Genomic DNA, 144179 nt, shown 5'->3' on the forward strand with positions numbered 1-144179 from the left:
ATGCCACGTCCTCACAGCTTTACTTCTGCCAGTACCTCGTCGCCTATCTTCCAAACTTTACAGAAGCTCTCCTTTCTATATAAGTCGTAAATAGCCTTTCACTCCCTGTATTTTACACCTGACACCTTCGCAGTGGTACATCATGCGAAAATTAGCTTCGTCTTTCTGTTTTGCACACCGGTGTGATAGAATGTGTGTAGAATATCAAATTTCGACGGCGTTCAGCCAGTCATGCAATACATTTTAAATGAGTAAATCGCCATTTGTGTATTACTACATTTATCTTTCAGCTTTTATGTCTTTATCATATATAATATCAGAAGTTGTTACACCGTTATTATAGAATATTTGTTAAGGGGGCTAGGACGTCAAACGGGCCAACTTGGAGCATGAGAGGCACCACAGGACATTTTAATTTCCACTGTCTATACGTTTACAAGTAAATTCATAAAACTTTGTCAGCATGACCAGGAAGGATTCAGGATTCACACTCGTAGCAGCGCAAGTTCAAAAACATAACAAAATAATTTTTTTTTACATGTGAAATTTCATCATTTTTTCACTTACTGTTGGCTGCATTTTTTGTTATAGGTACATTTTTCTTCATAAGTAAGAGATACTGTTAGTTGAATTTTGCGCAGCATACAAACCATACTTACAGGTGTCTGAAACTAAAGAATCTATTTAATTTATGAAAAAATGAATGAGCTGTTACGTTTTAAACTTTATGTTTGGAAAAAATCAAATTTTGTAGTTAATTATCTCAATTTTTACCACAGTTTTTAATAGATTTGGATAATTCTAGAGTTTCATACACCTGTAAGTATGGTTTGTATGCTGTGCAAAATTCATCAAAGTATATCTCTTACTTGTGAAGAAAAACGTACCTATAGCAACAAATGTAGCCAATAGTAAGTGAAAAAATGATGAAATTTCAGATCTAAAAAAAATTTATTTTGTTATGATTTTGCACTTCCACTGCTATGAGTGTGAATCCCGAATCCTTCCTCGTCATGCTGACAAAGTTTTATGAATTTATTTGTAGAAGTGTAGACAGTAGAAAATAAAATGTCTTGTGGTGCATCTCCTGCTCCAAGTCGGCCCGTTTGACGCCCTACCTCCCTTAAGGCAATTTATAGCAAGATGCCAATGGCTGTCCTGGTGGTTGGTGGGGTCTATGCGTCCGACGTGCCGAAGTGAGCTGGTAGCTGCTGACGGCCACACGGCCTAGAATGCTGCCCTGATTGGGGGCGGGGGGAGGGCGGTAGTGCAGCTCCGTGGCTGGTGCTCGCACCACACGCAGGCAACATCGGCATGTGTGATGGTGGGGGATGGTGTGGGGTGGAAGGGAGGAGCGGTGGGGAGTGCGAGGTGCGAGGTGCGTGCCACGGCACGGCGGCAGCTGGGCGCCCGGCGCGGCTCTGCCCGGCGGATCAATGCTGCCGGCGCTGCTGGTGAGCGCACAGTGGAGGCCCAGGGCGAGCCAGCCGGGCGGACAGCGCGCGGCGCCGGCTCCGGACCAGCGCTGAGCCGAGGCTGTCGGCAGCCCACTGCCACTGCCTGAGTCACTGCCTGCTTCCAGGGCGAGCCTCACAGGCAAAGTGTCCCAAACACAAACACTAGCTAGAATAGTAGCAGTAGTAGGTTGGTTTTGATCAGGATTTCAATGCACCCTGTTCTTCGCCATTCTTTTAGTTACAAAGCCCTATTTTTCAAGATAATCTCCATCCGGTGCGACGGCTTAACCCCACCTTACTGGCAGGTTCTGCATGCCAGCATGGTACTTACTCTACTGGTCGACATCAGAGCCACGTCTTATTGCATCATTAAACTCCTCATCATTCACGTATTGGTTCCTGCAGATTGCATCCTTCCCGGGCCAAACAGATGGAAATCATGAGATTCGAGCTGTAGGGTGGATGAGGAAGAGCAGTCCGATGAAGTTCTGTGAGTTCCTGTCCAGTGCACGGACTTGTGTGAGACCTTGCGTTGTCATGGAGAGGGAGAAAGTCCATTCTTCAATTTCCTGCGGGTGGCGCAATACACTTCAGAGCGATCGTTGCACCATGAAGGAGAACATCAAACAGCTTAACTCCTTCAGAATCCCAGAAGACCCATCGCCATGACTTTATGGGCTGAGTATGCGACTTTGAACTACACTACTGGCCATTAAAATTGCTACACCACGAATATGACGTGCTACAGAAGCGAAATTTAGCCGACAGGAAGAAGATGCTGTCATATGCAAATGATTAGGTCTTCAGAACATTCACACCAGGTTGGCGCCGGTGGCGACACCTACAACGTGCTGACATGACGAAAGTTTCCAACCGATTTCTCATACACAAACAGCAGTTGACCGGCGTTGCCTGGTGAAATGTTGTTGTGATGCCTCGTGTAAGGAGGAGAAATGCGTACCATCACGTTTCCGACTTGGATAAAGGTCGGATTGTAGCCTATCGCGATTGCGGTTTATCGAATCGCGACATTGCTGCTCGCGTTGGTCGAGATCCAAAGACTGTTAGCAGAATATGGAATCGGTGGGTTCAGGAGGGTAATACGGAACGCCGTGCTGGATCCCAACGGCCTCATATCACTAGCAGTCCAGATGACAGGCATCTTATCCGCATGGCTGTAACGGATCGTGCAGCCACGTCTCGATCCCTGAGTCAACAGATGGGGACGTTTCCAAGACAACAATCATCTGCACGAACAGTTCGACAACGTTTGCAGCAGCATGGACTATCAGCTCTGAGACCGTGGCTGCGGTTACCCTTGACGCTGCATCACAGATAGGAGCGCCTGCGATGGTGTACTCAACGACGAACCTGGGTGCACGAATGGCAAAACGTCATTTTTTCGGATGAATCCAGGTTCTGTTTACAGCATCATGATGGTCACATCCGTGTTTGGCGACATCGCGGTGAACGCACGTTGGAAGTGTGTTTTCGTCATTGCCATACTGGCGTATCACCCGGCGTGATGGTATGGGGTACCATTGGTCACACGTCTCGGTCACCTCTTGTTCGCATTGACGGCGCTTTGAACAGTAGACGTTACATTTAAGATGTGTTACGACCCGTGGCTCTACCCTTCATTCGATCCCTGCTAAACCTTACATTTCAGCAGGATAATGCACGACCGCATGTTGCAGGTCCTGTACGGGCCTTTCTGGATACAGAAAATGTTCGACTGCTGCCCTGGCCAGCACATTCTCCAGATCTCTCACCAACTGAAAAAGTCTGGTCAATGGTGGCCGAGCAACTGGCTCGTAACAATACGACAGTCACTACTCTTGATGAACTGTGGTATCGTGTTGAAGCTGCATGGGCAGCTGTACCTGTACACGCCATCCACGCTCTGCTTGACTCAATGCCCAGGCGTATCAAGGTCGTTATTACGGCCAGCGGTGGTTGTTATGGGTACGGATTTCTCAGGGTCTATGCACCCAAATTGCATGAAAATGTAATCAGATGTCACTTCTAGTATAATATATTTGTCCAATGAATACCCGTTAATCATCTGCATTTCTTCTTGGTGTAGAAATTTTAATGGCCAGTAGTGTACTGCTTCAGTGCAGAGGTGATATGGGGCCACTCCATTAATTGAAGTTTTTTTTTCTCAGATGGTAGTAATGAACTCATGTTTCATCACCTGTTATTCGACAATTGGTCAATGTCGTAAGGTGCAAGCAATTTCACAGAGATAGTCCTTTGTTCCTTTTTATGGTCTTCTGTTGGTGCAGTGAGGAATCAATCGGGCACACACCTATGAATGTCTCATCAGTATCAACAGAGAGTCCAGGTGTGTAGCGAGGGTGTTTGATTGCGGTTCATCGATCAAACTGAGAGTGTCCGCACGTTCCAACATTGCAGCAGTAATAGCTAAGGGCGGCCAGCCGGCCCGCAGCAGATGGGACAGGTTTGCGCGACCGTGTTGCGATTATGACAGATGTCTCGCCCATTGACTTACCGTGATTTTTTTCACTGCCAGGTCCCCTTAGAGTTCTGTAAGTGACTATGAATACCTGTGATGCTCTGATCTTCCTCCGAAAGAAACTCCATGACAACTCTGCTTGAAAGACAGCGCCATTACAGACGCCATTTTGAAGCCTACCAACACAAATGTCACCTATCGAAATGTCATGAAACTACAGGGCCTGAAGCGTGAACGCCCCACAGCAAATTCCGCATTCCTTCAACCGGAATTTGCCGAGAAAAAATATATTACATTTCTTATTGAGCGACATTCGTAGTTGGCTTTACAAGAGGGGCAATTCAGCACTTGTAAGTCACCTCTGTCTTTTTGAAGTTGCATTTTTCTCTGACGAAAGCTCTCTCTCTCTTCAAGACTGGGAGACACTGGCCAGCATAACACTAAGTCCTGCTCACTCACGGCCCTCTCAAGCCAGTACTTACAGAATGCAGCAACTGCGATCATGGCCTCGTTATTGCCTCCATGAAGTCGTGTATTGGGCAAGGTTGTTCCAGTCCTGGGCATTACAGCAGTTGGACCGGATCTTTTGTTATTCTGCATTCGCAAGACACGTCTCCATCAGTTGAAAGGATGGCCCATTTTTGCATGTTCCTCTTGCAAACAGAGGACGCCACCTCCCTCCTCTAAGTAACACAACGTGATGATCAAACGGATTGGGCAGGAGGGGGGGAGATCGTTTTCCTAGGGTGACTGACAAGAGAATGCCACAAGATTGTACTTGGTTCAAATGGCTCTGAGCACTATGCGACTTAACTTCTGAGGTCATCAGCCGCCTAGAACTTACAACTAATTAAACCTAACTAACCTAAGGACATCACACACATCCATGCCCGAGGCAGGATTCGAACCTGCGATCGTAGAGGTCTCTCGGTTCCAGACTGCAGCGCCTAGAACCGCACGGCCACTCCGGTCGGCAAAACATTGTACTTGACAATGAACATTACATTACTATGAAATAGAACCAATGTGGCGGTTGACTTATCAAAGAGGTAAACGATGCTCAATAGGTGACGCTAACATTGACCATAGAGAGAGAGGCAAAGAGTAACTTTACATTGCTATCAAACAGAACCAGTGCTAGTATGAGTGTGGCCATTGACTTGTGAAAGAGGTAAACAATGGGAGGTAGGAGACTCTAGCATTCACTATGGAAACCAAGTCAAAGATACTCTTTGACTATATTTCTATGCCCAATTTAGCGCCACCCACTAGCCATCGTTTACCTCTTTGACAAGTCAATCGCCACACTCAGTTTGGTAGTGATTCTAATCGATAGATATGTAATGTTCATCTGACCATCGTTTACACCTTTGATAGTACAGTCGCCACACTCAGTTTGGCCCTGGTTCTATTCGACAGACGACGGCACTGTCAAGTATGAAAATATGCCTACATGAGAGAAGATTCATATTATATTCAGTTTATGTGAACACTTTCGTGAGATTTGTACTAAAATTTGATTTTTATATAAGTGCGATACTATTTGGAATTTCTGTGTATTGAAATACTTAGATGCATTTCTTATACACTTCATTCCACAGCTTCTGTCTGACGATGAAATTTCGGAACGCGTAACGCTTAATAAAGAATGGTGGGATCAAGACTTCTATATTGCAAAGTTGTAATGAAGAGGTGTTAGGAATCGTCATGAGCGACACGTAATTAACATGAATGAACTTTCTTCTTGTATCAAACAACATTCTGTTTGAATTTGTGCTACATGGCCTTTAATCAACATTATTTCTAAATCGGAATAACGTAAACTTTAATTACATGGAATTACTAGTAAATGAACTTCTCTTAATCGGTCTCTTACCCATAAATTACACTTAGTCACACTATCAGGCAGGCAAGAGGGAGAACGCTTTCCGAACAACACACCGTTTTCATGCAATGACACTTACAGGTACGGACATCGCAAGCAGACGCGCGTTACTCACAAAACTAATTGCGTTAGCGTACGTCATACGAAATCTCTGCATCACTGTAGTTCCTTCTCTAGATTGTCGCACAGATGACAAAACGGTAGATATCGAAATAGACGACAGAGGGATAGAGAAACAATTAAAATCGCTCAAAAGAGGAAAGGCCTCAGGAACTGATGGGATACCAGTTCAATTTTACACAGAGTACGCGAAGGAACTTGCCCCCTTCTTGCAGCGGTGTACCGTAGGTCTCTAGAAGAGTGAAGCGTTCCAAAGGATTGGAAAAGGGCACAGGTCATCCCCGTTTTCAAGAAGGGACGTCGAACAGATGTGCAGAACTATAGATCTATATCTCTAACGTCGATCAGTTGTAGAATTTTGGAACACGTATTGTGTTCGAGTATAATGACTTTTCTGGAGACTAGAAATCTACTCTGTAGGAATCAGCATGGGTTTCGAAAAAGACGGTCATGTGAAACCCAGCTCGCGCTATTCGTCCACGAGACTCAGAGGGCCATAGACACGGGTTCACAGGTAGATGCCGTGTTTCTTGACTTCCGCAGGGCGTTCGATGCGGTTCCCCACAGTCGTTTAATGAACAAAGTAAGAGCATATGGACTATCAGACCAATTGTGTGATTGGATTGAGGAGTTCCTAGATAACAGGACGCAGCATGTTACTCTCAATGGAGAGAAGTCTTCCGAAGTAAGAGTGATTTCAGGTGTGCCGCAGGGGAGTGTCATAGGACCGTTGCTATTCACAATATACATAAATGACCTGGTGGATGACATCGGAAGTTCACTGAGGCTTTTTGCAGATGATGCTGTGGTGTATCGAGAAGTTGTAACAATGGAAAATTGTACTGAAATGCAGGAGGATCTGAAGCGAATTGACGCATGGTGCAGGGAATGGCAATTGAATCTTAATGTAGATAAGTGTAATGTGCTGCGAATACACAGAAAGATAGATCCTTTATCAATTAGCTAGAAAACAGCAGGTCAGCAACTGGAAGCAGTTAATACCATAAATTATCTGGGAGTACGCATTAGCAGTGATTTCAAATGGAATGATCATGTAAAGTTGATCGTCGGTAAAGTAGATGCCAGACTGAGATTCATTGGAAGAATCCTAAGGAAATGCAATCCGAAAACAAAGGAAGTAGGTTACAGTACGCTTGTTCGCCCACTGCTTGAATACTGCTCAGCAGTGTGGGATCCGTACCAGATAGGGTTGATAGAAGAGATAGAGAAGATCCAACGCAGAGCAGCGCGCTTCGTTACAGGATCATTTAGTAATCGCGAAAGCGTTACGGAGATGATAGATAAACTCCAGTGGAAGACTCTGCAGGAGAGACGCTCAGTAGCTCGGTGCGGGCTTTTGTCAAAGCTTCGAGAACATACCTTCACCGAAGAGTCAAGCAGTATATTGCTCCCTCCTACGTATATCTCGCGAAGAGACCATGAGGATAAAATCAGAGAGATTAGAGCCCACACAGAAGCATACTGACAATCCTTCTTTCTACGAACAATACGAGACTGGAAGAGAAGGGAGAACCGATAGAGGTACTGAAGGTACCCTCCGCCACACACCGTCAGGTGGCTTGCGGAGTATGGATGTAGATGTAGATGTAGATGTAGATCAAAGACGCCTCAGGGTGGATTATTTCCGTAAGCGAGTGGAAAAGATCGAATTAATAAGCAAATACATGTTCCGAGAGGAGGCTTTGATTACGATTAATATGGTTGGCTCTGAGCACTATGGGACTGAACATCTGAGGTCATCAGTCCCCTAGAACATAGAACTACTTAAACCTAAGTAACCTAAGGACATCACACACATCCATGCCCGAGGCAGGATTCGAACCTGTGAGCGTAGCAGTCGCGCGGTTCCGGACTGAGCGCCTAGAACCGCATGGCCACCGCGGCCGGCTACGATTAATAATATACAATACGTTTTATCACTTGAACTAATAGTGAAGGCATATACGAGGCATTATGCGAATTTGGCGGGATCACTCAGAGCTGCTACCACTCTCTTAAAATGCGCATGGATGTTGTTACCACATACCACAGACCACATACTCAAGTATGAAAGCCATTATAATTACGATACTGAAATTGAAAGGGGGGGGGGAACACTAAATGAAAAACTATAGGCACAGGTTGTTGTTGTTGTTGTGGTCTTCAGTCCTGAGACTGGTTTGATGCAGCTCTCGATGCTACTCTATCCTGTGCAAGCTTTTTCATCTCCCAGTACCTACTGCAACCTACATCCTTCTGAATCTGCTTAGTGTATTCATCTCTTGGTCTCCCTCTACGATTTTTACGCTCCACGCTGCCCTCCAATACTAAATTGGTGATCCTTTGATGCCTCAGAACATGTCCTACCAACCGATCCCTTCTGGTCAAGTTCTGCCACAAACTTCTCTTCTCCCCAATCCTATTCAATATTTCCTCATTAGTTATGTGATCTACCCATCTAATCTTCAGCATTCTTCTGTAGCACCACATTTCGAAAGCTTCTATTCTCTTCTTGTCCAAACTATTTATCGTCCATGTTTCACTTCCATACATGGCTACACTCCATACAAATACTTTCAGAAATGACTTCCTGACACTTAAATCTATACTCGATGTTAACAAATTTCTCTTCTTCAGAAACGCTTTCCTTGCCATTGCCAGTCTACATTTTATATCCTCTCTACTTCGACCATCATCAGTTATTTTGCTTCCCAAATAGCAAAACTCCTTTACTACTTTAAGTGTCTCATTTCCTAATCTAATTCCCTCAGCATCACCCGACTTAATTAGATTACATTCCATTATCCTTGTTTTGATTTTGTTGATGTTCATCTTATATCCTCCTTTCAAGACACTGTCCATTCCATTCAACTGCTCTTCCAAGTCCTTTGCTGTCTCTGAAAGAATTACAATGTCATCGGCGAACCTCAAAGTTTTTATTTCTTGTCCATGAATTTTAATACCTACTCCAAATTTTTCTTTTGTTTCCTTTACTGCTTGCTCAATATACAGATTGAACAACATCGGGGAGAGGCTACAACCCTGTCTTACTCCCTTCCCAACCACTGCTTATAACTGCCATCTGGTTTCTGTACAAATTGTAAATAGCCTTTCGGTCCCTGTATTTTACCCCTGCCACCTTTAGAATTTGAAAGACAGTATTCCAGTCAACATCGTCAAAAGCTTTCTCTAAGTCTACAAATGCTAGAAACTTAGGTTTGCCTTTCCTTAATCTTTCTTCTAAGATTAGTCGTAAGGTATTGCCTCACGTGTTCCAGTGTTTCTACGGAATCCAAACTGATCTTCCCCGAGGTCGGCTTCTACTAGTTTTTCCATTCGTCTGTAAAGAATTCGTGTTAGTATTTTGCAGCTGTGACTTATTAAACTGATATTTCGGTAATTTTCACAACTGTCAACATCTGATTTCTTTGGGATTGGAATTATTATATTCTTCTTGAAGTCTGAGGGTATTTCGCCTGTTTCATACATCTTGCTCACCAGATGGTAGAGTTTTGTCAGGACTGGCTCTCCCACGGCCGTCAGTAGTTCCAATGGAATATTGTCTACTCCGGGGGCCTTGTTTCGACTCAGGTCTTTCAGTGCTCTGTCAAACTATTCACGCAGTATCATATCTCCCATTTCATCTTCATCTACATCCTCTTCCATTTCCATAATATTGTCCTCAAGTACATCGCCCTTGTATAGACCCTCTATATACTCCTTCCACCTTTCTGCTTTCCCTTCTTTGCTTAGAACTGGGTTGCCATCTGAGCTCTTGATATTCATACAAGTCGTTCTCTTATCTCCAAAGGTCTCTCTAATTTTCCTGTAGGCAATATCTATCTTACCCCTAGTGAGATAGGCCTCTACATCCTTACATTTGTCCTCAAGCCATCCCTGCTTAGCCATTTTGCACTTCCTGTCGATCTCATTTTTGAGACGTTTGTATTCCTTTTTGTCTGCTTCATTTACTGCATTTTTATATTTTCTCCTTTCATCAATTAAATTCAATATTTCTTCTGTTACCCAAGGATTTCTACTAGCCCTCGTCCTTTTACCTACTTGATCCTCTGCTGCCTTCACTACTTCATCCCTCAAAGCTACCCATTCTTCTTCTACTGTATTTCTTTCCCCCATTCCTGTCAGGTGTTCCCTTATGCTCTCCCTGAAACTCTGTACAACCTCTGGATAACTGGTAAGCACACGGCTGTCTCTCCCTCAAAAAGAAACAATTAAAAAATTACACAAAATTCACATAAAACCAATATCAAAGTTTTTCCAAATTACTTAAACCCTTTCGGTCATGGCGTCCTCATATAAGGACATACCAAATAAATGCATAGTATATTAAAATTCGTCAAATTTTATCATTTGTGGTTGTTGTCCTCATATTGTCACAAGCTGAGAGTTTATTTGAGAACAGCGTCGACATCTCCTATCAATCTGTGGTACCACAGAAGAAAACTGAATTTCGTTGTTCTGAGTTTAGGTAAAAAAAATTAATTTGTGCATAGTAAGGTGCATACTTGAAGATGAAAATTTTGGAAATTTGTGGTAAGGTCGTATGGGACCAAACTGCTAAGGTCATCGGCCCCTGAGCTTACGCACTACTTAATCTAACTTAAACTAACTTACGCTAAGGACAACACACACACACACACACACACATACACACACACACACACACACACACACACACACACACACGCCAGAGTAAGGTCTCGAACCTCCGACGGGGGTAGCCGCTTGAAGGTGAAAACGAAAGGTGTCTTTCAGAACGAAACGTAAGTGACATATTTATAACTTTATAAATGCCTCCAAATGGCAATGTGATAGAAAGGTTGAAATAGCATAGAAATTTAGTACATTATTTCGCTGTCTTTTTGGTCATCTTACGGTGATTTCACAATTCCCCGAGTCCAAGATAGACGAGGGCCACTTACAGAAGTAGAAGTTATAGAGTTCCTCAATTCATCTGAAATTGACGATCCATCCGAGTATCCTGGAGATAATTTTGAACAAGAGGACAATGATGGAAGTAATGTTAGACGTTTTATACCATACGGTATACTGTAAGTTGAGTAACCTAGACGCAAAGCCCGCTAACTGCATGGTTAGTGACACTGAGATAATCACGAAACACTCTTCCCATCCAAACGACAACGCACTGGCAGCGAGAATGTTATTGTTGCGTACGAATTTGTTACGGCGCAGCCAGCCTAAAGCTGAATAAGAAAAATACCCATTCTAACCGTAACAGACTGAGGGGTAGCTTTGAATGTCCAGATTGGAAACTCTGATGTCTGTTCACGTGCTTTGTGTCCGGACACGGCAGGGCGACAGGCACACGTATTGGGCTTTGCACCCAAGGACAACTGCAGTTCGCTGCTTTTGAAACCGAACACGATTTTCGACAGCCATGTTTGTTCATGCAATTGATATTGAATGTGTAAATGCATGGACTGAGAACAAGAAAAACGCATCAGAATTAAGTATTCCTAAAGATAAGACATTTGATTTGCTTCACTTTAGGGCAAGTGTGGTCAAAGTGCTGATAAAAATAGATAAGCTGCTAGGAAAAGGGGGCAGCCCACTAGTGAGAGTCCAAGTACTTCAAAACGAGCCAATGAGGAAGTTCGTCCAGAGGCTGATGTTCGTTTGGACAACGTTGGGCATCTTCCAGTGGTCAGTGACAAAAAGTCATTTGACAGGTGCAAGAAACCGGGTTGGAAAGACAAAACCAAATTTTATTGTGTAAAATGTAACATTCACTTATGTCTGGATAGAAAAAGACTGTTTCTTTGGTTATCATTCTTCACAAGTGTAAAACCATAGTTTATTTATGTAATCATTAAGTAAGCGTTGAGTAATTTATGTATTTTGATGAAATAAAATCAAATAAAATACTTCGAGTTTTCGACTTACACTGCACCCACTTGAACACAATGTCCCCATTTGGGGACGCGTTGTATCCCCCCTTGGGGGGCACCTCGGAATATTTTGTACAGCTGAAAAACCATAATTTAATTCGAAGAACTGGATAGCAAAACCACAATTTTTTTAGGAAAAAAATAATTCGTGACCGAAACGGTTAAATATGTTTTAGGACACTGCTTACCGCTTGCATGCACGCGGGCAGCATCTTCCACGAACCAGAAAGAGAGTCAACCCAACATTCAAATTAATCGAGTAAAATATCTACCCTTCAATTTACACTACCTCTAACAATCTATGACTAAAGTTAAACGCTCACCATTCATGATATTCTGACCGTTACTGCTTTCTTTCGGAAGTCGCTACAAAGAAAGTGCCGCGAATTCGTCCAAAAATTAACTAAAAACATTCTAGTCCGGTTTCTATTACCTTTCCTGAATGTTCGCTACGATTGAGAGTTTTCAGATATATCAATTTTCCTCAGTTATTGTACCATGCGAGGAATGGCGCGGACCAGTGCCTAAGACTTCATTGCACAGAATACTACTTCAAAATTTACCTCCATTCGAGAAAATGATGTTAGCATAGAAATATTTTCATCCGCTTTCGTAAATACGACCATTTAGCACTCTCAAGCTCGTCCCGTAAGGTGCAAGACGGATGGTGAGCATTAGTACAAAGAGGGTTGCAACTGCCGCTCTCTTATCATCTTATTAAGCCAAAATAATAACAATTACGTCGACATTTGGCACTTCACTAACCAGATCAATCCTAATTAGCACATTGAGAGTTGTATCCACAATGTTGTAACTTCTTACCACGTACGAACTGGAGCTCAGACACAGCACGTCTCTTCAGCTCGTCCCCGTTAGCAGTAATGCACTAACATGGCTGCTGTCCCGAGACAGCGGTCTCTCATTCAAACAGCTAGTCCCCCATTGGCTTAAGGCCAACCTGCGCCCTCTATTCTCGTCCGAATCGATCTTTCTGTAGCCCTCGGGGACAAGCTCTGTGCTTAACGTTCTCATTCTATGCTTTAATAGGTCTACTGCTTTCTGATCACCTTTGGGTTAATCCTTCATCTACCTGCATCTCATCATATTCTCAAATCTTGCCCTCAAACATACTACAGGACGAGGAAGTGTGACACATAGGAGTACTTGTGGAAATAAAACACAGTCCTGCACATTTACCTGTCCACTGGCAGAGGTTTGTGATTACAAGAGAAGAAATACTCTTTTCATGTCATTGATTATTGTAAACATTACCTAATTTGCATTCTGATATCATTTGCATATCGGCAAAAGTAGTGAAGTGTACTAGCAGTGCCGTTTCAAAGAGAACGAGCACACGGGCATGTAAGTGTGTGATGTCCTTAGGTTAGTTAGGTTTAAGTAGTTCTACGTTCTAGGCGACTGATGACCTCAGAAGTTAAGTCGCATAGTGCTCAGAACCATTTGAACCATTTGAAGAACGAGCACCTTGCACATTTAAGAACGAACATAAAATAAGTGGTAGGGGAGCACCAAAAATAATGCAACCAGGTTATAGATTTTAAGCATATAGAGGTGTAAGTCCGTGAAGCAATCGAAGAATGGGTACAATTTCAATAGAGCTAACGGCTACAGGCTTCCATCTTCATGTCTACCCGCTATCGCGCAAATAAACATCCAGCCATGGTGAGCAGGGAACCTACCAGATGTAACGGGACAGAGTGAAGCAGAGCTTGGAGCCAAGACCTGAGTGTGTAACAAGTATACGTCACACAGTTTAGAAATTGTTCCATTTCATCACGTAGAAATTGTTTCGTTATTGTCTGTCATAACTTAAAATATGCGATCATTAACAGGAGAGTTGTAACAATCTGTATAAAGCAAGCAGTGAGATGCCCTCTAACAGGACCAGGGTAAAGTAAGGCAGCTCGCCGCTATAAGGTGCTGCCACCGCCCTGTGAAGTACGCCAGCAATAATCTGTAACTGTAAAAAATGTTTTTTGTATTAATCTCTATATATTGTTAAGTAGATCTTAGTTTTAAAAGTATTACGAACATCTGCAATTAAAGCTGTGACACGTCATAACTTTAGGCCTAAGTTAATATCTAAAGGGAATTCCCCGCGAAAGGGTAAAACGGGAGAAACGTTGAAACAGAAAGTTCCAGAACAATTCTCTTTGCCCCTATCTCGTGGTCGTGCGGTAGCGTTCTCGCTTCCCACGCCCGGGTTCCCGGGTTCGATTCCTGGCGGGGTCAGGGATTTTCTCTGCCTCGTGATGGCTGGGTGTTGTGTGATGTCCTTAGGTTAGTTAGGTTTAAGTAGTTCTAAGTTCTAGGGGACTGATGACCATAGATGTTAAGTCCCATAGTGCTCAGAGCCAACAATTCTCTTTGTGTGTCGGAAGGGTTGCGTGGTAGCTTGTGGTGCGATGCCCACGTGCTGTATTGTGTGGTGGTTAAAAGAAGCACAATCAGTGTTAAACGGCCACGGATGGAAAGGAAATTATAGCTACACATAATTCTACAGTATTAAGCAGCTATTTGTCAACCAGACAGAAGTGGTAGTGTTATTACGCGGGCCAGTGGTATGTCGGTGTTAGCTGTGAAGGAGGCAGACATTACCTTGCAGCATTACCCGCTGTACTGGCCAAATATTACGATGGGAATTACGGCTGGGAAGGCACTGTGTAAAAGCTGCTAAACCATCCATCGGTAGCAAAAATCTCGTCAGAGGCTGCAATAAGTTGCTCAGCACCACAAAAGACTGAAGTATTTGTTTCTATAGTGAAATTCAGCGTGTTGTATTTTTTATAGTGACGGGCATCTCGTAAAAGCGATAATTCGTCGTCCTCTTGTACATGTTAAGTAATACAAGTTAAGTGTAAAAGGAAAAAGCTTCATCACAGTGTCGTTATTCCAGTAGATGCGTAGTGTGTCCTTTTCACGTACTGTGATATTTAATCAGCAACACTTCCAGATCATAAGCTGGTTATCAGTTGGCCTATATAAAGTGCTTACAATTATTATTGCCATATTAAGCAAAGCATCAGATTGTGTACAAAGTGCCAGATATTTTATTACGTTGACAAGCATAATAAAAGCAGTTGCAGAAGAAGACAACAAAAGGTACTGTGCACATTTTCATTACTACAAAAAAGATTACTACTGTGGTGTTCAGAACATACGATTTTACTGATCCATGCTGTGTGACAAACTAAATTTACGTTTCATCAAAAGTGCACGAAAGTGTTTGTATTACGCTGCATTGAAGTACTATTAGTTCAAAAATTCTTCACGTTGAAAATTATCAGGAAAGATCTGTGTAAAAACTAATTTTCAATCAGTGGTCAATTCTGTGCAAAGATAATGTTAAAGAAAAATGTTTATAAGTTCGAAAAAATTACAAATAATACCACCACAGTAGCTATCCGCCTTCAGTAGTTAGCAGGATCTTTTCATTCAAGATTTCACTGTTATTTTACATAAAAGTGCTCAACTTTAAAATAAATTTATTCTCTACTGATGAAAGTGTCTCTTGCTGCAGTAATGAAAGTAATACATGTGTATGATCAATGTTGTCCATATGCAGTGTATGCCGCTATTTCAAAGTGCTTACGACTCATATTGTGTGCTCTCCTCCCCCTTGTTGCTTGTCACGTTACTATATCGATTCCAGCTATACAAAATTAAAGATTGCGTGGTAAGAGCTTAGCTCTGCAGTGCTTAGAGCGACAAGCGAAATCAACACCCAGGTCCGCCCATTATAATTACGAGTCCGATCAAATGGTTCAAATGGCTCTGAGCACTTTGGGACTTAACATCTGAGGTCATGAGGCCCCTAGAACTTAGAACTACTTAAACCTAACTAACCCAAGGCCATCATACACATCCATGCCCAAGACAAGATTCGAATCTGGGACCGTAGCAGTCGCGCTATTCCGGACTGTAGCGCCTAGACCCGCTCGTCCACAGTGAGTACGATCACCAACCGCGGTCATTTATTGGCGAAAACATATCCATATAAGGAGAGAACTGGGTGGGATATCGCTAGTGCCAGAATACGGACGCTGGCCGCTCCCAACCATCGCACCTGTTTGATGAGCATTTCTCGGCACCAGAAAGACGCTCCTATGACACTGTTATAGGTGCCAATGTCCTGGGGCCAGCCCTCAAAAAGCCGCTCCAGCTTGACGAACTTCCAAATTGTCATTGCATGCTGCCGTTTAATACAGCCACCCCAGAGAGTACCTCTGTTGTGGATCGTACAGTATGACATGGAAAAAGCCGCTACTGCAAAGTCAGTTCAGCAGGGTGCAGCAGCGGTGATACCGCTCCCATACCAGGCATCGTCTTCAAGCAGCTGAGCAGCAATGTGATGTGCAGCCTGCGTTCTCCAGCACTGCGTCGATGACGCGGCCAGGCACTCAGGCACAAGGCCAAGATCTCGGGATTACGACCCAGGGGTACAGCCATCGCTCCCCTTGATATCACCGAGAATCTTCCATGTCCTGCACCACTGGGCGTGCTGCAGTGTGCCGTATTAACCGTGGAGCAGCTATGCCAAGGCGGGGTGATGTGGGCCAGTGGATGCTGCAGCTGTCATTGGAGATGCACGCTCAGGACTCTTATGTACACTGGAATAGAAGGGAGAACCGATAGAGGTACTCAAAGTACCCTCCGCCACACACCGTCAGGTGGCTTGCGGAGTATGGATGTAGGTGTAGATGCAGATGTACTGGAGGTCAGTGCACTGTGAGACGCTGAACGCTCGCCACTGAAGCTTGTAGGCGGAAAGTCCAACGTTTGCAAACATGCAATAACAAAGAAGTTGCTGTACCTATGGACTCATCGTCGGCAGGGCATTGCCGCGCACAACCAGCCATCCCCTCGTCCCGTTATAGAGGGAACAACCGAGGTGGTGCAACAACAATCAATATATTTGATCCCCTCTCTATTAGCGTCTACCTTCAGTTTTACGAATGACGACAGCCCAGCAACGGTAGCCTCATGAGCTTTACCCAGTAACTCCTCCGAAAAAGCACGGGAAAATAGCTTTTTACGAGTGTGCGCACTCTCTTTCGAGAGCGTTCAGCCGTCCACTAGTGGAACCCTGAAGAATATCCTAGCAGAGGGTTTGAAACGTCAAGCTGTGAAGTGTGAAGTGGAATTTGACGTCGGCTGACGACTCACATTTCATCGTCAGTAGCTGTAGTGGTTTTATTCATCCTTGGATCACTTTACAAAGACATTGGACGTCTCATCATTTTAAAATTTAAGAACAGGAAAAAGACATAATTCATATTTACGGACATTTCCATACAGCCTACACCTACATCCATTCCATGTAAATCACTGTCAAGACAACGAGTACTTAAACTCCTGTAATTCCTCTAATCTTGCCTTCGTGACAGCTATGGGATCGAAATGTAGGGGGCTGTTGTGTATTCCTAGATTTGTGTCTTAATGTTGGTTCTGGAAACATCATAAATAGGCTTTGTCAGGATAGTCTGCATCTGTTGTCAATAGTTTGCAAGTTCAGTGAGCAATCTAGCTCTCCTATTTTGTATAAGTTCAATATCCCCTGTTAGTCATAATTGCTACTGGTTTCACACACTTAATATTCTAGCGCCAGTCGGACCAGTGATTTGTAAGCCAGCCCCTATGAAAACTGATTACATTTCCCTAGTATTCTACCAACAGACGCAGTCTGCTGCTTTCCCTAGGACCTGCTTTACCTGCGTCTGTTCCTAAGTTGTCGTTCCATTACATATCACTACGAATTATTACACACAGGTATTTGCAGGAGATGGCCTCTTGAAACTGTGATCGACTGATAATGTAGTCGTATGATGATCACTACCTTTTCCGTTTTTTGAAATGCTAAATTTATCATTTTTGTATATTTAAACGTTGCCAGTGTTTTTGAACTTTGAAATCTTATCGAGGTCTGACTGAGTATTTCTGAAGCTTTTGTAGATAACTGCACCATGGGCGGAAAATCTGACGTTAGTATTGATGTTGTCCGCAAGGTCATTAATTTACAACGTGAACAGCAAGGGGCCCAACACACTTCCCTGTGGCACACTTAAAGTTTCTTCTACATATGTTGATTAGTCTACCTCCAACAAAACATCCTCTATCCTTCCAGGCAAGAAGTTCTCAATGCAGTGACAAATGCCGCTTGATACCCTATATGATCGTATTGTTGACAGCTAGCTAATGTCTGCAACTCAGTCAAATGCCTTTCCCAAGTCAATGGCTTTCTGGAGGTCAAACGAGAAGAGCACAAGCTGAGATTCACATGATCATCCTTTTGGAATCCACGCTGGTTGCCATGGACGGGGTCGTACTGTTCGATATACCTCCTCATATTAGAGCTCGGAATTTGTTGCAAGCTTGTGCGACATATGGTCGTCAATGACGTGCCCTCCAAACTTCACAGGAGCTCTTCTGTATACTTTGCGGCACCCTTACTCCTGGAGTAAGGGATGTTCTGGGTTAGAGTCCTAGTGGAGACATAATTTTAAACTGCTAGTTAGCTCGAAAACGGTTCGCATTCGGTTATAGTGTGAAAGATCTATTTTGGAAGGAATTCTATATTCACAACTTATAGAGGACAGATTGGCGCGCCTCTAAGGTTAGTGGTGGAACCAAGTTGACATATGTGAGGAGGCCACAGTTCGCCACACTTGGCGGGGCAACAGTGGAGTGGCGAATGGATGCGTGACGTATCGATATGGAATCACCATTGCTTAAATATTCATTTATTGCACAAAAAACTACAACAGTCGTGACGGGGCTCTTTTTCGATATCTTCACATTTTTCCTGCAGCCATTTCGCCTCAAATCCCTGCACTTCCTATTTATGTCATTCATAAGTGACTTTTGTTTCTGTATTCCTGAAATTCCCTTAACAGTGTCCGCCTACTCAGCTGAGTAGTAACGTGTTTGCCTAGCACTCAGCGGGCCCGGGTTCGATTCCTGGCCGGGTTGGAGTCCTTCTCCACTCGTGGACAGCGTGTTGCGTTGTTCTCATCATCCTTTCGTTCATCCTCCCAAACACACACGTCGTCGAATGTGGCAGCTGAATTTCCCCGGATGGGGCTTCCCGGCCATCAACACCACACGATAATTTCATTTCATATCCTGTACCATTCTTGTACTTCCTTCTATTACATCCAATGATAGTATTCCCGGCGGACACTAAAAATTCGTCGAATTTATACCCTAGCGACTCACGGAAGCGGAACCAACCGTGTAAACGATCAGCAGACTGCCAATTAGGGGAAATACTAAGCGAGTTGCGCCAAACAGAATAGCTATGGCAGATCTGCAAGCGATGCATAATGACATCGTGGAAGCTGAGAGATGCCGTCATACTAGAGACAAAGCAGAGTTTCGTGAGGAAGACTACGTACAGTGCATAATAAGTATTCAGGTTTCAAAATTCAGCAGAGAAGAGCCTCTGAAAGGCGAAGCTATGGAAGTATCAAGTCACTAGGAGAGATGACAGCGAGGAAAAACCAGGACACACGATGTCATGGCCATCCCCACCGCCGCAGAGAGCACTGGCAGCGCCAACATAAATACCGAACCGTTCTTACCAAATGTCTCTTTGCTGAGTGCTATCTGCCCACTGCCCAGTGTTTATTCTGGGCCTTAGTGTCAGTTTGTGCCACTTGCAACTGCCCTTGATGCCTTCTACGGTCTATGGAACCACGAGTCTGGCTAGAAGGACGCTGCTGCTGCCACCTGTTCACCAACTGGCGAGGTCGCCATCACCCTGCAGGCCTGCTGGACGATTGACCTGCGTTGACCTGGACACACAGCATCAACCATCTTCGAAAGAGCGGGCACTGCTGCTACTCATCTCGATACGCAGAGCTGGAGTACGCTGAAGTCCGCGGTCACCGGCTGCCCCTCGGCATAGCAGCCGCCACTCAACGCTTCACTGTGCTAGTCGTACTACGAGCGCAAGTCCAGCCCGCCCGAGCTCTCCCACTGCTGACAGGGCGCTGCTAGCCAGCCCGACTGAGGTGCTTCGCTCTGGAAGACAATCTGTAGTAGTGCTCAGTAAATGTGTTTTTATCAATGATGTTTTCGTGGCACCCACGAGCGCAACTAGGTCCTCAACACCGCATCGTGCCCGGCTCTCTCTTGTCTACTGTAGGAGTCAGACAACACACCTACAACTATCGTTTTTCGACGCTGCCATACTTGCTCCTGTGTTTTTCTTTCCAGTATATGTTATTCCCCTTTTTAGAGATAGCCATTCCACTTCAACTGAACTACCTACTGAACTGTTCAATATTGCAGTGTCTACAGCCTCACAGAACTTCATGCGTATCTGTACATTCCTTAGTTCTTCCGTATCCCATTTCTTTGGGCATGACTACTGACGGACTAGTCTCTTGATCTTCAAAGCACTCTTCATCATAGCTAAATTGTGATCTGAGTCTACATCTGCCTTACAATCCAGTATCTGATTTCGAAATCTCTGTATAACCACGATGTAATGCAACTGGAATCTTCCCATTTCACCTCGCCTTTTCCAAGCATACCTCCTCCTCTTCTGATGCATGAACAGATTATTCGCTATTATTAACCAAAATTTACTGCAGAATTCAATTAGTCTCTCTCCTCTCTCATCCATACTGACAAGCCCATTTTCTGCCGTAACTCTTCCTCCTGCTACGCCTTCCCCTGCAACTGCATTACAATCTCCCCTGACTATTAGATTTTAAGCTCCGTTTACGTACTGAATCACCTGTTCAATAACCGCATATACTTTATCTCTTCATTTTCTGCTTGCGACATCGGAATACATTTACCTGAACTATCGTTGTCGGTGTTGGTTCCTTGTCGATTCTGATGAGAACAATCCTATCAGTGAACTGTTCATAGTAATTAACTTTCTACCCTATCTCCCTATTCATAACGAATTCTTACTCCTGTTATACCACTTTCTGCTGCAACTGTTATTATCCTGTACTGACCAGGAATCCTTGTCTTCGTTTCATTTCACTTCACTGACACCCACTACATCTAGATTGAACCTTACTAATGCCCTTTCCATATTTTCTGGCTTCCCTACCACGTGCAAACATCTGGCATTCCACGACCCGACTCATAGAACGCTACACTTTCGTTGGTTATTCCGTCTTTTTCTTCTGGTCACCTCCCACGTGGCAGTCCCCTCCCACATTACCGAATGGGGAACTAGTCCGGAATCTTTCGCCAATGAAGACATCATCATCATACTTTTTCAGTTACAGGCTACGTTCCTGTAGATACACAGTACGTGTCTTTAATGCAGTAGTTTCCCTTCCCTTCTGCATTCTCATGGCGTTGATCATTGCTGATTCTTCCGCCTTTTAGGCGCAGTTCCCCATTCGAACGGCAAGAGAGTGCCCTGATCCTCTGTCCGATCTTCCGCTCCCTTCGACAAGGCCGTTGTTGACTTCTTATGCCAGAAGTCTTTGTTCGCTCTTGCTGATAATTTTTCTTCAAATGGTTCAAATGGCTCTGAGCACTATGGGACTTAACATCTTAGGTCATCTGTCCCCTAGAACTTAGAACTACTTGAACCTAACTAACCTAAGGACATCACACACATCCATGCCCGAGGCAGGATTCGAACCTGCGACCGTAGCAGTCCCGCGGTTCCGGACTGCAGCGCCTAGAACCGCACGGCCACCGCGGCCGTCAATTTTTCTTCAAAATTTAAACGGTGCCCGGGATACAACCCGGGACTCACGACTTTTTGATTACTAGTCAAAGACGTTTTGACCTTGGGTACAGATAAGCGGAGGAACAAAACAAGAAAACAAAAATGTATCCCGTATCGATGAACACGATTGCACTAAAATTGAACACTTGCGTGCAGAAGATCATTAGAAATGAAAAAGAAAACAACAGAACCGTGCATAATAATAGTAATTTCATAGGGCAGAGTGTTGTAACTAGAGGACAATGTACTTAGGAACACACGATGTTTTTTTGGTCTGTACTTTAGTCTAGTGACCGATTTTAAAATCACATTAAGGATTGCTAGCTACAGAACGCCATAAGCAGTTTCCGTCATTTATTTCCTACAGTTGTTAGACAAGAGGTTGTGTTTTCGCAGTTTTTGTTAATATTTCACGTTCTACATATTCAAGTGTTGTATAATTTATTAAAGCTAATTGGAATGTATTGTCAATTCTTCAGGTACAGATTTTTATGGTGAGTAAAATACTATACATCCTTTGAAACTACTCATAAAACCTGTAGACGCCTAACCTATACTTGACATTACAATTAAATCAATACCATTAGCTGCTAACGAGCGTTGATATACATCAACGGGGACGGATGAACATGTGTGCCCCTACCGGGACTCGAACCCGGGATCTCCTGCTTACATGGCAGACGCTCTGTCCATCTTTTTTTTTAGTCTCATTTTGTTCTGTATTGTTCATTGAATTTGTTCGTGGGATGTACCGAGGGCACAGAGGATAGTGTGACTGCAGGGATTTATCGCCGGCACACTCCCCGTGAGACCCACATTCTCAACCTATAGTCCACACACTACATTCGTAGTGCGCTGCCATTTATACCCATTACCCGCGGCAGACAGTCCACCGAGTCCCGTAAGAGTTCAGGCAAATTGTGTGCATCCGCACTGAAGAAGGTCATCAGCAGGTTTGCCCAAAACGATTTGAAGACATGTCCGAAAGAACAGATGCCATCTTCATAGCATATTCTTCATCGGACGTGCACCATACTGAACCTTCAAACAGCAGAAGGTCTTTTACCATGGAACACGTGCTACTTGCAAATGAACTGCCTTTCTTTAATCTCTTAACATTTTTACCAGTCTTGAAAATGGAAATTTGTGTCAATTTCCAGTAGCGTTTATTTCAAAATATATTCAACCCGTAACTCATTTTTGCCAATAATTCTGCCTAATTTGATTTCACTTGTTGATTATTGATATGTAGTACAGTATACTATTAAACACAGAACTGACAAGATTTTCGTGATTGCAACGATTTTAAATTTCAATCGAATATTTGTTCCTAGATACATCGCCATATCGTACCTTGGAAAATGTTTTCACATTTGGGAAAAACCTTAATTTTCCGCAGTAACTTTTGTAATTTCAGGCAAACAATACTGCACATAAGAAGTTAATGCCCTCACTTAAAAAAAGAATAGGAGAATGTATTAAACTTTTTTTACCGGGCTGGTTAGCGGTAAAACTCTGATAAGTGTCCCATCATACATTACTCCCCTGCTGTTAAACAGTAGTAATTTACGTTATGAGAAGCGTTTACGAACTTAGGAAAGAGGTATGTAAGAAAAACTACATTGTTACAATGGCTACTGAAGATGCTTTAAAATACAGGATTACAGACGGAGAAGACGGCATGTAAGTTATATTATTGTAACAATTGAGGTTGTACCGATAACGATTAAAGTGTGAAATGAAATCAGTACCCTGAGAATCCGTTTAGGAGGCAATAACACTCCGCTAGCGCTTCTGTGTCCGCTTGTACTTAGACCTTTCCTCGCGCGGCGGGGTCGGCGAAAAGTTTCTCAACTTGGCGGAGGGATCCATTGTTTGCTCAGGATTTCGGCGCGCCCGCCGTGTGCCGTAGATATCGGACTGAGAGAAAAATGTATTTGCATTCGGTCCAACTCCGCAAAGCGCCTGGTATTTTAAAAGCTTGTGCCTCGATTCAGCAGCGAATGTACTTACGCAAAGTATACACTTCCCTCTGCAGGGTCTCTATTGCCTCTTTCCACACCTGTATTAGCGAGCGTGGAATAGAGCTGAAGAATGTGGCCATTTATTCTCGGTGTTTATTGTACTGACGAATTGAGTCGATTCCTCTCCGGGCACCATAATTTTTCTTACGTGTAGATAATAATTCACTCATCACGGAACATATTATCTACTATGTTATAAAAAGAGCTACCAAGCACTAATTTAAAGACCTTTTTTTTCTTTCTGTCTTCTGCTGTCTGGAAACTAAGACGTTTATTATGTTACTCTTAAGTTAGTTGGTAATAATTACAATAATTTTGACATATTGTGAGATTATATGTATTTTGTATATCTGTCCTGTACTCATGATTATTTCCATAATCGCATGTTATGTTCCAGCTACTGCCTCTGTGAAGTTTAAGTTCGTTGATGTGATGTGTACGCGCCATCTGCGTACTATTACATCATTAAAGAATTCATTTATTTTAGAACCTGAAGTCTTTGTGCTAAATACGAAGTCCGATTTTTCTTGCCGTACACTGTAACATATTTCATAGCATTGTTCTGAATTTCTCACGCTCGCACATCATCCAACTTATTGCTATCCAGTTTCAAAGTCTGCGTCTGCATTCATCTCATCGCAACATAGAAAGGGATAGTAACATGCGCAGAATCAGCTACAATATGGTGTTTCACACAAAGGTATCTCATTTTATGATTAAAATGTAGGGTCATTTCCTATCCAACTGCAGATCTTGCTGTGTATCCCATCGTGATCAACTAACACTCTATCTTGACACCATAATTTATCCCACTGCGGAAAATACATGGTGTATCAAAAAGAATCATCCGATTTGGCGCATTTATATTTCTGAAACTAATAAACATAAACAATGAATTTTGGTTTTCGATAAACGGGAAACTCAAAAAGTCTTTTTTCATACCTTTTCAAGGTGTTCAATACACCCCCTCCCCCCCTTGAGGATCACGGCATATGTCAACGCGGTATTCAAATTGATCTCATACTACAGCGAGCATGTCTTGGAGATACAGCTTCCACAGCTGCTGTTATGCGATGTCTCAGTTCATTCATTGTTGTTGGTATCGGAGGCACATAAACAGATTCTTTCATGAATCTGCACAAGAAATAATGGCATACACTCAGATCCGGTGACCCTGGATGCCAGTAATGCAAGGCTGAATCGTTTGGTCCAGTACGACCGACCCATCGTTCAGTAGTTCTTAGGTCTAAAAAATCCCGCGCTTCCAGATGCCAGTGCAGCGGTGCCCCATCCTGTTGATAAATGACGCCAATCGAATCAGCCTCCAGCTGTGGGAAAAGAAAATTCCGAAGCATATCGAGATATGTGCTCCCTATAACGATGTTCAAATGGTTCAAATGGATCTGAGCACTATGGGACTTAACTTCTGAGGTCATCAGTCCCCTAGAACTTAGAACTACTTAAACCTAACTAACCTAAGGACATCACACACATCCATGCCGGAGGCAGGATTCGAACTTGCGACCGTAGCGGTCGCACGGTTCCAGACTGAAGCGCCTAGAACTGCTCGGCCACACTGGCCGGCGAGACCGCTACGGTCGCAGGTTCGAATCCTGCCTCGAGCATGGATGTGTGTGGTGTCCTTAGGTTAGTTAGGTTTAAGTAGTTCTAAGTTCTAGGGGACTGATGACCTCAGAAGTTAAGTCCCATAGTGCTCAGAGCCATTTTTTCGTAGCGGTCTCGCGGTTCTAGACTGAAGCGCCTAGAACCGCACGGCCGCACCGGCCGGCTATAACGATGTTCTCGGCAAAGAAAAATAGATCATTCACCTTTTCCCGTGGAATTTCAGAAAAAAACTTTAAATTTTGGAAAGTCTCTCTCATGTTGTACAACTTTATGTGGATGTTCCGTACCCCATATTCTCACATTACGATGGTTCATCTTTTCATTTAAATGGAATGTTGCCTCGTCACTAAACACTAAGCGTGGAAGAAAACTGTCATCCTCCATCTTACCAAGAACGAAATTACAGAATTCCACATGTTGTTGTTTGTCAGCTTCATGAAGAGCTTGCAGTACCTGAATTTTATATGGTTTCGTGTGTAATGGTTGTCACAACACGCGGCAGACGGACATTGGGGGCATTTCGAGCTGTCGAGCTACACGGCGAACTGATTTCTGCGGACTCCTTGTGAAACTGTGGCCGATGCGTTCGACGTCTGTGTCAAGCACTCGGGGACGGCCCGGCGACTTGCCTTTACACCAACAACCTGTTTCTCGGAATTGTTCATGCCATCGTCTAACGCTCTGTGCTGTAGGAGGATCCACATCATACTTGGTGCGAAAGTCTCGCTGAAAAGTTATTACTGACCCGCATTGCGCAAAACGTAGAACACAAAACGCTTTCTGTTACCCCGACATAGTTTTTACTAGAACTAAAGTGGGCGCTCACTACTGCTACCTGGCGGAAAGCTTGTAAAACTCGAGAGTTTTCTCTTTCCAACAGTACGTTGTTCACGCACATGTCTCAAATATCATTATAGTTATGATTTTCTTAAATAGGATAATTTTTTTATATACCCCGTATTACACCTCTTGGATCAAATACAGTATACAGATATAAATATTAATTCCGACGTATCTGACGTAGATGTTTTATTCATTACGGATTCGTTCATTCATCTTGTACATAGATACTTACACACGATAAAGTTTTTATACTATTAAGTATCAATTACAAATATTAATAACCCGATGGACCAAGTCTATCTACCACAACTCCGCCTGCCATCTGAGAACAGGTAATGGACTCCCCGAAATATCCTGTGTCTTCCAGCACCATTGGTAGGAAACTATCAGAAGCCAGACCGTCCCGTGCGCAGGCTGCAGGTAAAGCCACACCACGAACTGCTGCGCTGGGCTTGGTGCCCTGACCGGGAAGCATGCACTGCTTTTGAATGGCGACCACACTGTGTTCAGCGGTGAATGGAGGTTCCGCACTGCCTTGGGTAACCATCATCAGTGAGTATGACGGCGACTTGGGAAGAGACCCAGTACATCCAAAGTTTTAGAGAGGCATAGCAGTGTTACCTTTAGAATTTGAAAGAGAGTACTCCAGTTAACGTTGTCAAAAGCTTTCTCTAAGTCTACAAATGCTAGAAACGTAAAAAATGGTCCAAATGGCGCTGAGCACTATGGGACTTAACATCTATAGTCATCAGTCCCCTAGAACTTAGAACTACTTAAACCTAACTAACCTAAGGACATCACACAACACCCAGCCATCACGAGGCAGAGAAAATCCCTGACCCCGCCGGGAATCGAACTAGAAACGTAGGTTTGCCTTTTCTTAATCTTTCTTCTAAGATAAGTCGTAAGGTTAGTATTGCCTCACGTGTTCCAACATTTCTACGGAATCCAAACTGATCTTCCCCGAGATTCGCTTCTACCAGTTTTTCCATTCGTCTGTAAAGAATTCGCGTTAGTATTTTGCAGCTGTGACTTATTAAACTGATAGTTCGGTAATTTTCACATCTCTCAACAGATAGGGGTAAAATACAGGGAGCGAAAGGCTATTTACAATTTGTACAGAAACCAGATGGCAGTTATAAGAGTCGAGGGGCATGAAATGGAAGCAGTGGTTGGGAAAGGAGTGAGACAGGGTTGTAACCTCTCCCCGATGTTATTCAATCTGTATATTGAGCAAGCAGTAAAGGAAACAAAAGAAAAATTCGGAGTAGGTATTAAAATTCATGGAGAAGAAGTAAAAACTTTGAGGTTCGCCGATGACATTGTAATTCTGTCGGAGAGAGCAAAGGACTTGGAAGAGCAGTTGAATGGAATGGACAGTGTCTTGAAAGGAGGATATAAGATGAACATCAACAAAAGAAAACGAGGATAATGGAATGTATTCAAATTAAATCGGGTGATGCTGAGGGGATTAGATTAGGAAATGAGACGCTTAAAGTAGTAAAGGAGTTTTGCTATTTAGGGAGTAAAATAACTGATGATGGTCGAAGTAGAGAGGATATAAAATGTATACTGGCAATGGCAAGGAAATCGTTTCTGAAGAAGAGAAATTTGTTAACATCGAGTATAGATTTAAGTGTCAGGAAGTCGTTTCTGAAAATATTTGTATGGAGTGCAGCCATGTATGGAAGTGAAACATGGACGATAACCAGTTTGGACAAGAAGAGAATAGAAGCTTTCGAAATGTGGTGCTACAGAAGAATGCTGAAGATAAGGTGGGTAGATCACGTAACTAAAGAGGAGGTATTGAATAGGATTGGCGAGAAGAGAAGTTTGTGGCACAACTTGACTAGAAGAAGGGATCGGTTGGTAGGACATGTTTTGAGGCATCAAGGGATCACAAATTTAGCATTGGAGGGCAGCTTGGAGGGTAAAAATCGTAGAGCACTAAGCAGATTCAGAAGGATGTAGGTTGCAGTAGGTACTGGGAGATGAAGAAGCTTGCACAGGATAGAGCAGCATGGAGAGCTGCATCAAACCAGTCTCAGGACTGAAGACCACAACAACAACAACAGCAGTGTTACCTCCGGTGTCGTGCTGTGAGGAGCTGTAAGGTATTAATTCAGGTCGCAGCTGGTACCAATTAAGGGAACGTTTTGCATCCTCATGAGCTACTTCTCATGTGACACTATTCTGTTGCATTTTCTAAGAGGACAATGCTCGGCCACACTTGGCATCCGTCTATATGAACAGTGTGTCTACCGCTGAGGTACTCCCGTGCCCATCAAGATACCCAGATCTGACCTTGACAGAACATGTGCGGGATCAGCTCGGGGGTTAACTGCGTCCCAATGCCAGTAGGCAGCATACCGAGGACTGGTTCAGTAGCTGTGGGCCAGCTCGATTAGCACAATTCGTAGTGGAATAAGTGCATCCAGGGTAGAACGCGTGCAACGTCATACTCCTGACTTGGCTCATTCCGCCAAGTTCTTCGTAAATCAGACTGATTTCATAATCACTTAAATAACTTGACACACTCTCTCAACCAGTGACGCTTCATTTCATTTCCTCCTTCCCTTCTGGACGATTGACATATCTGTGAGGCACTTTGAAATAACAACGTGTAGAGCCATGCAGGGTAGAGATCACACAGTCTCAGTTGTAGACAAAGCAAACTGCGATTCACTGGTACAGTACTGCGCAACGTCAGCTCACTTTCAACAATAATGCACCCCATATTTGTGTACTGTTCAAATGGGGGAAACAAACACTAGGTTAGGGTGACGATGGCATCGATCGTATACAAAGAATAGTACTCACAGGCAGACTTCACTTGCGAGGCAGGGAGGAAATACAAAACTTTAATCGCTCTACACTCGAGGAAGAATACCATCTTAGAAAAACTTGAAAGAATCACTATTCAAGGGCTAAACCATTAACACTTTTCAGCTTACTACGTTTTTATTCAGTAAGGATCATGCAAATGAAAGTTGGTTAAAAACAACTCGATCGTAGCGTCTGTCTTTCCACGCCCCGCACGCGAATGAACAGGAAAGAAAGGAAACTTCCTGGCATATTAAAACTGTGAGCCGGACCGAGACTCGAACTCAGGACCTTTGCCTTTCGCGGGCAAGTGCTCTACCATCTGAGCTACCCAAGCACAACTCACGACCTGTCCTCACAGCTTCAATTCTGCCAGTACCTTGTCTCCTACTTTCCAAACTTTACAGAAGTTCTCCTGCGAACCAGGAAAGCTTCTGTTAAGTTTGGAAGGTAGGAGACGAGGTACTGGCGGAAGTAAAGCTGTGAGGACAGGGCGTGAGCCGTGCTTGGGTAGCTCAGATGGTAGAGCACTTGCCCGCGAAAGGCGAAGGTCCCGAGTTCGAGTCTCGGTCCGGCCCTCAGTTTTACTCTCCCAGGAAGTTTCATATCAGCGCACACTCCGCTGCAGAGGTACTCTCTGATGCCCTGACAGCAGCTAAATCCTGGGAATTCGGCTCCGCCTACTGTGGAAACCACTAATCTTATTTACACCTGTTTCTGTACACTTGTCCCATCATTAGTGGGTCATTTTTTTATACTTTTACTCCACTTCATGCTTTACGCATTTGTACCCGTTCTGGCTTCACACTTGTCTCCATCGCCTCCCCCTCGGCATGAAATCCTACGCTGCCTAGGGTTGTCCAGTACTTTTTGCAAAGCATTGGTCCAGTTGCGTCTGTTCTTTAACATTTTATTGTGTACTAATTAAATATGAGCTGCCATTCCCCAAGAAACTTTCCAGCACCTGATTGAACGTATGCCTGCGAGAGTGGAAGATGTCATCAAGGCTAAGCGTGGGAATGATGAATTCCAGCATTACCGATGGAGGGCGCCACGACCTTCTAAGCCATTTTCAGCCAGGCGTCCGGATACTTTTGATCACGTAGTATATATATATATATATATATATATATATATATATATATATATATATATATATATATATATATATATATGAATTAAGTTAGCAAACAGTGTCTATTCAAATACTCTTTTATTTGCAGATGATCAAATTGAAAGAACCGTGGCAAGGCGCCTATATAACGAGTAGCCGTTCATTTCACTTAATCCTGTATTTAAAATTAAATTAGTTTTTCTATAGAATTCTTATGGTTCAAGCTACGTGTGCTCGTTAGCCACCATTTTCTAGTATTTGCCATTATTTTACTTGATTTTCCCTGTCAATTTTTTTCTCGTCTTTGTTCTCTTATTTGTCTAATGGTGAAAAAGTTACCCGAAATTAACTTTGCTCTTCTCGTAACAGACAATCTGCAATAGCTGCCGGCCGGGATGGCCGAGCGGTCCTAGGCGCTACAGTCTGGAACCGCGCGACCGCTACGGTCGCAGGTTCGAATCCTGCCTCGGGCATGGATGTGTGTGATGTCCTTAGGTTAGTTATGTTTAAGTAGTTCAAGTTCTCGGGGACTGATGACATTAGAAGTTAAGTCACATAGTGCTGAGAGCCAGTTGAACCATTTCTTCTTTTTTTTTTGCAGTAGCTTTTAATTTATTATTTGCTAGATTTATTATTTATTTGATTTTATATCCTGTACTCAGGAGACTAAGTTTACTAAAATTGTCACAATTTTTACGATTTCCTCTTTTGAACAGATTTTTAACTAGAGCTGTTGAGCAAGAAAGAGGTGTATGACAGTATTGCCAATATTTACTGAGCAGACGTAAAATTGTTAATTTGCATAACACATTACTATGTTTAATAAGTTCTATATTCACTCCATCTACCCAGGTGCCTTCTTATTTTTTTACAGGGTCTTGTTCTAGGTCTTAATTTCCATGGGAGGTCCCTATTTCTGTTCCAATCACTTCCTCATTATGTCATAATTGCTTATAATGTTTTATCCTTTGTTGTTGTCTTATTATATTTAATCATGAGTACTTCATTTATCTGTTTAATTAGTTTTTATACAGTTAGCTGCCTCCTATGTACATCATTGTCTACGCCACTTATAAAATTATTTCACACTTCCTCGTAAGCCTTTCTGGTTATTCTCTTGACAGTTATTCCTTTCTCTATACACTTCATAGGATACATCTGTTTTCCTTTAAATTTATCTTGTATGCCTTCAATATTTTATGTTGGTTGTCTTTCTTCTTCGTTCCATGTTCAAAATCCTTTCTCATTTCTTATTTTTCTCTTTTTACCTAAAACTTCGTTTGCAATTTTATACGTTAACTGTATTATACTTTCTCATTATTTATTTATATTGTCATCAGTCAACTTTTGCGAAAGATATCCTGAAAGTCTATTTTCATGAAGAGTTCTTAACTTTCCTTCTAGCAGGATATACTCTTTATGATTCTTCATTCTTCTTTCAGTTTACTTTTCTTTCATTTTACGACTATTCTAATTTTTAAAATTAGAAGATGCTCCGAATAGGGTACATCGCTGCGTGTGTGTGCTGTAACATGCAGTACCATGGAAGTTAGCTTGTCATTGACCACTACATAATTGATTAATGATCTGTAACCGGTGCTTCCCACAACCTCGGCTACGGCATATAAATTTACGAATCCTGAGAAAGTAGGTATTTGCTAATTTCAACTGGTTGAAAGTTGCAAATTGCCTATGTTCCTCGCCATTTTCATTCAGTGCTACTGCTCCGAAAGTGCCTGCAACATTTGGCATAGGCACCATGTCTACTCGAGCATTTTAATCCCCACTGATAAGCTGTTCGTCACTCTTGGTGTAGCTACATACTACATATTGCAGGATTTTGTAAAACTGTTTTGTTTCGTTTTTTTTCTCTTCGTCAGGCATTCTAGTTGAAATCGTGCTGTTACCACTCCTTCGCTTGTATAGGAATAACTCTTTGATTTGCCTGCCGAAGTGCCCGAGCGGTTCTAGGCGCTACAGTCTGGAACCGCGTGACCGCGACGGTCGAAGGTTCGAATCCTGCCTCGAGCATGGATGTGTGTGATGTCTTTAGGTTAGTTAGGTTTAAGTAGTTCTAAGTTCTAGGGGACTGATGACCTCAGATGTTAAGTCCCATAGTGCTCAGAGCCATTTGAACCAACTCTTTGATTTCTTGTTCTAAAATGGCTCTGAGCATTATGGGACCTAACTTCTGAGGTCATTAGTCCCCTAGAACTTAGAACTACTTAAACCTAACTAACCTAAGGACATCACACACATCCATGCCCGAGGCAGGATTCGAACCTGCGACCGTAGCGGTCGCGCGATTCCAGACTGAAGGGCCTAGAACCGCTCGGCCACACCGGCCGGCTTTCATGTTCTACTTTCGATTTTTAATATGGCTACTGCACACGCCGAGTAGTTTCCACTTTTTGTATCACTGTGTATTGGTTCAAATTTCTCATACCTTCTAATTTATTTTTTGTTTAAATTACAATAGCTATTTCTATCATTCCTCTTTAGTTTTCCTTCTGATTCTTGCTGTTTCCTATTTACTCCCCTCACATTCCTTTTATCGAGTTTTAAAGTATCTTTTATTCAAGATCTATGCGCAGTCCTCTTAATATTTCCGTTCGCCATTCGCCTGGCTGCATACCGTGAAACGACGGCGTGTAATTTGTTTTAGGTTGGAGAGACACCAGCACTCCGAACAACCACCTACTGGAAACACAGCGTTTGATTTCAGAGCCGCTTCTTCTAGAACACTAACTTCTCCACGGTTGACGAGCGTGTTCTACCCGGTCTTTTTATCGACAGCTGCATCTTCCATAAGACTATAGAATGACAATGGAAGACATTCTCGGGTCTCGCAATCTAATACCGTCGGAGTAGAAAAAACAAGGAGTTGCCCAAGACAGACCAATAGAAGAGAAAACAGAAGTAGTCTGACACAAGTAAGTGGAAGCAACGTCAGACCTAGCTGAAGCGTCATATGGCTGCCGCCCACATGCAAGAAGGGAGAAGAAGGGAGCCCCTACGGGGAGGGGAGGGGGGGGGGACCGTTTACTCTTTGTCTGGTCTCTGACCTATTGACAAATACGGGGTCGGTGACACTACCAGGAACATAGCTCCCATTAAGGTAACTTTATAGCTCATTGCAACAAACTTGCTAACCATCATAATGTGGCAGGCCAGGAGGAGGCATGTCTTATTTGCATCTTAAAAACTAAAACGTTTTACGCAAGAATGTTTGAAAAGAAATTTGGGTCTAAAATCGTTTTACGTCTATTAAGATCATTCTATTATTTCGAAATTAATTCGCTGACAGTGAATTTCTTGACATCAGCTGTATTAAGTGTAGATCTACTAACCAACAGTGACACACAAAAATTTGTGCCTGACCTGGACTGGAACACGGATTCCCACTTGTCGCGCGGGGCCTTCTAAGCAACTTCGGCTATCCGTGCACGCTCCCCGGACCGACCCAACCATCCACACTGCCTACACCCTTCTCTTGTAGTCCAGTAACTTCATAATCTAACGTTCGCCATATTACTTGGATTCCTGAAATAGGGAGAATAAGAAAATGAAGAATCGAGCCTAATGTTGTTGTCATGTGCCCGTACAGTGTTGTAATGCCTACATACATGTCTGAAAGAACAGACACTATTGATGAGCCAGTCAGTGAATTAATTTCGAAGTATTGCGTACAGCCGTGGATAGTCAACAGTATCTGTTCTTTTAGATATGCATGTATGAATAACATTTTACTGTTGCCAAGGGAGTTAGGTTTTGTATAACCTTCCTTAAAGTATAATTTGCTGCAGATTGCAACACATGAAGAGTAAAGTTTGAATATTCGTCTCGAAAAAATGAAGCTAAGTACTTAATTCTTATTTCTTTGCAAGTACGACTACAGTCTCGCTAGAAGAGACAAAACGAAATGATGCAGACCACTGATAAAGTGAACTATTGTACGGTGATTCATTTATTGCGTTTGAAACGGGATAATGTGGCAACAGTTATTGCTGAAACTTCCTGGCAGATTAAAACTGTGTGCCCTATCGAGACTCGAACTCGGGACCTTTGCCTTTCGCGGGCAAGTGCTCTACCATCTGAGCTACCGAAGCACGATTCACGCCCGGTACTCACAGCTTTACTTCTGCCAGTACCTCGTCTCCTACCTTCCAACTTTACAGAAGAAGGTTCGCAGGAGAGCTTCTGTAAAGTTTGCAAGGTAGGAGACGAGGTACTGGCAGAAGTAAAGCTGTGAGTACCGGGCGAGATTCGTGCTTCGGTAGCTCAGATGGTAGAGCACTTGCCCGCGAAAGGCAAAGGTCCCGAGTTCGAGTCTCGGTCGGGCACACAGTTTTAATCTGCCAGGAGGTTTCATATCAGCGCACACTCCGCTGCAGAGTGAAAATTTCATTCTGGAGTTATTGCTGAGTTCGCGCATGGGTAGAGCAAGAGTGCGGCACGTTTGTGGTGCAGACCCTTCCACTGCGGCCAGATACGTGTGAACGACGGAGAACTAAATAGCAAGCCTTGTTTCTGAGGCCAACTGCAAATAGCAAGAAAAGTGGTGCGCGCAGACCGGCGTGTCACTGCAGAGGCGACAGTGGAGCAAATGACAGGCAGTCGTGTATCAGCTTTCATTTCGAACATGATGGAGGTCGCCACCTGCTGGGTTCCGTGACTGCTCACACCCATTGAAAAGTCCACTGAAGGTTGGTGGCAGCACAGTTGTTGCAGCTGTGTCAGACCAGCGTAGATTTCTGCAGCTGACGAGAGAGCCAAGCAAGAAGTGGAAACTTATGGATTTTTCATCGCCGCAAAAGGCGAAGGCCCGCCAGTCATAGAGCAGAGTGTTGCTGAGTGTGGTTGTAATCTCACAATGTTCTTTAATAAATAACCACCACAAGTTAATAAAAAATTTCAGACAAACATTCCAAGTCGAAGTATAGATACTTAACTGGTAGAAACGTTTTCCATCTGTGGAGCTACCCACGACCTCTGCAGCCAATATCTCCTCCCTGGCCGGCCGTAGTGGCCGAGCGCTTCGAGGCCCTTCAGTCTGGAACCACGCGTTCGCTACGGTCGCAGGTTTGAACCCTGCCTCGGGCATGGATTTGTGTGATGTCCTTAGGTTTAAGTAGTTCTAAGTTCTAGGGGACTGATGGCCTCAGATGTTGAGTCCCATAGTGCTCAGAGCCGTTTGAACCATTTCTCTGCCCAGTGATCCACCGTTGGGAAAAGTGTGTCGCATTTATATGTGCTTGAACGAAAGTGTTACATACTCTTACAGGAGGAATTGTTGCTCAGAAGTACGAGAAAATTGCTATAATGGTATGTCCAGAAATCAGTACCTGTGGTGATACGAGTTTTAAAAAAAATGGCTCTGAGCACTATGGGACTTAACATCTGTGGCCATCAGTCCCCTATAACTTAGAAGTACGGAAATCTAACGAACCTAAGGACATCACACACATCCATGCCCGAGGCAGGATTCGAACCTGCGACCGCAGCGGTCCCGAGGTTCCAGACTGAAGCGCCTAGAACAGCACGGCCACACTGGCCGGCAGTGATACGAGTGAACCTGTCTTTTACGTGGATGTAGCCGCTGTAGATATTGCTGGATGTGGTTACCAAGCACTCTGATTAACCGTTCAGACCTTCTTCGCGATGAATCAGATACTTTTTAAACACACCTGGCTCCATTCGGTTTAACAGGCGAACTAATCGGCTTCCATTCGGGTGGACGACGGTTCAAATACCCTCACGGCCGTCCATTATAAGGTTTCCTCTGATTTTCGTAAATTGATGAAGGAAATGCCTGGATGGTTCCTTTGCTGAGGATGCGGATATAAGCCTTTACCATCCTTATCGATGGTGCCGGCCGAAGTGGCCGTTCGGTTAAAGGCGCTGCAGTCTGGAACCGCAAGACCGCTACGGTCGCAGGTTCGAATCCTGCCTCGGGCATGGATGTTTGTGATGTCCTTAGGTTAGTTAGGTTTAACTAGTTCTAAGTTCTAGGGGACTAATGACCTCAGCAGTTGAGTCCCATAGTGCTCAGAGCCATTTTTTGAACCTTATCGATGGATCGTTAGGCTCTAAATTTTCCTTCCCCCTTCCATTCGGGTAACATCACATGCAGTGGTAACGTCTACAAATTTCCGATAGGCTGGGTACAGATCAGTGCCTTTAAATGTTCACAATAGCTATGAGTACGAAGGATTCAGGTCCTGAGAACGGGGTGGCCGTTCTGGCAGATCTTCGCGACTAATCTCTTGCCGATGAAACTTTGCGGTGAGGTATTGTCGCATGATCTGTAGAAAATGTGGTAGTGCCATGTTACGCATAAACCACAGTCATTGTCTTTACAAACAGGTAACGTTCTCCAATAGCGCTGGTAATCCAGCGCGCGGAAATCGGTGATACGCAACACCTGCTAATCTGTTTGGTAAAGTGTATGGCCCTATGAGTTTTTCACACGCAGTTCCTCACCATATGTTGATACTGAACCGAGTCTGATGCCTGACATCCGTGCTTTTCGCGCCCTCATTGACGTACAATCGAGCCTGATGCCACACATCCATGATTTCCCAAGGATCTACATCTCTCGCCACACGGGAATTGTGTAACTTTATTACGCTACCTCTTGTGAAACAGAGTACTGCAAATTACTAGTGGCAGGTAAAACACCCAACACTTAAACTGAGACTGGCTTTCACGATATGACTGTCCAAATTATCACCGAACCGCGCCAGTTTCCCTCTTGGGACGTAAACTCAGACGGAAATTGGAAACAATGCAAAACGAGACTCAGCCGACCGACACTTTCTTCCATTGTTCCACAGTCCATATTACATGACATCGGTGCCACGTTTCCGTGTTACGGGCATTTGCATCAATGACGGGTGGTTTTGGAATTCCAGTTCGCCTGGACTCCCTTCTTGTTGTTTTGGTGATGACAAGGATCACGAGAACGACCTTCAGCTACTTTTCGTCACAGTCCTCTTCAGTGAGCGTCTGTCATTATCACTCTGCACGCGATTTCCTCTGCGTGGAGACTTAGCGGATGACGTTGTCTCGCTTTTCCTGTAAGTGGTATAAATCTTCACTGTAGATGTAGATACGGTGCCTCTAGAAACAGCGAACACTTCAGCGTCCTTGGTTACGGAAGCACCCAGGATACGTGCACTAACAATTTGCACATAGAATGAGATTTTCACTCTGCAGCGGGGTGTGCGCTGATATGAAACTTCCTGGCAGATTAAAACTGTGTGCCGGACCGAGACTCGAACTCGGGACCTTTGCCTAACGCGGGCAAGTGCTCTACCGACTGAGCTACCAAAGCACGACTGACGCCTCGCCCTCACAGCTTTACTTCTGCCAGTATCCTTTCTTTCAGGAGTGCTAGTTCTGCAAGGTTCGCAGGAGAGCTTCTCTGAAGTTTGTAAGGTAGGAGACGAGGTACTGGCAGAAGTAAAGCTGTGAGAACGGGGCATGAGTCGTGCTTAGGTAGCTCAGTCGATAGAGCACTTGCCCGCGTTAGGCAAAGGTCCCGAGTTCGAGTCCCAGTCTGGCACACAGATTTAATCTGCCAGGAAGTTTCTATTTGCACATATTCTAATTCATTTAACTTGGACATAATGCACCGACAACTGTACAAACGCTGTTCTGAACATGACGGACACTTGAAACGTGTTGCGGACATTGGATTGCTGCCGTTCGTGGTGGAACACTAGCACTCTAGCGACTAAAAAAAGACATCCCGATATTTGTAGGTCCAACAATAAATAAATGTGGATTCTTCAACGACCAATTTCATTAACTAAGATTATATAACAAGACAACTTTACCTGCTGAAACATGATATAATTCATCAAATTTACCTAATTTCGTTGGTTTCAAATGATTATGATGAATCGATTGAAAATATGTGATGTTAACAATTTTGCTAGCACCTCTTAAAATACTTCTCAATTATAAGTATCTCTACCAGTTACTCGCAATATACCAGACAGTATTATCAACACAGATGTACGTTCTGTTCGCCTACATCTGGAGCGGTGGAGACATCAATTAAAGAATACACGAAGGCTACATAACTCCAAAGACAACATACAGCAACGTTATATTTGTGGTGGTAAGGTCTTATGGGACCAAACTGCTAAGATATCGATCCCTAAGCTTACACACTACTTAATCTAACTTACACTAACTTAACGCTAAGGGCAACACATACACCCATGCTCGAAGGAGGACTCGAACCTCCGACGGGGAGCAAAGCTATAACTAATCATATCCATACCACTCTCAGCTTTTGGCGACACTACTGTGTAGTAATAAGAGAGAACCCTTGGACAACATAATACACTGTAGTATAAATTATATGAGTGTTTCATCTCATCCTCGTACATATAACAATCCCCTTAGTGTAAGCAACAGTCCAAAATGTGCAGTCCTACAACATCGACTGCGCACCAGTCAGCACTGTGCCGCGAAAGGGCATGAAGAAGGCGTTGACCCGTACGCCAATGGAAAGAGCGGGCAGCGCCACACCTCCAGGAAGACAGATCCCCTGTCAACGCTGATCTAACCAACCGCCTATCGCTGGTCGGTCCCAGTTCGGTCAGAGACTTTGAGAGCATCAGTTCTGAGAAATAGGAAGACGATACATAGCCTGTGTACTGCGAGCAGTCCGCAGCTCTTGGTCTAGTGGCTGGCATTGCTGCCTCTGCATCACGGGGTCCCGAGTTCGACTACCGGCCGGGTTGGGGATTTTCTCTGCCCGGGAACTGGGTGTTTGTGTTGTCCTCATCACTTTGTCAACATCATCATCATCATTTGTGACAGTGGCTAGATAGGACTGTGTAAAAATTGGGACTTTGTACGGGCGCTGATGGCCGCGCAGTTCAGAGCCCCACAAACCAAACATCATCGTTCTGCGAGTAGTAATAGTGTGTGAAAGTAATTGCATGTAGGAGTCACAGAAAGCCACCACATACCAAGAAGTTGTGTTTCTTTCCTTTTTACTCTGCCTCGTGATGGCTGGGTGTTGTGTGATGTCCTTAGGTTAGTTAGGTTTAAGTAGTTCTAAGTTCTAGGGGACTGATGACCTAAGATGTTAAGTCCCATAGTGCTCAGAGCCATTTGAACCATTTCCTTTTTATAAATGTTCTATTAATCTGCAAGTGTTACGTACAGATCACTTTGGACTCCTGCCACCGTCCATGGCAACTTCTTCCTTGTTTGTGTCTGTGCTGACTCCCACAGTAGCCGACACAACACAAAACGCCAATACGTACGAGGACTCCGGCTATGAGTCGCTTAGTTGTATATTACGTGACGCAATACCCTTATCCATATGTGATGTAATACATATCAGTTTTTCAGATGAAATACTGCTATAATCTATGCCACAGAATATTACGTGGTTCATGGGGCCTCCCTTGATACCACAAAGTGATCTTGCCAAAAGCCGAGGGGTATATTGATATGGTTAGGTATAGCTTTGCTGTGTATTATCTTTGGGAGTATGAGACCTTGGTGTAATATTTAATTGATGTCTGCGGCGCTTAGTTGGTTGGTTGGTTGGTTTGGGGAAGGAGACCAGACAGCGTGGTCATCGGTCTCATCGGATTAGGGAAGGAAGTCGGCCGTGCCCTTTCAGAGGAACCATCCCGGCATTTGATGGCTGGACGCGGGATTGAACCGTCGTCCTCCCGAATGCGAGTCCAGTGTCTAACCACTGCGCCACCTCGCTCGGTCTGCGGCGCTTGTTGTCGCATTTTGCTCAAGCATGCATCTCTCTGAGTGTTTACACATTCCTCCCCAACAATTATATATAGGAACTTTTCTTCCAGATTTTACGAGTAATACCTCCTGTACGGACATGTGACATATTTTTTCAACTCTCAGGCAAACAAAAGAAAAGTTAGTCCGTCCACCGTTCGCTGCTTTTCTCTAAAAGTGATGATTGGTTGAATACCAAAAAAAAGAAAATCTAATTTTATGAAACTCTACTCAAAAATAATGTTGTAATCGGGGATCATACCACTATTTGCGAATTACAAGTTTTCAGTGCTAAAGGGTGAAAACTGAGATTGGAGAACTCTATTTTTCGTGCTAATCTGTCCATTTTCAGGGCCACAAGCAGACAGAGGCACATTCTGTAGACTCAGGCAGCAAATCAGCTACTTTCTATTTTTATTGTGTACTGTGAATGAATTGTTGTTAAGTTTTTAACTTATTATTGTTATCATAATTTCCTTCCTCTTTTATTAGTTCATAGTAATGGCAGATAGAGCTTTAATCTTTTAAAGTAAATGAACCACTGTACTTGACTGCTGTCTCACTTCATAAAAAATATTTCCAGACTAGGGCTGGTGCCATTGTGCAATACAATGGATATCTGGCGTCTACAGCGAGAAGCTACCGTACAGACAATGATGGTCGCAAGTCCTTCCCACTGCACATGCTGACGTACCTTACGTCACAATACACGACAATAAGCGTATTGATGTCTCAGCAGTGCTGTACCAAATCTTATGGCAAATATATTTCAAACCAATGCAAATTTTACGAATAAAAATTATTCAGTTTTAGAAAACATTTACTTAAAAACGAAAAATTTTAGCACTTCTGCTATGGGTAATTGGTATTTAGGTGTTTCTACTCGGTTATTAGTAACAAATTGTAAACATCAGTAATAACAGAGTCCAAACAAATAGCGCAAAATACTGGTTATTTGGAACTGAAATGCCAGTATTGGTTTTAACTGGTCAGTTTTTCCCATCCCTATCCAGAATGTAGAGGACACGCACAACGTCGTTAATTTCATAGTCGCAGCACGAGTTTTTTCAGCAATCATGACTACGCCTCGCAGAGAACGTCTGTAATGAAGCCATATGGTGACTCGGATGGTGAGCGGTAGAGTTTGCGTGCGTCACACAGTGCACCATAAAGCAGTCGCAGCACCAAAGACTGCTGCCCCAGTTTTAAGTCGGTCGACGTAATGCGCCACCTGGGGGGCAGTTCAACCGCCCCCCACCCCCTTTGCGGTGACCACGCGGCGTCACTTATTCACGCGGCCCGCTCTCAATGTTTCACGTTCACGTGTGGTAGGAGGGGGGGGGGGGTGCGCTCTACTTGGGCACCTGTCCAGACGGCGTCTGTCCAACCGTGGGCCGCCTCCAACACTTGCTGCGACCTGCTCTAACCTCATATCTGCACCCCGTTTCCCAAGTGCGTCATACTGACTCATGTCTCTTTCGAGAAAACCACCGCACGTGAACTAACTAAAACTGAATAAAAATGATTTTGAAATACCGAAATGTGTCTGTTCGCTGTAACGGGACATCCCTCTCCAGCATTAATTTTCCTCAACAGTAGTTGTCGATACCAGTATTATTTTTCGACCTTTGAACAGATCAGTATAATACCAGTGCCTTTTCTCAAAATTTTCATATAGTATTATACGCGGTATGTTATACTTCAATCTAAAATTTATGAAAGGCAATTACTTTATAAAATATTTTAGTCTCCTCGACGCTACTAGTTCTGAATGTGCAGTTAAAATTTTTTTTTTTTAGAAACGTTTGAAATAACGAATTATTTGCATACTTAAAATTTCTATCCTTAATTACGCAATCCTGTACTGTTTACTACGTATTATTTCTGGATTCATTTATGAAATAATAATCGAAATTAACAATATAACAGACAGCTGGGGAGAATAGAAAGAAGAAGACTGCGAAAAATCATTGGTTCAACCCATATTGAAACTGGCTGGAAACTTCGGAGCAATAATGAAATCTACAAAAAGGCGGAGAAAATCTCGGAGACACCAGTACAGAATGGACAAAACCAGACTAACCAAATGGATATTCGACTACCTGTGGAAAAAGAAGACAACAACGAAATGGATTAAGGAAGCACGTAAAGATCTGGAAAGATTAAACATTGACGAGTTCAAATGCTTAACAGCGATCCATTTGGGACCATGATTCAAAATTTGGAAGGATTGCAAGTCAAAAGAACACAGAAGACAGAAAGAGCCTGGACAGATGAACAGAAGCAACAGCACATCGTCCATATGAAAGAGTACTGGAGAAAGAGGAAACTTCAGGCGATGAACTAATGAAATTCTAGCCTGATCCGAAGTAGTCAGTTCGCAAATAAACAAAAAATGTAACAGAATCTAGTAGAAGTTCATTTGTTAAGAAAAATTGTAAACCCTTTAGAATATTGTTATTTTCGCAAACTGTGAGAGTCATAAGTATGCCTCTGATGTGATCGGACGTATCTTCGTGCAAACAATGTAATTTCGGCTTTGTTAATGTGAAAAATGAAAATACTGTATCATGTGCCAAAAGGCGAGAAAATATATTTACGTAAAAAAATGCTTCAACAACGATCTTCAGATTTATTTAGTTCAAATCAATCGTGAGGACCTGATGCGACATTTTCAGTTTCAAGAATCAGACCCCTAGACAAGAAGAAATGGAACCATCTCAACATGACAAACTAAGTAAACTAGTAAGTTTACTGTAACCTTCGCTCCTCTCAAATCATCGTAAAAGACTTTGTTTCGGCTGCACACTGTTTAATGTGGGCCGCAGATGGAAATAGAAAAGAAGGAGGAGGAGATTACATCGTCCACCCATCAAAGCAATTTATCTTTAGCAACTCTGCTTTTGCGTGCAATCGATGCTTGAATATTAAGTACTGATGGCAAATATGATGTAAAGTAGACTCCCAAAAAACCGTACGACGTATAAAAATCCTGGAAGAGATGTCCAATTGGACGGCTCCATCCCAAATTAGCTAGCTACACAAGATAATTATGTGTCACTCTTGGTACTCTCCCCATGTAGCTGAATCTACATATATACCTACATCTGCATGATTACTCTGCACCTCACAGTTAACTGCCTGGCTATGAGTTCATTCAAGCTATTTCTTCGACCTTCCACTCGCCAACAGTGCGCAGAAAAAACGAACAGTTAAATATTTCCGTGCGAGCTCTGATTTCTATTTTATTATGATGATCATTTCTCCCTATGTAGGTCAGAGACAACGAAACATTGTCACGCTCTGAGGAGGAAGTTGCTGATTGAAATTTCATTAGAAGATCGTGTTGCAGCGAAAAACGCCTTTGCTTTAATGATTGCTGTCCCAATTCACGTACCATATCCATGGCACTCCCTCCCCTATTTCGTCATAATACAAAATGAGATGCCCCTCTTTAGACTTTTTCTATTTCCTCCATCAGTCCTATCTGATGCGGATCTCACACTGCACATAGTACTCCACAGGAAGGTTGACAAGTGTAGTGTAAGCAGTTTCTTTAGCAGGCCAATTACATTTTCTAAGTTTTCTACCAATAAATCGCTATCTTTGGTTTGCTTTCCCCACAGTATTACCTATGTGTCTTTCCAGTTTAAGTTATTCGTAATTAAAGTCCCTAAGTATTTGAGTTTAAAGCCTTTAGATTTGTATGACTTATCGTGTAACCGAAACTTAGCCAATTCCTTTTAGTATTCATGTGGATCACTTTACACTTATCACTACTTATAGTCAATTCCCAACTTTCGCACCACACATATATTTTGTTTAAGTCATTTTGGAATTGGTTTTGATCATCTTATGACTTTACAAGACGGTAAATGACAACATTATCCCCAAACAATCTGAGCGGGCTGCTCAGATTCCCTCTTAAGTAGTTTATGTAGATCAAGAACAGCAGAGGGCTTGTAACACCATCTTCTGGAGTGTTGAATGGACCAAAAGGCAGCCGGCCGCGCTGGCCGAGCGGTTCTAGGCGCTTCAGTCTGGAACCGCGCGACAGTTACGGTCGCAGGTTCGAATCCTGCCTCGGGCATGGAAGAGTGTGATGTCCTTACGTTAGTTAGGTTTAAGTAGTTCTAAGTTCTAGGGGACTGATGACCTCAGCTGTTAAGTCCCATAGTGCTCAGAGCCATTTGAACCATTTTGAAACAAAAGGAAAGCTTCTTTTAATTTCGATCTGCAGTACTTCCACGAGGTCAATAGCACCATGTTATTATCTGAAAGCGTACGTGAAAACCGATATCGAATAGTTAATTAACAGACTTGCGCCTATCGCCGATACACCTGAATCCGAAGTTGAGTATGTTTTGGAATCAGTGCGAGTGTCTCCAGAAACTTCAACAACGGGAACAACTGAACAAGTATGTGGACAATGTCACTATAGTGTATGGTAAATTTCGCTTTCTGGTTCACTGTGCACGTATAATCTCCAAGCACTTCAGTGACGCAATGAAAGGCACGTCAGAACTAGAGTGAGATTTTGTTGGTGGTTGCAGTAACTGGCTGCAGTCAACTACTGATTTACATCCAAGATCTTACGTGATGTAATTCTGAGTTTCGTAATACACGTGCTGTTTACAGTTAGCATATAAGCAACGTTTCACATTGAATGTGTGTGGGGGTACTTATTGATGGTGTCGCTGAGCTACATGCACTTGCAAGGTAGCTCGATGGATAAGGGCAGGATCTTCCAGGAATACATGAGGATGATCGCCTTGCGCAACGTAGGGAAAGTGGTACTTACATGATGGTTCATCGACACATTTCGATGCTGATATAATAGGTTAATGCGATGATATGACTCTGATTTCGTATGCCTAATGAATCGGCAAAGGTATCGTCTCCGAAAAATATTTTCCCGTTTAGTGGAGAGAAATGTACAAAAAGTTGTTCTTATGAACAATGTATTCTTACTCCTACTCTTTCTACTTATCTGGATTTTGTTTAGTACTTAAAACAGTGTCATAGCTCACATTAAATACGAAACGAAAACAGGTAACACATGACTCAAAGAGCCAACAGCAAAACTAATTGAAATAATACGGAAATTAATTAATACGCTCAGTAGCCCAGTTGGGCACTGCCTCTGCACTGTCTGGTCAATAGTGCGGACAGCAATGAATATGTAACGGTTTGGCTCTACGTGTGGCAAAAGAAGGTTGACACACGTTTCTGGCAACGCAGTGCGTTACGAAATGATAATGAATAATGAAAGCTATGGTTAATACTCACGTACGTTAAATTGTAAAAGATATTTTGAACTCGTTGAAAAGTCAATGATTTACTGCAGGTAGTTCATTTGTTACGACAATAATCTACTAACCTCAGATTAACGTTTACTTACATACTCTAGTTTCCTGGCTATGCCAAGCCACGTGCCTTGAGTAGAATATAATTACAACGAATATTTACTGTATCAAATAAGCAACCGTTGGCTTTTAACAGATTGACGACATCAAAAAACGAACTATCCCACCATAAAGCAGCACTATTACAACAGGCAAAGATATGAAACATGTGAATGTAATTTATTCTTTCCTTTGATTTGAGTTTACCGAATGGTTCAAATGGCTCTAACCACTATGGGACTTAACATATGAGGTCATCAGTCCCCTAGAACTTATAACTACTTAAACATAACTAACCTAAGGACATCAAACACATCCATGCCCAAGGCAGAATTCGAACCTGCAACCGTAGCAGCCGTGTAGCTCCGGGCTGAAGCGCCTAGAACCGCTCGACCACCGCGGCCGGCTTAGATTGCCAGAATTAGTTTAATTTTATTGACTTTACTTTACTTTATCTTCAGTCAATTAGCAAGAATGATTTTACGGAGCAATATTGAACAACACTGTTAGCTTTGTTTTAACAAGCAAAATTAGCAATGGTAGTCTTACATCACATTTCTTTTAACTATTTAAATAACGACACTCGGGTATTCAATAACTGGAAAGGAATGGGTCCCTAAGTAGGTGACGATGACAGGATAGTGACAAGATCAGTTACCTGCACTCTTTAAGTACAATACTTACTACTGAAATAAAACTTACTGGGAATGTCACTAGGTAATGCCTCACAAAGTTTCTGACCTTAACAGAGATGAAACAATCTACGATCTTACAGTTCGTTGCAGATATGAAGCCGTCGTCTCCTATGTCATCGACAATGGTGCTACTTCTCCATGTAATATTGTGGGAACACCTTGATTAACAGTGGCCAATCACGCGGCAGCATCTTGGTGTGTTAATGGAGCCACTTAAATCTGTCCACACTCGCCGTGCTATGGGGGCCTCGCTAGTGACTATACTGCGCCTTACACAGGTCCGACAGCCCACGCAACCTGCGTGTTTTCGCTTTTACCTCTCATTACCAATCCGTGCGCTCTGCTCTTGCGTCACACTCGCGTCCACAGACAGCCCTCCTACTACACAAGTCTTTACCCTCTGCCAACGATACTGCTTTTCCTAGCTTTCCTTAACGGCATTGACCCAGAATAAATACAACATCATACAAAATAATTTACACAAATAACAACATACATCACATTTATAATTAACACATTGTACGCTGTGTGATCAAAAGTATCCGGACACCCGAAAAACACACGTTTTTCATATTGGGTGCATTGTGCTGCCACGTACTCCATATCAGCGACCTCAGTAGTCATTCGACATCGTGAGATAGAAGAATGGGGCGCACCGAGTAACTCACGGACTTCGAACGTGGTCAGGTGAATGGGTCTCATCTGTGTCATATGTCTGTACACGAGATTTCCACACTCCTAAACAGCCTTAGGTCCACTGTTTCCGATGTGATAGTGAAGTGGAAACGTGTTGGGATACGTATAGCACAAAAGCGTACAGGCCGGCCTCGTCTGTTGACTGACAGAGACAGCCGACAGTTGAAGAGGGTCGTAATGTTAACAGTCAGACGTCTATTCTGACCATCACAAAGGAACTCCAAACTGCATCAGGATCCACTGCAAGTACAATGACAGTTAGGCAGGAGGTGAGAAAACTTGGGTTTCATGATCGAGTGGCTGATCATAAGCCACACATCACCACGGTAAATGCCAAACGACGCCTCGGTTGGTGCAAGGAGCTAAACATTGGACGACTGAACAGTGGAAAAACGTTGTGTGGAGTGACGAATCACAGTACACAATGTGGCGATCAGATGGCAGGGTGTGGGTATGGCGAATGCCCGGTGAACGTCATCTGCCAGCGTGTGTAGTGCCAACGTAAAATTCGGAGGCGGTGGTGTCAGGGTGTGGTCGCGTTATTCATTAAGGGGGCGTGCATCCCTTGTTGTTTTGCGTCGCACTATCACAGCACAGGCCGACATTGACGTTTTAAGCACCTCCTTGCTTCCCACTGTTGAAGAGCAATTCGGGTATGGTGATTGCATCTTTCAAGCACGATCTAGCACCTATTCATAATGCACGGCCTGTGGCGGAGTGGTTATACGACAATAACATCCCTGTAATGGACTGGCCTGCATAGAGTCCTGACCTGAATCACCTTCGGAATGTTTTAGAACACCGACTTCGTGCCAGGCCTCATCGACCGACATCGATACCTCTCCTTAGTGCTGCACACCGTGAAGAATTGAAGAATAGGCTGCCATTCTCCAAGAAACCTTCCAGCACCTGACTGAACGTACCCCTGCAACTTTGGACTAATGGTAAACGAGAGGGTTTAAACTTAGGAGAGCCAATTATGTGGCGAGAGCAAAAAAACCACGACAATGATTGTTATTTTTGTATTGTCAGTGTAAAAGTTTTCAATCGCTATAAGAAACGTAAATGGAAATATACCCATTTAGAAAAGAAAAATATACATTACTCGTTTTTCCCTGTAGTTTACTTCTATTTTGCTCGGAATTTCGAAGAATGAAAATATTAACATTATTAACAGCCATGCATACCAATCACACATACCATTAAAACATGGCGCTTTAACTATTGATTTTTATTATATTGGTTACTCATGTAACCTACCTATAGTGTCCTCTACTGGCCTCAGTTACTTGTATAAATACTGTACGCATCAAGCCGATCACCGGAACTTACTATGTGCCTATATAGATAATTATGATGTTGATAGCTACATTAGAATATTTTATGGTATGTAGGGCTGGTATGAATGGCTGTTAAACATATTAATATATTTTATTTTTCTTATTTATCGCTAGGTATATTATAGATTTTGCTTCAGTTGAATTGAATTTTCTCATGCTGAGAAATAAGAAGGAGAGTACTGTTTTACTTGGCAAAAAAATAAAGAACTTTCTAAAACCAAATCGCATAAATATTCCTTATTTGCAACAACCGACTTCGACAAAATTCGCTGTCATCTTTAGGTCTTAACAAATATTTTGAAGACCTGAAGATGACTGTAAAGTCTGTCGAAATCGGTTGATGAAGATAGAGACCTCTTTACGTGAACTTGGCCTTAGAAAACGTTTTTGCTTGAGTTAATTAAACTTAGTTGTTTACACCACTGTTTTCTACTTGTAACAGATCTGAAAATGGTAATAGCCAAAACTAGTGAGTGTGAATTGTACTATCTGTTTGATCACGTTCGGTCTTTACGAATAAAATGCCACCTTTACGTATAAAATGCCACAACACGATCCCAGACTCATTTACAGGCTTTTTTTCTTTAGCTGACACCTGTATCTGAGCACCTTGCTCTTCTACTGCTCTTCGACAATTTTCTTACATTTCCTTCATTGCGAAAATTCTTTATTTAACTTTTCTGCTTATATTGCTGAGTGAAATTGACTATACTGTGTCATTACTATTCTTTATCATCTCAACACTGCCACACAATATCCTAGCGCAACGCAATTTCACTGCTCAAAAATGATAACCTGACTTCGAATAATTAATACAAGAGAATGGCCCTGAATTAGAAGAAATCCTAACAATAACCCATACATTTCATAGGTCACTTACCTCACAGAAAATCTTCGTTACACGAACTACTGCAATACAGCCAGCTAAATAAAAGATTCTAACTACAGTATGCTCTAACTACTAATAGGCATGTGGTTAGCAAAGGAAAGATTTCGTTGCAGAGCAAACAATGTATTTACCTTACGAATGTGACAACCAGTTCACAAATTATATAACCATCAGTAAAAAATCTCAATGACGGATATACATTCAGAACGTCTGCTCGCGCTAATACTGCAAACCTCCAACACTGCTAATTTTTAACCTTTAACCCCCATCACTGCTGACTACTCACTCCCAACTTCCATCACCGCTGGCTGTTCACTTTCAACTGCCAGTCCGACCAGCCACATAGTCTATTACAGAGTGCGCACAGCGCTGTCAGAGTCATTAATGCAGAGCGCTACATAGCGCTGCCAACATACAAACACGTAAACAGCCTACTTACAATTGGTTCTTCGACATTGGAAAACGTTCCCGCTAATAACTGTTCCTCATTGTACACGCTACATGTTGAACTGAGAAGTGACATTAGTGAGGTCTCTATTTCCACGGAAACTACGAAACTACTCTACGGCGATATGCCTGTTTTAGATGCGCGACCGGCTCTAGGCTGGAGGAAGTCATCACCAAAAGCGAACGGCGAGGCGGAATGGAAAAGACGCCTGGCGTCGCATTAACCAGACTGCAATATCACGGCAGCAGCAGAGAACCTCTTCCGCTGATGAGTACTCGCGATATATACAGCAGCAGAAGTCTCTAGCGGCGTCCTACGTACAAGGAGTGGTCATAAAGTTTTAACTAACATCTCGAAAAAGTTGCGTATCTAGTCAACTTGTTCGTTTTTAGCTGTCTGTATGCAGTCCTGACTTACACTGAAACCCCGCGTCAAAGCATCGCAGCACGCCGCTATAGGTCTCCAGAACAAAATAGCTCATTGGATGACGTGGAATATCATACTGTAATTCGATTTCACTGAGTACACTCTTCGACAGTGATTCCGGAGTTAACTATTTATCGCGAATCTCTAGTCCAGCGCAAAGTCCCAAATAAGCGCACGTGACTCCTATATAATCATGTGGTTCATAATTTCGTAGTGTTTTTCCTCAAGTTTAATAAACACAACAGATACACGTAACAGAGACTTTAGTCATCAGCAATATATTCTCCTTCACTATTTACAACAATCAGCCAACGCTGGGGTAACTTTTCGATTCCAAGTGGTTTTGAGGCGAAGAATTCGTCGAGCCACGTTCAGAGCGCATTTTCACTACGAAAGGAAGTTCCTTGAAGGTCGTTCGATAGAGAGCAAAAAAGGGAAGAAACTGTGGGGGCATAACAACAGTTGAATAAAGTGAGGTTCAAATGGTTCAAATGGCTCTGAGCACTATGGGACTTAACATCTATGGTCATCAGTCCCCTAGAACTTAGAACTACTTAAACCTAACTAACCTAAGGACATCACACAACACCCAGCCATCACGAGGCAGAAAAAATCCCTGACCCCGCCGGGAATCGAACCCGGGAACCTGGGCGTGGGAAGCGAGAACGCTACCGCACGACCACGAGATGCGGGCAATAAAGTGAGGAATGACTTTCCAACCCTCCTCTTAGTTTTTTGTCAGTCTAGCAGAATGCAGGCGGGCGTTATTGTGTAGCAGCATCGCTTCACGTTGTCTTCCTGGTCGTTGTTCTTTGATTTCGTGTGTAAGGCGTCACAGATGTTGACAATAAATATCATCAGTGATGGTTGCACCTTTTCGAAGCAATTCTTAGAATACCACACAGTCGCTGCTCCACCATATGTATAATTTTCTGTGAACGCGCTCATGTCTTCGTACGGGGAGTTGCTACCCTGCTTGGGCTCAATCATTATTTTCTTTTCCTTACGTTAGCTTAAACACGCCGTTTCTCCTCGGCAGCGACGATACAGGACAGGAATGGTCGGCGTTGTTCACGAGCCAGTTGATGACGAGTAAACAGAGATGCACATATGGTTACACACTCGTTTTTGTGATTTTGGCTTAGAGCATGCGCTATCCATACATCCGATATTTTAAACCTTTCCCAACGCAAGTAAATGTCGCACTAAGGTGGGATGATCACAGTTCATTACATCTGCTAGTTCACGAATGCGCTGACGAGGCTCATTGTGAATTCATGCGTTTAAACAATCTTCATCAAATCCCGACGGTCTTTCTGAACGTGAAGAGTCGCTAATGTCAAAACGATCCTTCTTAAAACTAGAAAACCACTTTCTTCTCCTGCTCTGTCCAGTGGCATTATCCCCGTACACGGCGCAAATGTTTCTGGCTGCATCCGCTGTTACAACCCGTCAACTGAACTCTAACAGAAGAATATGTCGGAAATATTCAGATTTCTCCACTTGGCACTCCGTTTTCTAGCGGCTGCAACTCCATTCATTATCTCCAAACGTCAAAATGACATTATGTAAACTCCAATAGCAACAGTGAGCTACAAATAGAAAATGACAATCGATAAATAAACACAAAGCAACCGGGACACCAGTATGCAAAACAAAAACGCTACGAACTTATGCACCAACCTGATATAAGAAGGGTGAAAGCACGGATCCCCAAATTACAGATTAGTACCCTTAAGATCGATTTGCTGCAGATTTCTTGAGTACATTCTGGGTTCGAATATAATAAATTGCCTTGAGAGGGAAAGCTTCTGTCCACAAGCGCTGATGTAGAAAGCATAGCTAGTGCGAATCTCAGCTTGCTCTTTTCTCACGCGATATCCTGCGACCATGGATAAAGGGCAACAGGCAGATTCCACATTCTTATGTTTATGGGAAATGTTTGTCACAGTGCTGCACTGCAGACTGTTATCAAAATTCCGACCTTACGAAATGGGTTCTCAGATTAGTGAGTGGCTAGAAGACTTTTTCAGTAATATAATCCAGTACTTGGTCGTGCAAAGTGCTGTGAAATGGAACGAACACTTTAGGTTCTAGAAGAGAGAGCGAAGAGGCGGTTTATTGGGAAACTGCAGGGAAGCGCAGATCTCCTATAAAGGAGACATTATACAACACTAGTGCTACCCATTCTTCAGTACTGCTCGAGTATTTGTGATACCCACCGCACGGGATTCAGGAAGACATATAAACTATTCGCAGGCGGCTTGTTAGCGGCAGGTTCTATCAATACGCAAATATTACCTTGATGTTCCGTGAACTCAAATGTGAATCCCCGGACGGAAGTCGACTTTCTTTTCGCGAAACTCTATTCAGAAAAGTTGGAGAACTGCTGACTTGATGAAGATTCAACTGCCGACAACGTAGATATGGCGTAAGAACCGCGAAAACAAGAGAATTTAGGTCTCATACGGAGGCATGTAGTCAGTCATTTTCCTCTCACTTCATTTACGAGTGGAACAGAAAAGTGAATGATTGATGAAAAATTCATTTTCTGCATCTGCCGTTTCGAGTACATTTTGCTTACCTTCAGGCGTGTGTACATACAGACATATTCACTATCTAATCAAAAGTATGCCGTTGACAACGCTGACGTCAGCATAACTAATTTTCACACGGAAAGAGAACTCAGTCGCTCAATATTTTTGTGGCCGAAATTGTACAGCCACTAGGAATAGAGTTATTCAGACAGGAGTGGAACAGTTTTGTCTATCAAAACGTTTTCAGTGGATAAAATGAATAAAAATGTAGTTGTTAAATGTGTAACTTTCTCAACTGCAAATACCGAAGAAAGTTGGTTTTCTCTAAAAATGCAAGCGAGTAGCTCAACTAATTACATACTGCTGAACTCCGATATTTGCCTAGAACAAAGAGACAGAATAGAGAAACTACATCGTGTAACAAGGTGAGCTACCTTTACTCTCACATTTTTTTCTGTCAGAAAAAGGAACACGATCGAGGGTTATTATCTACATAGCGTATATGAAGAAGAGTGTCCGCTTGTTTGCAGTTCACACAAATCTACGCTTTTATTCCGATCTTGATGAAATATTGCACACTTTACCTTCAAAACATGAGAAAGAACACAATTTACATAAAATTTCGCAATATGATGTGAAACACCAATATATGCGTTAGTTTACTCATACTGAGTATGAAGGGGCGATCTGTATTTACTTTCTTAGGAGAAGAAAATCTTCTTAGCCAAGATCGCAATAAAGCACTGTACTGTGGATAACCGGTTTCGGTAAAATAATGTTACCATCATCAGATCTTCATACAGGTTGTTATAAACATCTTGTCCCAGATGTAAACAAAATCTTTCCATTAAATCTCCAGATGCACAAGATATGACATGAATGATGTGTTGGCACGTCAAAAGCAAAAGCTAAAATTACTGTGTACACAAACCGCCTCAACATTGCATCCATATGACCACACGTCATGCCTGCTAGGGCGCCACAAGACTGACATGCCTAATAGGCATGATGCCTTTCAGGGTCTTTCAGAGTATCAGTAAACAATCAGTAAGAACCGGGCTCAGGATCAGTCTTTCTACATTTTTGTTTCCTCTGTTCTGTCAAAATGTATTTAAAATAACCAAATTATGTTGGATATGTGTAATCCACAACTTATCGAAAAATACACAAAATTCAGAAATAAAGGTTTTAGAAACTATTTAGTAATGTTTGAATCACATTTATTACATATAAAAGACAAATTCAGGACTGGGGTTAAAATTCTGGGTCAAAGAACATTGACGATAAGATTCACCGAAGAGATTGCTACTCTCAGTAGAATCTGAAACAATACATCAACTGATTTGTAAAGCTCTATATATTTTGTATTATAGATGCTATTAGGAATCTGTAATTTAATGATCTGTTATACTCAACACCAGAGAAGGCAAACTTAATACATATCAGTAACTGCTATAAAAACCAACAGAATGTAATGTCTAAATTTTTGCAAGTTCTTCATCACTCGTTTTTAGACACTTGTTTCTTTATTTTTTTTAAGCTAGCCTACTGCTCCTTCCTTGGCTAGTGCTTATGTAAGCATTGGTAGTTTTTGGTTAATCATAATTTCACAAATTGGAAATGTTGTGCCTCTGTTTATTTTAAGAGTAATAATCACCATTTACACAGGCGACGAACAAGAGCTTCCGGTTTCTGTAATTATTTATAACATAGTATCTTTACAATTACTACTTCATATCTAAAATGTCATCTGTTGACCAGAAGGAGTTGTCATTCAGAAATGATTTTAATTTATTTTTAAATGCTAGTTGGCTATCTGTCAAAATTTTAATGCTATTGGATAAATGACCAAGGATTTTTGTGGCAGCATAATTCACCCCTTTCTTCTAGTATTGTGGCTATATACTTTCCTATCAGTTTTGAAATGGGACGGGTTATAAGCAACAAATTTCATAAGGCAATATATGTATTGCGAAAGTACTGTTAATATCCCGAGTTTCTTAAATAAATGTCTGCAAGGTCGTCTTGTGTGGGCTCCAGCTATTATTTCCGTTACACGCTTTTGTTCAACGAATACTTTTTCTCTTAATGATGAAATATCCCAAAATATGATGCCATACTAAAACACTGAATAGACCTAAATATTGCAAATGAATTTACGCACCAAATGGGATTTTCAAGGTTCAGTGACATAGTATAAATTCGACTTTGCGCTTCGGGTTTATAGTACACTGGATTTCTCTTAGATTCGCGGAGTTGTTGTTTCTACGTGGAAACGTAGATATAATTTCGTACATATACACACCAACGACGAGTATATACATACATCACAAAAAGTTTTGTATCACCCGGTCGCGTGAGTTCCGGAACCTGTACAGAAATTAGCAATAGAAATCAACATAAACATCATTTCCGCGGGTGGGAAGGAAAGATTAGCTGAGCACCTTCTAGAAATTCCTGTGATCACTGGACTCATAGAGGCACATTTTTTAGGTTAGAATCAGGTTACAGACAGCCAGTATTCAAAGAACTTAGAGTAGACTAGGATCATAATCTGTGTAATTGTATTCAGAAAAATAAAATTAATTTATTTTATCAGAGCATTGGAGGATTGAAAAAAATAGTTGAGTTTCTTGGATGCCTAGAAGATGTGAAAAATTCTGGAGCGGTAGATGTTCTGTTCCTTTCGGAACATCACGTAACCACAGCGATGGAGAAGTTAAATATCAGGAGAGAGAGGGAGGAGACTGGTTGTCGGAGCGCTGGAACAACCAAGACAATGCGAGAGTCAACTGCTAACATCATAACGACTTATGTCACGGTCAGTGGATCAAGTACTTTAATGATTTACTTCAGGAAAATTGGCCTGAATTTTCACATACATGTGACGTGGGGATGCAACAGGAGCTATGGCCTTTTGAAACAGAAGCTCTCAAGCGGAGGTGATAAGCCATAAGGTGATGAATGAACCAGGATCTGAATAAATATATGCAGGTCTGGTGAAGTTTGTGTGGGGCGGCGGGTGGAATAATTGTTTATATATGTTTTGTATTTATTTATTTAATGCTGTTGTTTGCCGTTCTCAACGCTGGCTCTCTAACTACAATATTGGCAACCAGAAAGTGATTAGCAAAACGTGAAGCCTGTAATTAGAATTCCTAGTGCCCACTTCATCTGAGAAATACATTTATAGCTACAGTTTATAGCTCTGAGGAATTAGGAGATTGTCTGGGATTCATAATCAAAAACGATTTTCTCTAAAATGTTCACTATATTCTGAAAGTCACAGACCAAAACGAATCCACACAATCCAACTACCAGAGCAGTTCAGAGTCTAATGCGCTGATGCAACTATAACTGTTCAAATTAAATGTTTAAGTGAATGCTCGCCATAATTTGATGATAATGTTCATCAAGCGCCAAGCTAAATAATGGTAGACTGTCTGTCCCGCGGCGGCACGTGAAAATACGACATACGCAAACCAAGATAGATCATTAAAGTCATCCCAGAATTAACACTTCACTCGAAAACGATTTCATGGTTACGCATATCCCGAGTAACTTATTACGGCATCCGAGGCTGTTTATAGTAATGATACCGACGCGACGCGACGCGACTCCCGGCACAGGTGGTGCGCTAATCAGTGTCTGGAGAGAACTGGGGCCTTCCTTCTCGAGCAGCGTTCTTGTATATAAAGCCGCGGTGCGGACGGCTAAGAGAACGCCTGATCAAATCCGCTCTCCCGACTAGCCGCTGGGCTAGTAATGCACCACTTTAAGTTGTCGAATAAATCATTGCGTCCTTTGCTGATGGCCGATGAAGCTCTCAATTTAAATGTGCAATCAGCACACAGGTAAGTAATCATAATAAAAGTCTGACGTGGCCAAATCAAATATTTTGGGCGAGAGAATTAATTTAATGACGCTACACGCAGTAGACGAGCTCTGAACTTGCTCTTTGGAGATACGCTATAGCTATAGTTTTATAGTTGTTCTGTTGAAACTTCTCACATCTTTATGATTATAGCGGATCTCCCTTCTACTTAAATTTAAACATCCTAGCCTTATTTATTCGCCTTCTTAATCTATCTTGCTTCCTTAATTTCTAAGACAAAAACCAGAAAATCATGAATTTCAACTAAAATTTTAATTTGTGAGATCCAGAATACTGTTTCTACTACATTATTATGAAAAAGGAATCTAAATATAAATTTTTAAGTTTCTAGCTCTTTTCTGTTGCGCCAATGATTTTTACAGAAAAACGTCCAAATTTCCAAAATGGTTAAAGTTATTGAACTGATATTCAACACATATTGATTTAGTATCACTCCTGACATGCTAGAAACGTTTCAGGTTAGTTATTTGATTTTTAAATTATTGCGCAACATTTATGACGTCAGAGCTAGTTACAGCGGACTAGGCTGGCACACAATGGAAAGACTGATATGAATTTTATACGGCGTGAGTATGCTGCTTCCCTACATTTGGACCACCGAAATTGTTAGAGAAGCCAAGGAGGCGGTGTCAAAGCGTACTAAATTGGGGCGATGATCCATGGGAATGGACAGCATCTTACATAACACCGGTTTATAAGAAAGGGTCACGTAATGACCCAAATAATTATAAGGGATTGACTGTGATCCCTTTCATAGGGAGACTGTTCTCGAATGCAGCTTCTTAAAGATCTGGCGGAGAAAGAAAACACAAGCATTAAGAAGAGCAAGCAGGATTCCAAGTAAGGAAGTCGGTGATGGACAACATCTTCATAATAAAACTATTATGTGGGAAACGCGCCAAGTTTGGATTGGAGACTCGTCAGATCTGCTGACCTAGAAAAGGCATATATGTTAATGTACACATCAGTGTACCGTGGGGAAATTTGGAAGAGATTTAGTTGGAACAAAGATTGCTAATGGGTGCTGTGCAATTACACAGAAACATCAAAGCGAGAGAAAGGATTGGGAATTGTTGGACAGAAGATTTCGAGATGAATAAGTGTCTGCGACAGGGCTGTGGGGTGTCACCGACCCTCTTTAAGCTCTACCTAGGAGCGATCTTGCAGACTTGTCATGGAAAATGCCAGGTTATAGAAGCGACACTAGAGCACAGCAAACAAGATTTTTAGCCTATACTTTGCATTCGACATGGTGATATTATCACGAAACTGTTCTCAGCTGTTTGGTAAGAGAGCATAAAGAGCAATACAATTAGGCTCGCCAGAAGACGGAAACGAAAAAAAAGTGAGTATTTGGCTGTTGGAATGCGAAAAGCAAATAATTTAGAGATAGATGGAGAAGTAATTGTAGGTGAGGAAAATACCTTGAGGTATTATTTAATAAACAGGGCACAAGTCGTTACGAGATAAATAGAAGGCTTAATAACGGACGAGCTGACCACAGAACTGGACTAAGGCGGAGCTCAGTTTGTGGTGAGTTGGATAGGACAGAAAATGACATAATCCGACAAAGGGTGAAAATGAGTAGGGGTAACCGCATCCAGTGACGCCTGTGGGCTGAGGATGACGCGGCGGCCGGTCGGTACAGTTGGGCCTTCCAAGGCCTGTTCGAATGGAGTTAAGTTATATCTGTGATGACATCCAGCAACAACAGCTGATGTAGTCTGGCCGTGTGAACAGGGTGAATGAAGACATGATGTCACATAGGATACTACGATGGATACATTACAGTGGAAGGAGAGATGTCGCCCAAGGCGCAACTAGCAAGCGACGTGCAGGAGGCAATGTAAACATGGAGTTGAGGAAAGTCAGGATAGAAAGTAATGGTGACTGGGGACGGAGAAGTGGTGCCGGCTGAAGGTAATCCGTAAGGAGAAAAAGAAGTAGGAGAAGAAATAAAGGCTTTGAGGTTTGCCAATGACGTCGTAATTCTGTCACAGACAGTAAAGGACTCGGAAGTTGAATGCAATGGATAGCGCTCAAAAGTAGTTAATGATGAACGACAATGCAAGTAAAACAAGAGTAATGACATGTAGCAGAATTAAATCTAATGATCCTGAGGGAATTAGATTATGAATTGAGACATAAAAAGCAGTAGACGAGTTGTTATTTGCATAGAAAAATACTTGGTGATGGTCGAAGTAGAGGGGATATGAAATGCAAACTCGCTGTAGTACGAAAAGTATTTCTGAAAAAGGGAAATTTGTTAATATCAATACGTAAATACTATAAAAATCGAGGTAAGTACGCATGTATCTACGTATGTGTGTATGTATGCTGGACTTCTCCTAAAACACTTGACCGATTTCAATCACAGTTGGTACACGTGTCACTTACTGTATGGAAAGAATTCCTGTGGGGCTAAGATGAACCTTCCTATCAAAAGGGTGGGGATGTCGGTGAACATGTAGCGTAGCGCACAACACGCGAATTCCGAGACTTCATTATTCAGTATTTGAGAACAAGAGCACTTAGTGAATTGCAACAAACTTTACACACAATTTCATTCCTTTATTAAACTTTTTCTCGCTGACGACCCCCACCAAATGATGAAAAGGAAAAAGTTGATTGCTTACTACAATTGTGCTGTTCATTCAGTAAAACCACCGTATTATACATGTTTTGCTTTATTAATTATTTACTACTAACTGTAATCCTGACACATTTTGCAGGCAGTATTCACATATAACACTGAATGTGCCTCCCGAATTACATCATTTTAAGACACACAGTTCACCAGATATGACGTCATATGCACTGAAAAACTGCCACATCATGCTTGCCGATCAAATTTATAAATTCTTTGCTCTAACTCGACTAGAAACACATGTCGCATAATGTACCTACAAAGTTATAACATTGTATGACACACAGTTTAGGAGATGTGACATCATAAAAATTGAATGCGTGAAAACGAAACTGGAGGGCGAAATTCGCTGGAGTTATGGGAGAACTATGTGTACAAATACGTTTGAAATATTTTTAATATGTGTGGATGCAGGCAAAGCTGCGGATAAAGAGCTGCTCCTAAACTCCTGGACTGACTTCGCCCAAACTTGGTACACATACTACTTGCTGTCTGGAAGGAAATACTGTGGAGGTAAAAAACAGCAGCCTCCAATTGGGGCTATGATTATAACGCCGAGAGAGAAGAGGAGAGGAGGAAATGCCCAGGCAGAGAGTAGGAAGGAGGCATTTGACGCGGTTAGGGGGAGGAAGGATTGGACAGATCAAAGGGGAAGGAGAAATGGACAGAAATGGTAAAGGAGGAGACAGCCAGAGAGACGGGAGAGGAGAAGACGGACGGAGAAAGGAAAGATGTGGACACACCGAGTGGGGTAGAAGAAATGGACAGCGAGAGGAGGGGGAGAAGAGAAGATAGAAAAAGAGAAAAGGAAGGAGGATAGGAGGATATGGACAGAGGGAAGATGGACATAGAGGAATGAGAAGGATATAATGGAGGGAGGAGGAGATTGATGGATGGCGGACAGGGAAGACGGATATAAGGGAGAGGGTAAGATGTACAAGGAGAGGGGGAGGAGGAGGAATGGACAGATAGAGAGGAAGGAGATTAACAGAAGATTGGAATTAATGTACTTCTGGGCAACGCCAGGTTCTCAGAAAGTCACAAAAATTTAAGCATTACAAAGCCTTTTATTGCGGTAATTGTGTGGAATGTCGCCTTGTATTGAAGGAAAACATGAACGAGCAGTTCACACAAGAAGAGAAAAAACGGTTTCCAAATGTGGTGCTGCAGAAGAATGCTCAATATAGTTTCAGTAACAAATGAGAGACTCATATAGAGATAAAAAGAAATTTATGGAACAACCGACTAAAGGAATTGTTGGTGGACAAGGCACATCCTGATGTATGAAGGATTTTTCAGTTTAGTAATAGAGCGAAGTGTGGGGCGTAATAAATGTAGAGGAAGAACAAAGAGTGAAAACAGACATGTTCAAAAGGATGTATGCTGACATAGTTATGAGGAGGCTAGGAGGGAATAGACTAGTGTGGATCGCTGCAGCAAACCAGTATCCGGATAGAAGAGGACAACAACACGATTAAAATAGTTGGGCACTGCTAGTTCTGAATGATAAAATACATCAACTGGTACGAACATGCACGAAAGCTATGGTACTGGGTTTCTTTTTTTGTTCCAGTCAGGAAATTCTCTTTCTGGTTTTTTGTTGGTTTGATGTATTAAGGACCACATGAAATAACTTATGTCTTTTTTCCTTTTCTCCTTTCTTTCCAGCAGTTTTTCATTCTTTGGTGGTTTTCTCTTGTTACTTTTGTTCATGTAACGCCTCTCTTTTTTTTCTTTGTTCTCTGCTGGAAGCCTTTGAAACTTTTTACTTTTGCTCTGAACTCTTTCTTCTACTTCTACTTCCCTTATTTCAATTTCCCTTAGTAGATTCACGTCATTGACTTTTTTGGGTTTCTGTCGAAAAAGTGAAAAATTCTTTTTGTTATTCTTTATTCATCTAGCCTTTTTAAGGATCTACAAAACACAACTCTTCTCTTCCTCACAGCGTCCAATACTCTTTATGTTCTTTTTATTACTTCTCAGCTTCCATTCCTCTCTGTCATATTTTGACATCAAGATTTTCCTGATTATTTTGTTCTTTTTTATTTCACCTAATTGTCTGATTGTATTCAACGAAAGGCATTCTGAAGTATAAAGTCATTCTCCTCTAATGGCAGTATTTTTACGGTGGAGTTATACTCACCTATGGTAATAGACGTTTTTGTTATACGGGATTTTCGATAGTTGAAAAGCCGCTGCCACTTTTCTTGCTACATCTATGTTACCTTCTTTGTCTAAAGCAGAGGTCTCCAAACTTTTAGCTTACCGGGGTTATATTGAAAGAAGACGAGCATTTTCGGCCCCACACACACATAATATAGTTACCGCTAACAATTACCGCTGAGGGACAAACAAAGAAACATGTGGCAGCGGGGGGAGGGGGGGGGGGAGGGGGAGAAGGAGAGAGAACGAGATGGACTAATGAGAGAGTAGCATCGTGTGGTGGAAGTTTCAAATTTGAAATATTCAATTTATCGTAATTTTACTTAAACGGAGGTTTTTTTTCTTTCACCGATCGTATGACCAATGATTTCTTCTAGGGCCGTACTAATACGAGCTGCGGGTTGGACACCACTGGTCTAAGCCTTTTGGTTGTGTTATTTCACCAAGATATTTACGTTTTGTAGCCGTTTTTGCTCTTAATAATCATTTTCAATGTATTTCAGTGCCTTCTTCCCGTTTGTCATATACTCAGTTTTTTATTTTTTATTTTAGTTTATTTTGTTTAATTTTTTAAAAAGATGTACATAGGCCTTATTTTGATGCTGTCTCTTGTAAGAGATTTATCTACATTTTTGCGTCTGCTATAGATTCAGCTAAGCTGGCAAGATCGTCTGAAAAAGTCAAACGCTCAGTTCTCACAGTATCTCCTTTTCTTCCGATTATAATTTTTTAGAACTCCTATTATTTTCCTTCATTCACTGATTTCCTTTCCTAATACAATTTTATTCTTATTTTTTATATTGTTATTTTGATTTTTTCCGTAGTGGATAAGATGTCGTAGCTGTAAAAATCAGTGTTGAAATATCAGCTCAACCAGTTACTTAAACACAGCAGAACTTAACGCGTTTCGAAAGTCAAGCATTTGTTTCCAGAATAACCGTTCAAGAATCTCTAAACGTGTCCAATATAAAACGTAAGCAAAAACAATAGAAATAATGACGAAATAACGTGGCTGCACCTCTTGCTGTCACGTCCTCTTAAGATGTTCGTCAACAATATTTGTCTGTTGACAGTGATGTTGAGCCAACGGCCTTGCCACAGTGGTAACACCGTCAGATCACCGAAGTTAAGCGCTGTCGGGCTGGGCTAGCACTTGGATGGGTGACCATCCGGCCTGCCGAGCGCTATTGCAGAGCGGGGTGCACTCAGCCCTTGTGAGGCAAACTGGGGAGCTACTTTATTGAGTAGTAGCAGCTCCGGTCTCGGAAACTGACATTCGGCAGGGGGAGCGGTGTGCTGAGCACATGTCCCTCCAAATCCGCATTCGATGATGATGCCTATGAGCTGAGTACGACACGGCGGCTGGTCAGTACCCCTATGTTTTATACTGAACGGTTATTCTGAGGATGAAGGCTTGAACTTCGAAACGCGTTAATTTATTTTATTTTATTTTACTCTGTAAATAGCTGGTTGAGCGGACATTTAAACATTGATATTATTATTTTATTAAATATTTTTATATTATTATCTTACTTTACTATTATATTGGGTTGTTGCATAATTTCGTAGCGTTTTCCAGTTAGTCTAATTGTGGTGTCACCGCCAGACACCACACTTGCTAGGTGGTAGCCTTTAAATCGGCCGCGGTCCGTTAGTATACGTCGGACCCGCGTGTCGCCACTGTCCTTGATTGCAGACCGAGCGCCGCCACACGGCAGGTCTAGAGAGACGTCCTAGCACTCGCCCCAGTTGTACAGCCGACTTTGCTAGCGATGGTTCACTGACAAATTACGCTCTCATTTGCCGAGACGATAGTTAGCATAGCCTTCAGCTACGTCATTTGCTACGACCTAGCAAGGCGCCATTATCATTTGCTATTTATCTTGTGATGCATGTACCGTCAGATCGATGTTCACCAATTATGGATTAAAGTTAAGTACTCCAGAAGCTACGTACCTTTTTTGCTAGTATAATTACTTTACCTGTTCCAGACCTCACGCCAGCCTGCGTGAGCTTAAACGCGTGCCTTTCGGCTACCTCCTAGTGGCTTGGGTGTCTTGCCACTGCTAAGCACGGAAACGCCGATGCGTTGTCCCGTTTGCCTGTTGCTGAGGATAGAGCATTCGATTCATCCGAACTTGCTTGCATGTTCGTTGATTGGGAAACCGATGACGTGGTCGAATCGTTTCCGATTGATTTTCGTCGTGTAGCTACAGCCACAGCCGCCGACCCTGTTCCTGCTACCGTTCTGCGTTTTGTTGCTACGCAATGGCCCTTGTCAACGTCACGGATCGAGGATCCGTTGGTTCGCCGATTTTTTGCTCACAAGGAGAGACTTTTTGTACGATGTGGTGTTTTGCTCTTGCGTTCTGATAATGATCAGTCCAGGGTTGTGGTCCCACGTTCGTTACAGTCCTCTGTCTTACGGCTTCTCCACCAAGGACACTGGGGTATAGTGCGAACGAAACAACTTGCTCGTCAGCACCGTACTTGGTTCGGAATCGATGCTGCGATTACGAATACGTGCTCTTCTTGCATGGCGTGTGCCGAACAACAATCCGCACCACCGCGGAAATTCTTTGCATGGTCGAAAGCCACTACCCCTTGGCAACGCTTACAAATCGATTTTGCTGGTCCATTCTGGAATGCTCGATGGTTGGTTGTGGCAGATTCATTCAGTAATTTTCCGTTTGTTGTTCGGGTGTCTTCCACGACGTCATCTGCCACGATCCAAGCGTTATCCGCTATCTTTTGCATTGAAGGTCTTCCACAGACTGTTGTTTCCGACAATGGCCCACAATTCATGTCCGCAGAATTTCAGTCATTCTGCAAGGTCAATGGTATTCAACATCTGACGTCTGCGCCGTTTTCGCCACAGTCAAACGGTGCCGCTGAAAGTTTGGTCAGGACTTTCAAGTCACAGATGTTGTAGCTGAAAGAGTCGCGTTCTTGGGAGGACGCGTTATTGCTCTTTTTGTCCTCGTATCGCTCTCAGCCCCGCGATGGTCGCTCGCTGGCTGAGTTGCTTCACGGTCGCCCTCATCGAACCTTGATGTCTTTGCTACATCCGCCGCATCAGGTTCCTGTGCAACGGCAGTCACCTGCTTTTGCCCCAGGCGACGTTGTATACTATCGCAACTATCGAGTTTCACGGCGTTGGCTCGCAGGGCGCATTCTTCACTGCCTCGGCTGCGCTATGTATCTGGTTTTCGGGGCCTCTGGTGAGGTGCGTCGGCATCTCAATCAGCTGCGCCTTTGTCGTCGCACGGGTTCTGCCGCTCCCCGTCTGCTTTCAGCGACGGTGCCGCCCGGTCAGCGCCCTGGGGACCCATCTGCTGGCTCGCCTCAGCCCCAGGTGTTACCGACGCTGCCTTCCATTTTGCCCCATAGCGACGCGCCGCCGCCTGTTCTCCCGCCGGCGACGCCCGCAGTGGACGCGTCGCTGCAACCGCCGGGCGCCTCCCTGGGTCACGCGCCGCCGATCGCTTCCCGTGACCAGTTGTCCTCCGCCGTGGAACTCTTGCCCGCTCCGGACCACATGGCGTCTTCGCCCGTCGGGTGCCCCAACCCGATAGAGGTCGACCCTTCGGCCCCTCCTGTCTCTTTACGGGCGCATACACCGCATGTTGGCGTGCACCCTGGACTAGGTTTTCAGGCGTTTCCTAGCTCCCCTCGGACCGAATGGCAGGGTGCGGGTGGCACAGCCTCGCCTGTTGTTAGGCTCCCCACCTCGCCTTATGCCACAACTGTCCGCCGATTTGCGGGGGAGGAATGTGGTGTCACCGCCAGACACCACACTTGCTAGGTGGTAGCCATTAAATCGGCCGCGGTCCGTTAGTATACGTCGGACCCGCGTGTCGCCACTGTCCGTGATTGCAGACCGAGCGCCGCCACACGGCAGGTCTAGAGAGACGTCCTAGCACTCGCCCCAGTTGTACAGCCGATTTTGCTAGCGAAGGTTCACTGACAAATTACGCTCTCATTTGCCGAGACAATAGTTAGCATAGCCTTCAGCTACGTCATTTGCTACGACCTAGCAAGGCGCCATTGTCATTTGCTATTTCTCTTGTGATGCATGTACCGTCAGACCGATGTTCACCAATTATGGATTAAAGTTAAGTATTCCAGAAGCTACGTACCTTTTTTGCTAGTATAATTACTTTACCTGTTCCAGACCTCACGCCAGCCTGCGTGAGCTTAAACGCGTGCCTTTCGGCTACCTCCTAGTGGCTTGGCTGTCTTGCCAAGTCACAACACTAATAAACGCAACACATACACAAACGAAGACTTAAGTCATCAATAATATATTCTCCCTTACTAGTTACAAGAGTCCCCAAACGCTGAGGCAGCTTTTCGATTCCACGACAGTAGAAGTCATGTGATTTTGAGGTGAAAAACTCGTCGAGTCGTGTTCAGAGCGCATTTTCGTACGGAAAGGAAGTTCGTTTGACGTTGTTCGACAGATAGCGGAAAAGGTGAAAATCTGAGGGCGCGAGACGAGGTAGGTAAGGTGGCCGCGGCCGGCCACGGTGGTCTCGCTGTTCTAGGCGCGCAGTCCGGAACCGCGCGACTGCTACGGTCGCAGGTTCGAATCCTGCCTCGGGCATGGATGTGTGTGACGTCCTTAAGTTAGTTAGGTTTAAGTAGTTCTAAGTTCTAGGGGACTGAAGACCACAGCTGTTGAGTCCCATAGTGCTCAGAGCCATTTTTTTTAAGGTGGCCGCGGAATTATTTCCCAATCCAACGCCTGCACAGTGTTTTTTGTCAGTCTAGCAGTATGCGGGTGGGCATTAGCGTCTAATAGCATCTCTGCACGCAGTCTTGGTCTGCGTCTGCAAGACGTCTCAGTTGTTGCCAATAACGGTCTAAGGCGCTGCAGTCATGGACTGTGCGGCTGGTCCTGGCGGAGGTTCGAGTCCTCCCTCGGGCATGGGTGTGTGTGTTTGTCCTTAGGATAATTTAGGTTAAGTAGTGTGTAAGCTTAGGGACTGATGACCTTAGCAGTTAAGTCCCATAAGATTTCACACACATTTCAACATTTTTTTTGTTGACAATAATGTCAGCAATGATGGCTACACTTCGAGGAAACAACTTGTAGTACACCGCACCGTCATTGTTCCACCACAAGTTGCTGCTATGTTTCGTCCCAAACATTCCATTATTTTCCTATTAGCATAAAGACACCACTTCTCGTCACCAGTAACGATATAGGATAGGGATTGTCGGTGTTGTTCACTAGGTAATTGATCACGAGCAAGCAGAGATACACATATCGTTACCCACCGATTTTTGTGAATTTCGCTTAGAGCATGCGGTATCCATACACCCGATTCTCGAACATTTCCCACTGCATGCAAATGTCGCACGGTGCTGGAATGATCACAGTTCATCACATTCGGCACTCCCCGTATACGCTGACATGTATCATGCACTTAAACGATCTTCGTCAATCCCCGAAGACCTTCCTGAACGTGGAGTGCCACTAATGTCAAAACGATCCTCCTAGAAATGAGAAAACCATTTTCTTGTCGTGATCAGTCCAATGGCATTATCCCCATACAAGGCGCAAACGTTCGTGGCTGTCTCCGCTGCTGTTATCCCTCTTCTGAACTCAAACAGAAGAATGCGTCGAAAACCTTCCGATTTCAGCATTTGTCACTCCATCTTGTAGCGTTCAATGCTCTACTCGCTATCTCCAAAGCACAAAATCACAATACGTGAACTCAAATAGCTTAATTAAACTACAACTACACTACTGGCCATTAAAATTGCTACACCACGAAGATGATGTGCTAGAGACGCGAAATTTAACCGACAGGAAGACGATGCTGTTATATGCAAATGATTAGCTTTTCAGAGCATTCACACAAGGTTGGCGCCGGTGGCGGCACCTACAACGTGCTGACATGAGGAAAGTTTCCAACCGATTTCTCATACACAAACAGCAGTTGACCGGCGTTGCCTGGTGAAACGTTCTTGCGATGCCTCGTGTAAGGCGGAGAAATGCGTACCATCACGTTTCCGACTTTGATAAGGGTCCGATTGTAGCCTATCGCGATTGCGGTTTATCGTATCGCGACATTGCTGCTCGCGTTGATCAAGATCTAATGACTGTTTGCAGAATATGGAATCGGTGGGTTGAGGAGAGTAATACGGAACGCCGTGCTGGATCCCAATGGCCTCGTATCACTAGCAGTCGAGATGACAGGCATCTTATCAGCATGGCTGTAACGGATCGTGCAGCCACGTCTCGATCCCTGAGTGAACGACGACGTTTGCAGCAGCATGGACTATCAGCTCGGAGACCATGGCTGCGGTTACCCTTGACGCTGGATCACAGACAGGAGCACCTGCGATGGTGTACTCAACGATGAACCTGGGTGCACGAACGGCAAAACGTCATTTTTTCGGATGAATCGAGGTTCTATTTAGAGCATCATGAAGGTCGCATCCGTGTTTGGCGACATCGCGGTGAACGCACATTGGAAGCGTGTATTCGTCATGGCCATACTGACGTATCACCCGGCGTGATGGTATGGGGTGCCACTGATTACACGTCTCGGTCACCTCTTGTTCGCATTGACGCCACTTTGAACAGTGGACGTTACATTTCAGATGTGCTACGATCCGTGGCTCTACCCTTCATTCGATCCCTGCGAAACATTACATTTCAGCAGGATAATGCAGGACCGCATGTTGCAGGTCCTGTACGGGCCTTTCTGGATACAGAAAATGTCCGTCTGCTGCTCTGGCCAGCACATTCACCAGATCTCTCACCAATTGAAAACGTCTGGTCAATGGTGGCCGAGCAACTGGCTCGTCACAATACGCCAGTCACTACTCTTGATGAACTGTGGTATGGTGTTGATGCAGCATGGGCAGCTGTACCTGTACACGCTATCCAAGCTCTGTTTGACTCAATGCCCAGGTGTATGAAGGCCGTTATTACGGCCAGAGGTGGTTGTTCTGGGTACTGATTTCTCAGGATCTATGCACCCAAACTGCGTGAAAATGTAATCACATGTCAGTTCTAGTATATTTGTACAATGAATAGCCGTCTATCATCTGCATTTCTGATTGGTGTAACAATTTTAATGGCCAGTAGTGTAAAAACGACGTCGATAATTAAACCCATAGCAACTGTAATACAAACATGCAAAACAAAACCGCTACACATTTATGCACCAGCCTAACTGGTTATTAGTAATGGTCCTTCCTTGCGCCACTTTAACACTCTTCACAGACGGTAGGTCGTCCTACACACGACAGCCCGCCTAGAGCCCACTTTACAGAAGGAAGACCGCTGCTCTAGCCACGTGTCCCTACAGCGGCGCGACAGAGATCCTCCCAGGCAGGCACGCCGACTAGGGATGGCGCGGGGACTGGGAGGACGCGACCGCTCACGAGTGCCGGAGGGCGGGCACGGCGCGAACGGCGCGGCTATCGACTGGCCCCCCGAGCCGAGCCTCTGCCTCTGCCTCTGCGCCGTGCCCGGCTCGCCTGGGCCTAATCTGTGCGCCGCCTGCAGATTCGGGACTGCCGACGGCCGCCGGGAGGGATGGGTGTGACGTCAATGGGGCTCTGACGTCACAACCAGGCTCTGGCGGGCTGCGGGCACCACGCACCGACGCCCGCGGCGCCTCCCCGAAAATGGTTGCAAACCGCTACCATTGTGGAAGCACATCGCTCCACCGACGCGGATTTCGCTTCGCTCCTGGCCGGTTCGAGAACATTTTTTCCACGCAAGCGTTGTAATATCACAATCCCCAGGCGGCCCTATCGCCCCACCACACCCCCTACATCCGACTTAAATTACCCTTTTTCGGTTTTCAGTAAGTAATTGTAACTACAGTCATTGAAAACTCAGCAACCCGCTGCATAAAAAAATATTTCTTTACCGATTTGAGGCAACTAGCGCCCTTCTTCGGAAGGCTCTACAGGAAAATATACCACAAATAAGTACATTGAAGAGCGAAAGAAACTGGTATACCTGCCTAATATCGTGTAGGGCATGGACTCGACTAATGACTAAAGTAGTGCCGGAGGAAATTTACACCATGAATCCTGCAGGGTCGTCCATAAATCCGTTAGAGTACGACGGGGTGGAGATCTCATCTGAACAGCACGTTGCAAGGCATCCCACATTTGTTCAATAATGTTCATGTTTGGTTATTTTGGTGACCAGCGGAAGTGTTTAAACTCAGAAGAGTGTTCCTGGAGTCACTCTGTAGCAATTCTAGACTTGCGAGATCTCGCATTGTCCTGCTGAAATTTTCCAAGTTTTTCGGAGTTCACAATGGACATGAATAGATGCAGGTGATCAGACAGGATGCTTACGTACGTGTCACCTGTCACAGTCGTATATACACGTATCAGGGGTCCCATATGACTCCAACTGCACACGCCCCACACCATTACAGCTTGAACAGTTCCCTGTTGACAACCAGTGTCCATGGATTCATGAAGTTGTCCCCATACCCGTACAAGTCCGTCCGCTTGAAACAATTTGAAACGAGACTCGTCCGACAAGTAAATGTGTTTCCAGGCTTCAACATTTCTATGTCGGTGTTGACGGACCCAAGCGAGGAGTAAAGCTTTGTGTCGTGCAGTCATCAAGTGTACACGAGTGGGTCTTCGGCTCTTAAAGCCCATATCGATGATGTTTCGTTGAATGGTTCGCATGCTGACATTTGCTGATGGCCCTGCATTGAAATCTGCAGCAGTTTGCGGTTTGGTCGCACTTCCGTAAAGTTGAACGATTTTCTTCAGTCAGCGTTGGTCCCTTTCTTGCAGGATCTTTCTCCGGCGGCAGCGATGTCGGAGATTTGATGTTTCACCGAATTCCTGATATTTACAGTACACACGTGAAATGGTCGTACGGGAAAATTTCTACTTCACCGTGTCTCGGAGATGCTATGCCCCATCGCTCGTGGGCCAACTATATCACCACGTTCAGACTCACTTAAACCTTGATAACCTGTCTTTGCAGCAGCAGTAGCCTATGTAACAACTCCGCCAACACTTTTTGTCTTATATAGGCGTTTCCGACCGCAGCGCCGTATTCTGCATGTTTACATATCTCTGTATTTGAATACGTATGCCTATATCAGTTTCTTTGGCGCTTCAGTGAACAAGCTAGATAACCTTATTAGAAAAATTAAGAAGGGAAAGTTTAAAAATGTAGAGGCAAAGAAATGGTACAGTCTTAGAATTATCGCATAATTAGCGAGAATGAAAAATAAGCAGTGTATGCAGCGCAGTACTGTAGTTTTACAAAAATACAAGAACAATACGTTCATCTACATCTACATCTACATTTCATCTACATCTACATTTATACTCCGCAAGCCACCCAACGGTGTGTGGCGGAGGGCACTTTACGTGCCACTGTCATTACCTCCCTTTCCTGTTCCACTCGCGTATGGTTCGCGGGAAGAACGACTGTCTGAAAGCCTCCGTGCGCGCTCTAATCTCTCTAATTTTACATTCGTGATCTCCTCGGGAGGTATAAGTAGGGGGAAGCAATATATTCGATACCTCATCCAGAAACGCACCCTCTCGAAACCTGGCGAGCAAGCTACACCGCAATGCAGAGCGCCTCTCTTGTAGAGTCTGCCACGCTATCACGGTTACCAAATAACCCTGTGACGAAACGCGCCGCTCTTCTTTGGATCTTCTCTATCTCCTCCGTCAGACCGATCTGGTACGGATCCCACACTGATGAGCAATACTCAAGTATAGGTCGAACGAGTGTTTTGTAAGCCACCTCCTTTGTTGATGGACTACATTTTCTAAGCACTCTCCCAATGAATCTCAACCCTGTACCCGCCTTACCAACAATTAATTTTATATGATCATTCCACTTCAAATCGTTCCGCACGCATACTCCCAGATATTTTACAGAAGTAACTGCTACCAGTGTTTGTTCCGCTATCATATAATCATACAATAAAGGATCCTTCTTTCTATGTATTCGCAATACATTACATTTGTCTATGTTAAGGGTCAGTTGCCACTCCCTGCACCAAGTGCCTATCCGCTGCAGATCTTCCTGCATTTCGCTACAATTTTCTAATGCTGCAACTTCTCTGTATACTACAGCATCATCCGCGAAAAGCCGCATGGAACTTTCGACACTACCTACTAGGTCATTTATATATATTGTGAAAAGCAATGGTCCCATAACACTCCCCTGTGGCACGCCATAGGTTACTTTAACGTCTGTAGACGTCTCTCCATTGATAACAACATGCTGTGTTCTGTTTGCTAAAAACTCTTCAATCCAGCCACACAGCTGGTCTGATATTCCGTAGGCTCTTACTTTGTTTATCAGGCGACAGTGCGGAACTGTACCGAACGCCTTCCGGAAGTCAAGAAAAATAGCATCTACCTGGGAGCCTGTATCTAATATTTTCTGGGTCTCATGAACAAATAAAGCGAGTTGGGTCTCACACGATCGCTGTTTCCGGAATCCATGTTGATTCCTGCATAGTAGATTCTGGGTTTCCAAAAACGACATGATACTCGAGCAAAAAGCATGTTCCAAAATTCTACAACAGATCGACGTCAGAGATATAGGTCTATAGTTTTGCGCATCGGCTCGACGACCCTTCTTGAAGACTGGGACTATCTGTGCTCTTTTCCAATCATTTGGAACCCTCCGTTCCTCTAGAGACTTGCGGTACACGGCTGTTAGAAGGGGGGCAAGTTCTTTCGCGTACTCTGTGTAGAATCGAATTGGTATCCCGTCAGGTCCAGTGGACTTTCCTCTATAGTTATTCAACTATGCAATGGACTCTATTTATTTTCCATGTCCAGAACTCCATACACTAAAGTGTAGAATAGTTCAATTAGGATAAAATTTAAAGTTTAAATATTTTTTTGCCCAGTAACCAGCTACACAGAGGGCCTTGTCATTAGCTAGCTGTAAATGTAGCGGGTTACAGCTTGAGCTGAGGTTTCGGCACTCCAGCAGGTGGTCGTCCGTCTAGCCGTTCCCACAGTCACATTGTGGATCCGCATCGAAGTAGCCCAATCGGGCAGTTTTATAACCTAGTCCTCAGCGTGCTGAGAGCCTTCCAGGCTGTTAAGGATTTGTTGCTTCCAGCTGCAAGTTCTGCCTTCAGGTCCACGACATGATTTGGTGTTGCCTCCTTCCGTAGCTGAAGTCTCCCTCCTTCGATGGTGACGATAATTGGCTCTGACGTCCAAATGAAGCTCTTTCCCGAGCGTAGCCGCTTGAGCAGTTGCTGATCCCCGTGTAGGGGGGTGACGATTACTTCTCCACAACGGCAGCTACTTGCTGCTGTATACTGAGGGGAGCTATTCCTATGAGAGGGTAGATCTTCTCTGTCGGCGTGGGTCTCAGACATCCTGATATGATGCGGGGTGACTCATTTACAGCCACATCAGTGCCTTTCCCGTGGGCCGAATTCTTCCACACACTCACGGCATATTCACCTATTGACGGACTGAGTGCAATGGTTGTTGTTCGAAACACTTTTGGGTCCGCACCCAAGTTTGTGTTGGTCAGTTTACGAGTGGAATTATTCCTTGCACTGACCTTTCGTTTACTGTCCAGGCAGTGCTGTTTAAATGACTGAGTTCTGTCCAACTTCAGACTTAAGTATCTGGGAGTGTATCTGTGCCCTAGCTCTTGCCATTTCCAACTCACATGGTGTTTTCTTTTGCTTTCTTTATTCCTTAGGTGCAAACTGCAAACTTGCGTCTTTGCAGAGTTTGCTTTGAGGTGGTTTTGGTGATAGTAATCCCGCACTATTTCAAGACTGCTAGTTAATTTCTCCTCCACTTCCGCGAAGGTGCTCCCCTGGGCAGCCACGGCCAAGTGATCAGCGTATATTAACTGTCTACCATCGGGATGCGTTGGCTGGTCGTTGGTGTCTATGTTGAAAAGCAACGGAGCTAATACACTGCCCTGAGCGGAACAATTTTTTGGTTTCCCCATTTGTTATTTTTTCCCTGCATGGCAACATAAAAGCGCCTGCTCTACAGTACACACATCACAACTCTTGAAAATCCACAATCCTTAGTTCAGTGGTGAACCTCATGTATCAGTCAACTATAGTTAACAGTATCATAGGCAGCGCGCATATCAACGAAACCCGCACCAGTCAGCTGCTTTCTTTCATATCCATCTTTAGTTTGCTGGGTTAGACTTAAAATTTGCTCAGTGCCTAAGCGTCATGATCTAAAGCCGGCTTGTTCAGGTGTGAATATTGTATTCAACTTCGTTCTCTAGAAGGCCTTGAACAGAGGGCACAGCAGAGATACTGGGCGAAAGTTCTAAACATTTGTTGGATCCTTCACTGCTTTTAACAGGGCTGCCGCGCTTGCTCTTCTCCTAACAGTGGAGATCTGCATGATGTTGATGCAGTTGTACATTAGGTTAGTTAGCCATCTTTGAATTTTTGGCCCAAAGTGATTAATTTGTTCGATCCTTAAACCACCCTCGCTGGCTGCCTTTTTTATTTTTCATTACGTGTATTACCAAATGGCTCTGAGGACTATGGGACTTACTATCTGAGGTCATCAATCCCCTAGAACTTAGAAGTACTTAACCCTCCAACAGTCGCGCATGTATCTGTGAGATACATGACCTACTTTTTCTCTAATATTACCGTAATGAACAGTGGTAACGGTTCGCTGGCCCACGACATCTTGTGTCATACCTTTCTTATTGCTTCACAGGAGTTTCAGTCTTATCCCGATACTGACAAGGTCATAAATGAGTCACGTGTGGGAACGTGTACTGCCTGTATCTCTCAGATACAGCGCGCCTACTCGGGTAACCCTTTGTCGCCGCTAATGACTGCAGCTGTTGCATTGTTTGCAGCGTACGCAAGTCGGCAGCTGAGTTGTTGTTTTCTAAATGAAGCAACGTTTCGTTGTAGCTACGTGTACTCTCTTTCAAAATGAGTAAACGATATGATCTAGAAAATCCTAAGGATTTGGAAGAAGTACATCGCCTTCTTCTCGACGACGAGGTATCCATTGAAGATGAAGATGATCTTGCAGAAACTTATTCAGAAACCGAAGATATACTCGAAACACGATCTGTAGAGTCAGACACAGATCATGAATTTGATGAAGAGGAAAATAATGAAGTGCAGGAAACTGATGAACATTACTATTTTGGTGAGTGGAAAAGACAATAAATATGCTTTCAGGTGTAATAATAACAATATCTAATAATGGTGTAATGTACTTATGTTTTTCTTTTAGGTAAGGATGGAACTAAATGGAGGAAAGTGCCTTGGAAAGAAACACAGACACGGCCTCATAATATACTAACCAAACTGCCTGGGATAGTTAGAGACGCAAAGAGAATGGTAACTGAAATTGACTGCTGGAGCCTATTCATCAGTAATGATATCCTAGATCTAATTGTGGTCAATACTAACAGGCGTATAGCTGATCTAAAAGGAAACTTTGCTCACGAGAGACGCAATCGAAATAAAAGCCTTTCTTGGCTTGTTATACCTTGCTGGTGTGTTCCGTGGTGGACGACAGAATGTTCACGACTTCTGTACAGCAGATGACCTTGGTCTGAATATTTTTAGAATGACCATGTCCGAAAAACGTTTCCTGTTCCTAATAAGATGTGTTCGTTTTGATGATGGAGCCACAAGACAAGAACAGCGTAAGATAGACAAATTAGCAGCCGTGAGGGAAATGTTCACCATGCGTTTGAATAACTGCAAGACACATTACTCCCTCAATCAGAACGTCACAGTTGATGAGCAGCTACCAGCATTTCGCGGCCGGTGTGGATTTCGCCAGTTCATACCATCCAAACCATCTAAATATGGCATCAAAATTTTCTGCCTATGTGATGCCAAGCTTTATTATAGTTACAACATGGAAATATATTGTGGATTACAACCAGAAGGACCCTTTCAGAATAACAACTCCGCCAAAGAAGTAGTTCTGAGACTTTCCGAACCAATATATGGGGCGGGTAGAAACATTACAGCAGATAAGTGATTCACTAGTTTGGAGTTAGTAAGAGAACAGCATAAAAGGAGACTGTCGTTTGTAGGCACAATTAGAAAAAACAAGAAGGAACTGCCATCGAATTTCGTAGCACCAAAATGTAGACAGCAATATGATAGCGTATTTGGCTACAGCAAGAATGAAACCCTTGTGTCGTATGTCCCGAAAAAAGGGAAAACTGTAGTCCTCCTTTCGAGTATGCATGTATCGTCAAGTGAGGTTTCGGAAGGTTTAGAGAAAAAAACCAGCAATTATTCTACACTATAATGACACAAAATCTGGAGTTGGTGTAGTTGACAAACTCTGTGCAACATACAATGTAGCTAGGTCAACAAGAAGATGGCCTATGGTGATTTTTTTCCACCTGTTGAACATTGCAGGCATCAACTCAAGAGTAATTTTCTTGGGCAACAAGAATAAATACTCAAATCGGCGCGAGTACCTCAAAACTTTGGCTCTACCTCTACTGCAAGATCATCTCAAAAGAAGGGCTCGTATTATGTCTCTACCTGATGATATAAAGTCAATGCTAGTAAAGTACAAACCTAAAGGAAAAGAGCAAGAAAACGCTGAACAATCCTTGGAATCAGAAAACAAGAAAAGAAAAAGGTGCCAGTCATGCTGCAGGGAGACAAAAAAGACTTGTCTCAGCAAGTATACATGTGAAAAATGCGGTACACATCTTTGTTTGCAAAAGCACGCAAAAATAATTTGTGAACAATGTCTTTCTGTAGAGGGCAATCAGTAAAAAGAGACATGCTTTGATTAGTTCAATAATTTATTTGTATCTATAATAAAATCAATTTTTAGAAGAATTTCATGTACTTCTCCATTACAAAATGTCTAATATTTCTGTTAATTTGAAAGTGTAATGAGCCTGATGTTCACTTCTGTATTTGTAAAATCTGTAACAATAAAGGTAACTGCAATTTAAAACAAAAACATAAGAAAGAGAACCTGTAAACAAACAAAAAAACCACAAAAATCGTCGCATGTATCCACGAGATACATCGCGACTAGTGGCGTCATGAAAATTGACGCGCCTGCTGGAGGGTTAAACCTGACTAACCTAAAGACATCACACACATCCACGCCCGAGGCAGGATTCAAATCTGCGACCGTAGCGATCTCGCGGTTCCGGACTTCAGCGCCTAGAACCTCTCGGTTACAACGGCCGGCGCGTGTACTACCATCCGCAGCTGTTCAACTGTGCAATATGACCCAAGTGAATGGTGTTCATTTTTCAGGTGTCTTATGCCAGAAATCTCTCGATAGTTTTCCCACGGAGTAGAAGCTGATAGCATATTTGGTTTGATGAAACTAGTCTCACGGAGTTTGGAGCTTGTTGGGTCACTGCTGAGATTCCTGAGTAGATTTCAGTCTTGTCTGCTGTTCTGTTTCATATACAGTCATGAGACTAAGTCATACCACTTCGCCCTCCTGTGAGTGGTTAACGCTCAGACCAGCTCCACTTCAGTCTCTAATGTGGGTCCAGAAAATGGATCGGTGTTATACAGCTATCTATACTTACTAGAGTAATTGTTATGTTGTCGTTGGGCCCAGACATGCATTCTTTCCGACTGGCTCTAGGGATGTGTTCCAGAGATATTCGTACGGTGAACTGTATAAATGCTTCCTACGAGCTACCGACTGGAGATATCTCATCAATCTCTGCGCCCAGTTCTCCTGTGAAAAATCTCCAACGTGCGTTCTTGAAGTTGAATCGCCTTTTAAATGAGACAGTATCTGGGCACATGACGACTTTTACGGTCAGTGTGATGGGTCTATGTTGAGTCCTTGGTAGCGCGTCTTCTACCGACTTAATTGACTGCAGAGCTATTCGATCCGTCACAAACATGGTGTCAGGGTTGTATACTAGTCCCCATCGTCATCTGTTGAAAGAAGCTGGTAATCTGAGATTGTGTGTACGCTATAAACCAGACCTCTGTGACCATCTTTCGACTTCTTCCCCACTGGCGTCTGTCCCTTGGTAGCTACAGTTGAGCTGTGACTATTGAAATGTCCACTTGTGAACATGACAGATTGGTTTTTATTATTAGTTGGATCTCTGAACGTGAAATCTGTTCCATATGGCTTATAGATGGAGGCCACTGCTCATGTCTTCAACTCCATTGTTAAGATTTCCGAATTTTCTTTGTGCGTCATCGCCCTTGACCGAACCATAAGGCTGCGCTTTGTGAAAATTCCACTCCCTTACATTCTTGGTGCCTTTCTGAAGCTAATATCATGTCTTTCATTTTTGGTCTGTGGCTAGTGGATCCTCTGTGGTTTTCCTGCAACATTAAATTATCGCATTCGCATTTGCTATACATGTGAGAGAGGAAAAGTTTTTTATTTGCTGATAAACCTGCAGTGTTAACTGAAGTCATTTCTAAGGCTGATTCTGGAAAGGACCTTTTGTTTACATTCATGTTTGTCCTTGGTGTACTGGTTAGAGCTGGTCCCAGAAAAAGGGGGCAAAAGTAAGGAGATGTAATAAAACAAAATCTTGCACAACTATAGTTGACGTAAAACATAGACGAACATATAATCGCGCATAATCAGCATATTAACTAATGCACATAATCCAACGTATTAATTAAAAGTAAAGTAAGTTAACGTTACGACATGTAGGGCTATGGATGGGAAGTTCAGCAACTACTTGCCGAAACAGGTGTAGTCAGGTCAGAAGCTTGCTACCAGGGAACCAGTCGGCGGAAACAAAGTGCGGAGCGTATCATGAGACCGGAAGCTACAATTGGAGTAAGTGGAGAAACGATTCTCAGTCAGTAGCTAATATGAAGAGTCTATTGCAGCGATTATTTCCTAAACTCCCCGTCCATAACGCCAATATCGTTTGTATTAACTTATCTTATTTACCATTAATACAAAGGATTTTATATATACATTAGTTAACACACTGGCTATGTGCAGTTACATTTTCGTATAGGTCTTATGTCAACTATAGTTGCGCAAGTTTTTGTTTTATTACTTCTTCTTACTTTTACCACTACTCTGAGGACAACCTGAAGATATACATGTCATCAACTGATTAACTCCAGTTCTTCTGCTCCTGTTCGGTGTCCTTACACCACATTTTGTACATGTACTATGATACACATGTAAGCACTGAAGGGCTCTTTCTATTTAACGCTTTTTATTATTGTATTACACACTGTTCTTTTATTTATATGTGAGTGAAGTACTGTGATGCATGCAGCTGCTTGTTTTCTCATTAACAATGCGATAATTCTAAACATGTACCTTCTTAAACTCTCTAATACTCTTCTCTAGCTTGCACCTATTTGTGGCATATTTTTCTGTGCACTGTTCTGCGGAAGGGCACTAGCTGCCTGAAATAAACTTCTTTTTTTGTGCAACTGGTTGCTGATATTTTTTTTTTCAACAATTTCCTCAGTAAGAACTTTAAAATTATATATCTAAATATCGCAGACGCGGGTTCCTTTTTCTATTAAAAAACGTAGGTAAATGTTTTGTACCTGGAAGACAGTGTAGCTAGGTAAAAAAAAGATGTTTCATGGTCGATGTTTCATTGAAGTGACCGATCTTAGAATCGTATGAAAGAAAGCGCACTATAGACCGCCATTAGCAGTTTTCACCACTTTCTGCTGTTTTTGTTGTTTTAAAACTTGAGGCCATGTATTGCGCACCATTTGTAAATATTACGAGTTCTATGCACGCTGCAGGAAAAAAAAAAAATAATAATAATAATAATAAAACTGGAGAGACGACGCCGATTTTGATCCGATGGAGGCATATGTCACCTGGGGGATGGATGCACTGATAATAGTTTCAGAGTCGTCCTCAAACAGACAGCGTAGTAGCTTAGCACTCAGAGCGCCATCTAGAATAGAGAATGCTCACAGACCGAAGGCTCAGTGTGGTGCAGACGTGTGAAACAAGCTGGCAGGTGGGCAACCATGCCACGGTGAGGCGCTAGTGCTTCCTACTGCCAGCTGAGGATGTTTGAAAGTGGTCAAATTGTGGCCTTCCGAGTGGCGGGATAGTTCCTTCGGAGATTTGCCACACAGGCTGGACATTCTGCATCAGTTCTGCAACGATGCTGATATCAGTGTTCGCGTAATTATTCTCACACCCATAGATGAGTTTCTGGACGTCCAAGCAGCACAGACATCCACCAGCATCGTCGTATTGTAATATCAGCGGCAGATCGCACAGCCACCACAGCACAGATAAGAGGGCTGGTGACCCTGTAATATTCCTAATGCGAGCGTGTGTGTTATTTACTGTCCTGATACGTAGAACCAGATGTAATACCTGCCTGTATTTTGTATTCTCTGAGTTGGTTTACAAAACATGCTGTCATGCAAGGCCAACTGTAATATTCTTTACACTATACTGTCAATAATAAGCAATGTAACAAACAGAAATACAGTTACCTATCCGGACAGCAAAACCACAAAACCAAGTGTAATAACCGTGTGTGTTAACCTGCGGAATAAGCATCAGACTTTAACTCGTTAATACTGTGTGTTAAACTAAGGAATAAGCATCAGAGCCCGCATCTCGTGGTCGTGCGGTAGCGATCTCGCTTCCCACGCCCGGGTTCCCGGTTTCGATTCCCGGCGGCGTCAGGGATTTTCTCTGCCTCGTGATGGCTGGGTGTTGTGTGCTGTCCTTAGGTTAGTTAGGTTTAAGTAGTTCTAAGTTCTAGGGGACTTATGACCACAGCAGTTGAGTCCCATAGTGCTCAGAGCCATTAAGCATCAGACTTTAACTCGTTCCTTCAAATAAGTCATTAGTTCAGAGGTATGGCAAATAACAGTAGTTAGACTACTATTCTGCATCGATAACAATATATGTGGTTGGTGGTACACTATTATTTGCCAGTCTAATTAGCCACACGTAATGAAGCTGAGTAGGACAGCAAAAAAGTTTGCAACTCCCTACTTACCTAACAGACTTCATTTTAGACTTAGGTAAAAGATGGTTCAGCAATACTAGAAAAGCTTAGCCGCTCGAAACAAAGCTATAGCACCCAACTGTTTAATCAAACAGACTGATTTCATGAAAACAAAATTAAATTTGGACAGGGGGGGTGTTCTACATCAACATATTTAGTACTCAACATTTCATTGATTCACTATAAACTGTTTAACGTTACTATTTATCACCATTAATCATCAACTTAGTATTTCCTTTCATTAATACGTAATGTGAAAGCAGCAAACAATTTGTCTAATGTGGTCTCTGAATCTGTCATAACCTTACATAAGCATTTTAACACAGAAAATAATAGCAATACTAATTATGAAATTCTCAGTTATTCTTTCCATCAATTATTTCACTGATTAATCACTGATTTGCCAACAATATATTAAAGATTTCAGTCTTGGCTGAATACAGGTCACTCGGAATTTTCATTTACCAGGTTAGGATCCTGCTTGGTTTATGAGCGGGATAAATTACCAGGTGGACACAATTGTTAATTTGGACGATGGTTATTGCTCTTAAAGCATATTTCATCTTCCTGGCACACACTATAATACATAGCTAACATGTCAACCCTGTAAGCTGTGATCAGCGACGGTGGCGTTGGTGGCAACAACTGCATTAATATCAGAACGGCCAAGAGCAGTTATCCATGTCGGACTTACTTCCTCTTCATAGCGATGATCCATCTTATAATCAATAGCCCGTTTTTCTCCCCATACCAGGCCGTCATAAACGGCAGTTTCCAACCGAGGCAAGATGCAACAATATGGCGCACTCCACACTATGCTGGCGCCGTACGTGCTGCCTCTAAGATCACTGGCCACCGACTGACTTTGCTCGCGTCCGACAAAGCGCGCCAAACGTTTCCACTCCTATCTTTTCCTACGCTTACACAGCTTTCCGTTCCTGACGAAACTACACTACACTACACTACACTAAACATATCTCATAGAGCCCTAAGTGAGTGCCAATAACTATTACATACTTAATTACCTTATAGCACCTTTTTACATTTATAACAAATAGATATCTTCACAATATTTAAAAGTAAATATTACACCCTTTTTCCTAATATGTATATTCATTTTAATCTTATCAAAGAGTTTCAGTATCGATTTCGCTTCAAACAAGATGTCTCTACTTCTGCTTCAACAATAAAATATTTTTAAGAAAATTTAAAAAACATCGTCAATAATGTCACAAGCCCAGACGTATCAACACGAACTGTTGCGAACCGGTTATTAGGAGTGGGACTACGGACACACACATCTCTAGGCCGTCTTAAACTCAGGCCACAGCATTGGCGTGTACTGCTAGATTGGTGCCACCAGAGGATGTTTTGGAAGATAAAATGGCGCGCCATGGTCTTCAGCGACGAAAGCAGATTCTGCCTCCACGCAGGTGATGGTCGTTTGCACGTACGGCGTAGACGTGGCGTGTGCTGTCACGTGGAGTATATTTGTCCAAACACACTGCCCCATCCGAGGCCTTGTCGTCTAGGGTGCTATAAGCTACAACTGTCGTTCGGCTCTGGTGTTTCTGGAGGGGACGCTAACCAGGGTTCGGTACGTGCAGAATGTTGTTAGACCCGTTCTTTTACCGTCCTTGCAACAGAAGGGTGATGCGTTGCTCCAACAGGATAACGCTCGCGCGCACACTACCTGTGAAAGTCAACGTTCTCTTCAAGACGTGCAGCAACTTCCCTGGCCAGCACGATCTTCCGACTTGTCTCTAAACGAGCACGTGTCGTGGGACGAGAAGTGACTCGTGCGATTCGTCAGCCAACAAGTCTTACAGAACTACGCGAACAGGTTGTATCCCATGACTGTGTTCCCCATCTGTACGATCTTTTGGATGCCTTAGTGAGCGCCTGCATTGCCGCCCGTAGAGGCTACACCGCGTACAGGTATTAATGTGGATGTTTCAGCTTGGGTCGATACCTGGTACCTCAGAACCGCTTGTGCTGTTCGTCTGAAAATGTAATCATTTGATGTACGCCAAATGCACTGTTACAACAATAAATCGTGAGTTAAAATGAAACCTATAAAAGGATGTACTAATTATTTTTCAGCAGTGTAGTTAAGTGCTGTGTAATATATTAAAGATATTTTGAATATGTTATTAATTCTTCAGTTACTATGCTTTATGGCGAGTAAAATTTTTGGAACAAATTGCTTGACGTTGGGACGGTTAAGGTAAACTTTGTCAATCGTCTGCCGTGTTGTATCTTGAAATGGAAGAGCTCTATACTATGCAGCACATCATATTTTGCAAATGGACGGATTTTCTTTAACACCTTTACTATTTTCCCTGTTTCCAAAATAGAAGACTGTATTAGTTACCAATGGCTTCTATTTCACAATGTTTTTAACTTGTAATTGATTTTCAATAATACTTCGCCTTGATTTGATTTCACTTACTGATTACTGATGTGTAGAACAGTAATAACGTAACACGTAGACTACCAAATACAGTATTGATAAGATTTTTTCGATTGCAATACCTTTAAATTTGAACAGAATATTTGCTACGGGTTTTTTCTCTGTAATAGAAATAAATTTCTGGATCTGATGCCAGGCTAAATATTAAAATTAGAGACAAATTAAATTCCATTGAAAGTAATTTCTCGGATGTTTGAAAGCTTTTAGTGAAAGTAAAAGGAACTGGGCCTACAGTATTCGTCTAGCTTCAGAAAAAATGTGCTGTCTATTTGGCTTGTGGTACAAGCGTGATGGGGCAGAGAGAAATTTTCCAACTTTCTCTGAATTTTCTTGTTTGGGTTACGGCGTATCCTAATATTTGGGGCAAATAATCAGATACATTCTGATCCACCATGCTTTTACAGTGCAAATAAATTTTCTATGGATTTCATCAACAAAGAGTGTTGAATTACACTGGCCTTGATCAGTAGGATTCACTTGTACTATCACTGTGTTCCGTGGGTGAATTAATGAGTCGAAACCTGTCTCCATAGAATTACATTTATTGCGTAATCACAATTGACAGACAGTCACAATATCAACAGCCGGCTACGTTCTTCCAGTAATGCCAACCTAACTTTATTGGAAACTCGCACAAAAGAACCACGTGTTGTCGGTCGTACGACCTACCTCCTTGGCAACTCGACCTGAAATGCCTGTTGGGGGCTCGCAAAAATCTGTTAGTACACACGCCTGTCCCCACCGGCATAAGGGATGTGAGGTAAGAAAAACTAACTATAAGTATGTATTCATAGCAGAAATAAGTCTGTAATACCGAAAATGCAGATATATACCTTCTGTACCATCCAAAATTTTCGCCGTTTAATATCCGTTGATAATTTGCACCGTACTTTTGATTCTGAAGTTGTAAGCTATGTTACAGAAACTGTATTTAACACGTAATCGATGTACTAGTGTATTTATTTTTGACTGTATATAAGTCATTGTAATTATAATGAAAATACTATAAATTTCTGGGTAATAGCCAAAGGAACTTGATTGAAATGTATCGATAGCAACGACGAAATGGCAGTAGCTGTGCCTTTGTTTATCTTTGCGTATGGAAAGTCTCTGTCGCGTTGCGAGCAGAGAGAAAGCAGAGCAGTTCGTTCATGAAAGAGTGCGGAAGTGTTTGCTGAGCGCTCCCGCCGACGCGGGGTGCAGCTATGATCGCGCCAGTGTAGACGCGCTTGATTTGTTAAACCGCGATTATTGAGAGCGCGGTAGGAGTGGACGGACGGGTGAAGCTGCAGTTCCAACTGTTGCCTGTCCCGTAATCACCCGGGGCTCTGGAGACGACTCGGGGCTCTGATCCAGCAGTAGCAACAACGGCAGCTCAGCATTGACACATTCTTCGTCGTCCGCACAGCTACGACATCGTAAGACTGTTAACTGAGAAATTATAAACTTACGTAGGCATTACCCAGCAACATTTCATTCAAAAAGTATGGCTAACCTGGGTAATTACCTGCTATAGTTAAAACTTGTGGGGCACCAGTGTTGTCATTGTCCTCCGACATTATTACCAAGCGGGATCCGTTTCCATACAATCACCGAGTGTCGTAAGAATATGAAAACTGATTAATTATTTACTGCCACTTTTGTGCGTTTGCTAATGACAAGTTTCATTTTAAATTTTTTGCCTCAGTAACTGTTCATTCTTGTAGCGCATGACGGAGGCTACTCAAATTAAAGTAAACTTTCACAACTAATAACTAAAGATGTAGCACAAATTAAGACCGCGAAATTTCTTTTATTCTGTATTTAGCTTAGCGAGAAATTTCTGATGGTTTGTTATGTATTTTATTGTTATTATTTCCAAAGTGAAATCATCTGCGCATTTGCTTAAAGTAAGTGCAGTTCAGTCTTTCAATAATCAAAAGTAAATGGTTTGCCTCTTTCTAAGTTTTGCATCACGTTACACTGAAGCTACCGAAAGCATTTTTTTCTTTTTTTTCATAATTAAATTTAAGTTAAACCACTCATTCATTTCACCAGTAACTCCATTTAATTTTACTTTCAAAATTTAGTATTTCAGAATAAGTAACTGCAAACTCAGTGCTTTCCGATTCATTTATTTTCTCGTGAACTGTTGTGCTGCGGAAAAGAGTGACAACCTTCTGTTTCCACGCCAGTCATTATTTGTTTAAACTTCTTTTTATCATTACCTTTCTTAAAATTCTGCAGACTCATTGCCCTAGTGGGCTGGCGACCGTTTAGTAATCCCCAACTTAGTTAATCAGCGTTTTCTTCCTGTTATTAGTGATTTAGTAGTAAATACCCCTACCCCCCCACCTTCCGCCGCCGCCCTGTGCGGTGATCAACTGCGCTATGTTCCACCCATTTCAAAATTATCATTTAAATTTAGTTTGAATTTAGAATAGAAGAGTCTGTTGTACACTTTCGCCCAACTAACCGGTGTTAATTTCCTCTGGTATCGATAGCCTTACTCACTGTAAAATTTTATTAGGCATATGCAATGAGTTATATCGCAATACAGTAGGCCGATTGGGAAGGGGGAGGTTACAAGCTACATGCTGGCGAGCTCTGCGTTAATTTACATAAGTTTTTATACATAAAGTTCATTCTTTGCATACTGAATTAATCGTAATGAATATGAACGTGGTAGGACCAATATTTGAGTCATCTATTACTTCCATAAACCGTTCTACTAACACAGAAAAATAAATTTAATTTAATTTTTATGAAATTTAAAACCACTTTAAAATAATGTGCAAAGTGTCTTATCTTAAAGAAATTTGTGTACTGATCACCAAACCTGTCTGTAATATTTACGAAGTTAAGGAGAATTTAGAATAATATTTTATTGACATTAATTTACCTGATGTCCTTAGATTGCAAATGTATGTATGAAACGTAATCTCTCATTTTCTAACACCGCTTGAAAGAACATTACATTTAAAAACGATCGTTTAACCGAATTTCACTACTGCAACGTAAATTCTCTCGTTTATACGTGACACAGTTTTGTAATTAGCCAAAGAAATAGGTCCCCCATGAAACCTATTACTCTATTATGATCTGTAGTTTCTATATATCTTCAATTCACGGTAGAAAAGTGTGTGATACTAAACGCCTTTCAACAATCGAAATATGGACTTCATACATGAAACCTAAAATTCAATTTTAGAAGGTTCATATGATCTCTGTGCAATCAAGAAGCAATTAGCAACCTTATACTGGTGTTATAAAGATGACTTATGTAAAGAAAAGCCGGCCGAGTGGTTCTAGGCGCTTCAGTTCAGAAACGCGCTTCTGCTACGGTCGCAGGTTCGAATTCTGTCTCGGGCATGGATATGTTTGATGTCCTTAGGTTAGTTAGGTTTAAATAGTTCTAAGTCTAGGGGACTGATGACCTCAGATGCTAAGTCCCATAGCGCTTAAAGCCATTTGAACCATTTTGTAAAGAAAAATAGAATTGGGATAATATAAATTTGGATTCCGTCGAACAGTCTGTGGATGCTGGACGTGATGGACTTTGTTTTAATATTCGATAGTCGACTATGAAATTGTATCACAGGGGCATCTAGAAGTGTACGGCACTCGCACTCACACGTTTGAAGAACTGAGTCCTTGAGTTGTACAGTATACTCAAGAGTTTCGAGATGAGCATGTAGGCGTGTGAAAGAAATCGTAACACACTGCAGAGACATACACTGAGATGATAAAAGTCATGGGATAGCGATATGCACATATACAGATGGCGGTAGTATCGCATACACAGGGTATAAAAGGGCAGTGCAATTGTGGAGCCGTCAATTGTACTCAGGTGATTCATGTGATAAAGTTTCCGACGTGATTATGACCGCACAACGGGAATTAAAAGACTTTGAACACTGAATGGTAATTGAAGCTAGACGCATGGGACATTAATTTTTCGGAAAATGTTACGGACTTCAGTATTCCGAGATCCGCAGTGTCAAGAGTGTGCCGAGGGTACCAAATTTCTCCATTTAACGAAAGAGCAGCGGCGTTTGCGTAGAGTTGTCACTTGTAACAAACATGCAACATTGCGCGAAATAATCACAGAAATCAATGTGGGAGGTACGACCAACTTATCTGGCAGGACAGTGAGGCAAAATTTAGTGTTAATGAGCTATGACAGCAGACGGCCGACGCGAGTCCCTTTGCTGATTGCAACACATCGTCTGCAGCTCCTCTCCTGAACTCGTGACCATGTCGCTTGGGCCCTCGTCAGATGAGGCCCGATTTCAGTTCGTGATAGCCGGCCGACTGTAGGGTTCGAGTGTAGCGCAGACCCCACGAAACGATGGATCCAAGTTGTCAACAAGGCACTGTGCAAGCTGGTGGTGGCTCCATAATGGTGTGCGCTGTACTCTCATGGAATGGACTGGGTCCTCTGGTCTAACTAAACCGATCATAGACTGGAAATTGGAGATCATTTGAGGCCATTAATGGACTTCGTGTTCCCAAATAATGAAGGAATTTTTATGGCTGGCAATACGCCATGTTACCAGGCCACAGTTCTTCGTTACTGGTCTGAAGGACATTCTGAACATTCTGGACTATTCTCGATGGGAAAAAACGCAGGTGACTCCTGTACGTAATAAGGGTAAACGAACGTACCCACAACATTAGAGACCAATATCCTTAACATCGGTTTGCTATAGAATTCTTGAACATATTGTCAATTCGAATATAATGAATTTCCTTAAGGGGCTCCGGAACACCCTATACTTGCAATGTTAAAATAACGCTTATAAATTATATCTTTCCTCACAAAGTATTTGAGGTAGGTAGTTCAACTTCTTACAGATTATTTATTGGAATACGGGCTACAACTCAACACAGGGATTTTACAAAATTTTAGTTCAGTTATTAAAGATGGTTTTTTTTCAATTGTAATGAAAATTCACAACATTTTTTGTAATTTTTTATTTATATATTAAAAAATATACAGTTTTTTGGAAAAAGGCTGTGTTAAATTATGCAGAAGGTACTGTGTAACATTTACTGAAAGTTTGAAACAAATATGTTTGGAAGATCCTTAGAAAACATGTAATTAGTATGCGAAAATAACAGTTTTGGGAATCGAGCGACAAAGATTGGATTAACTTCTTAGTGCATTCCAGGTCCATAGGATGGATTATCTTCATCCTCTGCAAACTCCTCCTCCAGCTTCCTCTTGTCCCTCCTCCTGTTTACTCTTGCTTGTATTTCTAGACTCTTTACAGCCCTGTCTGCAGCCCGAAGGCGTTCCTTGTCTAAAGCAAGCATCGCTCGTTGCTGTGTTCGTAGATTTTGCTACCATTTTCTTCAGTTGCAGTTACTGCAACACTGTTCCAAAAGGTGGTCATGTATGAACACTTATCACATTTCAGTTGTATTTCACTAGCAAGTCCTACGTGCTTAATTATGGAGAGTTCCAGACCAACTTCACTACAATGAATACATCTTACACAGTTTGAAAAAATTCCTTTGAGAACCGACATATCAAATATTTCATTCACATCCGATTCGCCCATAAAACATACATAGTTTTCACTCATTGAACCAAGCTTCTTCTGCGAAGTATTTTCTTTCCCACTTTGACTGCTATGGGCAGGTGTACTTGAGAGGTTAGGTTCACTCACTTGGTTATCGTCTTTATTGTTTACAGTAATAACACATACCTTTGGCTTTCCAACATTTCTCCTTTTCTTAAAAGCCTTCAGAGGATTTCTAATAACTTTACTTTTACTCATTAGTATACTTCAACAAAACAGAGACTCAAGAAACAGAATTAATTACGAATATTTTCGAGATAACGATAGAGTAAATAAACATGAAACAATCGACAATCACACCAGCGATATATATTGAACCATCACAGGTTAGCCACAACACATACTTTATCTCACATCACTAAAATCTACCTGATGAACACGGACGTTAATAATAACACCATTTGACAGCAGTTTAACAGCGCCACAGTGGGTCACGCCCATGTAGAACACATTTCAAAAAAAATTTAAAAATAGTTGTAGTCTTCGGAATTGAATAAATTATATATCTATTAAAAGGTAATAGTCTGCAGATTCAGAAAACTCAAAAAAGTAAAAATTGAACTTTTCATGATTTTGAGCCTTTCCGGAGCCCCTTAAGACGTAAATACTTCTGTCCAAACATAAGCACGGATACAGAAAGCATCCCTAGCGAGAAACCAGCTTACCGTTTTCTCGCACGATATTCTGCGAATCATGGATGAAAGACAACAAGCAGATTCCACATTCACAGATTTTCCGAAACAGTTTGACACGGTGCACGACTGCATACTGTTAAGAAAGGTAGAAGCCGACGGAATAGGTTTCTAAGTATGTGAGTCGCTGCAAGACATTTTAAGTAGTATTACAACCCAGTATGTTGTGTTCAACGGCGAGTGGTCATCAGAGACAAGGGTATCGTCAATAGCGCCCCAGGGAAGGCGGCAGGACCGTTCTTATTCGTTATATACATAAATGATCTGACGGGCAGGGTGAGCACAAAACTGTGGCTGTTTGCTGATGGTTCTGTGGTGTCGTCTTTGAATGACTGTAGGATTATACAAGATGACAAACATAATTGCTGGTTGCTGTAATGAGTAGTACATTTCTCTAAATACAGAAAAATGTAAATTAATGCAGGAGAGTAGGGAAAGCAATCCCTTAAACTATGATAGAGCATTAGTAGTGTCCTGCTTGCCATATCACGTCGATTAAATATCTGGTCGTAACATTGCTTCGCAATATGAAATGGAACGAGCACCTAAAGACGGTAGCAGGGAAGGGGAATGATTGACTTTCAATTATTGAAAGAATTTTAGGAAAGTGTAGTTCATGTATAAAGGAGACCACTTATAAACGACCAGTGCTACCCACTCTAGAGCCGGCCGCTGTGGCCGAGCGGTTCTAGGCGCTTCAGTCCAGAACCACGCAACCGCTACGGTCGCAGGTTCGAATCCCGCCTCGGGCCTGGATGTGTGTGATGTCCTTAGGCTAGTTAGGTTTAAGTAGTTCTAAGTTCTAGGGGACTGATGACCTCAGATGTTAACTGCCTTAGTGCTCGGAGCCATTTGAATCTATCCTCTCTTAAGAACAATCGAGTGTTTGCGGCCCACATCATGTCGCATTAAAAGAGGCATCGAGGCAATTCGATGGCAGGCTGCCAGAATTTTTACTAGTGGTTTCGATGGGCACAAGGGGACTAAGAAGATGCTTAGTGAGCTCAAATGAGAATCTCTGGAGGGAAAACGTTCTTTTCACGAAGCACTACTGAGATTATTCAGAGAACTGGATTTTGTACTCCCGCCCAGCGCAAGCGACTGGAAAAAGCGTAGGAGTTAGAAAGCACTACGTTTCTTCTGCTGCCGACGTATATTCCACTTAGGGACCACAAAGATAAGATAAGAGAAACGTGGGGGATGTATTTGCGAGTGAAACAAGAGAGGAAATGACTAGTAATGGTACAAGGTAACCTCCGCAATGCACCATACTGTGGACTGCGGTATTTATATAGACGTAGATGCATGTCTGTATGTAGATGTGGACTGTGTCGCGTCCTTGTGCATCCGGAATGCAAGCCTACCTACACACTCAGGTACATGCGCCCGCGGAACGGCGGACACAGTGAAGTTATCTCGATCCATGTTTGCCACGAAGTCTATGCGACGCCTGGAGTTGTTCCGGAATCGTTGAGGCTCTGGAAATACCGAGGCTATTTGCGAACACCGTGCGGATGTGGGTCGGCAGCTGAGAAGTGCTACTTTCCTATTAAAGATAATATTTGCGATTTCCAGACGAGGGCTGTACAGGGAAATTACCAAGGGAGGAGCAAGCAAGGCGAATGAGCTAGAAGGGATTCGAGCGTCCAATGCTGGGATGTCTGTAAGAGTGAAGAAGTCGAGAATGTGTGCCGGGGTGAGGCTGCTGGAATGCAATCAGTCTGTTGGGCTGGTTTTTAACGCCCAAGGGTGTATTAGTGAGTGTGAACGACGAGAGCCGTTGAGGCAGTAGTGGGCCCACTGCACGAAAGAAAAGGTTGGGACATGCAGCTAGAGAGACGCCGTCTATAAGACTCGAGTACAGTGCCGAAAGGAACACGCTGCAGTTAGTTTTCGGTTGAGAGAAAGGGGTTCTGTTTGCTATAGGACGGGAAGATCTGTAGGTTTCCGTTACAGTTTCCAGGAAAATTTACGGGTTACTGAAATGTTAAACACACTTAACAAAATTTTAGCAGCTACCTGGGTTAATATATGGAATAAGCAGTTGTAGGTCATTAAGTTAATAATTTGACCTTATTTACTGATTCTGCGGTTCCTTCTTGGTTGAAAAATTCCATATTTAAGGTTGAATAACAACTGTACTGTTTTTGTTCTACTGTTCTATGTTTATTTCAAACTAGTTGTTTCCTCAAAAAGCCGAAACTAGTTTCAAACAAACAAAAATCAGTGATCAAAAACAGTGTACTTCTTATTCAAACTTTAATAATAATATAACGTTAAATTTAACTTAAACAAAGGAGTTTCACTCTCAATTTGTATCGACGTGTCCTTATTAGCGGTTAGTCTTCCCTGTCGCCGTGCGGTTCTAGGCGCCACAGTCTGTAACCGAGCGACCGTTATGGTCGCAGATTCGTATCCTGCCTCGGGCATGGATGTGTGTGATGTCCTAAGGTTAGTTAGGTTTAATTAGTTCTAAGTTCTAGGCGACTGATGACCTCAGAAGTTAAGTCGCATAGTGCTCAGAGCCAATCTTTCCTGTCTCTAAAGTGTTTTCTGGGTATCTTGTGTTGTCGCTGCATTCCAGTGTGTTCTGAAATACGAATTTGTGTGTGGCAGATGTAAGTGAACGGAATAGTAGTTTGTTTAATTCGACTTATTGTTGTGTATTTTCCATTGTTGATATCAGGATAGTTCGCCGATACGTTGAAACGATGTTGGGTCTTCGATAAATCAGCAGTCAGAATGGCACGATGAGTCGCAGTTAGCGAATTACCCTCGTCTCACGGAATAAAGATTTTATACTGAATCCAGGTACATTTATCGGTAATAGGTTGGTTAGCATCAAAGGCACCTGGAACCTATCTGGTTTATTTAGGTAGCTAAGTACATGAGCTGTGCGCTACAACCGTATACCATTCTGAACGATTGGAGGAAACGATTTGGCCACCCAGGTGACCCAACATGGGACGTACTTGAGAGGTCATTTCGTGCACAATATCCCACACCGGCAATACTTTCGCAATTACGGTCGGCTATAGAGTAAACAGTATGGTATGAGAGTAAATCGGAGAAAGACGAAGGTAATGAGAAGTAGTAGATATGAGAACAGCGAGAAACTTAACATCAGGATTGATGGTCACGAAGTCAATGAAGTTAAGGAATTCTGTTACCTAGGCAGTGAAATAACCAATGACGGACGGAGCAAGGAGGACATCAAAAGCAGACTCGCTATGGCAAAAAAGGCATTTCTGGCCAAGAGAAGTCTACTAATATCAAATACCGGCCTTAATTTGAGGAAGAAATTTCTGAGGATGTACGTCTGGAGTACAGCATTGTATGGTAGTGAAACATGGACTGTGGGAAAACCGGAACAGAAGAGAATAAAAAATGGTTCAAATGGCTCTGAGCACTATGGGACTCAACTGCTGAGGTCATTAGTTCCCTAGAACTTAGAACTAGTTAAACCTAACTAACCTAAGGACATCACACACATCCATGCCCGAGGCAGGATTCGAACCTGCGACCGTAGCGGTCTTGCGGTTCCAGACTGCAGCGCCTTTAACCGCACGGCCACTTCGGCCGGCAGAAGAGAATCGAAGCATTTGAGATGTGGTGCTATAGACGAATGTTGAAAATTAGGTGGACTGATAAGGTAAGGAATGAGGAGGTTCTACGCAGAATCGGAGAGGAAAGGAATATGTGGAAAACACTGTTAAGGAGAAGGGACAGGATGATAGGACATCTGCTAAGACATGAGGGAATGACTTCCATCGTACTAGAGGGAGCTGTAGAGGGCAAAAACTGTAGAGGAAGACAGAGATTGGAATACGTCAAGCAAATAATTGAGGACGTAGGTTGCAAGTGCTAGTCTGAGATGAAGAGGTTAGCACAGGAAAGGAATTTGTGGCGGGCCGCATCAAACCAGTCAGTAGACTGATGACAAAAAAAAAAAAAAAAAAAAAAAATAGAGGCATTATTTCTGCAGGGAACTTACGACTTGCGGAATCCACGCCACGTCGACTAGTCTGGAACCGCAAGACCGCTCCGGTCGCAGGTTCGAATCCTGCCTCGGGCATGGATGTTTGTGATGTCCTTAGGTTAGTTAGGTTTAACTAGTTCTAAGTTCTAGGGGACTAATGACCTCAGCAGTTGAGTCCCATAGTGCTCAGAGCCATTTGAACCATTTTGAGCCACGTCGACTTGCTTCACTACGCTGGTCAAAAGGAGGCCCGACGCGATATTAAGAGATATCCCATGACTTTTGTCTGTTAAGTGTACAGTACGCACAGAATGTAAGTGGTACAACGTACAAATACTTCAAATGTATTTCAACTACAAATTCAGTAAAACGTGTTCTCTATAACTGACGTAAAAAACAGAAACGGTCCCTGTGATGAAAAGGTACAGTGTAATATCAGATCTAGGTATCAAGACGTACCTCATAGTCTAAAACCGTCAAGCATATACCTAACACCTCTCCTGTCTTTCCTTTTCTGTTAAGACTTTAAACTCTATTCTGCCTATTTGTCTGCGTTCGTCTTAATACATTACACAGAAGCAATAAGTACTGTTAACTGTAATGAAGCTGATAATCCACAGCACACGTGAGCTCCTGCACAAGCTGTCTGCCACAGTTCTGCTGTTCGCCGTGTCGGAACTGACAACAGGGCGGATCTGGACGGGCTCGGTGGCAACGCTTAATGAGGACGGGCCGTATCCTCGCTCCGGTGGCTTAATTCTGCAGGGGACTCCTCAGCGTTTATTCAAATGTAATTACCGGCGCGAGTGTCTCAAATCGGAACGGCTGCCGCTCCCGTAGCGCGAGATAACGCTCCACGCTTCGCAAGGCCTGTGGACGACCTGGAGCTAAGGAGGCGAGGGAGAGAACGTCGGCGGAATCACAAAAAGGAAAGAACAACTTGCTTCAGCTCTGTGCGTTTATCTTGGCGAGTGCAGCGCGACTTTAAGGAGTGGGAAAGACAACGTCGACGTCTGTCTCAGCTGTTGCGAGCAACAGTCTGAATGAATCGCAGGTATTTAGTCGATATTTCACCGGTGAGGAATTTCCAAGAATACCTTTGTTGTCAAACTGAGAACAAAGTTTCTCAAGGTCTGTGAGCTCAACTCTAACGTACCCTATGTGGTGCTAGGTCGAGCGGTTCTAGGCGATTCAGTCCGGAACCACGCGGCTGCTACGGCCGCAGGTTCGAATCCTGCCTCGGGCATAGACGTGTGTGATGTCCTTAGGCTAGTTAGGTTTAAGTAGATCTGAGTCTAGGGGACTGATGACCTCAGATGTTAAGTCCCTTAGTGCTGAGAGCCATTTCTACCATGTGGTGCTAACACAGCAACAGTGCACAGATAATTCCATGCTGTTCTCCTGGGTGTCACGGCATCACACATTCGCCTCCCATTTAAGTGCCTGCCAACTTAATATCGAAGGGACGAATAGTGATAAGAGCGAAATTAAAAATTCATGGTGGAAGCGAATCATAACAAAGTTTGATGACGACGTTGAGGAGAATTGTAGAACTTGGTGAAAGGAACAAACAATTTAAGGATCACAGAATATGGGTTGACAGTGAAGCAAAGAAAGAGATGTAGCAGAAATGGAACCAGCGATAAAAATTTGAGGGCCACTAAGAAGAGATGAAGTAATTCTGCTATGTTGGATGCAAAATAGCACAATACAGACGAAACGAGGAGGACATATAAAACAGACTAGCGTAATCAAAGAGGGCATTCCTGCCCAAAACAAGTCTACTACTGTATGAAATGAATGCTATTGTAATAATAATCCATCTAAGCTGCTTGTTTTACATATACAGGGTGTACATAAAGTGCGGGAACACTTTCAATTATTTATTGCACAAGAACTAAACATTGTACAGATGTCATAAATATTGCATTTTGAAGAGAAACTCTGAAAGTTAATATTTTTCTTTTTTTTCCAACATTCTATATGCGAACCATGGGTGACCCGGCAGACGTCCAGACGTCAATACGGTAATCGAATTCTTGCCATACCCGTCGACTGTGGCAGTCGCTTCCCGTATTCTCTCTCGGAGCTCTGCTACATCACGGTACATACACCAGATCTTTAGTGTATCCCCACAGAAAAAGTCGCGCGGAGTGAGACCTGGTGATCAGGGAGGCCATTTCATGAAACAGCTGTCCCCTTCTGTAGCACGGCCGGTCCATCGATGCGGTAGCTCAGTGTTCAGGTACCCACGAACTTCACGATGAAAATGGGACGGAGCCCTATCCTGCTGAAAGATGAACGGAGAGTCCGACTGCATTTGAGGCATCAGCCACTCCTGCAACATGTCCAATTAGGAATATTCAGTGCAAGTGCTCTCGGTGAAGAAGAATGGCCCGTACAGTTTTCGACGTGCCAAGGCACGAAAAAACTTACCTTTGGGGAATCACACTCAAATTCATTGGATTCATGTGGATGCTTTGCACCCCAAATTCGACAGTTATGCCTGTTCACTTTCCCATTAGTGTGAAAAGTGGCTTTGTCGGTAAAAATTAAGCGATCAACAATGCCATCCTCATACTCATTCAGTTGTCGCAACTGTGAACAAAACTCAAAACTCTTGTCTTTGTCGTCGTCATTGAGCTTCTGAACTAGCTCCAGTTCGAATGGTTTCATAGACAGCTTCTATCGCAGGACTTTCCACACTATCGTTGTAGCCATTTCGAGTTCACGGGTTGCACGACGCACCGATTTCCTTGGACTCCTTATGAATGTCTCTCGATTGCGCTCCGCATACACTTCACTCACACTGGGACGTCCGTTTCTCTTTGCCGAGCACAAGCAACATGACTTAACGAATTTCTTGTGCCAGTGGTAAATGGCTTTCCTTGTTGGTGGCTTCATACCGTACTTGGTTCTAAACATCCGTTGAACAGCTGTAGCATACTTGTTTTAGTCGAACTCCAACACACAGAAAGCTCGCTCCGCACCTGAACTCGCCATGTTTGCGACTAGCGCTGACTATCGGCAAATTACCAAACTACGCTGTAGTGGTAAACACGAAAAAAAAGCTTTCAGGGTTTCTCTTCAAAATGACATATGTCTGATATCTGTACTATGTTTGGTTCTTGTGTAACAAATAATTGAATGTGTTCCGACACACACACACCAGCTGGCCGGTGCACGCTATCCTCTGTTGACGTTAGCTAATCCCGGATACCACAGATGCTAAAAAGTTTACCTAAGCATAATAGTAAAGGGGACACCACACCAACAGAGGGGATACCCTGCTAATCGTAAGACCAGCGCTTGAAAACCAACACGTTTCAGTTATAATTGGTGCTATAGCCAGACCACTAGAAAATTTTCTTCCTGCGGTAGGGGTGACGGTTTCGATTCCTGGGCTAGAGAAAGGTGTCTGTCAAGGAGAATGATTATCCCTGACCAAAACAATACGCCTAAGTGTTTTTTTTATTTTTCCAGTCTTTGATCACAATATCAATACGCCTAAGTTCCTAATCATTTTAATGATCTGTTTCAAGGCATGTCAACATATGACATTTAATTTATTAACAACACATGATGCACCAATCCATGCTCATCAGTTGGTAGTATTACATTAATGCTATCATATCATTGATTGCAATACAGAACAACGAATATAATGAGTATCATAAACGATGTTCCTTTAAACCTATGTTATGGACTGCCAGATATTTATAATTGCATTATTCATTACAGAAATGTTCAAATTCATGTCCACCTTGTTGTATCCATTGACGTAAGCGCCTCTCGGTATTAGCACGGACTCCTCTTAATATTTTTGCAGATAGTGAAGGGCAAGCATGACGTATTCGTTCTCTTAACAAATCCGTGTTTTCCAGTTCCGTTTCGTAAACCCTGGCTTTGATATAACCCCATAAGAAAAAAAATCCGAGGGCGTTAAATCGGACGATCCTGCTGGCCATCGAATGCAGCGACCACATCCTATCCACCGCTCGGGGCACACATTGTTGAGATATTTCCTAATCCCTCTACAACAATGGGGCGATGCACCATCGTGCTGAATCCAGTGCCTCGCAGACAAATGAAGTGCGATGTCTTCTAGGAGGCGCCCAAGATTCAGCTCATTCTGTATGAATTACAAATACAGCCGAGTAGTTCGTGTGGGACTGAAATAAACTGATCCATTGATGCGGTCTCGTAGAATGCCACACCATATGTTAACACCGCAGTGCACTTGCACGTGATGTGGTCTTAACCAGCGAGGATTTTCAGGAACCCAGTAATGTAGATTGTATCTGTTGACAGTGGAGTCATTGGCGAAATATCATTCATCTCTGCCTTATGAAATGAACGGAAGTCGGGTTTGGAAATCGTTTCCATGTAGCTGTTGGTGTAGGTGCAGCTTAGAGGGATGTCATTTTCGTTAGTCCAGAATTCTTGGTATCGAAGACCTTGATGTCCCCAGGTCTAATTAAGATGAGAGATAGTTATTACTGGGCGAGATATAATGACTTCCATAACATTAATATGACACGTGTTAAGACCTCAGGGAATAACTTCCATTGTACCAGAGGGAGCTGCAGAGGATAAGAACTGTAGCGGAAGACAGAGATTGGAATGAATCCAGCAGATAATTGAAGACGTAAGTTGTAAGTGCTGCTCCGAGATGAAGAGTCTGGCACAGGAGAGGAATACCTGGCGGGCCGCTGCAAAAAGTCAGAAGACTGGTGGCGGCAAAAAGTCCTCTGTCAACGTTGATGTGCTGGATTTACAAGAAATGCCAGCCAGCAGTGACAAACACCTCTCAAGTGGAGGAAGAATATCTGGTTACATAATGGCAGTAATACAACACCGCGACAAATATGAAGCATTTTGAGAACAAAACCGTCTAGATCACTTATTAAAGGCATAGTTTTAGTGCTGACATTAGAACCTTCTTTCGTACGTTGTAACGGATTTAAGTGTCAGCAAGTCATTTCTGAAAGCATTTGTATGGAGTGTAACCTTCTATGGAAGTGAAACATGGACGATAAATAGTTTAGACAAGAAGAGAATAGACGCTTTCGAAATGTGGTGCTACAGAAGAATGCTGAAGATTAGGTGGGTAGATCACATAACTAATGAGGAGGTATTGAACAGAATTGGGGAGAAGAGGATTTTGTGGCACAACCTGACTAGAAGAAGGGATCGGTTGGTAGGACATGTTCTGAGGCATCAAGGGATCACCAATATAGTTGAAACGTCCCCTTTGAACAATTATACATGACTGTGCTTAAACTGACACCCAATATTTTAGCGCAACGAAATTTGACTTTCAATAATCCCTACAAAAGAATGGCCCTGACTAACATTAACCTATACCTTTCACAAATCACGTACCTCACAAAAATCTTCGTTACTCGAACTACTGCAATACAGCGAGCGCCACTACTGCCAGCTAAATAAAAGATTCATACTACGGAAGGCACTAACTACTGATAGGCATAGTTAGCAAATGAAAGATTTTAATAGAGAACAAACAATGTATTTACCTTAATAGTGTTGAAAAATCATAATATACATAGCAGTTCATGACATCCAGTCTTACAAATTTCAAAACTCCGCCATTTCTCTCCCCACATCCACCACTGCTGGCGGCTCACCTCCAACTGCGCCACGCTACGCGCTGTTAACATCCAGCTGCCCAACACTACAATGGCAGACAACAATGCAAACTAGCCACAGACCGCACACAGCACAGCCAGTGATTTTCATACAGAGCGCTACGTGGCGTTACCAATATAAAAACCTAAACAGCCTACTTACATAGTATTGGGCGGGGGGGGGGGGGGGGGGGGAGGGGGCAGCGTGAAGGGTAAAAATTGTAGAGGGAGACCAAGAGATGAATACACTAAGCATATTCAGAAGGATGTAGGCTGCAGTAGGTACTGGGAGATGAAGAAGCTTGCACAGGATGCAGTAGCGTGGAGAGCTGCATGAAACCAATCTCTGGGCTGAAGACCACAATAACAACAAGCGTTTTGATAACTGATGATGGTAGTAGCGGAAACCTCGTAATAGATAAAGAAATTTTAAATAACTGATATTGACGGTTTTACTATCGAAACATTCACAATGACTGTGACCTCCCACAGGAAGTTGATTTCCTATATTAAAAAATATTGGGTAGCCACATCCGTCAAGAATTACTTGGACTATACCATCAGATTTTCACCATCAGATCCACTAGACTTCTTTCCTATCTTCGTACAAATACACAGTACTTCAAATATTTATAAGCCTCGCTCCAAATGTTTGCTGGCCAGAACCCTCCCCTGTGGTAATAACTCAGAATTATTTAACACTTGAAAGAGTCACCAACTTGAGTCTATAAGGAGCAGTTGCGCACAGCTACTGTATGTTGTTATGAGGAGTACAGCAAGCAGTCTCAATTCCAATATCCGTCTTCAGTGTGTTCGAGTGAGTTATAGTCTAAGAAACCCCCAGCAATACATGTCACCACACGAGTTTATTAGTGTACAGTCCTGTAATGGACTTTCTGGATATAATTTTTGGGAAGTTATTCTCAGATACTGATGTATATTTGTAATGTTGTTGCTTTAATTTGGTATGAAAGCGGTGCTGATAGTCAAGGCCATAAAAGTGGGTTAAAAGCTGTGAGCTGTCTGGCGAAGTTAACCTTGCATTACTGAGCAACTGTTTCACCAGGTATCCAGTCTAGCTTACCAAATCCCCAACCAGACTAACGTTAATTATAATCTTTTAATAGTCATATGACAACCGGTGATATGTATATAAAAAGGATAATTTAAATAAAAAGAAATAAATCAGTTTATATTTGGAAATTTATTTTAACATTGATCATTGAAATTTCAGCATATTAAATTCGATTCATAACTAAGCTGGTGCCTTATTTAGGATTCTGAAAATGACATTGTAATCTTACGGAACACATCAAATTTGGAGCCAAGATTGGGAGACTACATACAACACTGCATTCATAAAATAACACACAAAGAACGTTGAAACATATGCAAGAGGAAATTAACCACAACCAACCGATTCAATTTCAAAGAAGTTACGTTCGTAGCGCAATCCTGTCCGTCATGTAATTACCACACACTGGTATACTAAATTCATACTAACTCCCTGTGAAATCTTCCCGAAAAGAATAGCTGAGGGCTACTCTGATGATTACACCACATGCTTCACGTGGTCAACTTGGTTTACACAAAGAGTGTAACTCCACAATAATTTTGATACTTAAAATAAATTAGATCGAAAAGCAATTTACAAAAGAAAAACCTCAAACTGGTTACTATCGTCTTACTACTAACCTGATGGGTCAAACAATTGTATAAGCACGTGGTACTGGTCTCACAAAGTACACCCCACATGGGTTGAACATAAAGAAAAGTTGCTATATTGAAAAATATTGTCAAGACGAGACATTATAATCTCACGCACATTCGCATTTAAGATTGATGATCTTAGTTAGAGTTACTGATCAACACGTGGTTCCACTTTACTCACAAAGTAGTGACAAAGCAACTACCAGAATATATTCTGAACTTCACACTCGAATTACACTGTGTAGCAATTTAAGAAAACATTAGATATTTTAGAGCTAAACCTGAAATAAAGGTGATTAAATTTTCAGTTAGGCTGAACTTAAGAAATCCATTGTCCTACGGACTTAGCAGACACGCGCTTAGCCGGAGATCTTACCACTTCAGACGCTCGCCGCGGACAGACTGACCTGGTCCCTTCCTGAGGGTGGCTCACAAATGCAAACGGAAGTGGCCAGAGGGGCAGCTTCCTATACCAACATGACAAGGGACGGACAGGACCATACTAAGGATAGAAACCTCTTTGCTTTTAGAAAGCGTAGCTACCTGTTCCGACGTTGGTCCTACTGTTCTCTAGCAGACAGGCTTGTCTGCTACCCTCAAGCATGCAACTAGAAATACATTTGCTCATTCATCCTCTCACACGGAAGGGAAGGGGGATGACAGTATCTTATCATATACAGTATATAAAAGAAGGTGGATGTAGGTTCCGTATGAGACCGTGTGACATGAATTACATATAAACTGTGTTTTAAAGTGTAGTAGTGTGACAGATCGTTCTTGTGTAAAAGTAACACGTTTCACTGCTCAGTCTCCTCCCAGATAGTCAGAAACACCACAGTAAATTTAGAAGAGGAATTTATGCCGTAAATGGCAACAGATTTAAGAAATTAACATGAAAGGAATCCAACAGAGACCTTTCATACTTACTGTGGAATATACCGAATTTCGCACTAGGATGTCTACACAGATTGTATGGTGGGCATGTTACTTTGATGTTTGTACGTTACCCATGTGCAAGTTAGAGAAAGAGAGCAAGTTACATTACTATTAAACAATCATTGGTCTGGTTGTAGCACAGTTTTTTGGCTCTGAGCAGTCTGATACATTCTTATTTGAAGTGTGGTTGGTTATGTCCGTATTCAGTAGTGCCTGACTTGTGAATGCATCTGTTTGCTGTCGCTGTTCCAATTTTCTCCATGTCACCTTTCATACTGTAAGCTTCTATGCAGACTGTTTCCTGCTCAACCTATTACAAGCACCTCACTACACATAGATCCTATGTTCTCTTTCATCTGGCTAAGCTCGGCATAAGGTGTCACACTGCTTGTGACCTGGTATTCTATACCTAGCTTTTCCTGTAGCTTTGGGCCTACAACCATCCCATGACTTCCACCTAGCAGCAAGACTCTTCTCTTTCAACTCGACTTTTCTACAGACCTAGCCTTAAAGATGTTCGTTCAGGTCTGTTGCAGTCTACTTTGCTTAAAAACTGATTGAGGCACTTCTCTTACCATAGGTAACAAGCCAAGCTGATTGTTAATGGGAATTTGAAATGTTATATCCGACGTCTTCTATTTTTTTCTTTACCTTTTCCCAGCTGCCACTGTCTCTTTTCCCCTTAAAGCCTATCTAAATCATAATACGCTACTTCTACATCGAGTGACTGGCACAAATCTTTCTTTCCTGTTACAAGATTTTCTGATCTCCCCTGGGTAGATGCAGTTACAAAGTAGATGCTCATGTGGTACCCCAGCCGAAAAGACAACCCACAGTCCTGAAATATTTCCCCCAGACTCAAAAACCTACGCCAACATTCACTTTTATCATACACAGCGCCAGTTTTACAGAAAAACGGAAAACCGCTAACATTCACTTAAATTGCAGTAGTATAAGAACTAGTGAATAGCTATCTTGCGATACACAGGATTTTGGATGTAGGCCATTCCCAGCTGAGAGGCACGCTGAACCTGGCTACGTGGGGTTTCCTACCATGGGGTTTCCTACAAGGGTGCAGCAGGTAGCGAAGCTGTCCAGAGCAACCGGTTCCCTAACGAGGTGTTTGTGAACTGAGCCTCCTCCACTGCTTGCCTACCCCAAGCGCTCACCCTCAGTGCCGTTTCTCAGACAGTGTCATCGTCGATCAGCATCAATAATTTCGTAAAGTTAACTTGCCGCATCTGGAGTTTCATCATATATGTCATACGAAACTAATTATTTGTATTTGGCGGATCTCACTCACAAAAGTACGCTTTTAACGGTATTTCTAAAGTTCTAATACACAATCTGCTATTTATTGAATTTTTATCTCAACATAACTGAAATTTTACTTGGTAAATTTCTTACATAACATGGTCACTCGTCCTGTGAAGCTTCCAGAATTTTTGGTCAGGAAGGCGGAATGAGGACTCAAACAGCTGGTTACCCACTTTTCTGTCAGTGACTTTTAAACGCGATCATATTTGCCTTTATTGTGTTCCAACAGGAGCATTTTTCAGCTGATTATTATGTAGTTCATTGTATAAAGTTTGGTGGAGTCATCTATATTAAGCAACGAATTTAATCATCTGTAGAAATCAAGAATAACACTCTAGTTATCGAGACTTTATGAACCGCATCTAACAATAGGGAAATATTCTGTAATTTCTTTCAGATGAACACGCCCATTGTCGCATAAATCTTTATCTAATTACTAACTGTAAACCCGGCGTTGCTCGGATATTTATTCATCCCAGTTTTATGTTAGTTCCCTCATCTCTCTTGTCCATTTAGCCTTATCTCGTCTCTCTATCCACCTCCTCCTTCCGCCCATCCGTCTCTCTTTCCATCTCTTCCACCTGCCCCCCCTCTCTCACAACACTTCCTCCTCCTCTCCATCCTCCTCTCCTTCTCCATCCATCTTCCCACCTCTGTCCACCTCCTTCTCCGCTTTTTCTAATAGTACATCAAATTCACAGTAACACCCCTAATTTATGTATTTATTACAGTGTTCCATTAGTCAATCACCACCTTCCCCCTTTCTCTGTTTACCTGCTGCTACCTCTCTCTTTTAATTTGCTTCTCTCACTTCTCTGGATGCACCTCCTCCCCCCTCCCCGCCCCCATCACGTTCTCCCTCTCCATATATCTCCTCCTCCGCCTCCGTCATGCCTCTCCTCTTTCCCCATCCGTGAAAAAATACGTATATCTCACAACTTTCATGCTGATTGACGAGACGATGTTGAATTTATTTAAAGGTAGGTCAACCATCCGCATTCCAGCATGCGTTGATTTGTGTAAATGCCTTCAGCACGAAAACACACATACATGAGCCAATTCCCAAGCTGATCAGTCAAATGGTGTGTAATTCTGTTGTAAGGCACGCTCCACCATACACCGTATGCAATTTCACGTAGACGGCGAGGCTCCCCTTGTTTTGATGATCAAATGAACAAAATTTCATCAAGATCGGAGCAACACTGTGGCTTTTGTTGAAATCCGTAAGTATCCTCCACCATGCACTGAACGAAGTTTTATGTAGACAGTGACCTTCCTCTTGGTTTGGGAAATAGGAATTCATTTTTATACACCCCGCTTGCTCTATGCCGACTTAGTTGCGAAACATAAATAATAGATTCGAACAACAGAAATCATGTAATGATTTCTGTCGTATAAGGGGCAAGATAGCTATTAAATAATAGTAACGAGATTACGAGAGCAGTCATTTTTTCAGTGTTACGTAAAATAACGTTATACCTTGTAAATTATCAGACACAAAATGAAGATGACAAGCAATGTGAGACTTCCTTCCGTTTGCGTTTGAAACTCTCGGAGAAATCCTGTGTGGTTAGGAGGGTGGGAGGGGACAGCAAGGGGAGCTTCGATTTGTTTTGCCGACCCGGGCCTCTGACAGGTTTAGTGTGCCACTGCTCGTAGGAAACCCCACGGTAGGAAACTTCACGACACCCCGAACCTGGCGTCTGGCTGTGAGGCGGTGGACAGTCACCGCCAACACACAGTGAAAGGGGTTCTTGCACTGATTGGCCCGACCGCATGTTATGTGTTACCAAATACAATAACTTCAAACGCCTGAAGATGAGATTTTAAATTTCCGAATCCGGTCGTGGCTTGAATAAATAATTAGTACAACTGAAGCGGATGTCTCTAAATCAATTATCTTCCAATGAGCTGTACAGTTAACGTATGTACAGTGGATGGACGTAAACATCAGAACGTAAACACCACTATCATATTCTGTGTTTTAGAACGCAGGAGACGGATGGATGAATTCTAAAGCAAGCACTTTTTCAACAACTATCTTGAACAGAAACTCTCAGGAAGCTATGAAAGTCACTGCAAAGCATCCAAAACGAAACGTAGCATTCCGCACAGCAGGTCCTAATGTCAGAGTGCTGCGTAATGCGTGCTATCTGCCAACAAGAAGCAGTAAACATCTGCTTACCTGATCATGTACATCCGCTAATTCACTCGGATCAATAATTTTATTTTGTCTTGAATACTAGCTGACAAATGCGGCAATGCTCGGCTATTCATACTACCAATTTTGTATTAGAAACGGAAACAAAAAAATTAACTCTGTTTGTAATGTAACACTGAAAAAATTTGTTTTCGTGTACACGTAAAGACACACTTGAAATTATGAAATAGTTTCGGGTTCGCTGGGCACAGCTGCTTCGCGTGTTTACAACACGTTTTTGTAAACGTCTCTATGGCAACGTCTTTTCATAGGTCAATAGACGGCTATCGTTTCCGCCTACAGCCGTTCGCGCTTCGCGGTTCGAAACTATTAAAAGCGTTGCCCTGTATCAAGGATTTCCTTAAGTTGACTCAACTGTAGGAGAGTCTTAGTACTGAAGTATATATTTATTAGAACTTCTTGCGTGATGAGGCATATTTTCACGTGTCTCAGTGTTTACGTCGTCATATCTCTTGAACTACGTGTCGTACAATGACATACTTGCGCACGTAGTTTCAGCGGCGTGTGTGGATACTGCCTGCGAAATATTTTGCGAACAGAGGTACTAGCAAAGAAGTAATAAATTTAAAGGTCCTGTGCGATGCGGTAGTTTTTAATGCACCTCAGTGTTTATGACGACATATCTCCTAAAATGTGATATATAGGTGGGTCTTACCGCCACAGTGATTATTCACTGACAGTAAATGGTATGTGTACCGAGTTAGGTTGAAATTGGTACAGTGGTTTAGGAGGAGATGTGGAACATACATACATACATTTTTATAATATGCATGGATTAGCGTGACAATATGCTTGTTCACATCCTGTCACCTTTTAACACGTTCAGTGTGTGTTGCCATATCAGAACACTACCCGGCATTCCTCGGCTATGTGTTTATTCCAGTCTTCTATCAGTCCATCTCCTCGCCTTTCCCCAGCTCTCTATCCACCTCCTCCATCGCTCTCCCCTTCTCTCCCTTTTTTTCTGTCGTTGTGCTCCTCCCCCATCTGTCCATCTGCTCCACCCCCACTCCTTCATCCATTTCCTCCTTTCCTTTCTCTCTGTGCACCACCACGTCCCTCTGTCTACGTCCTCCATCCCCCTCTCCCTGTTCATCTCCACCCCTTTCCTTTTTGTCTATCTCCTCCTCTCCCATCTGCCTCCTCCTCTTCCCTGTCTCTGCCCACTCCCTCCTCCCCATTCATCTGTTCATCCCCCACCCCCCAACCTATCTGCCTGTCTCTTCCTCCCCCTGTCTCAGTTCTTTCTCACCCACTTACTTCCCTTTCACTGTCCATCCATCTCCTCGTCCTCCCTTCTCTCTCCACGTTATAACTCTCACCCTAACAGGGAGGAGGCTGGTGGTTCTTACTGTAATAGTATTCCTTTCCAGGTTGGAGCTAATACACTACTGGCCATTAAAATTGCTACACCAAGAAGAAATGCAGATGATAAACGGGTATTCATTGGACAAATATAATATACTAGAACTGAGATATGGTTACATTTTCACGCAGTTTAGGTGCATAGATCCTGAGAAATCAGTAACCAGAACAACCACCTCTGGCCGTAATAACGGCCTTCATACGCCTGGGCATTGAGTCAAACAGAGCTTGGATGGCGTGTACAGGTACAGCTGCCCATGCAGCTTCAACACGATACCACAGTTCATCAAGAGTGGTGATTGCCGTATTGTGACGAGCCAGTTGCTCGGCCACCATTGACCAGACGTTTTCAATTGGTGAGAGATCTGGAGAATGTGCTGGCCAGGGCAGCAGTTGAACATTTTCTGCATCCAGAAAGGCCCGTACAGGACCTGCAACTTGCGGTCGTGCATTATCCTGCTGAAATGTAGGGTTTCGCAGGGATCGAATGAAGGGTAGAGCCACGGGTCGTAACACATCTGAAATGTAACGTCCACTGTTCAAAGTGTAGTCAGTGCGAACAAGAGGTGACAGAGACGTGTAACCAGTGGCACCCCATACCATCACGCCGGGTGATACGCCAGTATGGCAATGACGAATACACGCTTCCAATGTGCGTTCACCGGGATGTCGCCAAACACGGATGCGACCATCATGATGCTGTAACCAGAACCTGGATTCATCCGAAAAAATGACGTTTTGCCATTCGTGCACCCAGGTTCGTCGTCGAGTACACCATCGCAGGCGCTCCTGTCTGTGATGCAGCGTCAAGGGTAACCTCAGCCACGGTCTCCGAGCTGAAAGTCAACACTGCTGCAAACGTCGTCGAACTGTTCGTTCAGATGGTTGTTGTCTTGCAAACGTCCCCATCTGTTGACTCAGGGATCGAGACGTGGCTGCTCGATCCGTTACAGCCGGATGCCTGTCATCTCCACTGCTAGTGATACGAGGTCGTTGGGATCCATCACGGCTTTCCGTATTACTGTCCTGAAACCACCGATTCCATATTCTGCCTGTCGCGATACGATAAACCGCAATCGCTCTATCAAAGTCGGAAACGTGACGGTACGCATTTCTCCTCCTTACACGAGGCATCACAACATTTCACCAGGCAACGCCGGTCAACGCTGTTTATGTACGAGAAATCGGTTGGAAACTTTCCTCATGTCAGCACGTTGCAGGTGGCGCCAACGGCGCCATACTTTTGTGAATGCTCTGAAAAGCTAATCAGTTGCATATCATAGCATCTTCTTCCATCGGTTAAATTTCGCGTCTGTAGCACGTCATGCTCGTGGTGTAGAAATTTTAATGGTCAGTAGTGTATGTGTACCAAATTTGATTTAAATCATTCCAGGTGTTTAGGAGCAACTTTTAACCAGTGGTTTTGCACGCTTACGAAAATGTCATATGTACTGTACACACACTTAACGTATTTCACCTGTATGTCTAGCGAATTACGCCCTGTAGTTTCTTTTTCACGAAGCTTAATATTTATGAGGTGGTATCTCCTGAAGCATGTACTGCAGTATGGAATAATTTTACAGGTACATCCAGTATTATGCCGTGTGAGGTGGGGCAATGGTAAGTAGATTGGACTCTCATTCTGGAGGACGGCGGTTCAAAACTGCGTCCGACCTACCTCAATTAGATTTTCCGTAACTTCCCTGAATCACTTCAGGCTAATATCGGGATGGTTCCTTTGGTCCCCTCCCACAAATCAACAGACCAACCAGTGGCATATGCGTCTATTGTCCGAGAAATGCGTTGTGAATAGAGTTGATAGTAAAGAAATAGTAAATTAAAACGTCATGCAAAATGCGTCACTTTCTCGCGCATCTCCGTGTTTGTTACGTCATACCTCCTGAAGTATGTGCCGTACAATGATATATTCCTGTATGTACATTCGGCGGCAATTGTGGATACTTCATGCGAAAAGTGTTGCGAATATAGCACCAACGAAATAATTCGCGTTTTAAAGTTTTGTGAATTGTCCCACGTTTTTAACAAGATTTTGGGGAGATGTTTTTAATATGTCAACAGGGTGACTGCCTCACCCAAGTTTTTTGAAAGTGGTCAGCCAGCCACATTTCCCTGTGCTGCTCTTTTAGCTCTTCTGTGTTTTGTTTTCCCTCTGTTTTAATTTCTTGATTGGCCATCTTGCCTCCTCTTTGGTTTTAGTGCATGTGGGAGTGCCTGTGCGATAGAGTATTTGTGTGATCATTTCGTGTGCATGCGTGTACGACAGTTTGCGTTCTTATCCACATTCGTTTATTTTAATCATTGTTATGGCGCTGATAACCTCGCCGTTGTGCGACCATTAGATCCCCAAACCATACACACATAAACGTCCTGCATAATTCGGAAGTTTCGGTTAAAGGCGCTGCAGTCTGGAACCGCAATACCGCTACGGTCGCAGGTTCGAATCCTGCCTCGGGCATGGATGTTTGTGATGTCCTTAGGTTAGTTAGGTTTAACTAGTTCTAAGTTCTAGGGGACTAATGACCTCAGCAGTTGAGTCCCATAGTGCTCAGAGCCATTTGAACCATTTTTGAATTCGGAAGTTTTTCAAGCATTCAGTGTTGATGACGTCGTACCTGTTCAACCACGTGTCGTACAATGACGTAATTTTTGTGGTACATTCACTGATACACGTGAAAACTTTCTGCAAAATGTGTCACGAATGCAGTTAGTAGAATATAAGTAATAAAATTCATGTTTCATGTGACAGATTTACTGCACGGGCAGCGAAAATGTGGCAAGTGATAAACTTTGTTCATCATTTTGTGGGGGCAGCCAGCGAGAAAAAGTTTCTTAATGGTTTGAAATTATGTGTAAAGATTTTGCAAGTTTCTAAGCGCTCTCACTCCCAAATACTGGAGATCAAAAGTACGGGTATTCTCGCGTCTTGGGCTACACTGCATTTTCAACCCGAAACCCACCCTACTGATAGGTGGGTGGGTCTTACCTCCAGTGTGACTCTTTCTACGAAGTAAATGACGTGGGTACTAAGTTTGGCTGAAATTGGTTCAGTGGTTTGGGAGATGTAGAACAAACATACTTACGTGCATTCGTAAGTAAATTCATTCTTATAATTTGTATGGATATAGAGAATGTCCCAAAAAATACCGACAAACGTTATACACAGCTTCCTTGTTGTCTTCAGTCTAGAGGCTGGTTTGATGCAGCTCTTCAAGCTACTCTATCCTGTGCAAGCTTGATCATCTCCGAGTAACTACTGCAGCCTCCATCCCTCTGAATCTGCTTACCGTATTCATCTCTTGGTCTCCGACTTTTACCCTCCACGCTTCCCTTCAATGCTAAATTGGTGAGCCCCTACTGCCTCAGAATGTGTCCTAGCAACCGATCCCTTCTTCTAGTCGCGTGTGCCACAAATTCCTCTTCTTGCCAATTCTATTCGGTTACATATTAGTTACGTGATCTACCCATCTGATCTTCAGCATTCTTCTGTAGCACCCATTTCGAAAGCTTCTATTCTCTTCTTGTCTAAACTATTTATTGTCCATGTTTCACTTCATACATGGCTACACTCCATACAAATACTTTCAGACTTCCTGACACTTAAGTGTATACTGGATGTTAACAAATTTCTCTTCTTCAGAAAAGCTGTCTTTGCCATTGCTAGTCTACATTTTATATGCTCTCTACTTCTACCATCATCAGTTATTTTGCTCCCCAAACAGCAAAGTTCATCTACTGCTTTAAGAATTCTAATTTCTTAATCTAATTTCCTCAGCACCACCTAATTTAAATCCACTACATCCCATTATCCTTGTTTTGCTTTCTTAAGTACAGGTTCCTTACACAGAAATAAGCAAAAATGTTTAGTAAACAAGGGCTCTAAAATGCATACCTTAAGAGGTGTGAACACTTGTTCTTCTTCGATAGTGTGAAACAGATCTCTTCTGCTGCAACGTCCTTGCTCCCCATTCGTTGGGAACAGGAAATATTGACCAAAACAAAAAAATTTGGGCCTAAAATAGATACTTTAATAACTATGAGCACTTTTTCACCTTCTCTATCTCTATTGTGAAACACAGCTCTTCCACTGAACAACTGTTCATAGATTTTAAAGTATCCATTTTAGGCCCAGTGTTTACCCCATATCTTTCTTGTTTTGGTCGATACTACTTCCTCCTAAAATATGAAAAGCAAAGAGCTTCCAGTAGAAGAGACGTGTTTCATAGTATTAAAGATGAACAAGTGCTCATATCTCTTAAGGAATGCGCTTTAGAGCCCTTTTGTAACGACATAAGGAAACTGAGCTAAAGTTTGTCAGTTTTTTTTTTTCCACCGCGGCCCACCTCTCCTATGACAACCTCTTCACCGCAGAGTATCACTTGCAACCTAAGTCCTCAGTTATTTGTTGGGTATTTAGAAATCTGTCTTCACCTTCTCATTTTATCTGCTACAGCTCCTTCAGGTACCTTGAAGGTTATTCGTTGATGTCATAACACATGTCCTCTCGACCTGTCCCTTCTTGTCATTAATGTTTCCCCCATGATCCTCTCCTCGCTGATTCTCTCGAACCTACGCATTTTTATTAGTCCACCTAATTCACAACACAATTCTGTAGCACCACGTATCAACTGCTTCGGTCATGGTTACTCCAATTTGCTTCTTTTGGTTGCTGTCTAAACCAAATGAAGCAAATTGTAAATATCGTATTTCTTAGGCGTACAGCAGTTAAATTGTTACAAATGTGATGTTGTACGCCACAGAAATAAAAATATGACCCAAAGAAGATGACACATTGGTGTCGAAATACGTCTGGGTACATATTAAAATCAAATAATTGTGTTTGCACAGGGCTGATTTCCAAACCAACCCAGTTTTTAAATCTCAAACACCGAAGAACTAAAAGAGGAGCGTCCAACCGTAGTAAAATGAGTAATAATTTGTGTATTCATCACGACGCAATAATGCAAAACCCCTCATATCTCAGTTTTGCTTCGCTTTCCGACAGTGCAACGAGCACAATTATTGTGAATATCTACCACGCGCAAGCCCCTACCTTTTACGTGTTCTTGTGTGAATGTGGTGTTGCTGTATGCTGCTACGTGCAACAACATTGAAGTTAATACATGCCCGTCACCTTATAGTGTGACTAAAGTTCTGATCTGCATTTGAGAGGAAGTAACGTAAAATTCATAACTATTGTCACTAACTGAAACGTGATTATCATACCTGGAATTAATGTTTTACATATAATGTCATATTGAGTGTAGTTTTTAGCCCAGTAAATACAGATAACTATAAAGATCCAAATTTTGAGTTAATATAACCGGATCCCACTCCCTTTCCTTACTAAATGCAGATTGTATTGAAACCCACTGCAAAAAATTATTGGAAATGCGAAAAAAAAGATTTGCAGGAAGAACGAGTAAAGCTTTAATGATGCATCATCACGAAATATACGCAATATGATGATAAGACAAAAGGTTAGCGCCCTCCGTACTCAATGTATTGGATCAAGGTGCAGCTAGCGTCAACCGCTGTATTGTTAAATTGATTAGATTTTAAGCTTCATTTACAACCAGTAAATGTAATTAAAATCGGGGTGTTGAAATCGCTTTACCAAGAACCCCAGCATACAGTAACAGGTTAAGGTGAGCATAGGAATTACCAGAGACTATATATGGGTATAAGTCCAGGACACACAGTCCTGAATATAGAGTAAAACAGCACTGAATACGAGAGTATTTGCGATTCATGTAACGTAGTTTCATCCTACCCCTACCGACAGTTATCGTACAAAATGATTTTTTTTTTTTCAATTTACAACTCGCTGCTACCGCCAGAATTACCGGAGAGCTTTCGAACAAGATCTGTTTGACTAAAATACGACTCCTGATTTGTTAAAATAAACGTGTTTAATCATTCTTCAATTTTTCAGTAAAAACTCCAACATAGCCATTGCCTTCTAAATAACAAATTTTACACGCGCACAGTCTAAATGACTGCTTAGTTTTCCCATAAACTTGAATCACAGAATAATCTCCTGGGTCGAGAACAGTGCCAGGTGGTTCTTCATTTCCTTCAAATTCTTGGTCTTCGTCAGGAGAAACATTGCCGATTGCCGGCCGGTGTGACCAAGCGGTTCTATGCGCAACAGTCTGGAACCGCGCCACCACTACTGTCGCAGGTTCGAATCCTGTCTGGAGCATGGATGTGTGTGATGTCCTTAGGTTAGTTAGGTTCAAGCAGTTCTAAGTTCTAGGAGACTGATGACCTCAGAAGTTAAGTCCCATAGTGCTCAGAGCCATGTGTGTGTGTGAACCATTGCCGATTACTACACTCCTGGAAATTGAAATAAGAACACCGTGAATTCATTGTCCCAGGAAGGGGAAACTTTATTGACACATTCCTGGGGTCAGATACATCACATGATCACACTGACAGAACCATAGGCACATAGACACAGGCAACAGAGCATGCACAATGTCGGCACTAGTACAGTGTATATCCACCTTTCGCAGCAATGCAGGCTGCTATTCTCCCATGGAGACGATCGTAGAGATGCTGGATGTAGTCCTGTGGAACGGCTTGCCATGCCATTTCCACCTGGCGCCTCAGTTGGACCAGCGTTCGTGCTGGACGTGCAGACCGCGTGAGACGACGCTTCATCCAGTCCCAAACATGCTCAATGGGGGACAGATCCGGAGATCTTGCTGGCCACGGTAGTTGACTTACACCTTCTAGAGCACGTTGGGTGGCACGGGATACATGCGGACGTGCATTGTCCTGTTGGAACAGCAAGTTCCCTTGCCGGTCTAGGAATGGTAGAACGATGGGTTCGATGACGGTTTGGATGTACCGTGCACTATTCAGTGTCCCCTCGACGATCACCAGTGGTGTACGGCCAGTGTAGGAGATCGCTCCCCACACCATGATGCCGGCTGTTGGCCCTGTGTGCCCCGTCGTATGCAGTCCTGATTGTGGCGCTCACCTGCACGGCGCCAAACACGCATACGACCATCATTGGCACCAAGGCAGAAGCGACTCTCATCGCGGAAGACGACACGTCTCCATTCGTCCCTCCATTCACGCCTGTCGCGACACCACTGGAGGCGGGCTGCACGATGTTGGGGCGTGAGCGGAAGACGGCCTAACGGTGTGCGGGACCGTAGCCCAGCTTCATGGAGACGGTTGCGAATGGTCCTCGCCGATACCCCAGGAGCAACAGTGTCCCTAATTTGCTTGGAAGTGGCGGTGCGGTCCCCTACGGAACTGCGTAGGATCGTACGATCTTGGCGTGCATCCGTGCGTCGCTGCGGTCCGGTCCCAGGTCGACGGGCACGTGCACCTTCCGCCGACCACTGGCGACAACATCGATGTACTGTGGAGACCTCAAGCCCCACGTGTTGAGCAATTCGGCGGTACGTCCACCCGGCCTCCCGCATGCCCACTATACGCCCTCGCTCAAAGTCCGTCAACTGCACATACGGTTCACGTCCACGCTGTCGCGGCATGCTACCAGTGTTAAAGACTGCGATGGAGCTCCGTATGCCACGGCAAACTGGCTGACACTGACGGCGGCGGTGCACAAATGCTGCGCAGCTAGCGCCATTCGACGGCCAACACCGCGGTTCCTGGTGTGTCCGCTGTGCCGTGCGTGTGATCATTGCTTGTACAGCCCTCTCGCAGTGTCCGGAGCAAGTATGGTGGGTCTGACACACCGGTGTCAATGTGTTCTTTTTTCCATTTCCAGGAGTGTATTTCTATTCTCCTAACAAATTCCGAAAACATAATCCTACGTCTTCAACTAGCCGAAACAAAAGTCAGATTAAAGAGTACTTTAACAGTGAACTTTTTATTAATGAAACGGACTTGAAAATTTGCTCAACATATGCTCAAAGTGAAACAATACAATTTACATTGGTACTTAGAATTCGTAGTAAGCTAATTCAACACCGCATCCGATGCTTGTCACTGAGTAGACAAAACAACAGCTCATTGTGTCGACAACTTTGAAATTCATAATTTTCCTGTTAGATCCGTTCAGCACCAACTTAGACCAATAGATCTTTTTATGATAGTCCCACGTGTCGTCCGAAACAATAGCATAGAACTTCTCTGGTATTATCTATTCACCCCATTTTAAGTTAATTGTTGCGAAGAAAGCAACTTACTGTGTAGTCGTCATAGCCGGCAGTTTATAACACAGAGTACAGATGGATCTTCCCACAGGCTAGCTGCCAGTTTGCCAGCTAGGAGCCGTTGGCCGTTGTTGATCCGGTACACACGCGCTGTGCATTTAGAGAAACGAGTATGCCGATAAATCCGACAGCTGTTCCGCACAGCGGCAGGTGCAAGGGGAGGGGGGTTGGCAGGGAGCGCCATGACAGCCATCCGTCACCATCGAAATACGGCCGCAGCAGCGGCTGTGCGCAGCATCGGCGGCACATCGCGTCGCGGTCGGGATGTCCGCATCACCTGTTGTGCCCCTGCTGCCCCCCCCCCCCCCCCCCCCCAATGTTGTACAGAGTTAGCGGAGCCACCGCACTGGGGCTGCTGTATATCGTATATATCCGTTACTAATTAACGAGTGTTCTGCTAGACTCCAAATGTTATTTCGTTACTGCCCTAAGCGTTACGTAAACCACATGTTGTCTTCCCCTCACACACTTCGTGGCCAACTCGGGCAAACCCGGTATTTTTCCTATCCTTCCAGCTCGTTGCACTGAAGAGCCTCGGCTTAACGGAAACGTTTCGTTACTCGCCTGTTTCTTTTTTTTCGCGCGATAATCCCGAAACTTTAGTTTTCATATTCTTCAGATGTCTTATTCGTTACTAAAGTGCGCGTCATCTATAACGGCGGCCGAGTATAGGTTCGTTCTGCGCATCTGACGTCACAAAACACAGTCAGCCAATGAACAGAGAACGAAGTTGCCAGAGGTCGACTGCAGTGCAGACCACGGACGAGTGTCTTCAGTTTTAGAAACGTTCAGTCATAAATAAAGTAATTGAACAAAAGCAGTGTCTTGATAGCAGACTTCCTTTTATAGAAAGTTTGGAAAAAGCATTCTTTATACCAATTGCCTCATATTCTATTAATTAATTAAACCAAACAAGCAATAAGCCACCTAATTCAGGCGATAGTAAGGAAAGGAGTTTGTATCTTCTCACTACCCGCTTTTTCGCAATAAAGAACAGCGGTAATTGTTTATTTCCTATTGTGCTTAAACGAAACGTGAGTAATTCATAGTCATACCAACAGTGTTTGTCGATATTTTGCGTGATATTTTAAACCTTTGGGAGATGTATTGAATGTCGAGCTGCATTAGTGTAATGGTTAAAGTGTATGGCTGCGAAGTGAAAGGATGTGAGTACTAACGTTATTTGGTGCTTAATATTTTCTTTATTTAAAAACAATATCGAAGTGTCTCACTGCATGAATTTTATTCCTTTGAATGTAATTTTTTGAAATTTCTAATGGCAACTATGCACTATGGACTCCTACCCCTGCAAACTCTTCAAAATTTCGTGCAATGGTTTACTACATCTAATGCTGCACAATAACTGCGTTGAACTTCGAAACAAAATTAAGTCATTTATGGGGAGAAGGTATCAGTCAAGAAGATGTGTAAAAATCACATTTTTGGGCCAAATAGTACTCGTGAAATCGAATGATAAAGTGTGTCAAAGCAGTCGAAACACCATGTGTCTGCACAGGCGAGCAGTGCAATGATGACAAAATCGCGCACATCGCAGAATGCGGGGAGCACGTCTCTGTAGCAGCGAAAGGGTTAATGGGGCTGCGGTGGCTTTACTTCATAAACTGCGCGCTCCCCCCTAAACGTAAGTTTGCTAACTATACTATGGCGCTGCTTCTCTTGGCGCGTACAACTGGTAACGCAGCAATCTCCCGCGTCTGGGCGGGCATGCGCGAACCACCAAGATAAAAGAATTGAACTATAGCTCGTAATATCGAGTACATTTTGGCACACACCATATTTGCTTTCCCCGCATTCAGTTCGTGCCGGACTCGGGCGAAGTCGGTAATATTCGTAAACGTTCAACTCGCTCTTTTCACAAGCAAAAGTACCCACCGTAAGGAAAACGATCGTTGTTCCTAGGCGCTTGACGTGTTCCCGCCTCTCACCATATGAGAGTACGTCCAGCGTTGTCGAACGTGACCGATTTTGAAGTCCAGTTGCTACGGTGTGAGGAGGCATAACATTGCGTGAGCATTCCGACTTGCAGACTTCCAAATCTTTCAGCACGGCACACTAACCAAATTACGTTATCGTGACCCCTGGTGTGTCTTTTCAGGGGTACATTCTGCACCGACTTCGTTTATATAGACGGAAATGAGCTTGTAATGGGACACTCTCCTATAGTGATACCTTTTTGTTATACGAGTGTAATCCCAAAAGTAAGGTCTGCTATTTTTTTAAAAGTACATAGACCTGTATATTTCTACAATCGCTTACATCAGTTTACAACTTGAACATTTAGCTTTTTTTCGACATAATAACCATTTCTGTCGATGCATTTTTGTAGACGCTCTAGCAGTTTCGTATGCCCATGTCATACCAGCTCGTCGCCATGCTGTTTAGAAAGTTATGAACCTCCACTTTCACCTCGTCGTCGAAGCTGAATCGCTGGGACCACAATTAACGCTGACAGCTACTGTGAGACTCTGAAAAAACTCAAACGGGCAATTCAGAACCGGAGAAGAGGAATGTTGAGTAAGGGCGTACACATTCTCCATGACAACGCTCGCCCACACATCGAACAGTTTCAGTGGAACATAATCACCCACCTACCCTCTAGTCCTGACTTGGCACCCAGTGCCTATTACCTGTTCCCTAGGTTAAAAGAACATTTGGCCGGAAAGCGATTCAGCTCCGACGACGAGGTGAAAGAAGAGTTTCATAAATTTTTGAATAGCATGGCGACGAACTGGTATGACATGGACATACAAAAACTGCCACAGCGTCCACAAAAATGCATCGGCAGAAATGGTGATTATGTCGAAAAATAGCTAAATGTTCAAGCTGTAAACTGATGTAAACCATTGTAGAAATAAACAGGTCTATGTACTTATAAAAAATAGGAGAGCTTACTGTTGGGATTACCCTCGTAGAAGTAGCCGATATCGGGATTAATCCCGAATCTGTTATAAGTGAACATTCTCGGCTGTTTCTCTCAAAGAATTTCTTATCATTTTGTACACGATGTATTATATTTCAGGCTAAAATGTATGAAAAGAAATTAATTTGTTACAGTCGATATGTATTAACGGTTAAAATCATTTTTCCTTTAAAATATTTGAAATTAGAGATTCTGGCATTTTTAAAATTCATATTATTAATTGCACAATCTAACGCGAATTGTTAGATTTATTTCTGGACTCATTTGTAAAATAATTATATAACTTGAAGATTCTCCTTTTGTCATGAAAGTATGTAAACTCCTTCGCTTTGTAAACTCTTTGGAATATTATGAGCACCGCAGAATGTAAGTAGTAATGGCCATGTCTCTGATGGAAACGCACGTGTTTTTTAATTTTGTCTACAACGATGTAATTTGGAATACTATGTGGAAAATGTAAAAACGGTGTGACATTTAATAATGTGACAAAGAATAAAATTCAAGAAGTATACAGCTAAATCTTCATCAGTTATTTAGTCATGAAGAACCCACAATGTTAAATCAACACGTCAGCGGCAAGAATGTACCCCTACACGCAAGACTTGGAGCTAAGAACAAGAGATAATGAAGATAAGTAAAAGGTTTTCCGTTTGTACATCTTACGCCTCTCGAAGGTTTTGTAAATAATGAAGAGACTAACAGAATTAACCGAACGGCACAGGTGAAGGAACTCTTGGAACGACAGGATGTTCGGTGGTCTGGCCACCCTGTTCCCCAGTCTTAAATCTCATCGAGCACTTCTGGGATGCTTTGAGGAGACGTTTTTCAGCTCGTTCATGTGCACGAATGATCAGCCAATATCCGTCAACCGCGCTGGTGGAGCAGTGGAACACCCAGCAAGGGAGCACGTTGCAGATCATGGATTGTCATCTGTGATGATGAGACAGCCTATTAAGAGCTATGTCCCGCCTTTTTTAATGTCCAGGAGACTGTCATGAATTGCAGTGACTTCAGTCCAATTACTATCTCTGTTCGTCAACTCATTCGTGTCTCTCTTTTTTTCGCATCTTTTGTACTATACAGCATCAGTCATTATATATCATCCAAGATTCATCGAGATGTGTTATTTGGCAGTGACACATCATATGGAAGCTATTTTCGTCCATAAATATTAACCTTCTTCGAGGTTCTGTGGCAGATGTTGAACATCAACGCTTATCTTGGTGTAAGCTCACAAATAAAAGCAGCAAAAGCATCAAGTCGGGCAACCATACTGGACACTCGAGAATCGTCACGTGAACGGCCGTAACACGGCCTGTGGTTTGTAGCGACTGCTGTTTGCACGGCTTCACTCTTAATTGCTCATGAATAATTTTCCAACATTTTCTGCCGAGAATGTTCAATTCCGCACTGTCGTGCGTTTTCTTAACTTTACGTTGTAAACTGGTGGTTACTTGTGAAACTTGCCATGGAAAGTTCTTTATACACTTACTAATGATCGGATTAGAAACTACGCTTGGTGGCTGCTTTCGAACTAACTAGCCGTCGATATGGGCCAAGGGAGATGAAAGAACAGTAAAGAAAAAAGTTTGTTAGCTGACCTACAGAACTCATTTAAAGTCCCTTTCATTCCTGGAGAAAACTGGTGGAAAATTTCAGGTCTCCATCACAAGTTCTGCGAACTGACAGTACTTTACTGTGGATTATAACCCGTCAAGTCACTCACCAGCATGGCTTTCTTACGGATTCTAGTGTAGTTACTTAGTCAATCAAATGGGTGTGTTTAGCTAAATGTAGATAGGAACGAAACATGCCAATATTCCTAAAAATCCTGTTTACATTACTATTAAATACGTAATGAAAGCAGTTTTCCGTCGAAATAGGCAGTTGTAAGTACTATCACCTTTAGCTAAAGCTTCTTATGATCTATAATGTTTGATACACGAAAGAATAGGAACTTCCCTCAAGAATTCGGACTCTAGCAACTAGTTTGCCGTTGTTACGACACAACGCACAAAGATTTGCCGTACACAGCGATATCAGTGTGGCAGATAAAATCTGATTTGTTTGCTTATCTCTGGAACTACGATATCTGAGCGGAAATTTGCTCTACCAGGAACGCGACACTTTCAGTAAACAAAACATAGGTTAGTAGAGTAAATAAACAAAGAATATAAGCAATGCCTTATAGTCTTAGCAACAGGTGTTCCATCTGTGATGTATCCTGTACTTCCTGTACAGAACTGTATTTAAGTTTTGTAGAAGTACGCAAGCAACACGACAGAGGTATTTTGTGCGAGCGGCCGCCATCCAAAGAGACTGTATATAACGGCAATGTAGAGTTAAATACCGGTGCGGACTCGTTGGTTCTTTACGTATTATAAGACAACGCTTAACAGAGCTTCTAGTCCCACTTCTTTCACTTCGTGTTGTAATCAGTTTCACGATCACTTCACGAGGAATGTCATTGTGATTATTCAGGTCTGATATTTAAATAAATAATAAAAAGTGTTGTTCTACGTGCGTGTTCTTAAATGATATTGAAAATCAACCTGAATCCAGATTTTAACGACTGAGTTGCAGTATCGCCTTCTGAGACAGATGAAATCAAATTAATAGTCTTCAGCTTTTCAAATATAATTGAAGTAATGAGCCTTCCGCTCTGTTTGCTTTTTCATTTACAGAGTGCTTCGCTTCATACTTTTATATGGTCTGAGGTGTGGGGTTGATCTGTTATTCTGCGAAATGGATTAATCTGAGATGTACCCTTTACCCTGTGGCTCCTGCAAGATGCAGTTTCCACCCCCACACTACTACAGAAGTCAGACAGATGCTCCTAAAGTTCTAAAGAGAAACGCCTGAAAAACTTTCAGCAATAAATATCTTCTGGAGTCGTCCGCTGTAAGGAAATTACACAAAAATTCACAAAATTTCTTACGTAACTAGTGGGATACTTGGGTACTGGAGTAGTGCTAGTTAGTGTAAGAAAAACATGAAACTAACGACAGTTATTATTTATTTTGCAAAAATTCTGAGAAATCACAATGGCAATTTTAGTTATGAATTGAACAAGTTATATCCTGGTTCTTTTCGGAATGTGAAGTTACCTCTCAAGGATAGGATTCGCTAATGAAATTTCTATACAAAGTTTAAGGTGGTTGTTAACTTGGCAGAATGGCTGCGAGGCGCACCTACTCAACTTGAATAATTATCCTTTAGAATGTTGCTAGGTACGGTCGAGGCTGTCTTGTGTGACATCCAGTGAAGTGTACTGTTGTGGAGGAAATATGGGGCTCGCAATAGCTGTAGCGCACAATACCGTAAGTTGCGATGACTACTGTCTGCGCCGCTCGCTGCTGACAAATAAGATAACTCTCATTCTATCTGGATTGACCTTCGCCAATCAAACTCTCCCTATGCCTTGATGAAGTCAAGGATTCCTGTTCGCCCCTAGTCTAACTATTGGCGTGGTACACCAGTCAGATAACCAGTCCACCGTGATGCCACTCAAAATTCGCTCGCAGGCGTTTAACTATAGCTCTGTCCGTTCACATCGCACAATAAGTGTGTCGGCCAACACAGTGAACAGCGCATAATCGCAAGGACTCAGGAAAGAGTAGCACTTCGATTCGCTCTCGACAGAGGTGCTCTCCCAGTGAAGTACTCGGGAGAGACTTGTTCCTCGCTCCAGAGCGACAACGGAACGGCGCCTCTCCACGCCAGACGTGAAGGGGTATATCTTTCGGTCTCTACCATTAATCCTTCAGCTCAAGGCGTCAGAAATATCGTCTGCCCAGCAGCATTGCTCTTCTAAAACGGGAGAATGAAGTTTCGTTTAAGGCGACCAATCTGGAAACCTGTAGCATTGGCGTTTGGCGTTTGCTGTCTCCCTGTGAAAATCTCTGAAACTGCGTGCTATGTGTAAAGAATGCGTAGGCTGGCCACTCCCACACAATGTAGTGGAATTTGCTTTTAAGCCAAATGCGGTGTTATTCCCCCTTTTCACTTGGGCCCACGCTGTCCGCTACATGGGCGATAACTGCCCAACATAGGCTGGGTCGTCCTGTGAAGGGACCGGAGTCCCATTGTGCTGTTTCTCTCCCGAACTAAAAGCTTCTGTGACCGATGTGTCTGGAATGTATGTGTGTACGCCAGCCTCGAGTATTTCAACCACTGTGTGCTTACTTGTTAATTGCATATCGTTTACATGAATTCATACAACACTGACTTTATCTTATCGAGTTTGGGTTCGAATGAAGCGTCTTAATGTGCGGAATATGATTGTGAGGGCGGAATATGTAAGCAATGAAGGTCAGGAGACCACGACGTCTTACAATGGTACGCGTAATTTATAGTGAAATTCAGTTTTGTGATTGTTTTTCGTAACACAGTTTAGCACCTGCATCTTGAGCCATGCGTAGCTCATGTTCCCGCCATCATCTATTTTCATCCTGTTTTTAACGTACTTGTACCTCACTACATTAATTTAAATTACTACTGTCAGTGAGTTGATGTTTTGCCTGACCATGAGCGACGTTAGCAGCACGTATCGATATATCCCTTCTTGTAGTATCTTTGCTCGACTGCTATTACTTCCTGGTCGTTGTCTGTCGTAAGCAGTTTGGGTTGAGAGTTCAGATCGTGAGTTCAGGTCTGCCAATGAGTTGGTTCAAAAATGGTTCAATAGGCTCTGAGCACTATGGGACTTAACATCTTAGGTCATCAGTCCCCTAAAACTAGGAACTACTTAAACCTAACCAACCTAAGGACATCACACACATCCATGCCCGAGGCAGGATTCGAACCTCCGACCGTAGCGGGCGCGCAGTTCCAGAGTGAAGCGCCTAGAACCACTAGGCCACGCCGGCTGGCCCAGTCAGTTGGAACATGACTGGAGTGCAGTGCGGACCTGCCAGTCAGGGAGATGCAATGCGGCACTAGTGCAGTCAGGTTGGAGCGGTGAGGTCTGTGTCCACATGCCTCACCCGACCACTGCCGCCACGCATCACTTGAGCCAGGCCACGGTCTTGGTGGATCGTCGGTCGGTCGTCCTACCGGACGACGCGTTTTGGCTCACCGATCGTTCATGAGTCGGCTGCGTGTGTGTATCGGCTCCTGATTTGTCTTCGTACGTGCTTAGTTACTGTTAGGTATCGTTCAGGTCTTCGTGCAGTGTTTGTCAGGTTATGTGTGTAGTTGGCGTTATGTCCACTGACGACTATTTTAGATGTTGTCGGCATTCTGAGGGCAGTGCTCCCTCTCATTGGCGATGCGTAATTGGTTCTCTGAGCGCTTCTGGTCCCCTTCAATTACCATCTTGTGGAACTTGGGTCGGTCCTTCCCTGGTGCAGGGATGTCGTTTAGCCAGTGGGTGTGTTTCCTCTGCATGGTTGGGTCGGAGCCAGTATTTCCGCCGTCGTTTGTCTGGAAGTGAGTGGGAGACGCACTAGCAGTGCAGTCTCGACGGAGCAGCAGTCGCAGACGGACCAGCAGGCAGTCGGTCGGTTGCGACGGACCAGGCAAGTTATCTCCAGGCGGTGCAGTCGGCTGAGTCCACTGGCGGTCCCTCCACAGTATCGGAGCGTGTATGGAGCGGTCCGATCGCTACGACCTTCGTGGTTCATCGACCCAGGGCGTCAAAGTTGAGTAGTGGTTTCAACTACCCAAGCCAAGTCCATTCATGTTGTGTGGTTCGTTTCGGTGGTTCGCATTTGGGGAGGTTTTCCCGTGAGCAACACCAAGTGTTTCTATCGCTGAAATTTAGCCTCCATGCGGTGCAATTAACTATATTGGTTGACTACAATTCGAGTGCACCAGCGGAATTTTCTGCCTTGTGGCCGTTAGTGCCCTGGCCACTAACATGATTTCAGGCAGCGTCCTTTCCTCACCTGTTGTCGCTGTCTAACATAGTGTGTATTTTTGACAGATAATACTTTTTTCATTGTGGATAGTCATGTTCGTAACCTTTTGTGTTTGAGTTCTCATGTACTGATTGGTGGCAAGCAAGTCGTCGTGTCGGTCGGTCCGTGGCTGTCCCCTGGTTGGGTTCCAACGAATCAAGGGTAGTTGGGCTCACCATGTGCCTCACTTAAGTGAACGAGGGCAGACCGACCTCCGTGGAGACTTCTGAGTGCCGTTTTCTTTATTTTCCTTCTCACCAGTGTTTAATTCTCTGTTTATAACCTATCATAGCCAATGATTTAAAGATTCTTGTTTTTACTGGACTTTGAATTTTGGAAAATCAATTGTGGGCCTTAAGCCGCTTAAAACCTTATTCTTTAAATTACTCTTTAAGCAAAAACATTGCGGTCTTCTGCCTTAAAAGAGTATGGTAATATATTTTAAAATTTTCAAATTTAATTGTGGCCCTCAGCTGCTTGTATTGCACCTTGAATATGTTTGTTCTATCTACTTTTGCCTTGAGGTTCTCCAGCCCAACTGTGATACCATATATATTTTAATTATTTTATTTCCTTACTTTGTTGACTTTTAAGATTTCTTGTTTGGAGTTTTAGTTACTGTAATCGTAAATTCAGGCAGATTGTAGCGCAGTCATTAGGCATTTGTACAGGTTAGTTCATACATTCTTTGTGTGTTTCCCTTGCGTTATCTAGGCACGGACTCATGTTTCAACTTCAATTAGAATGAACAGGGACTGTGATTGCTGTGTTCGGATGAGGGCTGAGTTGGCATCCCTTCGCTCACAGCTGCAGGCGGCGCTGACTTCGGTCGCGCAGTTTAAGGCTGTTGCCAATGGGCATCACTGTGGGGAGCCGGACTTGGGTATCCCGGGGATGTCAACTTCGTCCCATCTGTCCCCAGATCGGTCTGCCGCTGTGGTTGCCCCAGTTGCTGCCCGCAGTGGCGCTGAGCCCTCGCCTGTGGTTGATTGGGAGGTCGTTCCAAGGCATGGCAGGCAGCGAAAGACGTGCCTGGAGGCTGATCAGAAAGCCTCCCCAGTGCATCTGACAAACAGGTTTCAGGTACTGTCTCTGGCTGAGCCAGATGCAGCTGCCTGCCCTGTTTCAGAGGATGATTCTCAGCCTTCAAGGTCCGGGCAATAGCAGAGGGTGGGCTAATTGGTAGTTGGGGGCTTAATGGGGCCCCTTAGGGATATGGCAGCTAAGGAGAGGAAGAAATCCAGTGTGCACTCTGTGTGCATTCCGGGTGGAGTCATTCCTGATGTGGAAAGGGTCCTTCCGGATGCCATGAAGAGCACAGGGTGCAGCCAGCTGCAGGTGGTGGCACATGTCGGCACTAATGACGTGTGTCGCTTTGGATCTGAGGAAATTCTCTCTGGATTCCAGCGGCTATCTGATTTGGTGAAAGCTGCCGGTCTCGCTTACGAGATGAAGGCAGAGCTCAACATCTGCAGCATCGTTGACAGAACCGACTGCGGACCTTTGGTGTAGAGCCAGGTGAGGGGTCTGAATCAGAGGCTCAGACGGTTTTGCGACCGTGTTGGTTGCAGATTCCTTGACTTGCGCCATAGGGTGGTGGGGTTTCGGGTTTGCTGAATAGGTCAGGAGTTCACTACACTCAGCTGGCGGCTACACGGGTAGAGGAGGCTGTGTGGCGTGGACTGGGCGGTTTTTTAGGTTAGAAGGCCTCGGGAAAGTACGGGTAGGGCTGCAATCTCAAAGGGTGCATGGAAAATACAGGACGTGCTTGGATCAAGGAACAGTCGGAATTGTAGTTGTAAATTGTTGTAGTTGTGCTGGGAAAGTCCCTGAGCTTCAAGCGCTAATAGAAAGCACAGAAGCTGAAGTCGTTATAGGTACAGAAAGGTGGCTAAAGCCTGAAATAAGTTCTGCAGAAATTTTTACGAAGTCTCAGACGGTGTTCAGGAAAGATAGATTAGGCAGAATTAGTGGTGGAGTGTTTGTGTCTGTCAGTAGTGATTTATCGTATAGTGAAGTCGAAGTAGATACTCCGTGCGAATTGGTATGGGTGGAGGTTATATTTAACAGCCGAACTAAGTTAATAATTGGCTCCTTCTAGCGACCCCCAGACGCCGATGATATAGTTGCTGAACAGTTCAGAGAAAATTTGAGTCTCGTAACAAATAAAGGCCCCACTCATACGGTTATAGTTGGTGGAGACTTCAACCTTCCCTCAATATGTTGGCAAAAATACTTGTTCATAACCGGTGGTAGGCAGAAAACATCTTCCGAGATTGTCCTAAATGCTTTCTCCGAAAATTATTTCGAGCAGTTAGTCCACGAACCCACGCGAATTGTAAATGGTTGCGAAAACACACTTGACCTCTTAGCCACAACAATCCAGAGCTAATAGAGAGCATCATGACTGATACAGGGATTAGTGATCACAAGGTCGTTGTAGCTAGGCCCAATACCGTTTCTTCCAAATCCACCAGAAATAAACGCAAAATAATTTTATTTAAAAAAGCGGATAAAGTGTCACTAGAAGCCTTCCCAAGAGACAATCTCCATTCCTTCCGAACTGACTATGTAAATGTAGACGAAATGTGGCTCAAATTCAAAGATATAGTAGCAACAGCAATTGAGAGATTCATACCTCATAAATTGGTAAGAGATGGAACTAATCCCCCATGGTACACAAAACAGGTCCGAACGCTGTTGCAGAGGCAACGGAAAAAGCATGCGAAGTTCAGAAGAATGCGAAATCCCGAAGATTGGCTAAAATTCACAGACGCGCGAAATTTGGCACGGACTTCAATGTGAGATGCTCTAATAGGATCCACAACGAAACATTGTCTCGAAATTTGGTAGAAAATCCGAAGAAATTCTGGTCGTATGTAAAGTACACAAGCGGCAAGACGCAGTCAATACCTTCGCTGCGCAGTGCCGATGGTACTGTTACCGACGATTGTGTCCCTAAAGCGGAGTTATTGAACGCAGTTTTCCGAAATTCCTTCACCAGGGAAGACGAATGGAATATTCCAGAATTTGAAACACGAACAGCTGCTAGCATGAGTTTCTTAGAAGTAGATACCTTAGGGGCAAGTCTTCAGGTCCAGATTGTATACCGATTAGGTTCCTTTTAGATTACGCTGATACAATAGCTCCCTACTTAGCAATCATATACAACCACTCGCTCACCGATAGATCTGTACCTACAGATTGGAAAATTGCGCAGGTCGCACCAGTGTTTAAGAAGGGTAGTAGGAGTATTCCATCGAACTACAGACCTATATCATTGACGTCGGTTTGCAGTAGGGGTTTGGAGCATATATTATACTCAAACACTATGAATCACCTCGAAGGGAACGATCTATTGATACGTAATCAGCATGGTTTCAGAAAACATCGTTCTTGAACAACGCAGCTAGCTCTTTATTCGCACGAAGTAATGGCCGCTATCGACAGGGGATCTCAAGTTGATTCCGTATTTCTAGATTTCCGGAAAGCTTTTGACACCGTTCCTCACAAGCCACTTCTAATCAAGCTGCGGGCCTATGGGGTATCGCCTCAGTTGTGCGACTGGATTCGTGATTTCCTGTCAGGAAGGTCGCTGTTCGTAGTAATAGACGGCAAATCATCGAGTAAAACTGAAGTGATATCAGGTGATCCCCAGGGAAGCGTCCTGGGACCTCTGCTGTTCCTGATCTATATAAATGACCTGGGTGACAATCTGAGCAGTTCTCTTAGGTTGTTCGCAGATGATGCTGTAATTTACCGTCTAGTAAGGTCATCGGAAGAACAGTATCAGTTGCAAAGCGATTTAGAAAAGATTGCTGTATGGTGTGGCAGGTGGCAGTTGACGCTAAATAACGAAAAGTGTGAGATGATCGACATGAGTTCCAAAAGAAATCCGTTGGAATTCGATTACTCGATAAATAGTACAATTCTCAAAGCTGTCAATTCAACTAAGTACTTGGGTGTTAAAATTACGAACAACTTCAGTTGGAAAGACCACATAAATAATACTGTGGGGAAGGCGAGCCAAAGGTTGCGTTTCATTGGCAGGACACTTAGAAGATGCAACAAGTCCACTAAAGAGACAGCTTACACTACACTCGTTCGTCCTCTGTTAGAATATTGCTGCGTGGTGTGGGATCCTTACCAGGTGGGATTGACGGAGGACATCGAAAGGGTGCAAAAAAGGGCAGCTCGTTTTGTATTATCACGTAATAGGGGGGAGAGTGTGGCAGATATGATACGCGAGTTGGGATGGAAGTCATTAAAGCAAAGACGTTTTTCGTCGCGGCGAGATCTATTTAAGAAATTTCAGTCACCAACTTTCTCTTCCGAATGCGAAAATATTTTGTTGAGCCCAACCTACATAGGTACGAATGATCATCAAAATAAAATTAGAGAAATCAGAGCTCGAACAGAAAGGTTTAGATGTTCGTTTTTCCCGCACTCTGTTCGCGAGTGGAATGGTAGGGAGATAGTATGATTGTGATTCGATGAACCCTCTGTCAAGTACTTGAATGGTAATTGCAGAGTAATCATGTAGATGCAGATGTAGATGTAGAGGCCCTCAGCTGTGAAATAAGTGCCTTTTTGAAACTCGTAGTTCGGAAGGTTCGGCTATGTGCCGTTTTGGTTTAAAGGTGTTTTTAAATTATAATAAATTACAATTTTGAGTGAACCTGGCCGACACCTTATTTGGCCCTTTCCACAATCCTGATCACCTGTTCTGCCCTGCAGGTTTAGCGGGCGTCTCACATCTTTTGTCACTAAGTCTGATGACCAAAGTTTGATTAATATTATTACTTGATATAAATTTACTGGCTCTAGGTAAAACAGCGAGGCAGTGTGGCATTATAAACCTGTCTGCGGAGGGAACTGTTGGACGTGGAAAGACAGGATAGTCGTTCCGTGATATGAACTTGAGGCCCTTGTAAACAGAGACGACGTCCTGAGCTCCCATCGCGGTTAGACAAAAATGCGACATATTCTGTAGTGTTGGGAAATGCTCTTCCTTCGTGCTGTATGCTGCCATTGTTGTTTCAGAAGATCCCATTGATAAAATAATTTGTAAGATTTCATGTAGATTATTTCAATGAAACGTGGTCTGCAGATCAGTCGTTGTTTTCTTTGCTTCACTTTAGTCTCATGATTATTATTTTCAACTACGTAAGTTATGTGTGGAACTCATATCCGTGGAAGGAAATACAGTTTAGAGACACAAGCAAGCATTGATGGAACACTGACCTTGAGGTCAGATAGCGGGCTATGACGTCAGTCCCCTCGCCAGTTCCACAGCGTACTCGTAGTAGGGAACACCTACCTGAAAACAAGAGGAAACAAAACATTTCATTAGTTTCAATTTTTACAAAGGAGGTACTAAAATTCAGTGTCAGAAGCGAAACGTTGCAATGGGGAAAAGTGCATGGTAAACATTGACATGAGAGCGTTAGTGTTTCCGATTTGATACGACCAGGTTGCCCATATAGATATGGATACCATGTCTTCACACAGCGGTACCATAACTTGACTTTCTCTCAGGCGGCCGCATGAAAACCATAACACATATCGGATAACGGATCAGAAGTTTTGCGTGCACTGTGCGGGTATTTGGTGGCTGTCGAATGGCGCACTGGACCAGAAAGACTATCGAAATCGAGACGAAGAAGTTTTTTCTTCCGTTCTCCGTTTCTAAACATGAAGAAATTCAGTTTGATGAGTTAAAATTAAAAAGAAATAAAAAGAAGAAGAGGAAGAAGGGTGAAAAGCGTTAACAGTGTAGCATGAGAAGCTAGCCGTGGAACCCGTTTTTGGAGAAGCGAGAATGGACTATAAGAGACGCTGTGGAATCAGTATACGGAAGATACCATAAACGTGGCTTTACTGCGCTGTAGGATATATTGTCGTTACGTACTCTCGTGTTGAATATTGGCCTGATCTGAAGCGTTATCGTAGTAAACAACAGTGAAGGATACATTGTTCGAATATTAATCCCTCCGCGAAGAAGAACTATAATCCTACAAAAGGGAAATGGAATCGACTGCGGCAGTGATAAACTATTATTTTGGATGAATGCAGCTGAATCATAATTAAAAACAACGACTTAATTCTCTTCCAAAATAAACATAATACAGCTTAAAAACTCTTTCAAAGAACACGCCATGAGATGAACAATGTCTAGCAAGGGTGAATTAGCATTGAAGGATTAACCAATGAACAACTGTGTACATTAATATTTTCTGTGTATTAGCTGCATCAGAAATATTTTTCCTTAATGGGAATCTCATGCACTTATTTTTGAATGTTTAGTCTTTTCACCAAGCACAAGTGCTGACGCCTGTTGAACATAGATGCAAAAATATCAACAAGTGAATGTAGCAATACGCAGCAACTTGTGGCCGCCAGAATACGACTAAATGGTTGCTCAGTTGTATTCCACTGTATAATTAAATATTATTATTGTTATTTTGCATGGTAATTATTGAAGATCAGTTTATTTATTACAACAGTGAGTATTTCGAAATTAATTATTTTAATCCATGAAAAGAAGCCAAGTGTACAAAGTATATTTTGAAAACGGGTACACGTATGTGCACAAACCTTGCATCTAAAATCATTTAAAAAAGTCACCTAAGAGCGTTAGATCATAAACAAAAAATTTCCTTCCTTCAGAAAAAATTCAGGTCGGAAATAATTAAAGATAACCGAGAATAGGTGCATTCTTATCAGCAGAGTGCAAACTCATTCATACCCACATACTCGCGATAAACGTAATTGTTTCAATTCAGATTACATAGAAATGTCGTTAGGTCAACCGCAATAGCTTAGTGTATTTGGCGTATTAATAATTGAAACAGCAGCGAGGGCGTTATTTGGAAATTGCACGCTTGGCTAATAGGTTTAATTAAGTTTCAGATTAGCCAGTTTGTGCGAGCTAAAACTTGTATTACGACAAAATTAACTTTTAATCAACTCTAACTGCAAAACAATTAACAGGATAAAAAAGCTCCGGGGTGAAATAACAAGATGAGATACATAGCTTTAATTAAATCCGACTCTATTCGACCACTTAAGTGACTTTAGGTCAATGGTTAAAGTTCGCAATCAACCTGGAACACTCGTATGTGTTGCATATGTAGCAAAGGTATCGTATAGTAAGGCAACTGCGATGACGAAGCAGCAATTGACGTTCCTAGCCCCATAATTACGAAGGCGTCGTATGCCAAGACAACTACGATGACGAAGCTGCAGTTGACGCTTCTAGTCCCGTAATTAAGAGCACGGCTTCACTCATTAACGTACTATACACTGCTCTGTCAAACTTAAGGACAAGCTCCATGAAGTAACGTAATGTATAATCTACTCATCGCAAGTGGATGAAAGTGGGGAAGCTAGTAAGTTAGTTAGTTAGTTACATGGATTATTTTGCACGATACATGCTGATATAGAACGAGTCATTTTACATTCACATCGCAAATTAATATGTACATATGATTACAGGAACCGAAACGTTGGTAGTTTTACATATTGACAATGCCGTCACAAACCCAGAAAAATTTTACTGAATTTCTAAGAATATTTTTCCCAGAGGTCTCCCAGTCCTGTACAGGAATCGGACGTCAAATGCCGTGACCACAGCATGACTGTAGCACCAGATGGGTCTGGCCTCGCAATACGAGGCAGATGCAGGAATGGAAGAAGACAGCGTGAGTGTGTGTGTGTATGTGTGTGTGTGTGTGTGTGTGTGTGTGTTTGTGTCTACCAATAAGTAGTTACGGTTCACTGACGTAACATGGCCAGGAGACAGCATATGGATGACTTCACTTGGAGGAACATTCGACGCGAAAATGGAAGGAGGGCGAAGTGTGTCGACCGTAGCCCAGAGGTTTGGTATTGTTCTCAGAGTTGTTTCTCGTACTCGGGGAGTGTTTCAAACCACAGGTAGCCTACTTCTGCCCAAAGGAGAAAGTATAACACTACTGCTCCACTCGTTATACTGACATGAAATTTACCTAGTGACGACAAGGTTTATTTTTGTCACAAGGCAGCCACTTATAACACTACAGCGGTAGTATATTTGTCGAATGTGGCCTAAACTTGCAGTAAATGTTACCTTCTGAGAGGAATATAGAAATTTGAGCGAGTTTATCTAACGCAAAATTGGAATCGATCCTTAATTTCATAAGAACAGCTGTATGTAGATGACAGAAAGAAATAATTTTGCAAGGAGTAACAGTAATTGATTACTGCTAAATGAAATACAGTTGTTATACGGTCGTCAGCCTGATTAGGCATAATAATGTAAAAGCATTATTCATCAAGAACCTGTTTTTACAACTTCAAAGCGAACTTTCATTAACTACTGTTCTATGAAGTGCAATGAACACACCCAAATGGACAAATTACACAGTGGGTAGCAGTAGTTGCCACTTTAGTAGTTAAGTTGTCACTAGATTTGCAAATGAGCCCTTCTCTTCTTCACGTTAATCATTACTTTTGTCTTTAACTAATATTGCTTAAACCTGCCCTTCACTAACCACACAAGACCAGATACCACATAAGAATAGGCAAGTCCAATTGATACACACATTCACTACACAGAAGCAAAAAGGACACACAGTATAAATACCATCTATCTTTGTTTCTTAGTGATTACTTCAAGAATCATTACCTAGAAACCTACTAAGATGATTTATTCTTTTTTTTATGATGGAAAAGAAATGTGATCCCACGAGCTAGTCCTTTCACTGTAACAAAAAACTTGTATACACTTCCAAATTTATAAATCATTAAGGTAGGATTGGATTACTCTCTCAATTTGAGATCATTAAGATTGTACTGTTTAACACTCGTTACCCAGAAAATAACCTCAACAAAACAGAGACAATTTTCAGTAAAATTTTAATTCAAACAACCTCTAGACAAAATGCTTATAGTACCACTTGTGAAACAAGTTACTTTTGATGACAATTTTAAATCAGTAAACATTAGTATTCTCTTTTTCAAGTAGTACTCTTTCGTAAATTGATTTTTAAGTTCATTTTCTAGTTAGGTTTCAAAACATTCAAACATGGACAGTCACTGTTATATGTATGAGAAACAAGTAATTCTAGCCCAGCTGATTAAGTGTTCTGGCATAAAACTTCGCCACACATCAAAAAAATGCACCACAGAATTGTTAATGCTTTTTATGCAAAGGATATTTTCGGATTTCATTACCTAACGGAGAGAATCCTGCTTGGAAACGTGCATAGGATATATTTCGATAGAACCAATTACAATATTACTGATTCACACATTAATAAATTTCTGACCTTTCGTGAGTGTGACGAAGTGGTTGCGCAATCGAGGTGGCGATTATGTGGCAGCTAGGTGGTCTTTCCATTGGCAAAAATAAGGTCTATTTACCTCTTCTTGGCGTTGTTAATAATAATTTTAGAGCTTTTCCCAAATCTAGAGCACCATTTTACAGCCGTATATTAAATTTGAGGACATTCCATTCCATTAGTAATACTATAAGCCTCACTCGGCACTTGCGCTGTTTGTTCATCAATTACTTGCTGTCGACTGCCCACTGTGCTCCCTCGTTTGGCGCCCAGACGAACGCCACATCCACCTTTTCCTAGCACACCAACTCGCTTCCGTTGCAGAGGGGAAATACATTGGGTTTTTCATATATAATGCAGAGTCCCTATTTATGAACCAGTTACAATGTAGGTAGTTACCAACAAACATACAGGGTTATTACAAATGATTGAAGCGATTTCACAGCTCTACAATAACTTTATTATTTGAGATATTTTCACAATGCTTTGCACACACATACAAAAACTCAAAAAGTTTTTTTAGGCATTCACAAATGTTCGATATGTGCCCCTTTAGTGATTCGGCAGACATTGAGCCGATAATCAAGTTCCTCCCACACTCGGCGCAGCATGTCCCCATCAATAAGTTTGAAAGTATCGTTGATGCGAGCTCGCAGTTCTGGCACGTTTCTTGGTAGAGGAGGTTTAAACACTGAATATTTCACATAACCCCACAGAAAGAAATCGCATGGGGTTAAGTCGGGAGAGCGTGGAAGCCATGACATGAATTGCTGATCATGATCTCCACCACGACCGATCCATCGGTTTTCCAACCTCCTGTTTAAGAAATGCCGAACATCATGATGGAAGTGCGGTGGAGCACCATCCTGTTGAAAGATGAAGTCGGCGCTGTCGGTCTCCAATTGTGGCATGAGCCAATTTTCCAGCATGTCCAGATACACGTGTCCTGTAACGTTTTTTTCGCAGAAGAGAAAGGGGCCGTAAACTTTAAACCGTGAGATAGCACAAAACACGTTAACTTTTGGTGAATTGTGATTTTGCTGCACGAATTCGTGAGGATTCTCTACCGCCCAGATTCGCACATTGTGTCTGTTCACTTCACCATTAAGAAAAAATGTTGCTTCATCACTGAAAACAAGTTTCGCACTGAACGCATCCTCTTCCATGAGCTGTTGCAACCGCGCCGAAAATTCAAAGCGTTTGACTTTGTCATCGGGTGTCAGGGCTTGTAGCAATTGTAAACGGTAAGGCTTCTGCTTTAGCCTTTTCCGTAAGATTTTCCAAACCGTCGGCTGTGGTACGTTTAGCTCCCTGCTTGCTTTATTCGTCGACTTCCGCGGGCTACGCGTGAAACTTGCCCGCACGCGTTCAACCGTTTCTCCGCTCACTGCAGGCCGACCCGTTGATTTCCCCTTACAGAGGCATCCAGAAGCCTTAAACTGCGCATACCATCGCCGAATGGAGTTAGCAGTTGGTGGATCTTTGTTGAACTTCGTCCTGAAGTGTCGTTGCACTGTTATGACTGACTGATGTGAGTGCATTTCAAGCACGACATACGCTTTCTCGGCTCCTGTCGCCATTTTGTCTCACTGCGCTCTCGAGCGCTCTGGCGGCAGAAACCTGAAGTGCGGCTTCAGCCGAACAAAACTTTATGAGTTTTTCTACGTATCTGTAGTGTGTCGTGACGATATGTCAATGAATGGAGCTACGGTGAATTTATGAAATCGCTTCAATCATTTGTAATAGCCCTGTATTCAAGCATATTAAGAAGTCAACAGAAATAAACATAATTAAATGCTATTCTCCTCTAAATAATACAAAGAACTTGACTTGCAAAGAGTAAACATGTCACAAAACCTATACATTTATTTACAGTAGATCAAAGACATTGTATATTAAAGAATATATGCTTTACATTACTCATAATAAATCAATACAAATTATTTACGGTATTAAACTGTGTTGTTACAAGGGGTGGTCGACCAAAGCGAATTACAGCAACAGGCAAGGAGGCGCCACGACAAACAGCCGGTTGCAGTTGCAGCCACATTCAACAGGGATGCAAGGTACGCAATTTCACGCTCCACAGAGGTGCAGCAACTGCATGGCGGTGATGTCTCTCTGCCCAACGACCAGTACGTTGCCTTCTGTCCTTGATACCCACACATCACTGCCACCGTTTACGCTGGTTCCAACAGCGCAGGGACTGGACCAAGGATGAATAAGGGTGCGTGTACTTCTCGGTTGACAGCAGATTCAGTCTGGTTAGTGATTCTGGACGAATCCTCTTAAGGCGAGAGGTGGAAAACGCAGTGTACCCAGGAACATCGTCAGTCATGGCCGTTTTGGCGGTCCGGGTGTTACGGTGCGAACAGACACAAGATTGCGTAAGTGTACTGACCTCAACATCTTTGGACACGGTACATTCGTCGCTCAAAGTTATTGTGACACTGTACTTCCTAAGTGGCTACTTAGTTCTTCTTTACGGCATTGTGTAGTTATATTTACTGGTATTTTGTCTGTATGGTGATGTGAAGTTAAACTCGTGATTTGAGAAACAGTTAAGCTCATATTTAAGTTCGTAAGTAATCTCGCAGTTATTGAAAAGTGATCAGCAATGCAAAAGTCAATGATAAATGCCTCATGGAACTGTGTACAAAACTATCCTGTTAACAATAAAGCAAGCCATCTGAATGCGAGAAAAAAATATGAAATTTAAATAACTACCAAAGACGCTCTGTCTGAAAAGTACTGAAATCTGGTTTCGCAGGACAGAGCGGATCAGGTTGTGGAAAGGGGCCAAGATCAGTTACTGTTAGTTACACAAGAACACACAACTCTATTCCTGGAAAACCAATGCACAGTTTTCCCTCTGAAACAACAAGGATCAATTCACGGCTGGGGGACGAAGAAACTCCTCAATAATAAGATTTAAATAATTCCTTTTAAAACACAAGGATTTCGAGAAACGGCGGAAGGTCTTACTTAAGTAAAACTAAAATAACCTTAAATAACTCCTTTTAAGGCACAAGAATTTAGACAAACGGCTGAAGGCCTTACTTAAGTAAAATTAAAATATCCTCTCGGTTACAGGCCCGAATAATATTTCATACCAACAAAGGAAATTCTTTAAAAGGCGAGCATTTACAAATTTCGGCTAAAAGCCATATTAAGGAAAATTTGAATTAATTCCTCGGCTGAAAGCCCAATACTATTTCAACACAATAAAAAGCAACCTTTAAAGACATGCATTTACACAATACAACAGAAAACCATCTTAAGAGAACTTGAAATATCTTAACGGCTGAAGGCCCAAACAATCATTCAAAATAATTAAAGACAAACATTAAGATAAGTATTTACACAGTACGCCATTTTAAGGATTCAAGGTAATTAAAGAGAAACCTTACAGATAGGAATTTGCACATTACGGCTGAAAGCCACAAATTTTAAAACAAACGTAGCTGAAGGCCTAAATACAGAGCAAACAAGAATTTTGAATGAAACGCGGCTGAAGGCCTAATCTTAAAATACTTCACATAAGGTTCGGCTGAACGCCATATACTGAACATAGATCAGACAAAATTAATACACGACTGAAGGTCTGGCACAGTACTTGCGAAAAAAGAAAATCACAATCACAAACAACAGAACAGTGGCGTTCAGAAGTGTTCCTGGGGAGGAAACTCTAACAACAGTTTAGGTGAGACAGGCAGCCAAGCATAACACTAAATAATCGGGTGGCAGCACGACCTAGGGACGGCTGAAGAACCAACCAACAACCCAATCAACTCCCCATCTGCTCAGTGGGAATCGCAGAAGCCACGCACAGTTCCACGTAAACACTTGCACCAAGAACTCCGACAATCCTAAAACCAATCACCGTGGAACAACAGGGAGAAATGACAAGTCGACACACACAGAGTTTCCATAAGTGGTCGGTGACCAAATACACGTCGTCCGATAAGACGACCAAACAAGGTCGTCCCCAGTCAAATTATGAGTGTCGGCAACGGTCGGGCGAGTCTTGGCTGTCCGGAACTCACTGCAGCTCCAACACGACTCAACTCGATGTCCGTTCGGAACTCGTAGACACGGCAACCCGGGCACACTGGCTCGGACCCACCCACGCAGAGGAAACTCTGCCCGAGGAAGGAACCAACCCGCGTCCGGCAAGATAACCAACTGACGAGGCCCAGAAACGGTCAACGGACCAAATACACGCCGCCCAATGAGACGACCAACCAGCGGTCGTTCCCGCGCACGGCTCAAGTATCCCACTCTTGCAATCAAACAATGGAAAATCCAGGATGGAACGTAACAACATTACGAAAATGAAAGATGCTACTCACCATATAGCGGAGATGATGAGTCGCAGATAGACACAGCAAAAGACTGTCACAAATAAAGCTTTTGGCCATTAAGGTCTTCGTCAACAGTAGGCATACATACGCACACGCCCCCACACACTCACGCAAACGCGACTCACACATTGCAGTCTGCAGTCTCAGGCAACTGCGACTGTAGTTGTGTGTGTAAGTTGCGTGTGTGTGTGTGTGTGTGTGTGTGTGTGTGTGTGTGTGTGTGTGTGTGTGTGTTGTCTATTGTTGACGAAGGCCTTAGTGGCCGAAAGCTTCATTTGTGTCAGTCTTTTTGCTGTGTCTATCTGCGACTCATCATCTCCGCTACATGGTGAGTAGCATCTTTCATTTTCATAATATTTTCACCTTCAAATGGTTCAAATGGCTACAAGCACTATGGGACTTAACATCTGAGGTCATCAGTCCCGTAGAAATACTTAAACCTAACTAACCTAAGGACATCACACACATCCATGCCCGAAGCAGGATTCGAACCTGCGGCCGTAGCGGTCGCGCGGTTCCAGACTGAAGCGACTAGAACCGCTCGGCCACCTCGGCCGGCTCTTCACTTTCGAAATGTTAGTTGCATCACAAATACATTATAAATGGTCTACCTATTTGTGCAATGAATAAATGCTGTGGTGCTGCTATGTCCGAACTACTGCAGCTGCTCCTGCTATGTTAGCTAAAGAATAAAAATTCAAACTACTATCAACGTGGTATGTCGCCAGACTCATACATTCTACACACCAACTTGGGTAGCCCTTTTGTTGCCACTTCCCCAATGATTTTAGAAGTTCTGATGGAATACTATCTATCCATTCCGCCTTATTTGATCTTAAGTTCTCCAAAGCTCTCTTAAATTCTGATTCTAGTAGTGGAATGTCTCTATAGTTTCAAGAACGGAAAAATACCATCCACACAATTCCGAAGACAGTAAAAGCTGACAAGTGCGAGAATTATCGCGCATTCAGCTTAACAGCTCATGTATCGAAGTTACTGAGAAGGTTAATGTAGAGATGAATGGAGAAGAAAACTGAGGAGGTGTTAGAGACCATCATTTTCGTATTAGGAAAGCTAGAGGTACCAGAGAGCGAATTCTGAGGTTGCGGTTGATGATGGAAGCAAGAGAAAAGAAAAATCAAAACACATTCATAGGGATTACTCGACCTGGAAAAAGCGTTCGACAGTGTAAAATGGCGTAAGATGTTCTAAATTCTGAGAGAAACAGTTGGTGGTGGTGGTTAGTGTTTAACGTCCCGTCGACAACGAGGCCATTAGAGACGGAGTGCAAGCTCGGGTTAGGGAAGGATTGGGAAGGAAATCGGCCGTGCCCTTTCAAAGGAACCATCCCGGCATTTGCCTGAAACGATTTAGGGAAATCACGGAAAACCTAAATCAGGATGGCCGGAGACGGGATTGAACCGTCGTCCTCCAGAATGCGAGTCCAGTGTGCTAACCACTGCACCACCCCCGCTCGGTGCAGAGAAACAGGCGTAAGCTGTAGGTAGAGATGGGTAATATACAACTTGTATGTGAGCCAAGAGGGAATAATAAGAGTGGACGACAAAGAATGAAGTGCTCAGATTAAAAAGGGTGCAAGACGGGGATGTTGTTCATTCTATATATCGAAGAAGCTATGATGGGAATAAAAGGTAGGTTCAGTACAGGAATTAAAATTCAAGGTGAAAGAATACCAATGATACGACTCCCTGATGACATTTCTATCTTAAGTGAAATTGAATAAGAATTAAGTGATCTGCTGAACAGAAGAATGGAAAAGAAACTTGAGGTTGCGCTAGATGACGATTGGCTTTAGGAAAAGCAAAGACATCAGAGAGACAATTCTGAGGCTGCGGTTAATAATGGAAGCAAGACTAAAGAAAAATCAAGACACGTTCATAGGATTTGTCGACCTAGAAAAAGCGTTCTACAATGTAAAATGGTGCAAGATGTTCGAAATTCTGAAAAAAGTAGGGGTAAGCTATAGGAAGAGACGGGTCATATACAATATGTACAACAGCCGAGAAGGAATAACGAGAGTGGACGACCAAACACGAAGTGCTCGTATTAAAAAGGATGTAAGACAAGGATGTAGCCTATCGCCGCTACTGTTCAATCTCTACATCGAGGAAGAAATGATTAAAATAAGAGAAAGGTTCAGGAGTGGAATTAAAATTCAAGGTGAAAGGATATCAATGACACATTGCTATCCTCAGTGAAACTTACTAAGAATTATATGATCTGCTGAATGGAATGGCAGCCTAATAAGTACTGAATATGGATCAAGAATAAATCGAAGGCGGCCGAAAGTAATGAGAAGTAGCAGAAATGAGAACAGCGAGAAAACATTAGGACTGAAATGGACACGAAATAGTTGAAGTTAAGGAATTCTGCTACCTAGGCAGAAAAATAACCTGTGACGGACGGAGAAAGGAGAACATCAAAGGAGACTAGCACTGTTAAATGGGCATTCCTGATCAAGTATTAAATATAGGGCTTAATTTGAGGAAGAACTTTCTGAGGAAATACGTTCCGGGTACAGCATCGTATGGTAGTGAGACATGGACTGTGGGAAAACCGGAACAGAAGAGAATCGAAGCATTTCAGATGTTGTTCTACAGAAGAATGTTGAAAATTGGGTGGACTGATATGGTAAGTAATGAGAAGGGTCTCCACAGAATCAGAGAGGAAAGGAATATGTGGAAAACACTGACCAGGAGAAGGGACAGGATGATAGGTCATCTGTTAAGACATCATGGAGTGACTTCCATGGTACTAGAGGGAGCTGTAGAGGGTAAAAACTGAAGTAGAAGACAGAGATTGGAATACATCCAGCAGATAACTGAGGACGTAGATTGCAAGTGTTACTCTGAAATGAAGAGGTTGACACAGGAGAGGAATTCGTGGCGGGCCGCATCAAACTAGTCAGAAAACTGATGGTTCAAAAATAAAAACAGGAAAGAAAAGTCCTACTTAACAACCTTGCGTCAGCTAGGGACCACACACAGTGTTAAGAACCGACATGGATTCCGGAAACAGCGATCGTGTGAGACCCAACTCGCCTTATTTGTTCATGAGACCCAGAAAATATTAGATACAGGCTCCCAGGTAGATGCTATTTTTCTTGACTTCCGGAAGGCGTTCGATACAGTTCCGCACTGTCGCCTGATAAACAAAGTAAGAGCCTACGGAATATCAGACCAGCTGTGTGGCTGGATTGAAGAGTTTTTAGCAAACAGAACACAGCATGTTGTTATCAATGGAGAGACGTCTACAGACGTTAAAGTAACCTCTGGCGTGCCACAGGGGAGTGTTATGGGACCATTGCTTTTCACAATATATATAAATGACTTAGTAGATAGTGTCGGAAGTTCCATGTGGCTTTTCGCGGATGATGCTGTAGTATACAGAGAAGTTGCTGCATTAGAAAATTGTAGCGAAATACAGGAAGATCTGCAGCGGATAGGCACTTGGTGCAGGGAGTGGCAACTGACCCTTAACATAGACAAATGTAATGTATTGCGAATACATAGAAAGAAGGATCCTTTATTGTATGATTATATGATAGCGGAACAAACACTGGTAGCAGTTACTTCTGTAAAATATCTGGGAGTATGCGTACGGAACGATTTGAAGTGGAATGATCATATAAAACTAATTGTTGGTAAGGCGGGTACCAGGTTGAGATTCATTGGGAGAGTGCTTAGAAAATGTAGTCCATCAACAAAGGAGGTGGCTTACAAAACACTCGTTCGACCTATACTTGAGTATTGCTCATCAGTGTGGGATCCGTACCAGGTCGGGTTGACGGAGGAGATAGAGAAGATCCAAAGAAGAGCGGCGCGTTTCGTCACTGGGTTATTTGGTAACCGTGATAGCGTTACGGAGATGTTTAATAAACTCAAGTGGCAGACTCTGCAAGAGAGGCGCTCTGCATCGCGGTGTAGCTTGCTCGCCAGGTTTCGAGAGGGTGCGTTTCTGGATGAGGTATCGAATATATTGCTTCCCCCTACTTATACTTCCCGAGGAGATCACGAATGTAAAATTAGAGAGATTAGAGCGCGCACGGAGGCTTTCAGACAGTCGTTCTTCCCGCGAACCATACGCTACTGGAACAGGAAAGGGAGGTAATGACAGTGGCACGTAAAGTGCCCTCCGCCACACACCGTTGGGTGGCTTGCGGAGTATCGATGTAGATGTAGATGTAGATGTAGACTTCTGCCTTATGTAATGCCCAAGGAAACATCACAAATCGCGGTGACTTGAGTGTAACTATCGTCTTACGACACAAGTCTAGTTTCTTTACATCTCATTGCTTATTTATTTCACTTACCTTGTGAACTGTACTGTAGCAGGTATTTCTATGTATGGTCCAAGTTTCACCGAGCTATGTTACTTGGCTGCTTTCGTCGTTAAGTTTCACACACCAGTGTGCATAGGTTCTTACTTCTAAACTTTGCCAAGTTTCTTCGTTATCAGCTTGCCTAATGCCCTTTTCCTTTATTTCGGTTCCTATGTACAATACTTTGCTCATCATATAACACCTTTATCGCATTTATAAAATTCATAGTCCCATCACTGTACTGGTGACGCGCAGTAAAACATTAACTTTAACATCTGATTGTTATTTCTAACTACCTCAATGACTTTTGCATGCAGTCTTTCCTGTTAGTAGTGGTATTACCAATTCTCAGATAAAAACCTTTTACGTTGTACCAGCATTCAAAAGCGAGATTCAAAATTCAGGACAAGGTATATCCAGAATCAGTTCACGGGTTAACGTTTCGGAAGTTCTTCGCTTCGTTAAAGAAGTATGGATCCACAAAACTCTGTTTCTCTTCTTCTTGCTTACTTCTTTTCTTATGAAATACAATTACAGGATAGCTGTACGTACCTCACTTTTGTCCATTTCGAGGCAGTACTGTGGCTCGCCTAAACACATGCTACGCGGAAACGCACTGACGTTGCAACTGGCCGGCGATGCTGCCAAACACATGGCTGTAATTCTTGTCTCCTATGTTGTTGCGGTCAACACCGCAGAGCAATATTGTCGGCAATATGCTGTTTCTATTGCCTATTAAACGTTCCGTTAGACATCTTAAACCAGGGCCGGACAGAGCTTGCCAAAGTACACGCGTGTAGCGTGTGCGGGCCAAAGCCCAGTCTGTCATTCGGGTATGTTCGGTCCTTCTCGGAAGTACCCGGAACAGCTCGAAGTTTCATTTAGCGTTGCGGTGCAGCATTTTTCGGTCAACACAACTCTGAGTTCGGCAGAATCGTGGTGTCAGCGCTGTTGAACCTCCGCTATTTGTTTGCAGTATGGCGGACGTTCACAGGTCGAGTGGCTGTTTGCACAAAAAAGAGTCAGCCTAGCGATGTATCGTCGCAATTCCTTAAAATTAATTGGAATGACATAAGAGAGGGATGAGAATTCTCGCCCGTGTCTCGTGGTCGTGCGGTAGCGTCCTCGCTTCCCACGCCCGGGTTCCCGGGTTCGATTCCCGGCGGGGTCAGGGATTTTCTCTGCCTCGTGATGGCTGGGTGTTATGTGCTGTCCTTAGGTTAGTTAGGTTTAAGTAGTTCTAAGTTCTAGGGGACTTATGACCACAGCAGTTGAGTCCCATAGTGCTCAGAGCCATTTGAACCATTTTTTGAGAATTCTCAGTCTGCATAAGCGACAGGTACAGTATATTTGCCATGAAACGGCAATACAATTCCATGCAGAAAGAATTTAAAGAAGATTTAGTACAAAATGTAAGAGCAAAACATTATAACGATCGACAGACGGGATTCATTTTCCTGTACATCAAAATGCACTCTGTGCTAAATTTGCAGACCTTGATCACGTGAAGAAGTTCGTGAAACGAATAGCAAAATTTCTGAAGTAGCAAGCATTATTCCATTGTCAGTTGCAATAATTTTCAACGAAACGGAACTGAGAGTATAGAGACTTCATATTTTTGCAAAGTACTTAAGTCAGGGGGCATACCTGGAACGATTTTTCGATTTGAAACTGACCATTGTTGAATTTATGAAAGAAAAAGGAGTGCAGGAACGAAAATAAGAACATTTGGAAGGGAATCCAGACTTCACATTTTAAGTGGACTTGACAGCACGCTGCGCACAGTAAGAGATAGCAAGGTAACTTCTTTCTGATTTGATGGAGATGGATTTAAAAAGAAAATGGCGTAGTACAAGGGATGTACTCTCACAAAGACAGTCTAGTTCCATAAGCTCACTGGCGTTAAAGAAAAAGCGACGTCCGATTCCTTTGTTGCCTTAAAAAATGAAAAGGACAGGTTTATAAAGATTTTGAGATCTTTAAATTTTACATCAGCTACCGAGCTGTTTTTTAGACGGTTTTCGGTTTCAGTTGAAAGCGTCTCTGTGTGTGTGAAGATGTAACTGATTTACCTGCAGCTTTAATGAAAAATCTTTTTTCTTTAAAACTGTACAGGACGTCTACAATGCTTTCCTCCAATGCTCCATAATGAGATTGCAAAAGTGCTACGGTATTTCGATCCACATATTAGTGTGAAATACCTTTTTTCGATGAAACCAAATAAGTTACGATGATGTGGCAGCATGAGTGCGAAACTTTGTGACACTGCTTGCGTCTGTCCGTATCCCGACAATCTGTACCACATAAAAATTATGTCTTGACCGCGCCAAAAATAATGAAACACTATTGAAAATTTGTTTTGTTTATTATCTAAGTTATTGGGAACGTGAAATATAAAACCAAATAGTATGCAGTGCGCTGCGCTGCCATTTAAATGCAGCACATAAGCAGTTTTTCCAGTCCTCCCCCTCCTTGCGCTCAGATGCGGCACATGTGAAGCAAGGCTGACGGCTTTGGTACTCGTGCCCGGGTACGGCCTGCACCCCGAAATCTTGGCCGCTCTTGTCTTAAGGGGACAATTCAGCAAGCTATTGTGCCGCTTGTAACATACCTACAAGGTTAAGCAAAGGTGGTGCGTAAAACCAATGAACAAACAGTCTACATCGCGATGGTACTTTATTAAAATGGCCGGTTTTGGCCTATACTGATTTTATATAGGTTACAAGATCGCTGTTTCCTGAAAATGTTACCAAAAATTTTGAAACGTGGTGTGGCTCTCACTCTCGCTTGATTCGTGTTGCAGATTACCGCAATGACACTATTCTCCTGACTACTCTTCGAAAGAATCACATAATGCCCGGCTCCAGAATCAAGGACCTTGCCGTTGGTGGGGAGGCTTGCGTGCCTCAGCGATAGAATAGCCGTACCGTAGGTGCAACCACAACGGAGACGCCAGACAAACGTGTGGTTCCTGAAGAGGGGCAGCAGCCTTTTCATTAGTTGCAGGGGCAACAGTCTGGATGATTGACTCATCTGGTCATGTAACATCACATGCAGATCCACTGTATGGTTAAATGATGATATCATCTTCGGTAAAATATTCTGAATGTAAAATAGTCCCTCATTCGGATCCCTGGACGGGGACTACTCGGGAGGATCTCATCTTCAGAAGAAACAAAACTGCCGTTCTAGGGGTCGGAGTGTGGATTGTCAGATCACTGTTTTAATAGGGCGCGTAGGTTAGAAAAGTTAAAAAGAGAAATGGATACGTTAAAGCTAAA

The sequence above is a fragment of the Schistocerca americana genome, chromosome 1 (assembly GCF_021461395.2).
Source record: "Schistocerca americana isolate TAMUIC-IGC-003095 chromosome 1, iqSchAmer2.1, whole genome shotgun sequence".
In the NCBI taxonomy this organism is placed as follows: domain Eukaryota; kingdom Metazoa; phylum Arthropoda; class Insecta; order Orthoptera; family Acrididae; genus Schistocerca; species Schistocerca americana.